General features: G+C 44.0%; 3 protein-coding genes and 1 long non-coding RNA gene across 12 annotated transcripts in view; 2 read left to right on the top strand and 2 right to left on the bottom strand.

The window, feature by feature from the left end:
• The window catches only part of LOC127004221 (uncharacterized), a 14,231-nt gene extending 8,490 nt beyond the window's left edge, over positions 1-5,741 (bottom strand). Inside the window, exon 1 of the long non-coding RNA XR_007757696.1 lies at positions 5,528-5,741. This is a non-coding gene — a long non-coding RNA (uncharacterized LOC127004221). The remainder of the gene's footprint in view (positions 1-5,527) is intronic.
• Positions 5,742-30,813: 25,072 nt separating this feature from the next.
• LOC127004222 (solute carrier family 12 member 8-like) lies at positions 30,814-94,554 on the top strand. 2 transcript variants are annotated; one of them, XM_050871756.1, is made up of 14 exons: positions 30,814-30,936; positions 59,915-61,722; positions 65,168-65,348; positions 70,364-70,509; positions 80,727-80,958; positions 85,392-85,593; positions 87,136-87,236; positions 88,648-88,781; positions 90,069-90,268; positions 90,461-90,566; positions 90,870-90,957; positions 91,315-91,454; positions 91,767-91,945; positions 92,320-94,554. In XM_050871756.1, exons 2-14 carry the CDS (start codon positions 61,576-61,578, stop codon positions 92,483-92,485), a joined length of 2,022 nt encoding a protein of 673 aa, XP_050727713.1. In that variant the 5' UTR covers positions 30,814-30,936; positions 59,915-61,575; the 3' UTR covers positions 92,486-94,554. The 2 variants fall into 2 exon arrangements, with proteins under 2 accessions (XP_050727713.1, XP_050727715.1); XM_050871758.1 differs by lacking the exon at positions 30,814-30,936 and adding an exon at positions 33,771-33,861.
• LOC127004223 (uncharacterized) lies at positions 83,070-88,148 on the bottom strand. 8 transcript variants are annotated; one of them, XM_050871762.1, is made up of 5 exons: positions 87,988-88,148; positions 84,858-85,065; positions 84,379-84,660; positions 83,884-84,008; positions 83,070-83,597 (listed from the first exon to the last, which is right to left on the bottom strand). In XM_050871762.1, exons 2-5 carry the CDS (start codon positions 85,041-85,043, stop codon positions 83,438-83,440), a joined length of 753 nt encoding a protein of 250 aa, XP_050727719.1. In that variant the 5' UTR covers positions 85,044-85,065; positions 87,988-88,148; the 3' UTR covers positions 83,070-83,437. The 8 variants fall into 8 exon arrangements, with proteins under 8 accessions (XP_050727719.1, XP_050727718.1, XP_050727722.1 ...); XM_050871761.1 differs by having other exon boundaries at positions 84,858-85,151; XM_050871765.1 differs by having other exon boundaries at positions 84,858-85,053; positions 87,988-88,136.
• Positions 94,555-97,655: 3,101 nt separating the features above from the next.
• On the top strand, positions 97,656-119,371 carry LOC127004224 (proteasome adapter and scaffold protein ECM29-like). Its single transcript, XM_050871768.1, is given in 31 exon segments — positions 97,656-98,264; positions 100,640-100,770; positions 102,173-102,289; positions 102,487-102,605; positions 103,842-103,991; positions 104,594-105,592; positions 106,197-106,398; positions 106,603-106,762; positions 106,951-107,099; positions 107,785-107,913; positions 108,014-108,143; positions 108,579-108,766; positions 108,886-108,990; positions 109,151-109,190; positions 109,193-109,296; positions 109,914-109,980; positions 110,264-110,418; positions 110,678-110,792; positions 111,961-112,012; positions 112,014-112,072; positions 112,075-112,141; positions 112,442-112,559; positions 112,896-113,066; positions 113,318-113,563; positions 114,834-114,969; positions 114,972-115,299; positions 115,301-116,117; positions 116,333-116,462; positions 116,778-116,978; positions 117,613-117,684; positions 118,119-119,371. Coding segments are annotated over 31 exon segments (5,640 nt in total). The 5' UTR covers positions 97,656-98,224; the 3' UTR covers positions 118,262-119,371.
• Positions 119,372-119,928: the final 557 nt, after the last annotated feature.

Genomic DNA, 119,928 nt, shown 5'->3' on the forward strand with positions numbered 1-119,928 from the left:
AGATAAATAATAAAATAAAATAAATGAGATAAATAAGAAAAGAAAAATAAGAAAAAATAAATAAGATAAATAAGAATAATAAAATAAAATAAGTGAGATAAATAAAATAAATAATAAAATACAAAGAATGAGAAAATAACAAAAAATTTAAAAAAACAAGGATCGCAATGGCAGCCACGTCGATCTGGAGGACAGGAAGTGGCGGCCGTCATTATCACCTTCAGACAGACAGACACTGAAAGCTTTATTACCCTTAACTGCGAAAAAAAATGCGTGTAAACAAAGAAATACCATTGAATGAACAGCTATGAATGTGCGTGTGTGTGTGTGTGTGTGTGTGTGTGTGTGTGTGTGTGTGTGTGTGCAGGGGACTGTCACCGCTGCGGCCTGTTCATCTTCCTGTCGTCTGTATTTCCTCCTGCCTACAACTTCAACTCTCTTTTGGTCACTCTTCTGAACTCTCTTTTTTATAGAGGATCAGTGTTTAGCGGCCTTTTTCTTTCTCTCTCTCTCTCTCATTATCTACTTTATTTTTGCCCATGAGTTGCTAAAGAGTGTGTTGCATGGAAGCTAAATTAATATCACACCTACATGGGATTCCTCAGAGTGGGCGTTCCTTTATGATTCGTAGGAGGAGGAAACATCGAGTGTGCTTCTAAAACCTTTAATATGCTGTCGGAAGCTAAATTAATATCACACCTACTCGAGATTTCTCTGTGTGGGCTTTCCTTTATGATTCCAGGGAGGAGGAAGCAACATCGAGCACACGGCTAAAACCTTCAATATGCTCAACCTACATCCTCTCTCATGCACACGCCCACGTTACATCTCTAATGCTATTGAGTGCCAGCTTACCTGAGTGCGATCGCTAATTATATACTTCTCCGTGGACAGGTGAGCGCTCCTCCCCTCTGAGAAAGTTCATTACACGCCAACGCAAACAACTGTAGCTATTAACATCACGCCACTTGCTTCCATTACGCGAAATTAGTCAGGAGGTGGAGAGAGAAAAACTTGCCTATATTGTTAGCAGGGGTGTGGAGTCGGAGTCGAAGTAGCCGGAGTCGGTTCCTGAAGTAGAAGTCGGAGTCGCAACCTTAAAATTTCCTGGAGTCGAAGTCGGAATCGGTGTCGCAACCCTAAAATTTCCTGGAGTAGGAGTCGAATTTTTCTATATCCGACTCCTGGAAATTTAGTTCAGGTATAGAAATCAACTACGATAAGAATTAAAGAACGTGGGATATTCTTAATCTTAATTTTGACAATATACGGTAGTTCATTTTCGTACCTCCGCTTAAAACTTCCCGGGGTAACCTTCTGTTTTATGAGTACCAAATGGAGAAATAAAGAACGTGGTTTTTTTTAATCTTTATTGTGACGATACAGTTCATTTTCGTACCTCAGCTTAAAACTTCCCGGGGTAACCTTCTGTTTTATGAGTACCAAATGGAGTACAATGCATGCAGATTGGCGGCCGTACCCTAATGGGGGGAGGGAGGGAGTAGATAACATGCTGACATTTTAGAACACATCCATGCAAGCAGACAAAGCTCATGCGATTCATTCTCCTTCTGCCGGTGAGGAGGGACAGGCTGGCGGCGGCGATGATAGCGGCGGCGAGCAGATGGCAAATGGGGAGTGAAAACAAGAAAGAAACTGCTGGCTGGCTGGCTGGCGGACTACAAGGATGGAGTTAATACTGAGGTTGTCTGGGTGGTTGGCTTCGGGGAAATGATAACAGACTAACTAACTATGGCGGAGTGAATATTATGACGGCGGCGGCGGCGGAGACGATGGGCTGACGGGACGGATGGCTGCATGCATGGTAGGTTAGATTATGGGGCTACGGACGTGTAGTAGCTGGTAGGCAGGTCATAAGGAGAGGATGGGAAGACGTTAGATAAGCTGAGCCAATGGAAACGAAAAATCAAAGGCTACAGAGGCGTGGAAAACGACGATAACACGCTGGGTAGACGGAGGCAGATACACAAGAGGAGAGGAAGGAGAAAGAGGAGGAGGAGAAGGAGGATTATTGGGGAATGAAAACAATAGCTACAACTCAGTGGAAACCAGATCTAATAGGAGTATAGGACGAAAAGGTATAGACGGTAGGTATAGGCTATGAGAACGGAGAATTAATAGGAGCGGCGTAGCGGAAACCAACACTGATAGAGCGGCGGTCGACGGTAGGGCAATGAGATCGGAGAAACAATTGCTAAGGCGGTGACTGAACGGATAGGTGAAAGATAGGTAGGCCATAAGGCAATAGGAAGGAGGAATCAATAGGTACAGCGGAGTGGAAACCTACAGCGGTGACCGGCTCGCTGGAAAGGGTGGCTGAATGGCTAGTTGTGGAGGAGGGAGTGAAGAATGCGGTTGCGTAGGAGTGGCGGATGCTGAGGTTGAGTGGGTGGCTGCGTGGGCGTGATGGATGCTCAACGTGGGTGAAACGCTACAGGAGTGATGAATGAGTGGATGGGGGAAAGATGGATGAAGGCGAGTGAATACTATGGTGACGAGGAAGTGAAGATGAATAATGAGGGCAGGTGGGTGAGTGGATGACAAGTGACTACATACGATAACTGGCTATAAAGTGGGACAGGGGAGGCTGCGGGGGTGATGCATATCGAGGGTGGCTGGATGACAGGTGAGGGGGGATAGGGAAGGGGGCAGTGCACACCGCCGCATAACCACACTGATGGACGCCCCTGCCCCTGTCTGCCCGTCCACTCGCTGTCACGTTGGTGGCCGCCGCCGCGTATTTATTCACGTTCCCGCCGACACGGTATTATAAAACACTCATGCATAGTTTGCGGTCGCCCTCATTAAAGCGGTACTGAATCGCATTTGCTTTTTATCACTCCGTTGGAATTTATATTAATATGAGGATGACGGTGGCGGTGGCAGATGTATGTACAGGTGAAACCATATATATATTTTTTTACTTTCGGCCTGTAGCGCCCAAAGGCTTTCACGATAGCACCCGTTGGTCAGCCCCATCCCGCTAGTGGGGACGACAAGTATTGGTTCATGCTGCCCCCCCCCGAGCTCCATTTGATCCTCCTCAGGGAGTTTCACAAGTCAGGGCGGATAGGTGGTCATCAGGTCAGCATGTGGATGGTCTTAGGTCACTCGTCGGCGATTGAAAATTGGTAGCCTGTAGCGGCGGGCAGGTCTTGAACCCAGGTCCTCCAGGACACCGCCACTCAGCCACCGCCTATCCCACACTGCTATACCGTATAAGAACATAAGAACATAAGAACGTAGGAGTCTGCAAGAGGCCGGTAGGGCTGTACGAGGCAGCTCCTTTGAACCTAAGCTTCCGTGTATCTAACCCCACCTAATATTGAAATGTACGTTGTAACGGAATACAAGCGGGAAGGAGCATCACGGGGGAGAGAGAGAGAGAGAGAGAGAGAGAGAGAGAGAGAGAGAGAGAGAGAGAGAGAGAGAGAGCTGGAAAAATGCAGCATCCAGCCGGCGCGTGGAGGCCAAAGGGAGGGTCCACCGCTACCCACACGCTCACCCACCCACCCACCGCCTACCCTCCCACGTGCCCACCTCCCCGCCCACCAACCCACCTGACCAGTCGAGCCCCACCACCACCCCTACCCCAATCCCCACCATTCAGTGTTGCCACCTGCACCGAACTGGCTAGCGCTGACGGCGGTGAGACTGAGTGGTCACCCCGTCACTCCACTCACAAGAAGATGAGGCGGAGTGATCGTGGCGGGTGAATGGATGACAGGGAATGAGTGACCAAGATGAAGGAATGGATGAGGGAATGGATGTAGCAGAATGGGTGACCGGGATGACCAAATGAGGTTGGAAGAGAGAGAGAGAGAGAGAGAGAGAGAGAGAGAGAGAGAGAGAAAGCACCACCACTGAATGAACTGGATGAAGTGTGGGCGGGCGGGGGAATTTCTGGTGAATCTTGTGTTGTCACCACCACCACCAACAACAACAACAAAAAATACAAAAACAACAACAACAGCTACTGAGGGAGGGTAGGAATGACGAAATCTTGAGTCCGTCTTACCTGGCCAACCTCTCCCCCCTTACCCCCCCTCCCTCACACCTGGCGGGTCTGAGAGCGGAGAGGGAGGGGAGAGGGGAAACCAAGGATGTGAAGGAGGAGGAGGGAGTGGGAGTAGGAAATGGAGGGAAGGAAGGAGAGAGAGAGGAGACAATGTGGAGACGGAAAGACAAGGATGTGGAGGAGGAGGAGGAGGGAGGAGGTGGAGGGAGAAACTCAATCAGCTGGGTTGTTACGTAGTCAGCCTGCCACCACGCACTCTGCCGCTCCTGCAACGCACTCTAAAGATGGTGGTGGTGAGGGTGGTGGTGACATGGTGTTCTAGTCCCCACCACCACCACCACCACTACAACCACTTCCACCCCTTCCTCCTCCTCCGCCCACCTGAGTTATCTGCGCACGAGTTTTACCTTCTACTCCCCGCCCCTCCACCCATCTGCCTCACCCCCCACTCACTCACTCACCCCTTCCACCCTCCCTCCCTCACCTCCACCTCACCCCTTCATCACTACTCCCCATCTTCATCGTCTATCGCCTACTCATACCACGCTTACCTTACATCATCACTACAAAAGGTTTCTCTCTCTCTCCCCTTCCCCCCCCTCCTCGATCTGTCTCACCCTAACCCCACAACCACCACCATGAGGCAACACACACACACACACACACACACACACACACATACCTAGGCATACATACTACATACACAACCTTCTTCATCTATCGATCGGTTTCGTGGCTTGCTGGACGCTCAATATCCAGGTCTTGAGGCTTCTCTCTCTCTCTCTCTCTCTCTCTCTCTCTCTCTCTCTCTCTCTCTCTCTTTACGGTGAGCGCGAGACAGCCACAGCCACCGCAACACACACACACACACACACACAAACGGACGGAGTGGAGGATCAAGAAATAGGAAAGAAAAAAAAAACAGGTTAAGGCCGTCCACAGGTATTCATTCCATAGGCACACGTGGGATCATTTCAAGCCTCGCTCACCGACCTCCTCCTCCTCCTCCTTCCTTCCGTCCTTCTTCCTCTCCTTCACAGCATCCTTACTATTATTATCGTTCTAGTAGATAAACAGATTAGAGCAAATAGATATAGTACGAGGTTTTAATAATAGTTTGAAAAAGAGAATAGTAAGGATGAAGCGAATTAGGTAGAAGGCTGATAACTTAGTGAAGAAAATATCAAAGATGAACGGAATGAAGGCAAAGATAGACACAAGTTAGGTAAAGAAAATAGTTAAGAATGAAGAGAATAGGAAGGCAGTAGAAGATAGACAGATAACTTATTTGTAAAGGAATTATTAGCGATATGAAGGAAAGTAAGAAGTAGATAGACCTAGATGACTTAGTGATAAATTAGTGATAAAAGAAATAAAATTAAAAAAGCCAGAAAACTTAGTAAACAAATTATTTAAAAGGACGAAAAAAGGTAGGGAATTTAAATGTTAGGCAGAACTTAAGAAATAACTCCCCCCTTCTATACTCACCTCTCCTGTTGAAGGGCCGCACCCGCACCGCCACCCGTATCTTATCCATGGTGAAGAGCGTCCAAGGGAAAATATTTAAGCGACGAAACTCTCAAAATTCACTCCATGCTGCAAAGGTTTGGTAAGCTTGACACACGGAACGATAGCGACACCCTCTCCCCGCACAAGTTTGAGTCACACTGAGGCAGGAGGAGCCGAGAACGACATCCGGGGCCCCAACGCTGCCAGATTGTTGTACTTCAATGGTCATATTTACCGATTTGGGACGCTTAACTATCGCCAAAATGCATCATAAATTAACTATTGTAACGATAACTATAGGTGAGTCTAGTTAATGGCGTGCAGGAGACAGTTTATAGGTCGGATATCGGTAAATATAAGACACTGAGTGGGACAATCTGGCAACTTTTTGACCGGGCGCCCGAGCAGTCTAGTGTGCTAGATTCTCGTACTCAGCAAATTATATTCAACGATTTCTGGCCAAAAAGTATCGGGTCCACACATAAAACGACAGTCAGTCCTGTATATAGCTTAAATCATTGATTGCTGATGATTTGAGGGGCACAGAAGGTATAAATCGACGTTCATAAAGCTGATCTGGGTATTGTATTTTAAAGTGCCTTATCGTATATCTAAAAACGCTCAACACAGGTCGCTCGCGGCTATAGTTGATGCCAAAGGTCCCCACATTCGTCTTTATTTAGCTTGATTTTCCTTATTCTAGCCATGTATCTGACCCTAACTAGCATGATCATTGATCCAGATTACTTTTAGAATATGGGTTTAAGTGTTTCATGCGGCTAAATCTCTTCCAGTACGAGATATAACTAAATAACAAAATTACTGGGATATTTTTTTAGCAGTGACTACGGTAAACCCGAACATTCTTTTCCTTCCTGTCATCAACATTATTATTGCCATTCTTATAACTCTCATTGCTATTATTACCGATTACATTCAGTAAAATAAATCACTGAAGTAAAATACCCAATAAAAATGTACATATACATATAAATGGAAGGGGAGGGAGGGAAGGGAAGGGAAGAGAAGGAAGGGAAGAGGAGACAGGGTAAGAGAAGGGGAGAGAGGAAAGGAAAGGGGAGAAAGGGAAGGAAAGGGGAGAGAGAAAAAGAAAGGGAAGAGAGAGAATGGAAGAGCAGAGAAGGAAGTGAAAGAGAGGAAAGGGAAGGAGAGAGAAGGAAAGAAAGGGGAGAGAAGAAAGGAAAGGGAGAGAGAGAGAGAGAGAGAGAGAGAGAGAGAGAGAGAGAGAGAGAGAGAGAGAGAGAGAGAGAGAGAGAGAGAAGGGAAGAGGAAGTAAAGGAAAAGAGAGAAAGGAAAGGAAAAGGGAGAGAGGAAAGGGAGAAAGAGGCGAATAACATAAAGGAAAACAAACAAACGAACTCTGCTTTCTTCTTTACTTACGAATAAAATAAAATTAAATATTCCTTGACCCAAAAAAAGAAAAAAAGACAATATTGCCAAGGATGAGAGAGAGAGAGAGAGAGAGAGAGAGAGTTTCAGAATGACCTTAGGATGTTTTCAAGAGCAAAAAATATACATATAGAGGGGTTGCACTGACGTCACACCGCTTCGCTTTTGTTTTAGGAATAACAACTGACAGGTATTTTGGGAGGCAAGAGCGATCAGCTGAGCCCCTGCCCCCTGATGATGGCTGACCCGTGCTTCCCGTCTTCGTAACACAATCTGAGTGAATATGCAAAAAAAATTGGACAGTGAGACTAGGCTTCGTTATGCAACTATTCATTAGGCTGCCAAATGATGATGGACATACAGTATCGATATATACATTTATTATCAAACTTCAAGATATATTTGATGATAAGAACAATGAATATATGACTAATTTAACCCCGGGCAGTGTTTAGTAAGAACATAAGAACGTAAGGGGTTCGCAAAAAGCCCACTGACCTATACTTGGCAGCCCCTGTCTACCTACCGCGAGTGGCAGTGTTGCACCTATCAGTAACAGTAATAGATGGGCCACTAACACCCACACCCACACAGTAATAGATGGACACTAACACACACAGTAACAGATGGACACTAACACACCCACCCACACAGTAATAGATGGGCCACTAACACAAACACCAACACAGGAACATGGCGGGGAAAAGCTGGGGAGCTCTCTTGCGGCAAATATGTGCCTCCCAAAATGGCGGGCCTTTGCGGGGCAGCTGAGAAGTGATCAGCTGATCGCCGCTGATGACGTCACGTGCAACCCCTCTATACGCATACCATGACAAAGGAAGTTTTGTGGGTTCACTTCTTACGTGCAAAACTGACGTCTGTATGCATGTGTGTGTGTGTGTGTGTGTGTGTGTGTGTGTGTGTGTGTCCTGTCTACCTGGCATACCTTCCGACCTTCCTCTTCCTCCTCCTCCTCCTCCTCCTCTCTCTCTCTCTCTCTCTCTCTCTCTCTCTCTCTCTCTCTCTCTCTCTCTCTCTCTCTCTCTCCTCCCTCCCTTTCCAATCTCCCCATCCCTTTCCTTCCGTCTCTCCCCTCCCCTTCCTTTCCTCTTTACCTTCCCTCTCCCCATGCATGTAAGCACTACCTAACATCATCACCACTCCTCTTCTCTCCCCATTATAACACACACACACACACACACACACACACATATACACACACACACACGCTACACTCTCACCCTAAGAATATTAAGTACTCCTACACACGCAGAGACTTAAAAATAGCGCTCATTCAACACTATTTACTGTAGGAGAAAGTGGTTTACCCAAGATTATTAAAATTTTACGTCTCTTTGATCTATTTACTTAAAAAAAAAGAAAATAAAACAGTTGATTCGTAGGTAGAGATGGATACCAAGCCTGCGTTACTCACCCGCCACTCTATCAGTAAACCATTTCTTAGATAGTATTGTAGATAGATATAAAACAGTAGGTACATAAATAGATAAATAGTAAGCAGTAGATAGATAGAATAGTATGGGATCGAATTCTTAAGGGTTGTTGTTGTTGTTGTTGTTGTTGTTGTTGTTGTTGTTGTTGTTGTTGTTGTTGTTTTCATAAGTGCACGCTACCACCACGGGAATTCTGCCTACTCATCCACCGGCTCGGAAACACACACACACACATACACACACGCACACACACACTACCTCCCGTCCCCCTTGCATGTTATATAGTCTCCTCTCTATCCATTTCCTTTGCCCAGACTGGTCATCACATTCCTCTTTCCCTGTCATTCACCTTATACAGCTCACAGCCTACCCTCTTTTTTTTTAACTCTCTTCTACCTCCCCCTTCCCTCCCCTTCCTCCCTGTCCTCGCTCTCTATTTCCCCTACTTCTCCCCTTCCTCTCTGTTTCCTCTCCCCTTTCCACTCTCCCTTCCTTTCCTGATTCAATTATGCTTTCAAGCGATCGACTTCCACCTAAACAAGAGATTTTGACCTCTCTCTCTCTCTCTCTCTCTCTCTCTCTCTCTCTCTCTCTCTCTCTCTCTCACTACGGACACACTACGTAAGATTGTTTATAAGGGTTACCGCGCGCTATACCGACAGATCAACTTTTCCCTCCCTCCTTTGTGTCCAGGAGCCTCCCAGTTAAATTGCAGTAAATCTAATCGTCGCCCATTTAGAGGAGTGAGTCTGCTGATCCTGTATTCACGAAGCGTTGCCTTGTCTATATGTTTGTCTGTCTGTGAGTACGTCTGTCTTCTCTGGATGGCTGGGTGGTGCGGTGTGTGTCTCTGCATTCACTCAAACAGGCACAGATAGCCGAGAGCACACATACACACACACACACACACACACACACACACACACACACACACACACACACACACACACACACACACACACACACAGACAGACACACATGCCTTTCCCGCTCAGTCTTTTAAAGTTGTTGCCCAGAATTTTGTTTACTTATGAGTACGAGGAATAAAGTGCAAACATGCTTTTTCCATTCCCTCTCGAAGAAAGAAGAGAGAAAAAAAGAAGAGGAAGAAATGGAAGAAGAAAAAGAGGAGGAGGAGGAGGAGGAGGAGGAGGAGGAGGAGGAGGAGAAGTCGCTTGCTCCAGAGGGAACCTGATATCACCCACCATAATGTCAGGTGCACGAGGTCTGAGCTTTCTCCTTAAATAATCCAAACCACCACGAGAACCTTGTCTTCCGAACCCGCCCGCGACCTTTTCCTTCCTTTCGTCAGAGTTTCACGCGGCGCCACGTCACGAGAGCCCCTCACACACTCTCTCACAACACACCCGGGGAAGATTATAACGATAACTATGAATGAATCTCGTTATTGAGGTGCAGGAGACAGTTTTGGGGGTCGGAAATCGGCATAAATATAGAGGGCTGTCGAAGTCTTTGGGACGGACAATAGGGAGAAAAATAGGTGGTTGAAGAGGGTTGGATTCTGAAAAGGAAGGAGAGGTAGGAGTGTTTGGGGTGTTGACGTGTTGAGTAGGACAATGTAAAGAAATAAAGGACACTAAAAAAAGTTCCGTCACTAGACTTAATTAACCTGCATCATACCTGTAAGAAAAAATAAACTCAGGTGTGTGTGTGTGTGTAAGTTACGTGGACGGGCTCACCTGCTGACTCCTTCCCTTTGATCACGGGTACAGTCAGTCAGTCCTCCTCCTCAGGGCAAACTGAAAGGAATATAAAAAGAATGAAAGAAGGAAAGTAAAAGAACGAAGAAAATGGGAAGATGAAGAAGTAAGAAAAAAATAAAACAAGAATGAAAGAAGGAAAGTGAAAGAACGAAGAAAATGAGACGAAGAGGAAATAAGAAAAAAATAAAACAAGAATGAAAGAAGATAAGGAACGAAAAAAATGAGAAGAGGAAGGAAATAAGAAAAAGAAACTCTATATTATGCGGACGGATAAAAAGAAACAGCAATATAACTAAACCAGAATAAAATAAATAATACATTCTCTGCAATATTTTAAGTGTGTGTATGTGTGTGTGTGTGTGTGTGTGTGTGTGTGTGTGTGTGTGTGTGTGTGTGTGTGTGTGTGTGTGTGTGAGAGAGAGAGAGAGAGAGAGAGAGAGAGAGAGAGAGAGAGAGAGAGAGAGAGAGAGAGAGAGAGAGAGAGAGAGAGAGAGAGAGAGAGAGAGAGAGAGAGAGAGAGAGAGAGAGAGTGTGTGTGTGTGTGTGTGTGTGTAATTTATTCATTACCACATCTCTCTAAGTCATCCTCCTCTTCTCCTCCTCCTCCTTCTCCTCCTCCTCCTCCTCGTTCTCCTCCTCCTTCTCCTCTTCCTCACCCTCATCAGCATCACCATCATCACCACACTATACTATTGCGTACATCGCCATCATCACCACCGCTACCACCACCACCATCACCACCACCACCACCACCGCCACCACTACCACCAGCAGCAGCCTCAAAATCAATAACAGAACCAGCGGCGTCAGCGAAGGCGGAAGACAAAATCCATGAGCTGGGAACATTAGAGAAGTACTTAGCGTCATTAGAAAGTTCCCAGTGAAGAAAAATGTCGCGGCCCAAACTTTGAGAGAGAGAGAGAGAGAGAGAGAGAGAGAGAGAGAGAGAGAGAGAGAGAGAGAGAGAGAGAGAGAGAGAGAGAGAGAGAGAGAGAGAGAGAGAGAGCAAATAAACTCTTTACTTATGATATTACAAGCAATGGGTCTCAATGTCTATATCTCTCTATTCATTGATCAATCTATTTTGCCACAGCTATTGGGGATATGAGCCTCCGCGGTGCAGTGATTAGCGTCCCTAACCACGAATCTGTTGGTCTGGGTCCCTCCAAGTAGTTCGGTAGTATGCCTGTGTATAAAAGGAAGGGCGTATAGCAATTCCTCCGATGGTAAATGCAGAAGCAACAACAGCACACATTCGCTATACTCTACGTTGTGTTATTAAAGGCGTCCACTTGACCTCCACTTGAATATCATGCCGAGGCTGCTCCCCATAACTTGCAACTAACTGGCGACTAGCATGATCAGCTTATGAAGGGATCTGGTAATTAATGCGATCATGTTCCTATTTCTGGAGTGGACTTAATGTTGAGTGTCCCGGAGCGCTGGGTCGCCGTCCTCGCCGTGTGCTCACCGCTGCTGATAGTGGCTGGCCCGGCGAGGGGGTTATCGTTCCCGTCTCCTCTTTCACCCGAGACCGAACGGAAAAAAGGTAAATGGAAGGATGTTTCTTTTCCATCGTCTGGATAAACTATACTATTTATTTTTCATTATTCATTGCATTGAATATGAAGCGTCGAGAAGAGAAATTTATGCGAACAATGCTGATTTCCTTATTGTCTTATGTTAACTTCAGAAAAAAAGATATGCTGATAATACAATGCTACTACACAGCTACTGGTACCACTACTGCTACTACCACTACTACTAACACCACCACTGCTACTACTACTACAAAAAAAAAAAAAACACTAATAATAAAAAATAATAATAATAATAATACGTTATGTTGAAAAAGTGAAATCCGATGCTGACGTAGGTAATGATCCCCTCGTGTAGGGTGCGTACGCGCGCATACACAAGGCTCCAGGCTCTGTCTCCTCCCTTCAATAACTGACGTGTGGCGTCCCGCAAGGCACTAAAATTGGCCCTCTCTGCTTCCTGGTGCTCATGCTCATTAACGACGCCCTCATGGACACCCCGTACCGTAATAAGCACGTTGACAGCAGCACCGTGGGCATGGGTGAGATATGAGAAGGAAAAACAAGGAAAAGAAAGGAAATATGAGGCGAGATTAAAGGATAGGGAGCTAGATTAAGAAACAGTGATAAGAGAATAAAAAAAACAAGGAAAAGAAAGGAAATATGAGATGAAATTAGAGGATTGGGAGCTAGATTAAGAAACCGCGATGAGAGAATAAAAAAAACAAGGAAAAGAAAGGAAATATGAGATGAGATTAGAGGATTGGGAGCTAGATTAAGAAACAGTGATAAGAGAATAAAAAAAACAAGGAAAAGAAAGGAAATTTGAGATGAGATTAGAGGATTGGGAGCTAGATTAAGAAACCGCGATGAGAGAATAAAAAAAAAACAAGGAAAAGAAAGGAATTATGAGATGAGATTAGAGGATTGGGAGCTAGATTAAGATACAGTGATAAGATAATAAAAACAAGGAAAAGAAAGGAAATTTGAGATGAGATTAGAGGATAGGGAGCTAAATTAACAAACAGGTAAGAGATAAAACGATAAATGGAAGGGAAAGAGTATGAAAAGTTAATAAAAACAGTGATAGGAGAATATAAAAAAAGGAAAAAAATAAACATAGCGTAAGAAGTGAGATGCTTAGATAGAGAAATAGATTAAGAAGCAAATAAAACGGAAGATGATAAACGGAAAGGACCAAGCATGAAAGGAGAATTAAAACAGTGACAGAACAAGGAAAATAAAATAAACATGAGATAAGAAGAGAGAAGAGCGAATAGAAAACTAAATTGAGAAAGAGATATGAAGGAGGACGATAAATAAAAGACACACAGCATGAAAGAAAAAAAAAAAAAAGAGATGAGAAGAAATACCGCGGCAAACTAAATGAATATGAGACAAAGAACGTGACAGGTGCAAGAGGAAATGACCAGGTAAACAAGACGAATTAACTCACACACACACACACACACACACACACACACACACACACACACACACACACACACACACACACACACACACACACAACGGGTAAACTCTTTGGTGCGTCCACGGGAATTCCCTGCAGATAAGCACTTAGCGAAATTCGTGTTGGTTGTGGGAGAATTCTATCTTGGTGAACGAGAAATGTTGTTTGGTGAAATTTCTGGATTAATTTTGGTGGCATGGATTCGTGTGTATGTGTGTGTGTGTGTGTGTGTGTGTGTGTGTGTGTGTGTGTGTGTGTGTGTGTGTGTGTGTGTGTGTGCTCAAAATTTAATATGATGGAGGACAATAATATAATGAGAGTTAATAATCACGCCACAATTTCCTTGCCATGCTGTATCTATAAAAAAAATCCCTTCGCGGACTTATAAGGCTTCTCTATTTTCTCGCTAACCAAGTAGACAACAAATACACTTTTTACCCAAGAAAGAGTGCTATTAACGAACATATTCCACGTTATTTTCTTGTAAGGGTGTTGTAATCTCCTATAAACTCTCTTCGTTGCCTTACGATGCTTCTTTGTTTTCCCGCTAACCAAGTAAATAACGAGTAATCTTTTCTTGCCGATGAACGAATTGGTCGTTAACATCTTACACATAATTTCCTTGCAATGATGTAACTTCCCATAATATTTTCTTTCCGATGAACAAATTCGCCATTAACATCTTACACAATTTCCTTGCAATGATGTAACTTCCTATAATTTTCCTTCGAGGGCCAATGATGGTTCTCTATATCTCTACGAACCAAGAAAATAATAAACAATCAATATCTTGCGAGTAATGTTCTCGCAATGATGTAACCAAAGTCTATATATACCAAGTCAAGTCATACGCAGCTTTGTGGGAGGAGACACGGCAGAGAACTTCCTATAATTTTCCTTCGCGGACTTATGATGGTTCTCTATATCTCTGCAAACCAAGAAAATAACAAATATATGAAATGACTAACTATTAATATCTTGCACGTAATTTTCTTCTATCGGTGTAACTTCCCATAATTTTCCTTCGCGGACTCACGGCGCTTCTCTCTCCGAAAACAAAAAAATAATGAATACCCCATTTCTTGAAGAGGTATGTCGTCTTTTGAATCTCGCATACATAATTTCTGTGCCATTCTGTATACTTAAATATTACATTCCACAGATGGCTGATTTTTCTCCATTCCTTTGCCAGACAAGAAAATAACAACTAAATTCCTTTCCCAAGAAGAAAGTGGCCATTATCATACCATATACTATTTCCTTGCAGCTTTATACAACTAATGGATCTCTTTTTCCTTCCTCAGCCTCTAATAATAATGATAATGATAATAACTGCAAACACTTTTCCTCATGAACAAAATCCTTTCGACACGACCAGCGCGCTAGAATATTCAAACACTCGTCTACGTTATTCTCTTTCTGGAATTCCAAGTTTCTGTCAGGAACTCTATCAGACTTCAAAGGCCGGGTGAAAGGGTATGCATGCGAGGCGGAGATGAAACGTATAGGGCGGAGCGGGGCAGGTGAGGTGCTTATTATTTTTTTTTTTAGGAGAGGGGTGAAGAAGCGAAGGAGTTAGCGCCTTAGAGGAGGGTAAAGGCGGAAGAGAAGGACAGGAGAAGTAGACAGATTGGTGGTGACATGCATGGGGCGTGGTGGCAGGGTGAGGCAGGGTGACGAGGGACAGCGGAGAGTAACCCGTAGTCGTTCTGTATCGTCTCCAGAAGTGGATAGAGAGAGAGGCTGTGACAAAGTGTGGTATAGAGGGGGTGGAGTGAAGCTGGTGGAGGGGATGGTGGGGGCGAGGGAAAAGGAGCAAAGAGGGGGCAAGATATAAAGAGTCGGGTCTTGAGTGTGGGGGAGTAGAGAGGGAAGCTGAACAGAGTAGTGGGGGAGGAGCGAGGGTGTCTGGGCAGGGGTAAACAGGGGAAAAAAAGGGGTAAGATTTGGGGAGTGGGGGCTTGGGTGTGATTAAGGGGAGTAGAGAGGGAAGCTGAACAGAGTAGTGGGGGAGGAGCGAGGGTGTCTGGGCAGGGGTAAACAGGGGAAAAAAGGGGGTAAGATATGGGGAGTGGGGGCTTGGGTGTGGTTAAGGGGAGTACAGAGGGAAGCTGTGGCGGAGTAGTGGGGGAGGAGCGAGGGTGGCACTGGCTGGGCAGGACGAAGCGGGGCGAGGCAGGGCGTGGCAGGGCAGGGCAAATCCTCTCCCAGGTTACTCGGAACATTTATTGACTTCCAGTAATCGATGAGCAGATCAAGGCCGGCTCACTACAGGCAAAAACCTTCCCCCTCAGCGAGAAAGACCGACAATAAACGGATATTAATGATTTTCCCACTACCATTTCTCTCTCTCTCTCTCTCTCTCTCTTTTGGATGGTAAACTGAAGAATTTTGAGCGTGTGTTGATTTTACGCAAGAAAGTATATTAGCGAGGGAATGGGGGACTGAAAGAAGTAAAGGAGTGTTGGAATGTGCGCTGGAGGAAGTGAAGGAGAGTGGAAGAGGGAAGGATTGGAGGATAATGGCAGAGAAAGGAGAGGGAGAGAGGAGAGACCATTTTCGTGTGACACTTTATCTCAATCCTCTAAGTGCACACAAACACACATGCACACACAAAAACAAACAAACACAAACAAACACAAATACAATCATAGCAACCCCCCCCCCCCTCCTTCAAAACAACACCGACAACTACCAAACCGAAGTCCCACAAAAACACACACAACCCTCACCAATGCAACGAAACCCTCCCTGCAAAACCCGTGCTCTGTGACGCTGGCCGCACCGTCTTCTATGATCACACTCTTTCCGCCGATCAATATGGTGGCCAGACCGAAGAGGAGGAGGAGGAGAAGGAGGAGGGCGTGTGAGGGTGACGAAGAGAGAGAGAGAAAGCAACAAGGAAGTCCCCACCCACATCCACACCCACGCCCAGCTTCCAGTTACTCTTCCTCTCACACTCTCTCCGTCTCTCATTCTCACTCTTCCTCATCCTTCTCTTCCTCACTCCTGCCTCCTCCTGATAGAGCACGAGGGATTAAGCGAGGTTGGGCTGGTGGCTGGGCGGTTGCGGGGAAGTGAGCGGTAGGAAGGGCGCCCCGCTATAGTCCCAGAGACGTCGCCACCGCGATTTCAAGTTTAAAGTAGTTTCCGCAGCTTGAGGGAGAGAGGAAAAGGAAGAATAATAGTTGAGAGAGAAGTTAAAGGTTGTTTTTTTCGCTAACTTTGCTTCCTTTCTCCCTCCTTTTCCATTCCTCCTGGGTTAAGCGATGGTCATTTGAGAGGGTCGAGGAAGAGAGGAAAAGAAAGGAAAGGGGAGAATAATAGATGAGAGAGAAAATTAAAGAAGGGTTGTTTTTTCTCGTACTCTGCTTCCTTTCTCCCTCCTGTTCCGTTTCTTCTCCTCTTCCTCTTTTGCTTCAATGAGTTAAGCGAGGGTCATTGGAAGGGGTTTGAGGGACAGAGGAAAAGGGAGAATGACATGTAGTTCAGAGAGAAACTTTGAGGTTGTTGTGTTTATATTTTATCCTGCTTCCTTTCTCCCTCCTGCTCCATTTCTCTTCCTCTTCCTCTTTTGCTTCCGTGGGTTAAGCGAGGGTCATTTGAAGAGCTTAAGGGAGAGAGGGAAAGGGAGAATACTAGTCGAAAGTTTGGGGTTGTTGTGTTTTATCTTATTCTGCTTCCTTTCTCCCTCCTGTTCCATTTCTCCTCCTCTTCCTCTTTTGCTTCAATGAGTTAAGCGAAGGTCATTTGAGGAGGCTAACTTCGGATGCCCCTGTCAGTCGAGGGTTAAAGTCTCGTGCAGAAGTTGGCTGAGAGATGGCAGATAATGTTTAGGTGAGCATCACTGAGGGGGCAGATTTTCAGGACTTCTCGAGACCCTGAAGAAAACATATGGAACTTTGCGACCAGACACGAATCGATCACATCAAAAGTAACAAAATAGTCATGGATCAAACACAGGAAGATGAAAGGTATTGCTCTGGGAAACGTTGTGGACAGTTTTACTCAAGACAACTACATGAACTCTATAATACATTCTTAGAGCGTGTATTAGACTACCTTCTCAAACACCGAAATCTAATACATCGAACTCTGCAACGGTGAACGAATTGGACAAGAAGAAAGTGACGAAGAGTATACAAATAAAATGAACGCATGAGTAATAGAACGAGGTAGGCGACATGGTGCAGCCCTCTCGAGCCATCAGCCACAACCATCACCGCTGACCGGCTCCCAAAAAACAAGAATAACGTGGTGGCCAAGGTGGACATGCAACAACACTTCCGGGCTGTCACAGGTGCTCTCCCCCTCCTCTCCTCCCTCCCCTACACGGAGCCCCAGGACCAATGAATGTGTTGAAACGAGTGTGCGGTCGTGTGAAAGTTTCCTCATGTTTAAATTTCCTTCCCATATATTGGTGTTTACATCAAAACCTTTTGCCACTGAAAAAGACATATATTACGCTTTGAACTCAATTCACCGGTCTTCGCACGCCTTAGGATGGACTGCAACCTCCCCACTCACATGCTCCCCTGCATTGCTAAAGTATCACCCCTCCTCTCCCCTAGTGTCAAGTGACCCTCCCTCTCGAGGACATCCTCCTCCAGTGAGCGCATTTCCGGGAGCCGCCGGTCCCCGCATGCAGGTGTCGGGGCCTCCCGTCAAGCCCGGCATTCCTCCTGGGCGCCGAGCGTCCGGAAGTGACCGACAGACTGATGATTTTCCTGACCGAGACCAAACTGATCGGAGGGCTGTGACTTACGTTTATACTTGTGACATTACATTTGTTGTTACACTGTGTATTGCAATGTTGTGCATGCTTATGAAATTTATAAGGCATACACAACGTTGTAATACATAGTTTTTGAATGATGTGTATGGAAGAGGTATTGTGTGTGTGAGCAAACCTCTTTTAAGAGCGTATGCTCACGTATCTCCCCACAGAGGGCTGTGTGCGTCTGTCCCCTCAGCTCATAGCTCATGGCCCGGCCCCCTAGAAAAGGGAGAAGTAGATAATGATACGCGGGGTGTTGCTTGTGACACGAACGTTCAAAACCAAGACAGGCTGCGACCTTTGCAGCGACACAGAAACCTCTGACTGGATGTACGGCGTGGATAAAATAAACACGGAACATAAAAAAAAAAAACATTACCACGATGGGCGTCGGTTTAAACTTCACCAGACTTCCGCCCAGACAACCTGAGTGAGCACAACACATCGACCTTTGCGACAACACGGGAATCGAATAAACCAAATGTCACGCACTGTTTGTTAATTGGGTCAGGTACACTTCAGATTACAGAGGAGAGAATGTTAGAATGCATTATAATCCTTATGCAATCCATCCCCTTTACTTCGGTCTTTGGATAATATTCTAAGATATTCCGGTGCCCAATCTCACATGTATGACAAGGCTTTCATAGGAGTTCTGAGCATTTCCAGGGGTAGGTTTATGACCCTGGTGGTAGACTAACCCTTCTTCCGTACCATAAACGTAAGAAAAATTCAAAATAACCTGATTGAGTCCCTTTTTTGGCATTTGGAAATAGTTGATGTGAGAGAAGGGGAAATGCGTCTGAGAATACCGACCTTTCTACCCTTCCTCTGCCCTGTTCCTCCACCTCTCTCAGACACCAAACTCCACGCACGACCCCATTTCGATAACATCCCACACGTGTGAAACAAGAACCCGCCGAGACCCAGCACGCGCGGAGGGTACGGAGCTTCGGAAGGCTTCACATGACACCTCCTCCTTCCCCTCCCCCTCCTCTTCCTCTCCCACTCCTCCTCCCTCATGGCAACACGCGGGATCGATAAATAAGAAAATTAGGTTATTACTGCCTAAATTAACCATTATGGGAGGGAAGACCATGACCTCGTGTGTGTGTGTGTGTGTGTGTGTGTGTGTGTGTGTGTGTGTGTGTGTGTGTGTGTGTGTGTGTGTGTGTGTGTCCCCAATATATTTTTTACCAGTTTCAAAGCCTGTGTGGGATTCAACAGTATATGGAACGATTTTTTTTTTTTTTAGCTCAAACATATCCTTATAGTGTGGAATGAAGTGTGTGTGTGTGTGTGTGTGTGTGTGTGTGTGTGTGTGTGTGTGTGTGTGTAAAGCCGATCCTGGGACCATTAGAGCTCGGCCTCCTCCAAGTTCACACCCACGCCGCCAAGCACGCGCCTTCATCCATCACGGGCCGCTGTCAGGCTGGGCCCCGACGAGGTCCTCAGGCCAGAGGGTCGAGTGTCTGTCCCGACGCCGCGCCAGGAACCATTGAGGCTGAACTGACTTTTTTATTTACCTTCCCTTTTTTTTTTTTTTTTTTTTTTTTTGACATTGAAGCTCAACTGACGATTTTTTCATCTCCCTTTTTGCATTGAGGTTGAACTGATATTTTTTTCCTCTCCCTTTTTGCATTGAAGCAGAACTGACTTTTTTTTTCCATGGGATTACGATCATTTGTGTAATACAATTTTTTTTCTTATGTAATCCTCACACAATTTTTAGAGGACAGGTGTGTTTGTATATATTTGATTAAGACTCTAAGCATGGATGCCAGTCTTTTAGGGGTTTACGTATGTTTACAGGGGGTGCTTAATGAATGGAACCAATTAAGTAGATGTACAGTCAATTCAAATTTACATAATGAAAATTGAATATCTGTCCCCGTAGTCTTAATCTTCCCTGCCCCGTGATACGTCTATTTGAAAAGATTTTTGTACACGCTGAAGGGACTTTTATGATCGATTTTATGGACCAGAAAGTAGTTTTTAAAAGTTCTGCCCAAAGAGGAAAAACACCCGTGAATACCAGACTAATCTCTTCTGTAGCCTTGGAAAAGAGTCGTTGAGTAATGTGGTCCCCTGCTCTCAGAAGTTCGCAATCTTTACCCACTCCTGAGAGGAAAGTTAGGCGCCAAGTTCCGATGCTCTAAACAGGTACTCCAAGCCTCTACACGATTTCCTACTGTTTTTGCAGCCGATAAGCAGCTCAAGGGCAAAAGCAAAAACTCAGAAACAAAACAGCCCGCTAAGACAGAGAGCTTTTAAGTTCTTTTTTTCTTATAGCTATGGTTATTTTTTCGGCTAAGGGGGCAGGTCAAGGGGTAAGATGAAGCAGAGAAAACCAAATGCAAAACGCTGCTCCCACACGAAAAAAAAGAAGACAGGAGAATATTCAAATGGAGTAGCCAATTTTGATAAGCGATTCCGTGTGGCTCCTTATTCTGTTGCTTTCGTCGTGCAGCATCCTCGTCCTAGGAAATGTAACAGAATTCCCGTGCCATCTGTATCATTGTATATTTATGGTGTAATAACACTTCGATGTTTATGACTTAGGATGCATACGAGAGTTGCGAATTTAAATGATCAAGAGAATATCTTTCCTATTTGGCACCATTGCTATATTTCAAGTTAAAGGAGTGCACTCAGATTCCCTCTCCTCTGTGCAAATACGCTATGGTCTGACAGCATTCCATCTCTCCATTCGCAAGGGGACTCAATTGTAACATTCAGGGTATATATGTGTATTTAATTTCCCTTTTCTCTATATAGTTATGGCTTTATAATATCCCCTAGTTCAATCGATGCTTATGAATAAAGGATGATGTATACGACCTCGTTGCCAGCCGGAAGCTCTTGTCAAGGAGAGCAACCCCTCGCGAGGTGACAAAACTGTAACATTTCACGAGGGCGAAGTGTATTCAAGTTTCCTTTCCTCAAATAAGAATAGTCTTATTGCCTTCCCTTCTCCCATTCCTTTCCTTCCCCTACCTGAATGCGTCCATCTCTTAAGAATACTTACACTGTCATCTTTGTAGGAGCAGCGAAATAGCGGGGTTTATTTATTTATTTATTTATTTATTTGTGTGTGTATCTATTTTCAACCTGAGCTGCCTCCTGTGCTGTAAAAATATCGGTGCATATGAATGATGATGCTTATGTGAGTTGGAAATTTGAAACTCGTGCCAATGGGAGCAATCCTACCTATCCTCAGGGTCGCCGGCCCGTGTATACAGACCGACTACACTCCCGTACTGACGACAGCACTGAACCAATCCCGGACGCTCCAATATTGCCTCGGTAAATAAGAGAGTGATGGCACGAGGCTCTTCAAAAACAAATAATCTATAACTTATTTCTCAGTATTTTATATCATGACAATGTGACTTAAGAAGCGTGAGGAATGAGAGATACATGAATATGGTATGGTATGGTATGGATTATGATGTTAATGATGATGATGATAAAGATGATAAGGATGATGATAATGAGATAATGATGATGATAATAATAATCCTGATGATGATAATAATGATAATAGGAATAAGAATAAAAATAAGAATACGAATAAAAATATATCTATCAAGATGTAGTAGTAGTAGTAGTAGCAGTAGCAGTAGTAGTAGTAGTAGTAGTAGTAGTAGTAGTAGTAATAGTAGTGGTAGTAAGGTCTGTCTGTTGTGTTAGCTGTCGAGTGGAACGAAGAAAAGGCGATGGTAATTGTGAATAATGGCAGTGGTGGTGGTGGTGGTGGTAGTGGTGGTGGTGGTGGTGATGGCGGTTGTCTAGACGCCCACACACTCCCTGGTGGGCGTGAGGCTGCGTGGGGCTGCGTGGTGCTCGTCGTCCTTGAGGGGAGCGGAAAACAAACACAAGCGGACGGGGCAATGATCACAAAAAGACGCACTTCGATGTCCTTATGGCGAGAGATTCTTTCACCCCCCCCCCCCTACACACACACACACACACACACACACACACACACACACACACACACACACACACACATCTGTCATCCTCCATATCCGCCACACCCAAAAAAAACACATCAATTCGTATTTTAATCACAACGAAAATATCAGTCCATTACCAAATAGCGCCACACTTGTATATTGAGGCAAAATTGATTAAGTAACCGGGCACACAAAGCAACAGGGAGGTGAGTGAGTGAGTGGTTGCTGTTTGTTTGTGCTGTTGGTGCTGTTTGTGACGAGCCGCTAACAAACATCGCCCACCATACAATGACTTTCAGGCCCACAAATTGCTGTCGTATAGAAACGGGTCATCACTCTGGTTAAAAGCTTTTCCTCTCTCTCTCCCTCTCTCCCGTACGCCCACCTGTCTGTCCTCTCTCTTCTGTTCTCTGTTTTCTCTTCCTGTTTGTCCCATTCCTTTCCTTTCCCTTCCCTTGTGTTTTATTTCCTTTCCTTCCGTTTTCTCTTCATCCTGTTCTCTCTACTTTGTTCCTTTCCCCTTTGTTTTCCTTCCCTTCTCTTGTCTTCTTTTCCTTTTCTTCTCTTCCCTTTCCTCACTCCCTGATCTCCCACCACCCAATAGTGTTATCTAGTTTGGTCCAGTCCTTTGCTTTTCCTTCCCTTTCCCTTCCGTTGCCTGTATTCAAGTAATTTCCTATCCTTCCCTTTTTTCTTCCTCTGTTCTCCCTCCTCCCTTCCCATTTCCTATTGTTCGTTTTCCCATCTTCACATTCTCTCAATTACCTTCCTTCTATTCCTTTTCCTTCCATCGCTTTGTTTTCTCTTTTCTTTCCTTCATTCGTGTTTTCCTTCCTCTCATTCCCTTCCACCCCGTTTCACTCCACTTCCTTGACCTTTATTTCTTTTTCCTCCTCTTGGTGTTGTTTTAGTTTCCTTTTTCCTTTCCATTCCTTAAAATCCTTTCCCCACTTCCCTCGTCGCTTCGGTTTTCTTTCGCTCTTAACAATTAATCATCTTTGCCCGACATTTTTCTTCTCTCTCTCTCCTCCATTTGGTCATTTTTTCCCAGCTCTTCGTCTCCCTTATTCTTTCTCTTTCTCCTATTTCTCTTCCTGACCACACGAGCAATCCTTCTCTTTCTTTCTTTCTTTCTCCTTTTTTTTTCACGTATCATATCTCATACACTCTCTGCTTTATCTTTCTCAATTTTCTATCTGTCTATTTATCTATCTATCTATCTATCTATCTATCTGTGTATCTGAGTGTCTATCTGTCTGTCTCTCTATCTGGCTGAGCTCTTTTCGCAACCTGTTTCAGCATTCACACCCCTCCGTTGTTGTTGTTTTTCTTCTTTTCATTCTATTTCCTTCTCGCCTCAGCATTTCCCAACACCAGGGGAACCACCACCACCACCACCACCACAGACTCCCTCCACCACCACCACCAACACCAACAGTAACAACAACAACAGCACTTCCGTTACAATTATACTATCACTACCGTCACCTCTACCACTCCAACAACAGAAACAACAACACCCCTACTCCTACCAACATCACTAAGACCACCATCACTATGACCATTAATATTTTTTTTATATATGTTTTTGGACCCTTCATGGTTGACTGGTTGTGGTGAATCTTCCCCACTTCATCTTTATATCTCTCTGGAATAGTGCTGTTGTTGTTGTGGTCACGTACGGCTGCGGTGTTTCCCTGCAGTATAGGTACAAGAACGTCGTACCCACTGTTGCCAGATTATCGTACTCAGAGCATAGTATTTACCGGTTTCTGACGCCTAACTATTGCCAAGAAACATCAGGATATAATTCTTTTAACGATAACTATAAATGAGTTTCGTTATTGGAGCCCAGAAGACAGTTTTGGGGTAGGAAGTCGGGAAATATATGCAATTGAGTACGATAGTCTAGCAACGTTGGTCGTACCGCCGTATCGAGACACTCTCCTCCCGAAATTGACCTCTCTTTTGGCCACCCCTCTGAGCTCTTTTTTTATAGGGGCAATGTTTAGTGGGCTTTTTCCTTTATCATGACACCTCTCCTCCCGAAATTGACCTCTCTTTTTGGACACTCCTTTGATCTCTATCCAGGACCAGTGAGTAGCGGGCTTTTTTTATGTATATTTTAATTTTTCTTTACGCCCTTGAGCTGTCTCCTTAGCTGTAAAAAAAAATATATATCTCTTTGCCTTTGAGCTGCTTTCTTGACCGTAAAAAATTAAAAAAAATGCTCTTGTTAAAACTCCTGCCCCTGACTGTCCCATCTCATCGCCACCTTCAGCTTGTGAGGCGAATAAAAAGATTAAAAAAAACGACCTAGATAGCTTGAAAACGTTTACCAGAATCACACCCATATTATGCGACGCCCAAGTCAGAACACGATATACGAGGTTACTCTAGACTGTAACCGGTATATGTGTGTGTGTGTGTGTGTGTGTGTGTGTGTGTGTGTGTGTGTGTATCCTCTTATGGGTGCAAAAAAAAAAAAAAAGTCAAATAAGCAGAGCAATTTTTGTCCCTCGGCGAGAGTAATAATTGCCTAAGGGGCGTGAAATTGGCTATCATGCTTTATAAAGAGATTAAAGGGGGGCGAGGGAGGGGGGGGGCGAGGGAGGGGGGGGGGGGCGAGGATTCCCTTTGTTAAATTGCCTTTCACTTTAGGGGGAGACGCATAGACGAGCTGGAAAGGATAAACACGAGGCTGTCTGTCTGTTTGCTGTCTCTCTCTCTCTCTCTCTCTCTCTCTCTCTCTCTCTCTCTCTCTCTCTCTCTCTCTCTCTCTCTCGTGTACTTCCAGCCATTCAACGTCGCCGAGGAAGACTTTTTGGCTTTATGGAGGAGTGATGGGATTAATTTGGGACCTAAGGAGAGGTTTAAAGGGAGAATTATGAGAGAGAGAGAGAGAGAGAGAGAGAGAGAGAGAGAGAGAGAGAGAGAGAGAGAGAGAGAGAGAGAGAGAGAGAGAGAGAGAGAGAGAGAGAGAGAGAGAGAGAGAGAGAGAGAGAGAGAAGGGGGAGGGGTGGAGGGGCAAGGTGAGAGGAATAGAGAGAAAGAAAGAAGAATAGGAAAAAGAAACAAATAAAAAGAGGAAGAAAGAAAGAGAAAGAAAGATGAACGAGGGAGGGGAGAGAGAAAGAAAGAGAAAAAGAAAAGAGAGAATGAGACAGACAGACAGGAAACAGATGGACACACAGACAGACAGACAGACAGACAGGAAGAAAATAAAACAGATAAAAAAAGAAACAAAAAGAAGAGAGAGAGAGAGAGAGAGAGAGAGAGAGAGAGAGAGAGAGAGAGAGAGAGAGAGAGAGAGAGAGAGAGAGAGAGAGAGAGAGAGAGAGAGAGAGAGAGACTGACAGTATACAATGACCGTCAAAAAGCCCTATAGGTGAACGCGCTTATAATGAACACTTCCGCCACTACAATAGCAGCGAATGACGTTATGGCTTGACGGCTGAAATAGAATGCAAAATAATAACAACACTGACCAAAGAAAAATCTAAAACCAGAGTGAAATTTGGCTTTGGAAACAGATACAACACAGATGACAACACTAGGGAGGGGAGAGGGGAGGGGGATGGGAGAGGGGGAAGGGGGAGAAGAGGGAGGTGGGAGGAATGAGGATAAGAGGGATGTGGTGAAGGGGAGTGAGGGGGGAGGGGAGAAAATATGATGGGAAAGGGGAAGAGGAGGAGGAGGAGGAGGAGGGGGAGATGAAGCAAAGGGGAGGAGGGGAGAAGGAGTGAGGGGTAAGGTGAGAGAGAGAGAGAGAGAGAGAGAGAGAGAGAGAGAGAGAGAGAGAGAGAGAGAGAGAGAGAGAGAGAGAGCAAACACACAAACAAACAGCGTTGAAGGCAGACAAGGGAAGGCTTTAATTAAATGTCCCGTTGTCAATCATCTCCCTCATCATCATCATCATCATCATCATCATCATCATCATCAAAGGCATTTAGAGGGTGTCGAGGTGATTAGTGAGTGAATGTGTGTGTGTGTGTCTGTGTGTGTGTGTGTGTGTGTGTGTGTGTGTGTGTGTGTGTGTGTGTGTGTGTGTGTGTGTGTGTGTCTGTGTGTATGTGTGTGTGTGTGTGTAACCTTTTATCCGCGTTATTCTGTTCTTTTCTTCAATATTATTTTTTTCAGGATATTATTTTTTTTTGTTCCTCTTCCTTTTCTTCTCTTGCTTCTTTTGTAGGCTTTATTTTCTTCTTCTTCCTCCTTTTTCTCCCTTTTATTTATTTATTTCTTCTTTTTCTTCCTTTCCTTTTTTGTTTTTTTCTGGTTCCATTTTCTTTTTCTTTCTTTTTCTTTCTCTTTTTCTTCTTCAGCATCATTTTCTCCTTTTCTTCTTCGGCTTATTTCCCTCTTTTCCTTCCTTCTCTTTAGCAACACCTGCCGCCACAATATTACCACCGTTCCCAATACACACACACACACACACACACACACACACACACACGCACCTCGCCGAACACCTCCTTCTTTAAGTCACTCTCCGCTGGCTGACGTAAACGTGTGTCGTGCCCGAGGGGACTCACACACACGCCGGCCGTACTTTTAAAATAATCTTCGGAGGCGATCGGAGAATAGAGAGCCAAGAGGCGGACGCGTTCAGGATCAGACGCTCGTATATCGCAGGAGTTTTAAAGTTAAGAAGTGAATACAAATTGAGGAGGAGGAGGAGGAGGAAAACATTTGTATCTGGTTTACGAGTTCGGAATTTATAATGGTAATGTTATTTGGCTTGACTTACTTTTGATGCATGTGTGTGGGGAGGGCGGAGTCGTGTATGTGGAGGGAAGGTGTGTGTGTGTGTGTGTGTGTGTGTGTGTGAACTTGAAGCACTTCACTACATTCGAATCACCACCACCTCTTCCATCACCTTTTACCTCTTACCACCAACACCATCTCAACCACCACCATCACCTTCACCACCACCACCACCTTCACCATCCACACCATAACCACAGCCTCACCAACAATAACATCACCGTAATACTAATAATAACTGTATATATTTAGAATTCCATGGTTAGTGATTCCTATTTCACAGGTATATCTTTTTTTTTTTTCTAATACCCTTCACACACCAATAGCGTGACTGTTAAATGCAGTGACAGTCTATGATACTACATGAAACCGCCCAAGAAGTTATTGAATTACGCCAAACATTTACTTGGTACTAAATCACGGAGCGCTACCAGATGGCGTGGCGGTTCAGTTCGGCCTGCCCCTAGTATATAAAGGCTTAGACAGTTTAGACATCTTATACTTCTCTCAGCCAGTTACTGTCCCTCTTCACGTCCCTGTAGTACCCTTGACCTCTACTTATTTTTTTGGTTGACAGCTTTAACCTATGTTTATAACTATGGGGTCGCTGTTTGGGGTTATGGGTTAGGGAAAAAGAAAAAGAAAAAACAAGAGAATTATGAAGAAAAAGTTAGATCATACTGACAACACACACAAACAACAACAAACAACCAGTCAACCAACCAACCAAACAACCAAATAAAAAAGCATATACCTACGTGAAAGTGTTATTATTAAAGACTGGAGAAAATGCATGAAAAGAGGAAACCGCAAGAGCAAGGAGGAGAAAGTGTTTTATGAAAGCCTCCATAAGACACTCAGACGCAGACTAAATGTGTGTGTGTGTGTGTGTGTGTGTGTGTGTGTGTGTGTGTGTGTGTGTTGTACGACTCCTGAAAAATTGATAACTTGCCAGCATGCGCATATTCCCTTCCCCTCCACCCCAGCCACCACCACCATCACTACCACCACCACCACCACCAATACTGCTACTACCACCTCCACCACCACCAAGGTCATTGTACATTCGGGTCACAGATCGACCTGATGATCCCAGTGGTGGTGGTGGTGGTATTATGTAAAGGCGATGGTGATGGTGGTGGTGGTTTTGGTGGTAAAAAATGGCTATAGTGTTACATAATGTTATCGTGGTGGTGTTGGTAACCCTGACGGAAGGGACGGTGGGGCAAACAGTGAACGTGATCGTGATGGTGATGGTGGTGGTGATGCTGGTGACAGTGATGACAGTAACTTAATTAATGGGGAGGGAAAGTGGGCGAAGGGGTACCAGAGTGTTGCTGATTGGACTGGTGGTGGTGGTGGTGGTAGTGATGAGGAAGGCTGACGTGATGGTGATTGCGGTGGTGATTGTGGTGGCGTATTGGTGGTGGCTCCAGTTTATTGCGGTACTGCTAACGTAACTCCTACCCCTGTATAATAAAAACCTTCTGCATCAGCTTGACCAGACGAATACAGACCCAATAGACGGATGTTGGTATTGCGTCAAAATTCCTCTCATCATTTTTATAGCAACTTTTAATTCGAATCACTCAACAGTTTAATAGCTGCTACATCGCTGACTGACCAGGCATTTGATCCGGGAAGGTTTCGGTAGTGTACCTTAATGGACGGAGGTGATGGTGTTAGCGTTGGTGACTCTAGTATGGTAGTGGTAATTTTGGTGGTAGTGATAGTGGTAGTGATGGAGGTGGTGGTGGTAGTGCTGGTGGTGGTGACGGCGGCGGCGGCGGCGGCGAAACTTTGGAACTAACATCACGTTTCTAAGTTAATCCCAACTCGTGTCGACTTGTAGACTGCCGTTGCGAGAAGGAGAATAAAAGTCCAGCATGCTCTCTCTCTCTCTCTCTCTCTCTCTCTCTCTCTCTCTCTCTCTCTCTCTCTCTCTCGCTTCCACCTCCTCTTTCTTTTCCATTACTCCTTCATATCATTTCCTCCTCTTCCTCGTCTCTCCACCCTCAATCCTTCCCCCCACTAAGCGCTGAGGGGCCTGGGGGTGGGTAGGCCCCGGGTAGGCGGTCCGGAGCTTTATTAAGGTTGTGGTAAATACAATATTTTCGGAAAGTTTTCCTTTGCTCTCTGCGGGATTTAAGGCTCGGTGTAAATTGTGTGCCCTCTCGCGCGCCGGGCTGGTTAGTTGTTCAGAAACGGATAATGGAGAAATAACCTCTAAGACGACAACAACAACAACAACAACAACAACACTACCACCAACAACAACAAAAACAACAACAACAACAACCACCTGTTCGATAAACTTTTCTCCACTTCTCTAAAAAAAAAAGAAAGAGAACTGAGAGAGAGAGAGAGAGAGAGAGAGAGAGAGAGAGAGAGAGAGAGAGAGAGAGAGAGAGAGAGAGAGAGAGAGAGAGAGAGAGAGAGAGAGAGAGAGAGAGAGAGAGAGAGAGAGAGAGAGAGTCGGTCGTATCGGAAAAGTGTCTAGTTAAAAACAAGATGAGGAAAGATTTGGAGTCATTAGGTGGAGTCGGAGGGTAAAAGGAAGGAGTAGGATGGAAGAGGAGGAGGAGGGGGGAAGTAGGTGGAGGGGGGCAGAGAGGGTGGGGTAGGAAGGGAAGGGAGGGAGGGGAAGCTGTGTTGCGTCTTGCTGGGTACCCTAATTCTTTTCTCATACTTATTCTCCTTCATTTTCCACTCACGCAACTCATTATCTCACTTAACGTTTCTTACTCACTCACTCACGCCCTCTAATTTCGCTACGCACTCATTTCCTTATTCAGTCATTCATTACGTATAATTTTCTCTCTCCCCTCCTCACTTCCTCATTCACTCACTCACTTAACTCCTTATTGTACTCTCACATCCTAATATTTTGCTACCTTGATTTCTTTTTTTTAGTAACTCCTTCATTTTTGTAATGTTTTCTCTCTTCTCACTCACTCACTCACTCACTCAACACTCCTTTTTTTAACTATCTTACTCATTTTAATACTTACTCATTTCCTTATTATCCTTATCCTTTTTCTACATGATTTTCTATTTCTTCGTTACTCACTTACTCACTCCCTTACTCACCCTTTACCCTCACTTTTTTTTTCATTCACTCCTTCATTTGTTTCTTTTTATTTATATTGCATTAGAACTATCAACTGAAAATCCTCACTTACTCACAAATTCATTCACTCCCTCACTCATTCACTTACTCACTCACTCATTCACTCACACAGCCACTTTGTCACCCTCTCACCCGCTCATTCATTCACTCACTCACCCACTCACACATTCACCTACCCACTCACTCATTCACTCACACTCACTTAGATATTCATACACCCTCTCCCTCTTTCGCTCCCTCCCTTCTTCCCTCACTCACTCACTCACTCCCTCACTCACTCACTCACTCACTCTACTGGCAGTTGTTATCGAGAGCTTGAAAGTGGCCTTAAAATTCTCTGAGGAACTTAAGACGTTTGTTTTCTCCCGCTTGAATAATCTTGTTGACAGTGAAGACGAGAATGAAGGTAATGGTGGTGGTGGTAGTGGTGGTGGTGATGGTGGTGGTGATGGTGTGGGTATTACCTGGAAAGTTAATATTGTCTCCTCCCTTTCTACTGGCAGCCTTTAACACTATCCCTTCTGCTGAGAGAGAGAGAGAGAGAGAGAGAGAGAGAGAGAGAGAGAGAGAGAGAGAGAGAGAGAGAGAGAGAGAGAGAGAGAGAGAGAGAGAGAGAGAAAAGAAACTTGATAATTGAATTCAACTCTATAAATTGAATCAGTTCCTTAGATAGAGCCCTGACACACACACACACACACACACACGGCCACCCACACCCGGGCACAACATCAGTCGGATAGAAATCTCCCTGCGAGGAAGGAAAACGATAAATAACAAACAAACAGACAGACAGACGCATAGACAAACAAACAAACATACAAAAAACAGCTGTGTGTGTGCCTATGGAGGGAGAGAGCGGTCATGAACAGCGGACACACAGCAGAGCAACGAGAGCGGCAGCAGCAGGGACAGAAGCAGGAGAAGTAGGAGCAGGTGGCGGGGAGAGTATTGGGAACATGCGCGGTAAAGGTTGGGTGAGGGAGGGGTGGGCGGCGGCCGGGGAGGAGTGGGCGGAGGGCGGGTAGGACTAGGAGGGAGGAACACTGCCTTGCACCCCACCCACCTCAGTGATCCCCAGAGTGTGTGAGGGAGAGCATCTTCCGCCTCCAGTCCTGTTTCCTCCCTCCACCCCTCCGTCAGATCGCACTCGAGGGCAAGGTAAGTCGCCAGGTGTTTCCGGACGTAGCGTGTGGCGTGCAGGTGGCAGGTGCTCGCCCGGGGCTGCGTGAGTTTCGAGTTGCGGGTGCGTGCAAGGCTTCAAAATCGGGTTACCATATGGTGGGACGAAGGAGAGTATGTAAGCCTGAAGGAGTGTTCGAGGAAGTGAAGGTATTGCTGTAGAAGACTTCCGGAGACCTCGTTGCAATAGAATCGGTATCACACGACTGTTTATTTGGCCATCGAAGTGTTTATCTAAGTTATCGATTGTGTATGAGTGTAGGCAGTGTATGGAAGTTTGTTAAGCCTGGAGAAGTATTCGAGTTAGTGAAGGTATTGCTATAGAACACTTCCGTAGGCGTTGTCGTAATATAGTCGGTATCTCAAGACGGTTTATATGGGCACCTTGAAGTGTTTGTCTTAGTTATCGATTGTGTATGAATGTAGTCAGTGTATGGATGTTTGCCAAGCCTGAAGGAGTGTTCGAGTTAGTGAAGATATTACTATAGAACACTTCCGGAGGCGTTGTTGTAATATAATCGGTATCTCAGGGCACTTTATATGAACATCGAAGTGTTTATCTTAGTTATCGATTACTTATAAATGTAGTCAGTGTATGTTTGTGGTATACGCTTTTGTTGGTGTTACTAACTTACTGTACGTGTTGCCTTCACCGCTGGGGGGGCTCCACCTTTGCAACCATTCACGAGAGAGAGAGAGAGAGAGAGAGAGAGAGAGAGAGAGAGAGAGAGAGAGAGAGAGAGAGGAGTGAAGAGTGAGAGAGAAGACAAATGTTCATGTAATTTGGGGTGTAAAATATTTCGTTGGAGAAACACGATGCAGCAATAAATTCAACTTAGCTGGACAGCCTCTTGAAAAGAGAGAGAGAGAGAGAGAGAGAGAGAGAGAGAGAGAGAGAGAGAGAGAGAGAGAGAGAGAGAGAGAGAGAGAAGGGAGGGGGAGCGGGAAGGCTACCTACGAAGACCAGCAACAGGCGACACCGGCGCGCACACACACACACACACACACACGAACGTTATCAGCCATAAGCTGATCAAAAAATAATAACTCGAGCAACACATAACAAATAGGCTTGGTAGCCACATGAAGGCCTATGAATAAAAAGTCGCCGCAAATTAATACCAAATAATCACCCCTGAATATCGACCCAGCCAATATTGTTATCAGTGGCAACACAAACCCCCCCTCCCTCCCCACGATGAGGGAGATAAGGAGGACCAAGAGCAGGAGGGGGAGGAGGAGGAGGAGGTGGACGAGGACGAGGAGACGCAGAGTATTGAATTTAGCGCCATTATCAGCGACCATTAATCATCAATGCTTGCTAATTACCACGCGGCCAGTCCTCGGAGACAGTGTTATGCAGTAATAAAATGCGGGGAGCATGTATTGATGGACAGACAGTTTGCTGATTAAAATACATACTTATTAGGCTACAACAGGCAAGTGAAGCCCCTCGTTCATATATTTGACAAGACTTTCATGGGAGTTTTGGGTATTTCCAGGGGTAATTTAATGACCCCGGTGATTGTTAGACCCTTTTGTACTAAGAACCTAAAAAAGCACTCATTAGAACTCGATTGATCTCATTTTTGGCCTTTGGAGATAGTTAATGTGAGATGCGACATGCGCTTTACGAACAGTACTTCAAAATATGACACAAAATAGGACATGAATTGTGTGTTCTGACAGTTTGTTGAATAAGAATAATAGGCTATGTCAGATAAGCAAACCGTCTCCTTCGTAGTCAGGTAAAGTAATAAGTCACTGATTTCTTAAACGTCGTGTTAATCTACATCAACGATAATGTGGCTGATTTAATTTTCTTCATTACCCGTTTTTCAAGGCGTGGATAATTAGTTTTGTTGATTTTTTATAACATTCTTACGACTAGGCGTAGGCGGTGGCCGAACTGGTAGCGTACTGGGCCCACATTCACCGCGTGATGGACGACGCGGGTTCGAATCCCTACGCTACCACTCGGATTTTTCAGTCACCGCCGAGTGGCTTAAAACTACCCACATGCTGTCCTGAAGACCACCCATCAACCCGGACTCTAGAGGAAGCCGTCCAAGCGAATCAAGAACGAGTTCCGGGGGGCAGCATGAGCCAATGCAAGATGGCGCCACTATAAACACTCGCCTGCGCCAGAACGGGCTGGGCCGACCATCAGGCCCCACCTGAAAGAAGCCTTGGGCCGACCATCAGGCCCCACCAGGAAGATGCCTACCGGCGCAACAGGCAACGACGTAAAAATAAAAAATAAAAATAAAAAATGCCGACTTAACTCTAAAAAAATCCGCTGCTTCTAACTTCGTCATAGAAATGGAATTACAAAGCCAAACTAGTCACGTAACTGTTAATAAATACTAATACAACGTTGCCTAAATAAAAAATAATAGTTGGCTACCATACGTCGGACAGGCAAACCCGCATTATAGATTCCAGAGAGTGTTTCAGAGGTCACTCAATAAATCTAACATCCTTTTAACTTTACTTTGCTACTTACCAGTCTCCCGTGACGTCCGATGTGTATATAACGCCTCACAAATTGAAGGAAAAGCGATTACTATAACGCTGATGACGCGCCGTGTGAGGAAGCCATGACTGACGATGCTGGGACTGGCACGTTGGTTCTCTTATCAGTAATCATTTCCATAACTCGCAAAAAAACACAAGTAAGTTACGATTTTAACAGTAATTATCAATGAATATCGTTATCTCTGTGTGGGGTGAGGGTGGGGGGCAGTTTGGGGTCAGAAATCGTTAAATATAATACGCTAAGTACGATATTAATATGGTAACGTTGGTGTGGTGCTGAAGGCGACTTGGATAGCGTTCCCGCCCGACCCTTCTTTCCATCTCCCGCTCACCTTCACTCCTCACGTTCCTCCTCCCGTGGTCATTGTAAGTACCACATCAATATTCCTTCGTTTTAGAATCTCCAGGAACGAAACCATTTTATTTATAACAGTATAGTACGTACCACATCAATATTCCTTCGTTTTAGAATATCCAGGAACGAAACCATTTTATTTAAGACAATATAGTACGTACCACATTAATAATCCTTCGTTTTAGCATCTGCAGGAACGAAACTATCTTATTTATGACAGGTTTCGGTACGTACCATATATATATATATATATATATATATATATATATATATATATATATATATATATATATATATATATATATATATATTCCCTCGTTTTAGCGTCTCAGAGAACGAAACCATTTTATTTATGGCAGTATAGTTTGTACCACCTTAATATTCCCTCCATCCTTCGCATAGGTTAGGTTATTATATTGTGAGTGGGAAAGACTCATAGCCCGCCCAACCCCATAAAGGAAAATAAGGACGTTAAACGGAAATTTTTTGACTGCTGAATAAAAATAATAGGTGGTACGTCTGACAAGCAAACCTCCTTCCTCCTTCGTAATTATGTTCAGTGTTATAATTTATGATATAAGACGGAAGGAAACGTGTATGCTCTGACATTTTGCTAATTAAATATGATTAGACAGTCAGACAAGCAAGCTTCCTGTGTGAATTTAGCGGTGATTTAATTATGATTCCTATATCGTGCATGAATCCTTTGGGATGGACAGAGTTTACGATTAATAATTAATGAAACACTCACATTATAAAACTTTCCCGATTAGTTTACTCGTTCCAAAACAAAACAAAACAAAACTTTCCCAACTTTTGGTACTACTTATGCTTATCTAATTATTCATTTCTCGTGTTTAATTGTTGGGAGTGGCAGTTAATGAATTTCAAGTGCCAAGCTATTAATCTGTGAGGCACTGCGCTGGGCTTATTACGGCGGGGCTAGTAGTTGAATAAATAGCTATTAATCTACTTGGGACTATATTCTGCTTATTTCGGTATGGCTAGGCTAAGGGGTCAGGAGGAGAGGCTGAGGGGTTAAAATGTTGTTAAATAAATAGGTGATAGGCTGTGAGGAATAATGTTGAGTTTATTATGGTATGGATAGGCTAAAGGGTCAATAGGAGAGGATGAGGGGTTAGAATGTAGTTGAATAAATACTGTTATAATCTGTGAGGCCATTATGTTGAGTTTATTACAGTGTGGTTAAGCTATTGGGTCAGGAGGATAGGTTAGGGGATATAATGTAGTTGTTTGAATAGCTGTTATAATCTGTGAGGTATTATGTTGATCTTATTACGGTATGGCTAGGCTAGTGGGTCAGGAGGATAGGTTAGGGGATATAATGTACTTGTATGAATAGCTGTTATAATCTGTGAGGCATTATGATGAGTTTATTACAGTGTGGTTAAGCTAGTGGGTCAGGAGGATAGGTTAGGGGATATAATGTAGCTGTATGAATAGCTGTTATAATCTGTGAGGCATTATGTTGATCTTATTACGGTTTTGCTAGGCTAGTGGGTCAGGAAGATAGGTTAGGGGATAGATTGTAGTTGAATAAATAGCTGTTATAATCTGTGAGGCATTATGTTGAGCTTATTACGATGTGACTAGGCAAGTGGGTCAGGATAGGCAGAGGGGTTAAAATGTAGTTGAAAAAATAGCTGTTAATTTGTGAGGCATTATGTTGATCTTATTACGGTGTGGCTAGGCTAGTAGATCACGAGGATAGATTTGGAAGGGGTGCTTATAACATAGTTGAATAAATAGCTATTAACCTATGAGGCACTAAGAACGTTTTGTTTATTCTGGTATGTCAAGTCAGGAGTCATGTTATTGCTGCGCGTGGCCTCGGTGCTAATCTCCGTATCTAAACTGTATTTGAATTAGTCTGGTACGATTGTAAAAAATAAACGAATGAAGTTGGTTTTGAGAAGAAAAAAACAGCTTCATCCTGTCATTGGAGAGGCGGTGGAGTGAATATAATCCTTTTTTACCTTGTTATGAAGCGGCATTGCTGGCTATTATTAAACCCGAATTTTTCCCTCCACATTAATTTTACGGTCCGAGAAATGTTTGGATGTGTGTTGAGGAATAATATTGTCAATGAAACTGAAGCATCGTATCGCCCTCGCCTACGAAAGATAAATAAGGACTGTTCTTTACCGTCCATATGAATTTGTCCCTTTCTTTATCTTACAACGGCCCATTATCAGTGTTGCCAGATAGTTTTACTCAGCCTCTTATATTTTCCTATTTCCGACTCAAACACTGTCTCCTCCACTCTGTAGTTATCGTTGAAATGGTTAAATGCTGATGTATAATAATAATAGTCTTAGGTTGATGTTTTTAGACACTTCCGACTCTCACATCAATAATTTTTAAAGGCCAAAAAAGAGGGTAAATTCGTTCACTCGAGTGTTTTTTCACGTTCATTGTATAGAAGGCTTGCCAGACTACCACCAGGGTCAGAAAACTATACCCCTGGAAATGCCCAAAACGCCTGTGAAAGCCTTGTCAAATACGTGAACTTGGGTACCGAAATGTTTAAGAATAAGGGCTTTAGTAATTTTCCTCCCCTACCATTTATTCTTGCTTTAATTTTAGGATTCATTTTCATTCTCGTCACCATATATTTTTATTATTCACCTTTTTCTCTTTTTCAGTGTAGGATATGACGGAAATCCATAATATAAGGACGATAAATGTGTGTGTGCTCGTTTTCAAGAATATTTGTGATAACAACGCCGAAAGGAATCTATGGTGGCCTCCGCTTACAGGATAAAAAAAAAGTGTTCTGCAATTAGCAGCATCTGGTTATGATGAGCACCGGCAATATTAGGGTTTAATTATACGTCATATCAAATAACAAAGGGTATGTTTATTCTGCAATATTAGGGTTATACATAGAGAAGGTGTCAACTTGGCCAGGGAACATTATGGGTCTTTAAAAATATACAGAAACGTGTTAAGAAAAAAATACGACGAATTATTGGAAACATTCCTAATTAGGCTTCAAACAGACTGCTGCAACTCGGCCCAAGAATGTAAGGGAGGGAGTTGATAAAGATGAAAAAAAAAATGGTCATGAGTATTATAATGGGTCTGGGCAAACAGCAGAATAAAAACTCATTACAATATTTTTTCTCAACAAGTGCAATGTTTAATTTAGTCTAGCCAAACCAAGCCCCGGCATCTAGTTCCTCCCTTCCCTCCTTCCTCGCAGCCGCTAATGCCGGGGGCTTATAGTTCAAAATATATTAAAATTTTGCGCATGGATTTTCCTACATATATTGGGGAGAGATACTGCTCTATTTACTTCAAATATATCTGGCGCAAAAGGGCTCCTTTATTAGCTGTTCCGGAAAATCCTTCGCTGGAAACAAGCCTAAGTAACGAGGCGGCAGCGGGGAAGCACAAGCCGGTACGGTAGCCTGTTAATAATAATTGTAAGCATGCTCGCCCCTCACTTGTACTTTATTATTTTACCTTTTTTTCCTACACTGACGAAACAACGGGGAAAACAGGCAAAAAAAATCCAACCCTCATTATTTTTTTTTCCTTTTTTATTTCATTTTTCTAGAAGGGGGAACATCACCATAAATAGGCTTAACTTACAGCCATTAACATTTATATACATGATTCAGGAAGTGCTGCGTAGAGTTTGCTGCACGAGGAAGAAGAGAGAAGCGGGAAAAAGAGTGGAAAGAAGGGAAGAAAAATAATCAGAAAAAAAAAATCCGAATGCAGCAATTGCCACGCCTCTGTTTTTTGCAATCACTACCATTAAGAAACTTAACTAACAGCCAATACTTTATACATGGCTCGAGAAGTGTGCAATAGAGACGGAATTGCAGCATGAGGAAGAGGAGGGACGCAGGAAAAAGAGGTTGGGTAAGGGGGAATAAGTATCGTATTGAGGGAGGAATGATGAGCAGGGAAGGGGCGGAGATGAGATGGCTGGAAAATGTTGGGAGATGAGTGAAGGGGAGTGAGGTATAGGTGGAGAAGGGTTGGGGAGATGAATGTAGGGGGAGGATTATGTCAGCAGAGATGGAGAGATGAGGTGGATGAAGGTAGTGGGGTGATAAGGTAGCTTTTTGTGGACATTGAACAGGAAAAAAGAAAAGAAAGAAAAAGCAACTAAAAGGCGACACGCAGTCTGAATTAATCTAAACGCCCTCGTAGAACATAACTCTGTGTGTGTTCCCTGCATTATTGTCTCCATAACCTTCTAAAATAATTATCATCGGGGAAGCGGGAGGGGAGGAGGCAGAGAGGAGGGTGGCAGAATGAAAATGAAGAGGATTATGAATAAGTGAATGAAAATGAAGATCAGAATGAGAGAAAAATGACGATGAATGAACGATAACGAATGAAGAGGATGAAGAACAGAACGTAAGTGAATGAATGAATAAATGAAAACGAAGGAAGAGAGAAAAAAGAGAGAAGAACGTTAATTAATGAAAAGAAGAACCAGAATAAACATACGAGAACGATAAATTACTTAACACATACAGTAGGCGGCGAGGCAGACTTATATACTTAGTGCGGGCGGTGCTGGGCGGGGCGGGGTGGAGCGGTACGGAAGAGAGAGAGAGAGAGAGAGCAAGGCATAGAGAGGAGAAATTTGCTGCTACGTTCACGAGAGGAAAGAAGAGAGAAGAGAGAGAGGAAAGTCTGGCGGGTGGAGGCTGGAGACTGGCTGGCTGGCTGGCTGGGTGGAGTTGCCAGCGGTGATGTCAGGGTCTGGAGAGGGCTGGAGTGGGGTGGGACTGAGTGAGAGGCTTGAGTGTAACCTGAAGGAGAGAGAGCTAGGACTGGAGAGCGTATGATAAAGTGGAATGTGGGGAAACTGGGAAAGAGTGAGGTTGGTGGAAATTGCGTACAGTGGGGATTGGGTAAGGGAGATGAATGTTAGTTTTGAGGGAAGGGGAGGATATGAGGTGGGTGGAAAATGTTGTGGAGATGAATGTATGGGGACTGGTGAAGTAGGTGGAGAAAGGTTTGGGAGATGAATGTAGGAGAGGATTAGTTCAGTAGGGAAGGGGAGATGAGGTGGGTGAAGGTGGTGGGGAAATGAGGTAACTTTGGGGAGGATTGAGTGAATAAGAAAGGGGAGGAAATGAGATGGGTAGAGAAGTGTTGGGGGAGGATTGGGTGAGCAGGGACGGGGAGGAGGTGAGGTGGGTGAAGGGTGTTATTCAGGGCATGGAAGGGGAGGTGTTGGTTAGTGTGTTGGTGAATGTTATTTTTCGGTAAGGGTGTCGGCAAGTGTTGTTTTACCATCCGCGCCTCCACCAGCAAGCCTCAGAGGGAATGTTGGGCGGGCGGGAGTGCAGTGCAGGAGGGGGCTTCAGGCTGTTTATACACTCGTAAAGTTTATCACCTGAAGGGCCTCCGTGCGTACCTGGTCTCTAATTCGCGCGGAAACTTCCCAATCAGTAGACACGCGTGGTCGTTCCGCGGAAACCCTGAAAGCTGTGCATGGCGCGTTAACCAGATTGGGCGGACGCTTGTATCCCTGAAAACGCCGCTATACTTGCTGCTGTGTTGGGCGGAGTGTGAATGAAGTGTGTCCTGAATTAATTTGTGACTGGTAAAAGAAAAAAAATGGCTATAACTATGCAAACTCTCAACGTAGCACTTGTTGGTATAAACATATGAATTATAGGGAATGTTACTAGGTGCTATGTTGCGTCGGGTGTGAATGAACGGTGTCATGAATTAATTTGTAAATGGTAAAGAAAATAGAGGTACCTAAGCAACTTCTTAACGTAGCACTACCTTGGTAAAAACGTGATTGACTGTCATGTTCTATAGGGAATGTTACTTGTTGCTGTGTCGGGTTGAGTGTATACAAACGGTGTCCTAATTTGTTACTGGTGAAGAAAATAAAGACAGCTGAGGTTATGTAGCCTCTTAACTTAGCACTTTCTTGGTAACAGCACGATTAAAAGTGTTGTGCTTTAGGGAATGTTACTTGTTGCTGTGTTGTGGAGGGTTTGAAGGAACAATGTTTTAAAGTAATTTGAAGCTAGAAGAATAAAATTGTTGCAAAAACTGTTCACATTTTTAACGTAATTTTTTGCTTGATGATAAAGTGTTGGTGTATTTAGATTGTTATTTGTTTTTATGTTCGGTCAAGTCTAAATGAACAGCGTTTTTAAAGTAATTCATAAGTATGAAAAAATAAATAAACTTCAAAATTTATTATTAGTACAGTTTGCTTGCTAATAGAAATATGAATAATCGTGTTACATATAGAGAAAAAGCTAGATTATATCACTACGTTAGAGGTATGACATGTTATGACAGATAAATAGAGAAAAAATGCAAAACTATACAATGCCATCACAAAACAGAGCTTGATGGAAAAGTATTGAATAATGGTGCAACAACAACAACAGTAATATCAACATCGTAAATATTTTGCTTCTATTGCAAATTCGATCACACAGACACAAACAGACCGTATTTATTCAGTCTGTTTGTGCCAGTGTGATTGCAGACACAAACAGACTGTGTAAATATGATTTGTTTGTGTGACCGTATCCCGTCTTTGTGGACGAGGCTCGGACTCTGCTAACACAATTCAATCTTCTATGCTGGACTGTTTCCGAGTTACCAAGTATCAATATTCATTTTAAATATATTTTGGCTTAAAGCCGAACCTGACACAGTCGATACCTGTGCTTAGTTGATGCACTAGAATGGTCACATATCACTGGAAACCTGATTTCATTCACCTTTGATACATATTAGTAAACACACGGCGAGGGATGTATTAGGACTATCAGATTTGCAGCAGAATTGGTATGTTTTGCAAGAAATATAGCAAACTGAGCAATGCTTTCTTCTCTGCTATATTTTCAAACGAAACATTATGAATTATTTGAATGAAATATAGTGGTCCTCCCCTCATACCCCTTTTAAAAACAAATGAGATGTATTCTACTTCCGTCTCCTTCACGCCGAGGGACCGACCGGGTGGCACAATGCTGCCCGCTACTGACACGGAGGATGGAAAGTCCCTCATTAGAATCACCTTCACACCAGGTGAAATGATACGAAAGGTTGAAAGGTCAGATGGTGCCGAAGGAAGGTTACGAGCGGGGGGGAGGACGGGGGTGTTGTTTGGCAGCCTGGCGGTGAACGCGGCACAAGTTTACACGCATTGTTTACTGTTGACTCAGGAACAAGTGCGGCTCATTTACTTTGTGTGTTTGTGAGGGACACTCGGCTGGTGCGCCACACGGAGGTTGGTCCTCTCCCCGCCAGCCACGTCCAGCCGTTCCCGGAGTGTCGCACTAGATAAGTTTTAGCGAAATGCGCAATTAATGTTTTTACTAGCGCCATCTCGTCTGTTCTACTGTTTTTCTTTACTAATTTTATTCACTTAGATTTTTTTGTCAGTACTCTTACACTCCTCTACTTCAGCCAGCTACATGGAGGCGACACCGGACAATTTGATCACATGTTACGGTTTGGTTTGTTTTATAAATAATGTGGCACACAAAAAAAGTGTGTGTGTGTGTGTGTGTGTGTGTGTGTGTGTGTGTGTGTGTGTCGTATGTTGGGTAGTAGTTCAACACTTTGTTAGCCCAGGTGGTGTTGATGGGTGTTGATGGTGTTGCGGGCAAATTAGCCGCGGCCCCCAGCAGTGTGGTGCCGCAGTGGCAAGGGGGGTGGGGGCAGGCGGTGGAGGGTTAGCGTGTCGACCTCTGCGCGGGTCAGGCGGCGAGGCACTCTGGACACAGACCCCGCCGGGCGGCCGCCGAGCCCCACACCGAGCCGGTGGTGGTGTGACGAATTGGGTTTGAAGATATGATGTGAGAGTAAGCAAATTTTGAGAGCAAGACAATATAATTATATATATCGTGTTATTTGTTTTGTTTATAATGTTTACTTATTTATTTATTCATTTATTTATATACTATTGTGTGTACATAAAGAGTAAAAATAACAGTGTAATTAACAGGTGTTAATGTTTCCACATGGTCACTGGATTATTAATGTAATACTTATGCATGCATATCATTAATGGGGTGAGGTACAACGAACACCGCACATATCCACACAGTGCAGCGGCAAAATGTGTTGGTGCACGAGGCATTAAAATTTAATGATGATTTAAAGCTTCACCAAACAGCGTCAGCAACACTCAGGCAGCAGCAGCCTTATCTCGGCGTGTTAGACCGCGGCCACACGCGTTCACCGACATGTCGGAAACGTGCTTTAACCACTGCTCCGGCGCCGTATGACCACTGTAGTTGTGGGGCCATGAATATTTAGTCCAATCAATCTATCAACCTCCACTGCTCCGCATACGTGGGACATATGTCTGTAACATGGGACTGAGCAGTGTGGCTGCTGGCGCACCACCTTCGAGTTGCTTGTCTGATACTGGTCACTTCACCCGCCATGCCTCCCTTCACGAGTCGGGGCCAACAGGTCGCAAGGGGATGGTTTCAGAACCTTCGGGGATACGAGAAAAGTTGATGCCTTGGGCGGGACCTGAGTCACGTCCCTGAGTTGTTATCACACCGACCGGACCCACTTAGCCACAAAGGATAATGCCTCCCGAGATTGTGTAACTTTGATTGTATTAAGAATTCGTAGTCAACAATGGCTATGGCTGACGTAAGTGTTTGTCCTCAATATATTTTGCTCAACTACTATCTTAAGAATGACGGTATCACCCCGACCTGTCCCTTTATTCCCACGTTGTCTGTAGACGCGAGCAGCACGGCTTTAGAGGAGAGTCTGGCTGTTCGTCAGGATCCTCTGCCAAAGTTAATAAGGGAAGACTGAGCATCCGGAAGTCGTCCCGTTCGAGCCAAGGACGCGGTAAATGAAGGAACAGATACGCAACTTCACGCTCCGGCGAGTGAAAAAGCTTGGAGGGAGCCAGGCGTCCCCGGGAAGGCAGAATTGACGTTTGGAAGTGCAGTCGGCAGAAAAGTTTTGAAATTGTCTCCACTCGGGTCTGCAGCTTCCCTCGTTTCCTTGCAAGGGAGACGTGCTGGCGCGGCATCCGTCTCAAGTAATCGCGTCTTTCCACCACATCCACTCGTCTCTGTGTCCGAATGTCAAGGTACCATGCAGAACCGGGCCGGACTGCAGCTGTCATGGGAAGGCTGATAAGGGCTGCAGTGTGGTAGACCGCTGACTACACGGCTGGCCAGACTGACACGTGTACAAAGTGACTGTCAGGAAAATGAAGCGGGGAAGCAGAGGAAGACGAGGACAAGAGAAAGGAAGACATCATTCGCGAGGAAGTTTTTTTTTATCTTTGTTTACTTGTGTATTTTTGGATATTTGTTGCCCTACTTCTCTGTCCTTCCTCTCCTATAATCTTCTATGTTGTCTCGTCCTCATTCTACTTCTCGCATTGCCTTCACTTTCATATTTTCTTTATCGGCGTCCCAGGTGTTTGAGGGCTGATGGACAGGCAGCTTATAGTGTCCGCACTCCCCCCTCTCTATTTAATTTGTCTCTTATATAAATAATAAAAAAAGGCGTTCAGGTTAACAGTGCGCCAAAAGCAAAATGCCCCTTGTTCTCAGTACCGTTTCAGAGGGCACCGAGTCCTGAAGTGTGTCTTCCTATCTAACTTTCTGGTTGGCGGCGTTCGTCACTGTCGTTCTTCCATTCTGCGTCATGTCCTGTTCGAGGTCACGAGCCAGAAGTGAATAGCGGCGTCCCTCGTTGCTGGAGTAGTTCCTGATAGTACGAATTCCTGAAGTGTGTCGTTTCCTTTCTTTTCCAAGTTTCTGGTTGCCGGCGTTCGTTCTTGTCGTCTTCCAGTCTGCGCCATGTCATGCTCGAAGTCACGAACCTAAAGTGAATAGCGTCCATCGTTCCTGGAGTCGTTCCCAAGAGCCCCGAATCTTTAAGTGTGTCGTTTCTTTTTTTCTTTAACTTCCTGGTTGCCGGCGTTCGTTCTTGTTGTCTTCCAGTCTGCGTCACGTCCTGTTCAAAGTCACAAGTCAGAGGTGAATAGCGTCGTGGAGTCGTTCCCAAGAGCACCGTTTCCTCTATCAAGGGCGTCGCTTCCTCTCCTCTGTGGCTCCCTGGTTGCCTGTCTGTCGTTTTCCAGTTTGCGTCACGTCCTGTTCGAAGTCACGAGCCAGAAGTGAATAGCGTCGTGGAGTCGTTCCCAAGAGCACCGTTTCCTCCATCAAGGGCGTCTCCTCTGTGGCTTCCTGGTTGCCGCCGTGCGTTATTCTGTCCTTTTCCCTGTTTGCGTCAGTTCCTGGTCGATATCGTTACGTGAGGTCGGCGCTTCCCACTTTCTTAATTAACAACACCTGCTTCCCCGTCATCGCCGTCGCATTCTCGCTATTGCGTCTCCGCCTCCGCCAGTCATTTCTCAGTACCCGCTATCGCTAGACATCCATCACTTACGCCAGACTTTTAAACGTGGAATTAGTATTTATCAACAGCTGTGTGTGTGCCGAGAAGGACAAATCACCCGCATTATTGTTGGCAAGGACTAATGCGACGTTTAAAAAATCACGCGGTATTGTTCAATGACTGTTCTCTCTCTCACTCTCTCACTCTCTTTCTCCCTCCCTCGTGAAGAGCCGCAGCCGTTGCCACTAACCTTCCCTCTTTAGCCAATACTCGCGATGGAGAGTCTGAGGGACATATTCTTAAATATTTCAACTCCCAAGCACACACACATTTGACAAGGCTTTCGTATAGGATTCCTGGGTATTTCCACGGGTAGCTACTTTTATGACCCTCCGTGGTGGTAGTTTGACTCTTCTTCTGCACCATGAACCCCCCAAAACACCACTTAGAACTCAATTAATCTCCTTTTTCTCGCTTTGGAAATAGTTGATGTGAGACTTTCATAAGATTTTTAGGTATTTCCATGGGAACTTTTATGATCCTGGTGGTAGTTTGACTCTTCATCTGTACCATGAATCTAAAGAAACACTCATTAGAACCCGATTAATCTCCTTTTTAGCCTTTGGAAATAGTTGATGTGAGGCTCTCATAGTATTTATGGGTAGTTCCATGGGTACTTTTATGACCCTGGTGGTAGTTTGACTCTTCTTCTGTACCATGAACCTAAAAAACACTCAATAGAACCCGATTAATCTCCTTTTTCGCCCTATGGAAACAGCTGATGTGAGCGTCGGTCACGTCTAAGACTACTCACCTGACTCTACTAATCCACCTCCCATGATGATGTTGACCCTCTCTCTCCCTCTCTCCTCTATCCCATCTAACGTTCCTGTACACACACTAATCCTCTCTATATAGCGTCCCTCTCCCTTATCTTTAATTAATCACGTACTCAAACACACCCACACACACACACACTCACTCTCACCTTCACACACACACCCGCTGACACCTCTCCCCTCCGCTACGTACTGCATCCTGTTTCCCACTGCACGTCGGTCGGTCTTTGGCAGCGATGGGGGCAGGTGGCGGCGAGACTGACAAGTAAATGGAGTTAGAGGGTCAGTTAACACCAATTTCCCGCCCAGTATCCAGGAGCGCGCGGGGACGGTGTGGTGCGGTGTGGTGTGGTGTGGGATGGTGTGGGGTGGGGTGGGGTGGTGTGGGGTGGTGTGGGGCTATGTCCCTCCCTTCCTTCTCTCCCCATGCAGTGTGTGAGTGAGATGCCCCCGCTGAGAGAGAGAGAGAGAGAGAGAGAGAGAGAGAGAGAGAGAGAGAGAGAGAGAGAGAGAGAGAGAGAGAGAGAGAGAGAGAGAGAGAGAGAGAGAGAGAGAGAGAGAGAGAGAGAGAGAGAGAGAGAGAGAATGGTCAGGGAGATAAAGACATAGTAGACAATAGACAGATTAATAGATAAACTCTCTATCTATCTATCCATCTATCTATCTCATACATATACAGACAGATACAAACGGAAATAAAAGTAGATAAAAAGGCAAAAAAAAAATCGAGGCATACAGGGAGGCGATGGCTGTGTGGTCTACTACTACTACTATTAGCACTACTACTACTACTACTGCAATTAATAAAAAAAGGAAGAGATTCTGCTATACTCACTTTACGTACTTAGGTTGGCGTGGCAGTAGCGAGGGCCGCGGAAAGGACAGTTAAGAGGGTCCCAGTAAAGGTGAGAATCCGAGGTGGGACTCAAAACTTATCTCGCCAGAAGGAAATAACGTATCGGCTTCGACTTCCTTGCCTTCACGTGGGAGAGGAAACAGGACGACGAGGAGGAGGAGGAGGAGAAAAATAAAAAGAAAAAAGAGGAGAAGGAAAAAAAGGAGCAGCAGGCGAGAATGAGGAGCAGAAGGACGAGGAGAAGGAGGAGGAGGAGCAGAAGAAGGAATAAAATATGTGTACAGGAGAAGACAAATGGAGCAGGAGGGAGAGAAAAGATAAGAAAAAATGCGAGAAAAATGAAAATTACTGTGGAAAAAAAAGGAAAATATAATAAATGAAATCGATGAAGAGAACGAAAATTAACTAAACAAAGAATGGTAAAGGTCCGGGCGATTACTTTCATCAACGATTCTCTTTGCCACTCTGAAAGACGAGGGCTGACAACCTTCACCCATCATATATTGTGCCCTCACCCTCACTCTCACTCTCCCCTCAATCATTCAGGGACATATTCTTAACCCGTTGACTGCGAATTTCCTACCAGAAGACCTCACCAAGCTACAGGAATGGATCAAAAAGTGGCTGCTACAATTCAATGAAAAAATGTAAAGTCCTGCACCTTGGGAGGGGATATCCAGCACACCAATACCACATGGGAAACACTCCGCTCTCCACCACAGAGGCAGAGAAAGACCTGGGACTATCTTATCAGGCTACCAGTGAAAGCCAAAGTCGTTCCAATCGCAGCAGACGGGTGAAACATTACGACCCCCAAGCACATGCGCAGATTTGACAAGGCTTTCGTAGGAGTTGTGAGCATTTCCATGGAGAGTTTTATGACCCCGGTGGTAGTCTGATGAAGCTTCTGTACCATGAACGTGAGAATAACGCTCATGAAAACCCGACGCCCTAGCACATGCACATATTTGACAAGGTTCTCGTTGGAGTTGTGAGCGTTTCCAGTGATAGTTTTATGACCCTGGTGGTAGTCAGACGAAGCTTCTGTGCCATGAACGTGAGAGTAACACTCATGAAAACGCGGCGCCCAGAACATGCACAACTTTGACAATGCTTTCGTAGGAGTTGTGGGCATTTCCATGGATAGCTTGATGACCCTGGTGGTGGTAGTTTGACAATGCTTCTGTGCCATGAACGTGAGAATAACGCTCATGAAAACCAGACGCCAAAACACTCAGATTTGACATGGCTTTCGTTGGAGTTGTGGGCATTTCCATGGATAGCTTGATAACCTTTTGTGGTGGTAGTTTGACAAAGGTTCTGTACCATGAACGTGAGATTAACCAATAACTCATGAAAACCCGACTAATAATATCCTTTTTTGGTCTCTGGAAATAGTTGACGTGCATGAGAGATAGAATCGTCTCAAAATACTTACCTCAATCTTTGTCTTTTTCTCTTACTCTTCTTTTATATTCTCTCCCCTTTCACTAATTATCAAATCTTTGTTCACCATGGAGCAACCTCGCCTCCCCCTTCCCCTTTTTCTTCCCCTCAGTCATTCAATCTTTGTCTTCTTTTTCTGCCCTCAGTCACACCACCTTCAATCCTTATCAAATCTTCCTTCACTAGCAACCTCGCCTCCACCTCCACTTTTTCTTCCCTTCAGTCATATAATCTTTGTCTTCTTATATTCTCCTCTTCAGTCATTCAATCTTTGTATTCTTTTCCTTCCCTCATTCACACCACCTTCACTTCCCATCAAATCTTCCTTAACCAGCAACCTCGCTTCCCCCTCTTCTTCTTCCCTTCAATCACATATAATCTTTGTCTTTTTATTTTCCTCCTCTCCACCAAACCCCTTATAAGTATTATCACATCTTAATTCTCATACCAGCAACCACAGCTTTCCCATCTTCTCCCCTCTCCCAACCACACTTCCGTAACCTATCATTAACCACACCCTCATCCATAACCACTATATCCTTCTCTTCCTCCCCCTCATCAAACTCACCCTCTTCACTATGCCATCAGCAGCAACCTTTCAATCTCCCTCTTCTCTTCTCTTCTCCCTTCACTCAGCTTCGTCCTCCCTTCCATTTCCCCTCACCGAAACCGATCATTCGCTCCTTATTCTTCATCCATCGATATGAATAAAAGCGAAGAAGTGATTCCCAAAGAGCCTTCAGTTGAGGGTCTAATTGGGTCGTTAGCACCATCTCGTTCTTGCCTTCCTTCCCCTCCGTAGACACGCTATTGTCGATCTTTTCCCTCAAGTCATTCATTCCCTGGCTTACTTTGTTCATTTTTATTTTTACGACTACTGTTGCTGCTCTTGCGACCACTACTACTACTACTACTACTACTACTACTACTGCGACGACGCTGGCTATTAAAAAGGGCTTAGGAGAAACGAAAATATAAGCTGTAGACACCGGTAACTACTTTTTTGAGTGTCAAACCAGGGAAACTGAGGCCCAAGGGTAAGTTATAATGGGACTCCAGAATAAGACAAATTGGACTGTGCAGGAATGAGGTAAATTTGGTTTCAGGTAACAGGCGAAACAGACTCCGTAATAGGAAAAGTTAGGCCTAAGAAACGAGGGAAATAAATAGGTCGCGATATTATGAAATTTCCTTTCATTTATATTACGTATTTCTGAAGTGGCGCATCGGTAGAGCGTTGTTGTGTTCCCGTTGTGTAAGAGTCCTTGATCGGTTTATACTCCTGTCGGTATCCGTGAATTCCTGTTTTAGAAATCAAACACGAGATGGAGATAAAATGTTTTCACCGTTCGAGTTGACGCATCGAAGCGATTTTTATATTTTTTCTGTCCAGTGTTATGCGAGAGTCCTTGACCCGTGTGTGTGTGTGTGTGCATGTGTGTGTACAGTGACACGCGAACGGAAACCAGAAGCGAGATGAAAATAGAACACACTCCGGTGACTGACGTGCGAGATGAAAATAGAGTTTTAAAGAGACGTGACATCGTTCTGTGTGGGGTGTCCGTGCGTGTATGTGTGTGTGTGTGTGTGTGTGTGTGTGTGTGTGTGTGTGTGTGTGTGTGTGTGTGTGTGTGTGTGTGTGTGCGAAAAGTATATATTTTAGGCTCAGTGTTGTTGGGTTTTGTTTGAGGTTGAAAACTGACAGTATACATTTTTATACTTGTTTTTTTATTGTGTTGTTGTTTCTGGTGTAACTCAATACATGAAACTATTTTGATCAACTCATTTATCAGGAGATCCACAGAGAAATGTTGATAGAATTACCGAGGGATACATATATACATAAATACATATATACGAGAGAGAGAGAGAGAGAGAGAGAGATATGCCTTGTGATCCAACCCTTACCGATTGAAGGTGCTCGCTGTCCCATACCCGCTGTCCCACATTCACCGCCGCGGGGATGACGTGATTCTGCCAGGACACCCCGCTCAGCCTGGGTCCAATAAACGCCTCGCTGGCAACCCTCCTTCCCCACCGCCCCCGCGCTGGCGACATCTATTGGCGGAATGTGCGAGAGATTTTTCTTCCTGCGCCCATCACTTCAAAATCCGACTTCAAATCCTTTCCTCTTTTTCATTCCTGTTTCCTCTCTTTTATTTTTTATTTCGTTCTTTTTTTTACTTTTTTTTCTTGTTTTTTTTTTCTTTCCTTTTTTCTTCTTTTTCTTCTTTTTTCATTTATATTCTTATTCTTATTGTTATTGTTATTATCATTATTATTATCCTCCTTCGTCTTCTTTTTTATTCTCTCTCTCTCTCTCTCTCTCTCTCTCTCTCTCTCTCTCTCTCTCTCTCTCTCTCTCTCTCTCTCTCTCTCTCTCTCTCTCTCTCTCTCTCTCTCTCTCTCTCTCATATTTACACAGCCTCACATGCATATTAATATTTACCCTTCTCATTTTCCTTTTTTCCTACCTTTTAATAATTCTACCACGCCCATTTCCGCGACCTCCTCCTCCTCCTCCTCCTCCTCCTCCTCCTCCTCCTCTTCTTCCTCCTCCTCCTCCTCCTCCTCCTCCTCTATGTCCTCATTACCTCTTTATATCTTCCTGTTCTCTCTACTTGTGTTGCTCTCCCTCTCTCCCTCAGGGCAATGAAGAGAGAGAGAGAGAGAGAGAGAGAGAGAGAGAGAGAGAGAGAGAGAGAGAGAGAGAGAGACCCCCCACGGCGGACACACAAACCCTCCACGTTCCCTGACAAAACACAGTAAGAGAGAGAGAGAGAGAGAATTTTAATTGGAAGATTTGGGAATTCCACTATCCAAGACTTAAAAAATTGTCGTATATATCTCTTGTTTAGAGGACGCAAGGACAAAGAGAGACGAGTCCTTTGCCACTCTGAGGGATGCTAATGAACCGTTTTTGTAGGATGGACAGGACGCGGAGGTACTGAAGGATTTGGCAGGATGGTAGGACTTATTGAAGGATCTGTTGTAAGGACGTTGTAACTAAAAACTGACCAATTCCCCCCCCCCCCCCTTAGATAAATGTTGTTATCTCGTGTTTGAAGGAAGCACAGGACGCGGAAGAAATACAGGATGCGGCAGGATTGTAGGACGTCAAACGAAATCTATGTTTTAAGGAAGCTAGGATTAAAACAAACCTGTCCTACGCCACCCCAATAGATTATAATGACCTGTTTCTGAAGGAGATATGGGGACCAGGCACTGGATTGTAGGACTACTGCTGAAGGACCTGTGAACACTTCCTCTCAGCAACTTGGTATATACAGGCAACGAGGGGAAATTATTATTGTAGAAGGTACGATTCAGAGAGATACATACAAACATACAGATTTGTTTTCTTCCTCCATCCGGAACTTGGTATATAAACGAGAAAAAATAAGTATAAAAAAATCAAAGCTAAATGAATAAAATAAACACATCCGTAAACATGCTTAGATGATTTAATTCTTGGGTCATTTATCGAGCATTGCGTCACTCATTTGTTCGTTCATTTATTTAGTCAGCCGGTCAGCCATGCGATAAGCCATTTGTGTTTTTAATCCAGTCAGTCGTGAACTAATTAAAATATGAAGTCATAACTGCCTACGTTCGTAACTAAATTTACACACACACATATACATGCATACATATATACGGACATACATACATACATACATACATACACACATGCATATTCATACATTCTTCCACCCAGTATTTATGAAACTGGAAATATATTGACAGTAAATCATAACTCTCTCTCTCTCTCTCTCTCTCTCTCTCTCTCTCTCTCTCTCTCTCTCTCTCTCTCTCTCTCTCTCTCTCTCTCTCTCTCTCTCTCTCTCTCTCTCTCACACACACACACACACACACACACACACACACACACACACACACAAGGATAACATTTAACTCCTATGCTGGCGTGTCTTTGCGATATCGTGATTTGAAGAGACCCCTGGCGGCCGTTTGTGTCTGCCTATCTGTTAGTTTATTCCCTGTCCCTCCTCTCCTCTGTCGATGCTGAGAAAAATTTGATTAGGGAGAGGAATGAAAGGCAGACGAAGCTTAGGTAACTGGAGACAATACGGAGAGAGGTTGACGTAGAGATGGAGATATAAAATGTTGATTGAAAAGTGAAGGTTAGGAGGATATGTACAGAATGAGAAGGAGGTATATAAAATGTTGATTGAAAAGTGAAGGTTAGGAGGATATGTACAGAATGAGAAGGAGGTGAAGCTTAGAGAAATAGGAATAGGGAGAGGAATGAAAGGCACACGAAGCTTAGGTAACTGGAGACAATACGGAGAGAGAGGTTGACGTAGAGATGGAAATATAAAATGATGACTGAAAAGAGAAGGTTATAAGGATATGTAGGATATGTACAGAGTGAGAGGACACAGTAAATAACTAAAAGGTGTGTTAATAAGTAAATGAAGGACCTGGGCGTTGTCTTTGCAAATCCCAGATAAGTCTCACGGGTCGAAGGAAACAATAAAATTAGATATTCATATTCCACTGACCTTTCCTTTGGCCTCATATTCTGTTTCCTTTTATCGGAGCAACACCTAGCATGCTTTTTTGTTGCTTGCTTTGTTTTATTGCCCTTTAGCTGTCTCCCTCTCTGTATAATAAATAAATAATAACGCAAGATTTATGACCACACGTAACGGATGGATCGGTGAGTAAATCAGAGAGTGATCGGAAACACTTTCAATATAAACGTCCGTGCATTAAATAAAACAGTATATCTACACGAAGCTGTATGTTAATTTATTTACGCAATAGTCTGGTAAAGAGCTTACCTTTAAAGGGGAGGAGGCCTTCACTCCGCCTGCAGCTCTTTAACGTTATAAATTAATGCTATAAGGAAAAAAATTAATAGCATGTAGTCATATATTTCGTTATCATGTTCAGTTAGGGAGAGGGAGAGGAGAGTCTGAAGGCACCTCTACACTCTAAAATGGTTCTGTTTTGACCCTCTTCTGTCCTCTGTCTGGGAGCGGCGTGTTGCAGATTTTTTCCCCTCCATTTTACCCTTGATCTGCCGCCTTTGCTCCATAATAAAGGACAAAACAAAATGGAAAGAGAGTCCCACACACGCCGCAGAAAAGAGTTATCCGATTTGCTTACAGACATGTCTTCATACTCACCTGAGGAAAAGAATATAAATCATCGACTAAGAAGTTTAAGTAGTACCATTTAAGCAATCGATCGTTTCTGAAAATCCTTCCATCGTATAATATAGATCACAGAATACATGAATGAAAGTATAGGTTGTTATCATGTTTCACGAATTATATTGCTTGACAGGGATAATAACTTTGCGTAGTACTTAGGTTATGTAATTCCCCTGACCGTGATGCTAGTCCCAGGGATGTTTAAACCTGAAAATCCTTACATCGTATAATATAGATCACAGAATACATGAATGAAAGTATAGGTTGTTATCATGTTTCACGAATTATATTGCTTGACAGGGATAGTAAATTTGCGTAGTACTTAGGTTATGTAATTTCCCTGACCGTGATGCTGGTCCCAGGGATGTTTAAACCTGAAAATCCTTACATCGTATAATATAGATCACAGAATAAATGAATGAAAGTATAGGTTGTTATCATGTTTCACGAATTATATTGCTTGACAGGGATAGTAACTTTGCGTAGTACTTAGGTTATTATATATATGTCAAGAGACAGCTCAGGGGCACAAAAGAAAGTAAACAAAAATATAACAAAGCCCGCTACTCGTACACGGAAAACACGAAGAATATTGATAAAAGATTAATACAACAAAAACAACAAAAACACCATCACTAACAACAACAATAACAACGACAACGACTCCCACTATAAGAGAGCAGAACGACCAGCGTGTGTCCTCAGCGCCGGTAAAAATACGACCAAAATAGGAACGAACTCAACTCTTACCTGCTGAAACTGTCGCTGGTCGCGTGGTCGTCGCCTCCTGTCTGTCCCCGAGTCGTTCCCGCAGACCTCACCTCTTTCCCTCTTCCTCTTCCTGTCCCTTACCTCCAGTTCCCTCTCTTCGCCGTAACTCCCTTTCTCCCTCCTCCTCCTCTTCTTCATTTCCCTTGCGTCCCCTTCCCCTTCTTTCTCTTCCCCTCCCCTCATCTTCAGTTCCTTCCTTCCTCCCCCGTGTAGCCCATCTCCCTCCCCCTCCTCTTACCTCTCCTCTATCCTATTCCCTTCCCTCACATGTTCTCTCTTCTAAAATTACCCTCTTCTTCCTTCCCCTTCCTTCTATCTATCTATCTATCTCCGTACTCCCTTCTCATACCTCGTTTCCAGTCCTTCCTCACAACCCTCCTCCGTCCTCCTCCTCTGTCTTCCCTTCACCTTACCTCCTTCTTCACCATTCCTCACCTCTCCTCACCTCTCCTCAGCAGCTGGTGGTTTCCCCTCAAACAACCCCGGCTTCTATTTGTTCCCCTCAGAGCTCTAATCACGCCGCCTCTCCCCTCACCTTCCCCTCCCCCTGCTAAGTGTCCTACCCTCCCGTGATCATCTCTCCGCCTCACGATGGATGGATGGGCTGTCTCAGGGCTGGTATCCGGTCCCCTCTCTCTTTCGCTCTGTGTGTGTGTGTGTGTGTGTGTGTGTGTGTGTGTGTGTGTGTGTGTGTGTGTGCCGCCTACGTGTTTTCGTTCACATGTCTCCCCTTGTCTTCCAGCAGTTTTTATGTCTTTAACAACTCCCTGATGTGTTTCCTCTTACAGATCCTTCCCGTCTCTGTTCAGCCCACCGCGCATGCTCCCTGATGTCTCCTGTAGTTCATTCCACCGACCCTGAGAAAATAATGCATACTAGATGACATCAGCTTCGTTCCTATAACTCCTACTCAAATCGTATATACCTGACGTCCTATATATAGTCCACCCAGAAAATTTGTCATAGAAAATTATATAGCCTTAGGAAATGGATTAGTATTATAATTTCAACGTTCTTCCCGATCCTGCTGCTAAATAAACTAACTAACTAACTGACTAACTAACTGACTGACTGACTGACTGACTGGCTGATTGACTAACTAACTGACTAACTAAGTAACTATCTAGCTAACTAATTGACTGGCTGACTGACCACTTGATTAACTAACTAACTAACTAACTGAAAATAACTTAATATCGTGATAACATGAAGACAATAGCTTGTTAATTATATACTTTTTTGGGGTTAGTATCAGTCACTTACAGCTCGTTGGGGTTAAATAAGTACTTTCGATTGCTCTTGTATAAACTGCGGTCGGAAATCGTTAAGTAAGGGAGCGCTGGACGAAAATAGCCCCTAGGAAAGGTTATGAGGAAGTCCAACGTTGCCCTATTTTGAAGGCTGTTTGTCAGAGGCGCTGGATCTGAAGGCTAACCTCTCTCTATTTTGTCCTTTCCAGCCACCCACCCACGCAAGCTCCCCACCATCTCCTCTGTATCCTATTCCCTCAGCATGTCTCTACCAGGTCTTCTTTCTATATATAAGCTCTCTATTCTGCCCTTTCCAGCCACCCACGCATCCTCCCTGACAACTCCCCTATATAGCATTCTCTCAGTATCTCCCTACCAGGTACTCTTTCTATTTATAACCTCTGTTTTCTGCCCTTCCCACCCACCCATGCATCCTCCTCGACATCTTCCCTGTTATTTTTCTCCAGCGTCTCTCTAACAGGTACTCCAATTTATAACCTCGACATCTCTCCTTGTACTCACCTCACAGCAGCTTCCCTGACAGCCCTTTTCTCCATTCACATCTCCTTTCGCCCAGGCATCCTCCACAACAATCATCTCCCATAGTATTCTCCGCACAGCATCTCTCTAACAGGTACTCCTATTTATAACCTCGACATCTGTCCTTGTACTCACCTCACAGCAGCTTCCCTCTGACAGCCCTTTTCTCCATTCACATCTCCCTTCACCCAGGCATCCTCCACAACAATCATCTCCCATAGTATTCTCCGCACAGCATCTCTACCAGGTACTCCTATTTTTAACCTCCTCGACATGTCCTTGTACTCACCTCACAGCATCTTCCCTCTGATAGCCCTTCTTTCCATTCACATCTCCCTTCACCCAGGCATCCTCCACAACAATCATCTCCCATAGTATTCTCCGCACAGCATCTCTACCAGGTACTCCTATTTTTAACCTCCTCGACATGTCCCCTTGTACTCACCTCACAGCATCTTCCCTCTGATAGCCCTTCTTTCCATTCACATCTCCCTTCACCCAGGCATCCTCCACAACAATCATCTCCCATAGTATTCTCCGCACAGCATCTCTACCAGGTACTCCCATTTTTAACCTCCTCGACATGTCCCCTTGTACTCATCTCACAGCATCTTCCCTCTGATAGCCCTTCTTTCCATTCACATCTCCCCTCACCCAGACATCCTTCCCGATATCTCCTCTAGTATTCTTCCCACAGCATCTATTTAGCAGGTAACTTTCTATTTATAACCTCGACATCTCTCCCTGTACTCACCGCGTCGACAGCCCCTCTCTCTATTCACACCCTTCCCTTGTATTCACCTCCTTGTATTCACCTCACTGATATTCCCTGATAAAAGCTTAAGTTTCCGTTTTGGCCATATTACCTCAGCAACAAGGCAGTTAACACGGACTTACCTCCATGACAATATGATTTTTCCCTCAACTGTTCCCACTCTCCATTAATTGTCTGTCGTCTGCCCTAAGATGAATCGCACGCCCAGGTTAATTAAGTGGCGATGCTCTGGCATATTTATAATTTCGATTACTCCTTTTTACAATGTGCTCCTCCCAGTTCCCTTCTGTCCCTTCCCTTTCAGTCCCTTCCCATCAGCTCCTTTCCCTTCAGTTCCTGCCCTTCAGTTTCTTCCCTTCAGCTCCTGCCCTTCAGTCCCTTCCCTTTAGTTCCTGTCCTTCATTTCCTGCCCTTCAGTTCCTTCCCTGATGCCCTTTTCATCAGTCCCTTCCCATCAGTTCCTTTCTCACATTAGTCCCTTCCCATCAGTCCCTTTCCTTCAGTCCCTTCCCATCAGTCCCTTTCCTTCAGTCCCTTCCCTGCAGTTCCTACCCTTCAGTCCCTTTCCATCAGTCCCTTCCCTGTAGTTCCTTCCCTTCAGTCCCTTCCCTTCAGTCCCTTTCCTTCAATCCCTTCACATCAGTTCCTTTCCCTTCAGTTCCTTCCTTTCAGTTTCTTCCCTTTCAGTCCCTTCCCTTCAGTCCCTTCCCTTCAGTCCCTTTCCTTCAATCCCTTCCCATCAGTCCCTGCCCTTCAGTTCCTTCCCATCAGTCTCTTCCATTCAGTTCCTTTCTCACATTAATCCCTTCCTTTCATTCCCCTCCTCCTCCCATCACTCCCTTCCCTTGGGCCCTTCCTCCCTTCCACCCTCCATCTCTTGTTTTTTTTTTCCTCCTTCCCTGCAACAAGCACAACTATTCTTCCTTTGCATGTTGTCCCCCCCTCCCTCCCCCTTCCCCCCATCCCCCCCCTCTCTGTTGGACGAAGTGAGGGATGCATATTGAATTTTTCAGCCGTCACCTCCTTGCATAATTAAATTCTTCCGCACGTCGTATTTCCTCCCGGGGCGTCGCGAGATGTGCCACGGGGTCATGTCACGGGAACAAGTCGTGAGGAAGGGTGTGTTTAAGGGGGGGGGGGGCGGAAAAAGAACGAAAAAAGGAGGTCACAGCTGCTAAGGAAGGCCTGTGTGGGGGTGAGGGGGGAAGGGGGTGTGGGAAGGCCGTCGTGTTCGACCCAGGTGGTGGTGCCATTTCTTTTCTTCCTTCGGAGCGAAATGGTTTCAAATTACTTCCTTGTTTTCGTGGCTTTGTGTCAGGAGCAGGACGGGAGACAGCGCGGAGGCTCCAGCACGTCCACCCACGACACTAGAAATACCAAGAAGCTTCCCTCTTGACCTCCATCCCGATGTGTGGGAGGGAGGAGCGGCTGGTGGGTGGCGCCTCTTATGCCTCGTGTGTTGAGGGGGGTCGGGACTGGCCTTGGCGTGAGGTCTTGTTGTTTGCGGCTGAGCGTGTCGAGTCTCGGTGCTTCGGGAAATTTGTGAGGAGCAGCATATGGGAGCCCCGCCATCACGACTACAGGAGGCGCTTCTTAGCCCTGGGACGTTATTAATTATTTCATCTCCTCGCCTCGCTTCGTCTCAGCCTCGGTGACGACGGGCGAAGCAGGTGTGGTCCCAGAATTCATTAGTCAAAGCCCGAATTGAATTTTGCAGATGTCATGCGAACATTAGAGTCGTGAAATGTTTCCACCTCGCAGCATCAAGTAAGGGGCGCAACGGAAGAGTTAGCACGCCGCTCAGTGCTCTGAATTGCGTCATGCAAGAGCAAACAAACTAACATTCGTCAGTCACATAATACAGACATCCCGGGCGCTGCTGCACCGGCCGACCGTGACGCGCCATTGCCCTGCAACGCCCTTCCAGCTAGTTAGGTCCAAAGTGGTGCCCTGGACGTGCTGGGTCACCCCGGAGGCTCTCGTACTCGTACCATCCTCTACCCCATCCCCAGCCCCTTCTCTAGGTGAGGGCGGCGAGCTTTCCTCACGGTGGAGAGTCACGGTCCAGGCACGAGGGTACCCTTCTGCATACTCCATCGAGGTGGATTTTTCCTTTGCGTCAGCATGTCCTCAGCGCCAGGCGCGTCCGGCACACGAACACGCTCCTGCACCCGGAATCGAGCGGCCCTGAGCGGCCCCGGCAGGACGAGCGGCCATTCAATACTGAACAGCCTGTTGCACGCCGCGGGCTGGGCCTTCATGTACTTGTTTGTCTGTGTGTTGGGCGCGTCAGTGAATTTTAAAACGTTCACGTCAAATGGATTGTGTAAACAACGCAGCACAGAAGAAAACCCACCGCCCACACTCAGGTCGGTGCAGGCCTGCAGGGAGGAGGCTGAGCGCCTTTCATTACACTTAATGGCTTCCTGTCACCGGTGCTCGCGACTGGGCACCTGCTCGCCTAAAAACGCCTATTATTATCTCCTTTGGAGGCAGCGGAAGTGCAAAGGTCGAGGTACATTTTATTCTTCCTCAGCGTCATTTCCTTCCTGAAATCGTAAACGAGGAGCATCACCGGACGCTGACTCGCCGGGCATCACAAGTGACACGCGACACACCGGAAAAACTAGCTTCATTGGATATTTTTTTGTTTCGTTGCGGGAGTCGTGAGGTTCTTCTTGAATGATTGAGGCAACTGCTCGCCTCTTATACTGTGTTCAACATTCAAGTTTTCTCCGTTCCCTCCCCGCCTTAACCCCGCACCACATCGCCTCCCCTACCAGGAGGGAGGCACGAAACAAAGCTCGCTTGGCGGCGTCTGGGCTGGCGCAGCCCTCGTCTTCCAAATGCGGCGGGAAGAATGTCTGTTCGAAAATCGTCAATTGCTAAGAGTAACTTCGTATTGGCAGGTAGTAACCTACATTGCCGGCGCCACTCTGGGAGAGGAACTTCGTCACGAAGGTCATTTGCAACCCAACAATGTCATTAAGTTGCCCATTACCAGGAGGAACAAGGTCTCCTCCTAAAACGTAAACTCTGAAATTGAAATGTTTCATTTTTATTTCCGGGCCAAGGGTCTGGAGGAGGCAAATGAAAAAAAAGAAACAGGAGACAAACGAGACAGCCAGTTCACGCGGCAGCAGGCCGTGGGGACACTCGTCGGGGGCGACCACTTAAGTTTTCTTCGGTTGTTGCGCCAGACAAACCTGGGTTCCGCATCTTTGCTCGCTGACACACGGAGTCTCCCCGAGACACTGAAGCTTACCAACACTGCTTGAACGCTCGATCAGCCTAATTGTAGTGAGCCGAAGTGGATGCTGCACTGATGAAACTGTCTTGCCTAATCGTGTGTCGCCGCTACAAACGTAAAGTTAATGATGATGAATTCCGCTCACTCGGAGCCGCAGCGGTGCTCTGCTCATCCCATGGGCGGGCGAGCGGGTTGCTGCAGCTTGTGGCCGATAAATGTTTCCCCAGAGAAACGCTCTTCACAGCGTCTCCATAAAAGGGAATACATTGTCATGATATTATTACTTAATTGTTCTCTTCCTGACTGAATGGAATATCATGGTTTTTGAGAAGTGTTCATTATTGTTGAGAAGAATTAACCCTTCAACATCAGGGGTGCCTCATGCTTTTGTGAAACTTCTTGCAATATATTGTGTGGAGTCCTGTACATCCACAGTGGGCCCATCCCACTGTGAAGGATAGACGCAGGTTGTTAGGTTTCCATTCTTGGACTATGCTTGCTGGCTGCCTCGAAACCTCCTGCGCCACGCCATGCATAACTGTCTTAACTTTTTTGTCAGTTCTCTACCCGCTGACTCTCTTAAGCGAGCATTCACTCTACATCACTGAATTCACGAAAACATTGTCTGTCAGGTGATTATGAAAAAACGTACTTATGAATAATACCTTTTTGTGGAGATGTTAAACTAAATAATGAAAATAAATAATGCAGGCAGGAAAATAGACGGCTATTTGGGTCGTGGCAGGGATCGGTCACCTCGTAAAGTCGTCCACTCAAATACATTTTTCGTTTCAGACTGGCTGGGAGAGTCGGGGCCCACGCTCTAGCAGCCAACAGAACAAACGACCTCTCGGAATGTCAACGATGGAGCAAAACTGGAAGCTCCGAACCGAGTGAGAGGCTTCGTCCCCTGTCAGTGTGGAGAGTGCAGCAGCAACAACAACAACAACAACAACAACAACATCAGAAGCAGCAGCAACAGCAACAACAACTACACAAAACAATTGATGGCGAAGGCTCAGGTCACGAAACGACCTACTTGAAGTGATTTACCGCCGCACTCGACGCTTCCTCTGGTGGCCTTGACTCGTGACGCTTGGCCGGGCGGAGCGCTGAGCCTCGCCGCTTGGACCATGGGCGGCGGAGACCCTGCCGAAGGGGCCACGCAGGCTCTCCGTGCTTGCTGTTGCTCATTAACATACAAATACCAGGTTTAAAAAGTTTCCGAACGACTGAAAATGTTTGCGTGATTGCCGCTGACTTCTCCTGTAAAATATAAACTCAAACAGACCAACACCCGGACTGACGGTGGGGACGCTGCTGACCGGCCCACACCAACTCTCCTTCCTCGCTGCCGCTCACTAATACATAAACACCACAAAGTTTTCGAGTGGTTGAAAATGCGTGCGTGATTGCCGCAGACTTTTCAAATAAAATAAAGACTGACAAACAAACACCCAGGCTGACGGCGCGAGACTGCACACCACCTCTGAAAACATGCCAGCTTTTTTCATCTCGTTGTGGCAGCGTCCAGTGAACTATTGACGAGAGCTGCGGCCGTGGGTCTGACGCGGACTGGTGGCGGCACACACACAAACACGCGGAGGGGCTGGGCGTCGCGTGAAGGGGCAGCAGCACTTACTCAAGTCGATTCTGGGGGACATTTTAATAAGGAAAAGTAGCACGTAGCCAACAACAACGTCTCTAGTTTTTTTTCCCCTTTGTCTTTAGCCCGTGCAGCCTCCCTTCCCTCTCCTTCCCCTCCGTCTTCTCCTTCCCACCATTCCACCCGCCCCAGTGTTCACCTTCCCCTCCCCGCGCGTCGCCTGCGTACAAAGCGGCTCAGCATGTCCCTACGGAGGAAAATTACAAGTCAAGTTTTGTTCCGCGGTCGCTGAAGAAAACAAGGAAGTAAATAAAAGTTGGAAACGTTTGTCAAAGTCGCAGTAATCCACGTGTGTTAAAAGAAGATAATAAACAGATGCGCCAGTGAAAGAAAAAACGTTATTAAGTGCACCGAAAACAACAACTACTCAAGAACAAAATAGAAGAATAGAAAAGAATAGAAAGAATTGAAAGAATATAATAGAAAAGTGTGAAATATTCTTTTTAAGTCGCACGTTGTTGAAAGAAGATAAAAGCAACATATTCAGAACGAAAATTACGTTGACAAATGTAAAGAAAAGAAAACATATCATCAAAACTAGAGACTTATTTTTTGCGAGCATCTGCACAATAATAAACACACACACAAACACACGTTACAGAGCAGCAAACAAGCGAGGAAATAAAAGCTAAATCAAACTCACCTCGCAGCTGTTCCTCGTGGATGCTCCCCTTCAGCTTATACCGCAGTCTTCAAAAGTTCGCTCTCACCTGAATTCACCGCCGATCCGACCCCACCCTTCCCTTGCCCTCCGTACCCCGCCCCGGCTCGACCCAACCCACCGCGCACCATGGCCAGCAAGCGAGTTGACTGGGGTCGCTTCGGCCTGGCCTCGGACGCAGAGAGAGAAGCCTCGGAGACAACCCGCCTGAAGGACCCGGCGCTGGAAGAGGGCTACTACGGGGGACAGGACGCTGAGCTCTTCGCGGAGGAGAAAGTGAGTAATGGATTGTTTTGAGGGAGGATGGGAGGGAAGGAAGGGAAAGAGAGAGGGAGGTCTGACGGAGAAGAGAAGGTAAGAGAGGGATGTCTGACGTAGGAAGGGAGGGGAAAAAGGGAAGGAGGTCTGATGAAGGAAAGAAGGAAAGGAGGGAGATCTGATGGAGAAAAGAAGGAAAGGAAAGGAGGTCTGACGTAGGAAAGAAAGGGGGAGGGAGGGAGGTCTAATGGAGAAAGGCAGGGGAGGAAGGGAGATGTGACGGAAGGGTGGAGGAAGAGGGGTGTAACAGAAGAGGGTAGGGGAGGGGAGGAGAGGAAGGGCGGTGTAACAGAGGGTAGGTAAGGAGAGGAAGGAGGGAGGGTATTCTGACGGAGGAGAGGAGGGGGAGGGAGAGAGAGTGTTCTGACGAAAGAGAGTGAAAGGCTGAGTGAATAATTTCGGGGTTTAGGCGAAGAAAAGAAATAAGAGGAACGATGTAGATAGCCTCGGAGGAAAAGAGGGAAGAGTGGATGGCTTGGGCGAGGAGCGAACGTAAGAGGAATTGGATAGCGTGACTGAGGAGAGGAGGAAGAAAGGCGGGGGCTCGGGGATAAGGAGAATGGACCTATTTGCAGAGCAGGGAGAAAGAGGGGGGCGGGGAAGAGGACTCGGTGGGGCGGAGGGAGGAGGGAGGGAAGATATTTGGTCCCGGGTGAGGTGAAGGCGGCGAGGCAAACTGGAGAAAGGTTTGCCGTGGAGTTTGTGTAAATAATGACACCCAAGTTTTTTTCTCTCTCTCCTTCTCTGTCTCTCTTACCCGCGGTTTTATCTCAGTGCGCGGTGTTTGTTTCCTCTCCGTCCGTCTCCGCCGTCTGACACCCAAGACAAATCACTTCTGCTGAGCTCCGCAGACGAGACACGGAGACGACGAGGCTCCACGCGCGACCCCCATCCAGACCAGTACTTGTTTTCCACAGCGACAGACGGCGTTATTTCTTTTTTATTTATTTTACGTTTCCGCGTCCTGGTCCCCGGGGCGCCGTCACGCTATCCACACAGCCACTCAGCCCTCTTTGTCCCTTTCTCCGTCTTCCTCCCCTCACCGTCCTTTCTCTTATCCCTTCTTCTCACTCTTCTTCACTCTTCTCTTTCCCTCCTCCTCTTCCTCCTTCCCACCGTCCTTTCTCGTAACCTGACTTTCTTCACTCTTCCTCTTTCTCTCCTCCTCTTCCTCCTTCTCACTCTTCACTATTCCTCTTTCCCTCCACTGTCCTTACTCTTCTTTTTACTTTTCTTCACTTTTTCATTCTTCTTTCCCTCCTTTTCCTCCTCCTCATCGTCCTTTCTCTCAGCCTAACCCAACCTCTCACAACATCGCGGCCTCATCACGAATAGATAACTCAATACCAAGTAGAGGGAAGTGCTGTGAAGGTCTCTAGCTAGCTCTATACCTCCCTTTCCCGTCTCTTCTTCGCTCCCTTCCTTTAAGCTCCCCTTCCCTTCCGTGACCCCTCTGTGTTATTCAATATATCCTACATTATTCAGTGGTCGCTATCTTATTGTGACCCACGTAACGCCAGTAACACACAGACACGACCGCCATCTGTCACCGCATAAAGGAGGAGATATGGGGAGGCTTAGACTTGAACTTCATACTGTCCCTCCTTCCTTCCCTCCCTCCCTCTCTCCCTCTCTCCCTTCCCTCCCTCTCACTCACTCACTCACTCACTCTCCCTTCCTCCCTCCTTCATACCTTTCATCATTTTCCTTCCCTCCCTCCCTCACTCACTCACTCACTCACAAATTTCAGCTCTCCCTTCCTCCTTCCTTCACACCTTCTATCCATCCTCCTTCCCTCACTCACACACTCACTCACAGCTTCCCTCCCTCCCTTTGTCCGTCAGTAACTTTAGGAAAAACGTTCGCCTTGAAGCTCGAAAAGTTGCAGCACGAAAAGAAAAACGGAACCTCTTTTCTTTTTCGGAGCCAAAATATAAAAAGATAAAGAGCGGAGACAAACACTAGATACGCGCGGCCCGTCCACACACGCACACACACACACACACACACGCACACGCACACTCACTCACTCACTCACTCACTCTCTCCCTCACTTTTCTTATCAATCCCTTCACTAACCCATCCCCTATCCACCAGTCTCTTCACCCACCCTTCTCCTATCCCCCGGTCCCTTCACCCACCCTTCCCCTCTCCACCAGTCCCTTAAGCAACCCTTCCCCTATCCACCAGTCCCTTCATCCATCCTCCCCTATCCACCAGTCCCTTCACCAACCCTTCCCCTATCCACCAGTCCCTTCACCTACCCTTCGCCTATCCTCCAGTCCCTTCACCATACAAACACACACATACCATTGTTGACGCAGCGGCCCCATCGGTACGCAGGGGTCCGCCGCCGCCCGTGTTGCCCCGCCGCGGCCGTTTCGCTGTAATGTCGCCGTAGCGGGTGATTGAGCGCGGGCTTTACACGGCAATAAAGGTGGAAGGGGCGCTTTTGTCCCACACCCATACCGGCACGGCCCTCCTCTACCACACCCTGCCACTCCTCGTCGCCAGGGAACCGAGGTGTCTGAGAGGCGACGAAAAAAGGTACGGTTGAGCTTAGTAGGTCGGCAGGGCGTCATGTGTGGTTATCAGTGTTATCAAATTGTCTTACTCAGCGTGTCGTGTGTGGCGATTTCGAACCCAATACTCCCACACCCACACAGATGGCGATATTCATTTATAGCATATAGTCATTGAAGAAATCCTCGTTAATTATATATTTTTTTCTATATTGATGTTTTTTGCAAAAGTTATGGATCAGAAATTACAATGTTTTGAGTACGATAATTTGGTAACACCGATGGTTAACCTTCTTACACATGCACACACCTGTACGACCTTACACACACACACACACACACACACACACATAACAAGTCATTCCCCAGCATTAGCAAACACCGCGTTGAACAAGTAATCCCGCGTCATCGATTGACAGGCCATCGCGTTTAATGAAAGCTCTATCACATTATCATTACCATTACCATTATCAGCCGCCATTAGTTCACGGCGGGGCAAAAGTTATTCCCGTCGTTTTTCACTTATTTCGGTCTGATGTCAGCGTGCTCAGTCCTGCTCCGGCGAATGATCTAATTTATCCTCTGCACCTGGGTCTGTCTGCTCTGAATTTTACAGTTGCTTTGGTTGTCCATCTGCTATCAGTTATCAGTTCTTATATGCATTACTACATGACCTGCCCAAGTACATTTCTTATTCTTGATCGTTATAAGACTATCTCCAACGTTTATCTGTTCTCCAAACCTTTCGCTTCCTCTCTATTTATGTTTTACCAAGGATTCATTTTTCACCTTTCCTCTTTTCGCAATCTCACCTCTCTAGATCTTGCACCGAAGCCTTTCCCTCCTCACCCTACCTCCCGTTCTTCTCTCCCCACCTTCAGGGCGACGTGCCATGGTGGAAGAGCACCTTCTTCGTCAGCGAGCGGGTGTTGTTCGGAACATGGGACGGCGTGTTCACCTCCTGCTTCGTCAACCTGCTGGGCGTGATCGTCTTCCTGCGCGCCGGCTGGGTGGTGGGTCAGGCCGGCGTTCCCTTGGCAGCGCTCGTCATCTTGGTCTCAGGTAAGAAGGATGGACAGGTGCAGACAGGCGCGGAAGTGGCTAGAGGGCGGGAAGTAGAAGGAAGTTGGGATGGTGAGAAGTGAGTGAGAGTGAGTGGGATGGAAGAGGAAAAGGTTAGAGATTAAAGGATGGGGAAAAGTAGAAAAATAGAGATTGGTAGTGAAGTACAAGATTCTAGATGACGGGAAATAGGAAAAAGATAGAATGATGAGAAGAAGGAGTGGGAGGGAAGATGGGAAGGTTAGAGAGAAGAGGAAAGTAAAAAGTAAAAAAAAATAGAGAATGGTAGAGAAATACAAGACTCTAGAGGGCGGGACGTAGGAGAGAGTTAGGAAGGAGAAAAGAGTTGGTAGGAGGGAAGAGGGAAAGATTAGAAGGAAGAGGATAAAAAAAAATAGAAAAATAGAGAAAGATAGAAAAGCACAAGATTCTACAGACATTTGTGGAAGTGTCTAGAGGACGGAAAGAAGAAGAGGGATCGAGGGAGGATGGGAAGGTTAGAGAGAAGAGAATAGGGAAAAAGAAAAAGAATAGAGAATGGGGCTAGAAGAGGGAAAGTAGGAGAAAGAGTGGATGGTGAGAAGAATGGGTGGAAAGGAAGAGGGGAAAGGACAAGGAAAAGATAAAAAATAGATAAACGACAATAATATGGGAAGTAGAAAAGGTAAAAGAAGTCAATGTATAAAAAGGAAGGAAGAAAGAAAAAATGGGATTGAGCCGTGTAAAAAAATAAGCGAAGAAAGAACAGATTAAAGAAAATTATGAAGTAAGAGAAATAGAGGAAGCAGAACAAGAAATCAGTAAATAAAACGAAAGAAAAATAAACCGACTAAAATGTAAGTGAGATTGAACCATGTTAGAAAATAAGCGAATGGTCAGATTAAAGAAAATTATGATGGAGTAAGTGACTCAGGAGATTAACGATGACCAGTTACAAGCAAGCGAGCGAGCAAGGTCACGTCAGGTCAGGCACTCTAGCAAATTATTCCGCCCTCGTTTCCTCCAGCTTACGGCCTGTCAAATGCGGTCAAATTTGTCAACTTTATATTTTTGCCTGAATGTGAGTTGCGTGCGAGGCCTTGACTGAACCCTTGTCCAGGCGGCCCAATAAAGGTCCTGGCTGAGGGGTGGAAGAAAAGGGAGAGGGAAGGGAGGGAATGGAAAAGAAAGAAAGGGGGAAGGAAGGGAGTAGAAGGAGAGGAAGAGGGAAGGGAGTGGAAGGAAATGGAGAAGGAAAAGGGGAAGGAAAGGGAAAGGGAAGGAAGAGGGGAAGGAAAGGGAAAGGGAAGGAGTGGAAGGAAAAGAAGATGGGAAGGGAGTGAAAGAAAAGGAGAGGGAAGGGAATGGAAGTAAAGGGAGAGGGAAGGAAAGGGAGTGGGGATTGGAGAGGAAGGGAAGGGAGAGGGAAGGGAGTGGAATGAATGAGAGAGGGAAGAAATGGGAAGGAAAAAGAGAGAGAAGGGAGGTGAAGAGAGGGAATGGAAGGCAAGTGAGAGAAAAGGGAGAAGAAAGGACCAATACAAGGGTGGATACAGGAAAGAAGAGAGAACGTAGAGGGAGAGGTAAAGATGGAGACGGAAGAAATAAGAAAAGGAAGAACGGGAAAGAGAGGAAGATGAGGAAAGGGCTTGAGGATGTGTAGAAGGACAGAGTGAGGAAATGAGGCTGTGGTTGCGTGAGTGAGTGAGTGAGTGAGTGAGTGAATGAGTGGATTAAACTGAAGGGAATCGTAAGTGGGTCAGAGAGCAATGTTTTCAAATGAGATTAAGAGAAACAGGGAGAGAGAGAGAGAGAGAGAGAGAGAGAGAGAGAGAGAGAGAGAGAGAGAAACGAAAAATAATATTGCCACACTGAATCTGAAAAGGAAGGAGTGAAAGTAAAATCCAAATAGAATGAATGAGAAAGAGAGAGAGAGAGAGAGAGAGAGAGAGAGAGAGAGAGAGAGAGAGAGAGAGAGAGAGAGAGAGTGAAGGAGAGAGTGAATGTTTAAGAGCGCGAACCGATGAACTGTGAGGGGTAAGATGGGACGGGTTGACGAGCAAGAAAGAGCTGAACTGAATGGACGAGGCATCGCATCGCCCCAACCCCTCATTCCTTAACATCCCGATCCCCTTCGTTCCTTTCTCTTGCACACTTCACCGCCATTAGAAAAGCCGTGTTGAAAAATACAGACTCGGCGTTTTCTCTCACATTCTCTGTCTTTCTCAGGGGCGTTAATCTCTTCGCTTCATGAGCAGACTCGAAAATGAGCCTCTTTGCGATGAAAAGCGTTCTTCTTCTAACTGCGCGAATCCAAATGATCTAAAGGAAGAGGAGATAAGAAGCTTGGCGTGATAGGCATGTATGTTTCTGTTTAATAATGATGAAAAAAAGAAAACCGGAGTGTGTTTGTTTTTTTCTCAAACCGAACCATCCGTCAGTGAAACGACCTTCCTTCAAAATTAACTGTGAAAACCATCAACTCCTTTAAAAATTTCATCGACCGCTCCTTTGTTGCCGCAGGAGTGAGCCGAACGTACGTACCGAGATGCTTTGATCAGCTCTGCAGGCACTGAAGTGGCTGTCAAGCAGATGAAATCACTAGAGCGGGAAACCTCGCAGTTAACCACCAGGCATTCTGTTTCGCGACTTTCCAGGTTTCCGTGTGTTTGGGAGTAATCCTACCACTTTGCGGGAGAAATGATTTGTCGTTTGAACGCGCGAGGTTGAAGAGATGTGCCTTTATGGAATAACATTAATAAATAGGAGATAGATAGATACATAGATAGATAGATAGAGATAGATAGATAGATAGAGAGAGAGAGAGAGAGAGAGAGAGAGAGAGAGATCGTATGGCCTAGTTTTCCTCGTCCATCACCCACCCCCTCCCACCCCCCTGCCCAGGTGTGTGTCCGCCCACCTGTCCACTCCCTCGTCAGGCCGGCATTCAGACCCGGAAGTATTGTGATGTGCTTGGTTTTAATTGTGCTCATTTTGACGGGATAATGATGATGAACCGAGTGTGTGTGTGTGTGTGTGTGTGTGTGTGTGTGTGTGTGTGTGTGTGTGTGTGTGTGTGTGTGTGTGTTTGTCGCCAGTAAAAGCAATCCCTTCCCTATTTATTTTTCACACACACACACACACACACACACACACACACACACACACACACACACAGAGGGAGGGAAGGAAGGTCAGCTGTGACATCAACCAACTCAGCGTCTTTGTCAATAATTGTCTTTGGGTGCAGACCGTCCACACACACAAAAAAAAAGAAGATTGAAAGAAAAAAAGAAAGGAAATAAGGACAGAAAGAAAGATTAAAATGAGCGAAAAATAGAAAATAAAACGAAAATATATGAATGAAATAAATAAAATAGAATCGCATTAAAAGACCTGAACTTAATGGAGGCTTCAAAAAGAGTGGAGGAAATAATTCGGGACACACACTCACACACACACACACACACACACACACACACACACACACACACACACACACACACACACACACACACGTTGTTTACTGTCCTCATATTCTTTTCTTTTCCTCTTCATCCTTCTCCTTTTCCTTCTCCTCCCTGCCATCTCCATCATTGCTCCTCCTCCTCCCTCCTCCTCCTCTTCCTCCTCTTCTTCTTTCTTCTCTCTTTCTCCTCCACCTTACTGAATAAATAGATGAAGGTATATTTCCAGTGTAATAGTAGTAGTAGTAGTAGTAGTAGTAGTAGTAGTAGTAATGGAAGCAGTATATGTTGTTGGTCTTATTAAAGCCTTTTTGTCCTTGTGATTAAGCCTTTTTCCTCTTCGTTGCTGTTATTGTTATTACTCTTATGAGGCAGGCGAGGAGGGGCAGAAGATTAGCGAAAGAAAATGGGATGCAAGAGAGAGAGAGAGAGAGAGAGAGAGAGAGAGAGAGAGAGAGAGAGAGAGAGAGAGAGAGAGAGAGAGAGAGAGAGAGAGAGAGAGAGAGAGAGAGAGAGAGAGAGAGAGAGAGAGAGAGAGAGATGAGTTTTAAGAGGGGAGAAAAGAGAGGGGAGAAAGCAAGGGTTAATGACATGAGCAAGATTAGATGAAAGATAATGAAGAGGAGGGAGAAAAGAAGAAGGGAGAGAAGGAAGAAGAGGAGAAAATGGAGGAAAATAAGAAAAGCATAAAAAAATCAGAAAAGAGTGAAAAGAGAAAGAAAAGAGCAAGAGAAGTGGGAATTAAAGACGAGAGGGAAAGATGGTCGTGATGGTGGTGGTGGTGGTGGTGGTGGTGATGATGGTCAGTTATGGTTGTTATGGATGTGTGGTGGTTGTGGTTGTGGTGATGGTGGTGGTATTATTTTTCTTAGTGGTGGTGCTACTGGTGTTGATCCCAAATGGTGGTGGTAGTGTTATCTCCTTCAGTGGTGGTGGTTGTGATGGTGGTATTGGATCTTGAATTGTTGTTGTTGTTGTTGGTGGTGGTGGTGGTAGTGGTGGAATGGGTCTCTAGGTGTTGGTGTTGGTGTTGTTGTTGGTGGTGATGGTGGTGATGTTGCTGGTGGTGGTGTTATCTCCATCGAACCTCTCTCTTCGTCCCTGATTAATGAAAACATCCGTGGTACAAATGTTTTCGCAGTAGGTAGTTAGTCTCGCAGCGGCCCCAAGAATAATATCCCGACGCTTGCCTCCCCCGTTCCTAAACCCATTACCGCGAGTTCGCAAAAACCGACGAGAAAAAAACCGAGATCCTACTCCAGTATTCCATGCATAGGCGAGTAATTCCCTCTGTGGTGATGCTGGTGGTGGTTTTATCTCCTTAGTGGTGGTGTTATCTCTCTCTCTGGTGGTGGTGGTGGTGGTGGTATCCTATCTCCTCAGCGTTCTCCCTCAATGTGTTTTTTTTTTCCATATCTCTCATTGGTGTTATTTTTGTGATCTTCTTAAGTCCTAGTGTTATTTATGCTATCTTCAGTCGTGATGACGTTCTTTCCCTTAGTGGTGGTGGTGTTGACGTCAATGGTGGTATTTTTATGTCCTATCAAGAGGTGGTGTTCTCTCCCTCAGTGGTGGTGGTGCTGACGTCCGTGGTGTCGGCGGTGGGGATCTGTGAGCGTACGAGGATGGAGAGTGGCGGCATCTACTTCCTCATCTCCCACGTGCTCGGCTCCCAGGTGGGCGGGTCCGTGGGCCTCGTCTACTGCTTCGGACAGGTGAGTGAGGGACGCGGGTGTGAAGGTCGTAAGAAAAGCAGGCATGTGTGTAAGTTCTAAGAAGGAAGACAGACAGGTAGGCAGGAAGGTCAGGTAATAAGGAAGGAAGGAGAGAAGGAAAGAAAGAAAAGAGAAGTAAGTAAGGGAGAAGGAAGGAAGGTATGGGAAAGGAAATAAGGAAGGAAGAAAGGAAGGGAGGGAGGAAGGAAGGGAAGAAGAGAGAAGGGAGTAAGGGAGAAGGAAAGAAGGAAGGGAGAAGAAAGGAAAAAAAGGAGAAGGAAATAAGGAAGAAAGGAAGGGAGACATTGAGGTTATAACAATGGAAAAAAATTGAAAGAGAAATAAAGAAAGGAAGATTGAAAGATAGGAAGAAAGGAACGAAGAAAGCTTAAAAGGAATATAAAAAAGTAAAGAGATAAGAAAATGATAAAATAGTGGAGGAAAAAAGGAAATAGGTGGGCAGGAAGGAAGGAGAGAAAAAGACTGAAGGAAGGAAGGGAAGAAAGGCAAGAAGGTAGGAAGGTAAAGAATCGGATAGGCAGGAAAGAAAGAAGGAAGGGAGGAAGAAAGAAGGAAAGAAAGGTAGAAAAGAAGGAAGGAAGGTAGGAAGGAGGTGTGACTGTGATTCCTCCTCTTCCACTTCTTCATTTTTTTCCTTATTATTATTTTCTTCTTTTCATCCCCATTTTTTTCTCCGCCATTTCCTTGTTTTTACCGCCCGCTAAAGAATTTTGCGGAAGGTATATTTTCAGCTGTGTAAAATTGGTTTGTTTGTTGTGTTTTTTGTCTGTAACGCGATAACTTTTGAACCATTACAGCTAGGATGTTGAAACTTCATAGGTGGACTATTAATGGCCCCCCCACCGTTAAATGTCAAAGGTCAAGGTCACCGGGGTCAAAGATGCATATTTTCACATTTTGAGCACTCCGACCAAAGGGTGTTGGCAGCGGCCGGTTTGCACTAGTTAGAGTGTCCAATGTCTAGTATTTTTTGTCTCTGTTATTGGTTTTCTTTTTTCCTTGCTCTCGTGGCTCCGTGATTTCTGTTTTCTTTAATTTTCGTTTCGTCTTTTTATTTTTATTTCTTTGATAATGATTTCTGGATTTTTTTTCTCCTCATTTCCTAGTTTTCTTTTTTCTCTGTTATTGGTTTTCTTTTTTCCTTGCTCTTGTGGCTCCGTGATTTATATTTTCTTTAATCCTCGTTTCTTCTTTTTTTCTTTCTCTGATAATGATCTCTGGATTTTTTTTTTCTCTCTGCCATTTCCTTGTTTTTTTTTTCTCTGTTATTGGTTTGTGTAATTTTTTTTCTTGCTCTCGTGGCTCCGTGATTTCTGTTATCTTTAATTCTCGCATTTTTTATTTTCTTTCTCTCCCCTCCGCTTCCGCCCTTCCTCTCATTAATTATACAGCACGTGCGAGAGACAAAAGAGAGGGAGGATGGGAGGGAGAGAGAGAAATAATGATAATAACAGGAAAACAATGAACCCGAGAGAAAAGAAAAGATTAGAAGAGAGAACTGATGACATGTGACGCAGCAATAATGATGATAATGATAATGAAGATTGGAAGAGAGGAAAGAAGGGAGGAAGGAAGGAAAAAAGAAAGGAGAGAAAGGAAGGAAGGAAGGAATAAGGGAAGAAAAAAGGAATGAATAAAACATTGAAATAGAGAAATTAAAAAAGAAAGAAAACCAAGTAAGGAAGAAAGGAATGTAGGGAGAAAGGAACGAATGAAGGACTAAAGGAAGGAGGAAAATACGAAAGAAAGGAACGTAGGAAGAAAGGAACAAATAAATGACAAAAAGAAGAGAAAGAAAATATAAAAGACAAAAATGAAAGAAAGAAAAGAAGGTAGAAAGTAAGGAACGAATGAGGAACGAAAGAAAGAAATTAAATACGAAAGAAAGAAGCGAATAAAGGACGAAGGAAAGAAAAAATTAATACGAAAGGAAAGGATACAGAAAACAAAGTAAGAAACCAGCATATAAAGGAAGGAAGGAAATAATAAAGAAAGCGATGTAGGAAAAGAGGAAAAAGATAATCGAACTGAGAGAAAAAAAAGAAGCTGAACAAAAACTCAAAATAATGGTCGGCTATAGACAGCAACTTGTCTTCAGAACAGATTAACATTTTTTCCCTCCATGTTCCGCGCCCATAACCTTCCATTCTCCTGACTCGTGGCCCGCAGCAGCTTTATGGAGCAAATAAGATCTAGGGGTCGTGAGGGAGCGCCGAGTAACCGTGCTTAACGCTGTGGATCGCCTAGTCGCTAACCCTTGCTGGTGAAAAAGTCTTAGGAACCGCGCTGCCACATTTAACTATAACGCAGCTTCCTTTGGACAGAGAGACAGACAGACAGACAGACATAAAAAGAAAGATACAGACAGACATATAGAGAGAGAAAAAACAGAAAACAGGAAAGAGAAGAGACAGACGAAGACAAACAGACAGACGAAAAGTGAAGAGAGAGAGACAGACAAACAGACAGACAGACGGAGAGAGAAACAATCATCACACAATCCACTTTCACCATCATCATTCCTCCTATCCACTTATTTTTTCCTCCACCTCCCCTTCCCTTCCCTTCCCTCCCTGTTGCTGTCTCCTCTCATTCTCCTCTCCGTCCGTCTCGCAGCTTAAATATCCTCGCCTCATTTGTGTATCGTCCTGCATCTCCTCCTTGTCTGTTTCTCCTTCGGTTTCATTTCGTCGCTAATTAATTGCCTTCCACCTCTTAAACGGGTCTCATCTTTCCTTTGTGTCTCTCTCCTTCTCTCTCTTTATCTCTCTTTCTTTATTCCTTCTTTCCCTTGTGTGTGTGCGTGTGTGTGTGTGTGTGACATTTATCTTGCCCCCGGCCTTCTCTTTCTCCTTCTTTTTCAGTCCTCCTTTGAAATCTATCTGTTTCCTTTTTCTCTCTCGGATGCTGTCTGTACCCCGCTCTTCTGTCTTCTTTCTTTTACTTCCTCCTCCTCTTCTTCCTCCTCCATCTTCACCTCTTCCCCCTCCTTCCTTTTCCCCTTCACTGCCTATCTGTTTTTTGTTTGTTTCTTGTTGCATCTTTGTGTTTGTCTATTGGTATGTGGCGCTCTGTCTGTCTGTCTGTCTGTCTGTCTGTCTGTCTCTCAGTTTGTTTGTCTGTATTTGCTTCTGTATTTCTGTCTGTCTACATTTAACTGTCTTTTTGTCTGTTTGCCTCTGTCTTATGTTTTTATGTTTTTCTATGTATGTATGTATCTATCTATTTATCTATCTATCTATGTATGTCTATCTATGTATCTTTCTATATGTCTGTCAATATCCATCTATTTGTCTGTCTGTTTATTTAATTATCGCTCTATCTCACTATATATATATCTCTATTATCTGTATATCTGTCTTTGTCTCTGTATGTCTGTATGTATGTATGTATGTCTATCTATCTATCTGTATATATATCTGTTAATCTATCTTGGTCCGCTCCTTTCCTCCTCTCCGCTCCTTCCGTCCCCACTTCCTCGCCTCTCCCTCCGACACATTAAACACAAGGCGAGAAACACTAATTCGTGAGGACTTGCAATTTATGACGCTGAAAATGATGGTGCTCATGTTATTTTATCCGTCAAGAGAGAGGAGGAGGAGGAGGGGGAGGAAGAGGAGGAAGAAAAGGAGACGGAGAAAGAGGAAGAAGGGAGATGAGCAAGAGCAGTAGTAGTAGTAGTAGTAGTAGTAGTAGTAGTAGTAGTAGTAGTAGATATAAAAGATGATGAAGAAGAAGAAAAATAGTGAAGGAAAACGGAGGATGATGATGAGAAAAAGGAGGAGGAGGAGGAGGAGGAGGAGGAGGAGAAGGTGAAAAAAAAAGCAGGGAAAGAGAAGTTAGAGCGAAGGGAGGAAAAAGAGGAAGAGGAGGAGGAGGAGGAGGATCACGACGGAAAGACATGGTGATAAAAAGAAAAACTCTCTCTCTCTCTCTCTCTCTCTCTCTCTCTCTCTCTCTCTCTCTCTCTCTCTCTCATCCCCTTCGCCTCTTCATTGTTTCCTTTCACTACTAAAGTTGTCTGCAGTCTACATCTTCCTCCTCCTCCTCCTTCTTCTCCTCCTCCTCCTCCTCTTCCTCCTCCTCCTCCTCCATCTTTTTTTTTCTTCCTCTGGGCGCCAACTTTCTCTTTCCCTTTCCTCGTTTTCCTCCTCCTCGTCTCTCCAGTCTCCTTCTTATCTTATTCTCTCATCTTCTCTCCTTCGGTTTCTCCTTCTCCCTCCTCCTCTTCCTACTTCCTTCCATACCCTTCATTTATCCTTCATCTCTTTTTTCTCTCCTACATTTCATCCACTTCTGCATCTCTCGTACCTCCTCTTCCTCCTCCTTCTCCTCCATCTCATTCCCTTTTTCTTCCTCTCTCTCACTTCTCTCTTTTTTTTCTCTCCTCTTCCTTCCTTACTTTTACAGCCTCTCTCGTGAAAACTTCTTCGTTTACTCTCCATCTCCTTTTCCTTTCCTTCATTTTATCCACTTTTTACATCACACCTCCTCATCTCTCTCTCTCTCTCTCTCTCTCTCTCTCTCTCTCTCTCTCTCTTCACACACACACACACACACACACACACACACACACACACTCAACCCAAGCCTCTCAGCCTCTCCCCTCCTCTTCCTCCTCCTCCTCCTCCTCCTCCTCCCCTGCCTCTCTCCCTTATTCCTCTTTCGACCCTCTTGGCCTTCCCCTCTCCTCCGTCTTTCGTATCTAACGCTCAGGTCACCTTTACCTGTGCGAGGTTGCCAGGTGGTTACGGAGATTTCATTAGGTAGGATAAGAAGGAAGAGGAATCGAAGCTACAGGGAAAGAAAGAAATACTGGATTAGATTGTTCTTTGATACATCCCGAGAACTGAACGAAAGCGGCGACACGTGACGAGATAAAAAAAAGAAAAACATGAATGAGACTGGTGGAATACCGTATGTGTGTGTTTGTTTGTTTGTTTGTTTGTTTGTTTGTTTTTGTGTGTGTGTTTGAACAGTGGGGAAGAGTCAAAAGGCAGAGCAAATGAAACAAATTGACCTACTACCGATGAGTGTGTGTGTGTGTATGTGTGTGTGTGTGTGTGTGTGTGTGTGTGTGTGTGTGTGTGTGTGTGTGTGTGTTGAGAGAGAGAGAGAGAGGGGGGGGGGCAGGTAGGAGTCTTCAGGGACACAGGAGGGCGGGAAAAACTAATTGAGTGTGAGCTTTACCTGCCGCAGAGAGAGAGAGAGAGAGAGAGAGAGAGAGAGAGAGAGAGAGAGAGAGAGAGAGAGAGAGAGAGAGAGAGAGAGAGAGAGAGAGAGAGAGAGAGAGAAGAGGTGGAGAAAGATAACATACAGACAGGCAAACGGATGGATAGACAGACAGACAGATTGAAGAATGAAATAACAGGCAGAGACACGAACTGACATTCATACATATAGACAGACAGACAGACGGATAAACAGACAGGTAGACAGACAAATGAAAAGACAGATAAGCATGCGGATATAGAGACAGACAGACAGACACACACACTCACACACAAAAAAAAAAGGCCAGAACAGCGGAACATTTTCTTATCTATTCGAATATCTTTTTTTCTGTCTTTCTTTCTCTGATCCTGATTACTCCTTCGTCATTAGTTCGTCTCGTCTTCTTCTCTCTGTCTAATATATGAGCCAAAATTCTTTAAATCGAATGTGAAACTTGCGCAAATGAATGATGGAGGAGATTTTGAAGAGGGGGAGTGGGGAAGAGGATGGATGGGAGGGACAGGAAAGGGTGGAAAGAAGGGAGGGAGGAGAACGTCCGGGAGACACGAGAGAAAGAAGAAGGGAGGGAGAGTGGAAGGGGATAGGTGGAAGGAGGGAGGGACTGTGTGTGTGGAAGGGGATGGGAGGGGGAAGGGAGGGAGTGTGCTTGAGAGGAAGGGGATGGGTGGAGGAATGGAGGGAGGGCGGGTGGGTGGTAGAAGGGAATGGGTGGGTGAAGGGGCGAAGGGAGGGAAGGAGTGTGGATGGATGGGAAGGGATGGGTGGAGGGAGGGAGTGTGGATGGGTGGGAAGGGATGGGTGGAGGGAGGGGCGGAGGGTGGTGGGGAATTTTTCTCCCGATAACGTGGAAAATGAATCTCTCAATCTTTCCTCCCCTCACTCTTCGTTTCTTCCCGCTCCTCTCTTCCTCCCCTCTTCCTATTACGCTGTCTTCCTCCTCCCTCGTTCTTCTTCTCTTGTGTTTTTCACATTTTCCATTTTTCCCCTCTCTATCATTTTCCCTTCCTCTTTTCTCTTTCTGCCATAATTTTATCCTGTGCTATTTTCTTCTCTCTTTTATATAAACGTACAATTTTGCACATCGGTACAGAGCAGTGCAGTGATTCTTAGCTTAAGTTTTCCTTTGTGATGGGAAACTGTTCTAAAGCGGACTGTCTTTAAATATTATATGCATATGTATACGTACAGTTGTCGCGACGGGAAATGTGGGCAGGACCACCTGTGGGCGGCAACCTTCATCTGCTAAGTGGACGGTTGTGTCACGTGCACAGCAGCAGCGAGGGCGTCCCACCACACCACCGCCGCGGGAAAGGAGGGCTGAGGGGTGCTGGGGCAGAACCTGAGAACCTCCAAACTTCAGCACTGGCTGGTAGGGAGCAGGTTGAGAGTGGGGTGAATGTCGCTCAATCAGGATTACTCTAAACAGTCGTTCCTGTCTGGTGTCACCGGCGTGGGCGTAACAGTCGTCCTCAAAGTGCCGCATTGTCGAAAATACGCACACTCGAGCCTCCTCTTCCCCTCTGCTAGTGTTTTGCGGCACTGGTCAACACACACACACACACACACACACACACACACACACACACACACACACACACACACGAACACACACATCCTGGCTCCATGGCTTCCTGTCCTGTCATTCCTCTCCTCCTCCTCCTCCTCCCCCTCCCACCCCTTTGGATCATGCTTTGACATGCTTATCCACTCACGTATGTTTTGTTCTCTCTCTCTCTCTCTCTCTCTCTCTCTCTCTCTCTCTCTCTCTCTCTCTCTCTCTCTCTCTCTCTCTCTCTCTCTCTCTCTCCCGGAATCCCCTTTAGGCTATCTTTTCAACCTCAATGGAAATGGAAGACGAAAGAAGCGGGAATATTGGATAAAGCGACTATGATTTGCAAGCCGTATTTTCATTTTATTCGTTCTATGCAAATTTTGAACCTGCAGATTGAAGAGAGAGAGAGAGAGAGAGAGAGAGAGAGAGGGGGGGGGTAAAGGTGTCTGCCGTGTAAAATAGGACCACCATGTCTGGATCTTTGGATTATGTGGTCTGAATATCTATGTAAATCTATGTAAATCAAAATCATAATAATGTAAAGTACTCAACTGTTATTTTCTCTCTCTCTCTCTCTCTCTCTCTCTCTCTCTCTCTCTCTCTCTCTCTCTCTCTCTCTCTCTCTCTCTCTCTCTCTCTCTCTCTCTCTCTCTCTCTCTCTCTCTCTCTCTCTCTCTCTCTCTCTCTCTCTCAAACATAAAAAATAAAAAAAATCATTCCAGGTCCAATGTCCTGCTTCATTTCCCGGCGTCAAAAGTGCTTCAAATTATTCGCCATTGTTGTCAGTAAAAATGAGAGAGAGAGAGAGAGAGAGAGAACCATAACATATTTAAGTGAATAAGCATGTCAAAGCGTGATCCAATGGGGAGGGAGGGGGAGGAGGAGGAGGCGGAGAGGAATGACAGGACAGGACAGGAAGCCATGGAGCCATAATGTGTGTGTGTGTGTGTGTGTGTGTTGGTTCCTCACTGCCTCGTTCCTGGCGTTAATGGGTTCGATTTTCACGGTTGTATGCATTTCTCTCTCTCTCTCTCTCTCTCTCTCTCTCTCTCTCTCTCTCTCTCTCTCTCTCTCTCTCTCTCTCTCTCTCTCTCTCTCTCTCTCTCTCCTATTTCTACTACTATTACATGTTCCTCTTCCTCCTCCTCCTCCTCCTCCTCCTTCTCCTCCTCCTCCTCCTCCCTCTCCTTCTTTCCTCTTTTTTTCCACCATCGAAGTCTTTGTCACCATCTTTTCCTTCCTCTTCCTCCTCCTGTTCCTTCCATTCCTCACAGCTGCCTCGCTGAACTCCACCATTTCAAGCTTATAATCATCTCGACATGATTTATGACCCTCGTTACATAACTCGCGGACTCATTCTTGCGTTTCTTCTGCATAATTTCCCGACCTCGTGGACATTTTTCACTGCCGGAGTTTTATTCTTCCGACGAGGAGGAAGAATGTGTTAGGGGCATAAGCTGTGACAGGAGAATGAGGGGAGTGGCTTTGGAAGGAGGTGGATATTTTGCTTGAGAAGGGAAGAACAGGAGAGAGGAATGAAGACTAGACCGACAATGCTTGCGGGGAACAGAGTAAGGAGTTCATTGCACCTCTACCGTGAAAGCTGAGGGTTTAGGAAGAAGGGCAGAGGACAACAGTGGGGTAAGGGAGTGAGTGATGATAGAACATGAACGAGGAGGGAAAACTAGAAGGACAATACTCAAACTTTCCCTAAAAACTCCACTCTGGACGATTCAGGGCATGTTCCTCCTACTAATCCCTCCTCTGACTCTACTTCTACGCGAGAGAAAGCAGAGGGTTGAGGAAGGAGGACTGAGGGCAACAGGGATGTGGTAATGGAGCGAGTAATATGACAGAAGGGACAAAAGGGATGTGACAGAAGGGACAGACAAGAGTGATGTGATAAGGAAGCAGAGGTTAGAAGGGACAGGAGGGGTAGAGGGGGCAGCACTCCGGCTCACCCTAAAGAAAACAAGTGTGTAGGAAAAAGTGCTGCTGGTAACAAGGTTGTGGCAGGGGAAGGAGGTAGGGAGTGGACAGCGGGGGGTCAAAGGTTACAGAGGACAGAGCAAGGCAAACACTCCACCTCGACAACACACTCGACACACTCCTCGCAACACTTGAGGAAAACTTTCCCCCACTCGAATTTTGCGGAGAAGGAAGCTAAGAAAAGGAGGGAGGGAAAGGTGTAAGGAAAGGTGAGTAAAGGAAGGGAAAGAATCACACTCTCCCAATTGAATTCTGCGAAAGGGAGAGAAATATATAAGAGAGTGAAGGAAGGAAAGACTCTCTCTCCACTTGAATTCTGCGAAGGAGGAAGCTAAGAAAGAGAGGGAGAGGTGTAAGGAGAGGAGAGGGAAGGAAGCAGAGAAACCCTCCCCACTTGAATTCTGCGAAGGAGGAAGCTAAGAAAGAGAGGTGAAGGTGTAAATTGAGGAGAGTGAAGGAAACGTAGAAACTCTCTCCCCACTTGAATTTTGCGAAGGTGGAAGCTAAGAGAGGGAGGGAGAGGTGTAAGGAGAGGAGAGGAAGGAAGCAAAGAGAAGAAGGGAGTGAAATATATGTAAAATGAAAAGAGTGAAGGAAGAAAGGAAGGAAGCTCTCTCCCCATTTGAGTTTTGTGAATGAGGAAGCTAAGAAACGGAGAGAGGGAGAGGTGTAAGGAGAGGAGAGGGAAGGAACGCAGGGAAAGAAAGGAAAGAAGGATATGAGGCAAGAGTGAACCTTTGCCCAGAGTGAGGAAAACCGAATTTGTCACGTCTTTTTAGAGTTGGTAAAATCTTTCTTCTTTTTTTTTTTACTCTTTTTCATTATTTTCGTCTCGCTTATAATGTCTCTCTTTCCTGTGCCTGTTTGTTTGTTCTCATGGTTATTTATCTCTCTGGTTGGTTGTCTGTCTGTGTGTCTATCCCTCAATCTGTATCTGTCTATCTGTCCACCTATCTATCCAACAATCTGTCACTCTCTATTAAGTTACCTGTGTTTCAATCTTTGTATGTTTGTCCGTGTCTGTCTACCAAACAAGCAGCTTATCACTTTATAAATCTAGCTAATGTGTATATCTATCTCTCTATCTATCTATCCATCAACATCCGTCCATCCAACAATACATTTTTATCAATTATTATTAATACATCTACCTACCTATATTCCCTTCAATCCATCTATCCATTTATCTACCCTCTATGTTCTATCCTTGCCTGTGATCTTACTCTCCCTGTATAATTATCCTCCCTATGTTCTCACCCTTCCTATGTTCTTACCCTCCCTGTGTTCTCATCCTCCCTGTGTTCTCATCCTCCCTTTGCTCTTCTCTTCCATGTGTTCTCACCACTTTGTTTTCAGCCTCTCTGCGTTCTATCCTTGGCTGTGATCTTACTCTCGCTATGTTCTCACCCTCCCTGTGCAGACGGTCGGCATCTCCCTCTGCGTGACTGGCTTCGGGGAGTCGATGGCCAAGCTGCTGGACCTTCGCTGGATGTGGGCCGAGGAGGCGATGGGTGCCGCGGCCCTCCTGCTGCTGGCGCTGATCAACGTGGCGGGCGTCAAGTGGGTGGTGAAGGTGCAGTTCCTCCTCCTCCTGCTGGTGCTTCTGGCCGTCATTGACTTCCTGGTGGGGAGTTTCCTTGCCCACCCCGATGGTTAGTCCTTTTTTTTATTATTTGTTTACTTTTTTACTTTTTTTTTCTTTCCCCTCCTTTTCCTCTTTTTTTCCTTTTTTGTCTTTTTTTATTTTGTTTCCCCTCTTCTTTTTTCTCTCCCACACCGATGGTTACTTCTATTTTCTTTACTTTCTTTAATTTTCTTTTTTATCCTCTTCTTTTGCCTTTCCCACTCCTGTGATTAGTTCTCTTTTTATTCTGTTCATGTTTTTTTTTTACTTTTTCCCTCTCTTCTCGTGTGTGAGAGTGTGTGTGTGTGTGTGTGTGTGTGTGTGTGTGTGTGTGTGTGTGAGCATTCAGGAGGGAGGCTGTGCACTTTTAGCCCACAAATACATGCCAAGCGCTTCAGGCCGGCGCGTTACGATCCCCCGAGCTGGCCGGGCCACGCTCCGCCGGGAATGAGGGCCCGATAAAGCGTGCACCTCCAACTTACTCCCGCATTCACCCGTACGTTGACCCTCACTCCCCTCAAGCCTTCTTTCCTGCTAGCCCTTCCCTTTCCCTTCTGCTCGTGTCCTTCCTGAGTTACCTCTATCTTTTACCTTTCCTCTTACCTTACAATTCACTAAACTTTCTTATTACTATCCATTCTTTTTCCTTCCTGTTTTACCTTCATCTTTTACGTCCCCTTTCCTTCCTTGTGTCGTTCCTGAGTTACCTCCATCTTTTATCTTTCCTCTTACCTTATATTCCACTAAACTTCCTTACTGCTATCCATTCCTTTTCCTTCCTGCTTTTCCTTCATCTTTTACGTCCCCTTTCCTTCCTTGTCTTTCTTGGACCTGTATTACCTTCATCTGTTACCTTTCCTCTTTCCTTACATTTCGATCAAGACTTGTTTTCTACTTTCCCTTCTCTTTCCTCATTCCAGCATCCATAGTTACGTTCCTCGCTCGCTTACCTTCTTTTCCTTTCTCTTTTACGTTCATCCTCCTTTTCCTTCCTCGTGTTCTTCCCGGGTTACCTCCATCTACCTTATAATGCGATCAAGACTTGTTTTCTACTTTCCTTTCTCTCTCCTCATTCCTGCATCCATAGTTACATCTCGCCTTGCATTCCTATCTTACTTCCTCTCTTTCCTTTCTCTTTTATCTTCATCTTTCCTTTCCTTCCTCGTGTCCTTCTCGGGTCACCTCCATCTTCCTTATATAGCGATCGAGATTTATTTTCTACTTTCCCTTCTCTCTCCTCATTCCTGCATCCATAGTTACATCTCGCCTTGCATTTCTCGCTTTCTTATCTTCTTTCCCTCTCCTTCCTCGTGTCCTTCCTGGGTTACCTTCAATTTCCCTTATATAGCGATCGAGATTTTTTTTCTACTTTCCCTTCTCTCTCCTCATTCCTGCATCCATAGTTACATCTCGCCTTGCATTTCTCGCTTTCTTATCTTCTTTCCCTCTCCTTCCTCGTGTCCTTCCTGGGTTACCTTCAATTTTTACCTATTATTCCTACTTTATATTCCACTCAAGACTTCTTTCCTGTTTTCCTTCCTCTCCTCATTCCTTCATCCTTCCCTTTCCTCGTTCATTCATCTGTACTTGCATCTCGTTCCCTTTATCTTTCCTTCGGTACCTTCATCTTTTACCTCTCCTTCTATACCTTATACTCCACTCAAGACTTCTTTCCTTCCATCTCTTCCCTTTCCTTCCTGTTCCTTGTGTCCTTCCTTAACCTTCATCCCTACTTTCCTTCCTGCTGTCCTTCCTGCGTTACCTTCCCTTCTCCTCCCTTCTCGTCTTCCCTCCTCCCTTCCCTCATGCCTCCACCCTTGACCTTCCATCTCACTTTTCTTCTTACCGACCCTCTTACCTCCTCTCTTACCTCCACTCCCGCCATCGTTTGCTACCTGCCCCTCACCCCCCCCCCACCCCCCTCCCTCACCGTGCACGGCCCTGGGCGGCTGCCGTGCACCCCGAGGTTTGGCCGTGCCTCCGTACGGGGGTCGCCATGGTGACCGCCCCGCCTGGCTTGTAAAAATATGCCAACGAAATCGAAGGAAAAATATATTTCCGTCGCGTGAAGCAATTCAGATTTTTTTTTTATTTTTTTTTTTACTTTTTTTTTTTTGCCGCAGAGTCAAACACGATGAATGGCTCCGTCCTTGTGCTTTATTTGCAGCATAAAAGCGTGACATAGAGTACATACTTATTTTTTTCTGCCTCCCCGGTTTGGCCAGTGGCTTTCGAATGATGAAATGAATTTTGAAGTACTACAAAGTAAAAATTTTATTGAATCACACAAGAAGCTAGCGAGCCCCCCCCCCACACACACACACACACACGGACACAGAGGGCGTTGTTGGTAGGGGGGGGAGTAGTAGCACCGCCTGAGGATGTCATAGGCAATCAAGATAGTGGTGTTGGCCTGAGGTGCGCGCGGAGGCTTGGTGTGGGCGTCGTCGTAGCAGCGGGGATGAGGTGATCACTGACTGCAGGGCGTGACAAGGGGGCGGCGAGGGTCACGGGGTCGTAAGGTCACGGAACTTGGATTTGGGTTTTAGGGCGCCGCAGTCACTGATGGTGATCCTCGACTCCGGCTCGTAGCAGCTGCCGCCCATCCTGGAGAGCCGCTGCGCCACCTTCATCCCCTCCGTCAGGACCCCAAGAACGCGGCCTGACCTGTGCATGGAGGGCGGGGGGTCATCGCTAGGTGGTGGTGAGGGAGAGTACATAGGCAGGTAGAAAGGTAGCTATGTCCTTTGATTGATATAAGTTAGTATTCGTACACCTTTTGTCAGCCCAGAATACTTAATACTCTTCCAAACTTAACCTTTTTTCTCATCCTTGCTAACTTTAGGACATGTAGATAGAAAGGTAGAGACAAAAACTAATATTTGCTCATATCTAGTCAGGCCAACAGGCTTAATACTCTTGTAAACTTCATATTTTTCTCATCCTTGCTCACTTCAGGAGACTATTGCTGAGACAGAGCTTGATTTGCGGCCCGAGTGTCCACTTCTGCGTCTCAAAGTCGTAGTCTGTAGCCACCGCCACCACTGTCCCGCGTCTGTCCGGCTCCTTCGTGTCCACCTGGGGAGGGAGAGGCGAAGGGGGGAGAATGACGCGACAAATGAAGGATTGGGAAGGGAAGGGAAGTAAAGGGAAGGAAGATGTGTCTAGGAAGGTGATCGGAGAAAAAGGGAAGAACAAATGAGGGACAAAGGACAGCCATATAGAGACAGACAAACAGACTGGCAGATAAACAAACTGGGATAGACTGAGTGAGAGCTGAACAACAAGAAACGACTAACTAACTAGCTAATTAAATAACTAACGAACCAGCTATCTAACTTAATAAATAAACAAATAAATAACCAACTAACCAACTAACTAATACATTCATTTAATCACTCACACACTCACTCGTTATCTAACACACAAACAAACAAAAAAAACTCACCAGTGCCCGCGTCCCTCTAGAGCATCCTCGATAGAGCTTGCGGAATTTTGAGCCCCCTCCGGCATCCTTATCCTCATCCTCTCCGGGGCCGTGAGGCAAACGCGGGTCCCAGTCGGTGGTGATGTGACTTGGGGGCGGCGGGTTCTGGTACAGCATGTCCCCCAGAAGGCACCACTCGTCCTTGCAGCAGGCATACACACGAGAGCCCTTGTAGCCATAACCGTTCCTTCCCGTTACAAGAAATTCGAACTCCTTCCCCGCCGACCCCGCCCCCTCCAGCACCTATTGAAGGGAGAACTGCATGAGGGGGTGACGGGGCTGAGGCGTGGCTGTAAGCACACGAAGACCTTGGGAGACTGTGTGTGTGTGTGTGTGTGTGTGTGTGTGTGTGTGTGTGTGTGTGTGTGTGTGTGTGTGTGTGTGTGTGTGTGAGGCTAGAGTTCCACACACCCACGGCGCCGTGGGGGGCGTCGGCTTACCTTGATGACGACACGGCCCAGCGGCACGTTCTGGCAGGAAAACTCCAGAAAGAACTGCTTCCCTCGGTTGGAGGTCGGGGACACGGGCACGGGGCTGCTCAAGGCGGGCTGGGGCTTGGGACTCCAGGCGGGGATAATAATCTCCGAGAAGCCCTGACTCACGGCCGAAACGAGATGCGTTACCATAGTGAGTCACCTGCCGGAACACCTGTAATTGTGGGAAGCAAGCACAGGTGCAGGGCCGGACTGACCTTTACCCTCCAGAGAGGCCCTTCACTTCTCTAATTAACTTTTCTAATTAAGAAAGGCGGAAATTTGATTATCATACATAATTTTGTAGAGACAAAAAGAAGAAAAAAACTTACAGGCCTAGAAAGAGTTCCTGGGAAAAAGTGGACCCCAAATGTGTGTGTGTGTGGGGGGGGGGTCATTCATCATGGTCTGATTCCGTTTTTTATTTTATTTTTGTGTGTGTGTGGTTATTCAACTGTCCCCGCCTGGTAAGGGTATCACCGTCTTGGCTGTGTGTTGCAGAGGCCGGCGTGACGGGCTGGTCGGGGCTCACCTGGGCCAACAACACCTCGCCAGGCTACACGGAGGACAACTCATGGTTCACCGTCCTGGGCGTGTTCTTCCCCACCGTGACAGGCATCATGGCGGGCATCAACATGAGCGGCGACCTCCGACACCCCGCCAGAGACATCCCCGTCGGCACGCTCTCCGCCCTCGGCCTCAGGTACATTCAGAGGGAGAAAATCATAAATGGCACTAAAGTTTGTGAGCTATTTTCGGCGTCTTGGGAGTGACTGGCATCTAAGTAAGGCAGTGGAAGAAAGAAGGAAGAGACTTAGGTCCATATTATAAAACGTATCGGGATCCCACTACGACTATTTTCCAAGGCCACAGGGAAGATTAATTAACCGGGTTTTCATGGGTGATTTTCCCTTTCATGATGAAGAAGTCGTGTAAAACTATCACTGGAGGATAACAAAACAGTCCATGAAAATCCCAGCAGCTTCCAAGAGTGGCTTTTCGAACAGGCGAACTAAGGAGCCGATGCGTTTTAACGGGCTATAGAGAGAGAAGTATTGAAAGGAGAAGAGGAAGTAAATCTAACACTTCTTTCGTATTTTCCTCTTTTATTTCCGATTTGTTTTGAAGCGGTAGAGGAGGCAGACCAAGAGTTAAACAAAGAAACAGAAAAGACACTCAGTTTGTTCCAAAATGTGTAACTCTTCCGTTTTTTATATAAGAACAGCGTGTTGCAGGTTTTTCCTCCCGTTATTTTGATGTACCGTTGGCCCGATTCCTTTACCGCAAAAAAGAGAATAAAAAAAAATATAAAATACGAAAGAAAAGTGCCATATTATTTACTTCCTCTTCCTGTTTGTCCGTCTATCTCTCCATCTCTTCCTTCTTTCTTCCGCTGCCATGCTTAGGTGCCATTCACTCCCAGGACGCTGAAAATAGCTCACAAACTTAACCATCATTTATTTATTTTCTCTCCCATTCTTTCCCTCCTTTCTTCCACCGCCATACGCAGGAGGTGCAACTCGCTCCCAGGACGCCGAAGTGAATCTCGAAAACATAACTGTCATTAATAGCAGAAGTTTTCTCGTTAAGGTGTCGGCAGTGATCTCTCGGGCGCGCCGCGATGGAGTGAGTGCATGTATAACGCCGGGACCCCTTGAAGAGAGGCTGTGCTGACCAACCCTGAGTGGCTAATTGTTATTGCCACAGATAACTCTTTTTCCAGGCCCATGTGAACGTTATGTGCCTAGCTTCGCCTTTGTGTATGGCCGCAAAATGGTACATACAGATAATAAGGCGCTTCTTTTGTTCATCCTTTGCTGTGATGTTTTCATATTGGGGATTAATTGCCGCAGGTGAAGGTCAGGCACCGTCTATTTTTATGTAGTAAGTCTTGAAGGATGTGCTGCTCCTGCCTTAACTTTCATCCCATGCAGATAGGCACTGAAGAAATGCTTCCGTGAATGTGACTTTTATGCACATGTCACTAAAATATAAACCATATTATTAAACATCCATTTATGTCCGTTCTTAGTGTTCATGTCTTTAACTCTGAGAAATATAAACCTTATCATTATGCATCCGTTCTTGTCCATTCTTATCTCACGTGTCCATAACTCTCAAAAAAGCACAGAGCGTATTATTGCGTATTCGTTCTCGTGCATTTCCTTTATGACTCGTGTCCTTTACTCTCAATATATTCTCTCGCCTCGGTTAAAACTAAGGGCGTCTCTGTGTGTGTCGGCAGCACGGTGCTGTACCTGGTGTTCGTGGTGGTGCTGGGGGCCACGGTGGAGCGCAAGGTGCTGCTCACGGACTACATGATCACCGAGAAGGTCTCCGCTCTGGGTACGTTTTCGAGGCGAGGCGATACTTTGATCTAACCGATTTGACTTGTTCTTCATTTGGTAAATTCTACATGCATGGATTGGTGTGTGTCTCGGTGTACCACTGGAAGGGTATGTGTCTGGGTGTACCACTGGATGGGTGTGTGTCTGGGTGTACCCCTGGATGTGTGTGTGTCTGGGTGTACCCCTGGATGTGTGTGTGTGTCTGGGTGTACCACTGGATGGGTGTGTGTCTGGGTGTACCACTGGATGGGTGTGTGTCTGGGTGTACCACTGGATGGGTGTGTGTCTGGGTGTACCACTGGATGGGTGTGTGTCTGGGTGTACCACTGGATGGGTGTGTGTCTCGGTGTACCACTGGATGGGTGTGTGTCTGGGTGTACCACTGGATGGATGTGTGTCTGGGTGCACCCCTGGATGTGTATGTGTCTGGGTGTACCCCTGGATGTGTGTGTGTCTGGGTGTACCCCTGGATGTGTGTGTCTGGGTGTACCACTGGAAGGGTGAGTGTCTGGGTGTACCACTGGATGAGTGTGTGTATGGTGTACCACAGGGTAGATATAAGGACCTTACTGTCTCGCAGAAGCCCATAAGGTTACAGACAGAAGTGGATGGAGTTTTCCCCCGCGGAGTCCACCCGGAGTGAACTGAGCCAAGGTTATGACTGATCTCCCAGGGTTCATAGACAGGAACTCAGCTTATCACAACACAGTGTCACTTGCAAGGCTGCCAACATAAGGAGAAACACTTACACAGTCACTTAAGAGCAGCTGTTATGCACACTCCACCCCCACAACACTCGACTGACAGAGCTTAGCGCAACCTTGTTAATGAGGACCGTTAGCACGTATCTCTAATGCGGTAATGGAGTGTAAGTGGGTCGAGGAGCAAAGCACAGACTAGCGATAAGACTGAGGGGGTGACGGAGGAGGTGACAGAGGGGGGAGAAACGAGAGACAGGAAGCAAGTTGGATAGTGGAGCCTCACCCCGCCTCCGCATCCCACTCTACCTCACCGTCGCCACACGCACTAAGGGGAGGGGGAGGGGCGGGGTTGGCGAAGGTGAGAAGTAGACTGGGGTGCATCAACCGTTAATCTGTTATAATTTGGGTTCATTATCATAGAGGTATTTTGATCTTAAAGAAATATTGCTTCATTTTTACTTTTTTAGTGGAGGAATAGATAAGGTGATACTTTGAAACGTCCTTGACTTTCACCTCCGCTGTGTGTGTGTGTGTGTGTGTGTGTGTGTGTGTGTGTGTGTGTCTGAAATTAAAAGGGAAACAGCACCAAAGGAAAATGGATCGAAAATGGCATACAGTACTGTCAAGCCAATGAAAGCCGAAAGGGGGGGTGGGGGGTGAAATTTTGTAAAGTTCTCTTGATAATTATTACTACCCGACGTCTGGCAGGTGTGTTGCTCCTGATCGGCCTGTACACCACGACGCTCTCCTCCACCCTGGCCTCGCTGTACGGCTCTCCGCGCGTCCTGCAGTCCATCGCCGCCGAGAACGTGGTGCCCTTCCTCGCCCCGCTCGCCAAGGGGGTGCGTATGCCGGCCGGAGTCACCTGCCTGCCACTTGGGTTCGCTGTCACATGTGTTTTCATATATAATCAACTTTTGCTTCTTAGCTTGTTTGTTAGTGTTTTTGAGGGCAATAGTGCTTTAATATGTTTCTTCCCTCTGCCAAGGAGCTTATATTATTAGTTTTCTTTGTTTGCTTGTCTGTTAACATGATAAAAAATGTATCATGGGCCAACAAGTAGCCCATTAAATTTTGGGGAACACCCGAAAAAAATCTGACGATGGCAAATTTAATGCCTACGACTTGAACACTTTCAAGAGAAGAGTATCAGGACACCTCTCCTCCCGAAATTGACCTCTCTTTCGGCCACCTCTTATGATTCTTTTTTAGGAGCAGCGAGTAGCGGGCTTTTTTTTATTATTGTTTCCTTTTTTTCTGCCCTTGAGCTGCCTCCTTTGTTGTAAAAAAAAAAAATGAATGATAAGGACTGAATCAATCAATGACTTGGGGCGGCCATGTGGAAAAACCCAACCGAGCTTTGAAAACTGGCCATTAATGTTTTCCTAACCTTTCGGAGAGGATTAAGAGGTTGCCCAGACTCCGAAGGCTTCCAGTGGGTACCCGTTGGGACTGGCCCTGAATATGAACTTTACTGGTTAACAGAGTATCCGTGGTGCAGTGGTTAGCGTGCCTCATTACTAATTTGCGGGCCTGGGTTCGAATCCCAGCATGGGCAGTCGTCGCGCATCCCACCCAGCTGTCTACCCCTCCTTCAGTATGGTCAATAAATGGGTACCTGGGAAAGGTAAACAGTGGTAACTCTCTCTCTCTCTCTCTCTCTCTCTCTCTCTCTCTCTCTCTCTCTCTCTCTCTCTCTCTCTCTCTCTCACACACACACACACACGGTCACTGAACTTATCATGCCAACCTTTACCTGTCGGCTCCTTTAAAGTCTCACCAGTGATTAATTTATAACACCCGTCAGAGGAGATGAAGCAGACTGACTCGGGGGATGTAATAAGAAAACCAGTGTGCTGCAGGGAAGGAGATAAGCAAGGAGGTTGATAGATGGATAGATAAATACACAGGGAACAGCGAAATAGGATCAGTTGGTACGTGAACATGAGAGTTAATGAGTTAATTAATGTATTATTTGAGAAGCTTCAGTATACCACCAATTTACGCGCTTTACCTTAACCTCACACATACACACACACCTTCACCCATCCCCCCCTCCACCTACTCACTCACCTGTCTCTCATCTACCACACACACACACACACTTACGCACCACCTCTCCCGTGCAGAAAGGTCCCAACAAGGTGCCGGTGGTGTCCTTGGTGGTGACGGTGGTGGTGACGCTGGTGTTCTTGATGGTGGGGCGCATCAACACCCTCGCCCCCATAGTCACCATGCCCTTCCTCGCCACCTACGCCACCATCGACTACGCCTACTTCGCCCTCGCCATGACGGCCGATATGCAGCGGAAGAGGGAGGCACGGTTCAGGTAGGGGCGTGGTAATGATAGTAGTAATAGTAGTAGTAGTAGTAGTAGTGCCAGTGGTGGTGGTGGTGATGTTTGAGGGGTAGTGGTAGTAATGGTATTGGTAGTAGTAGTAGTAGTAGTAGTAGTAGTAGTAGTGTTGATGTTTGTTTGTTTGTTTGTTTGTTTTTTGTCACAGCATTTTTACCATTTCAGAGGTCAAGCCTTCGGAACGCCGACCTTCGACACCCGAAGCAGCGGTGGCAACACTGACCTCGACCACCTGTTCCCTGAGAGGATCACTCACAAAAAGGTCATCACGGTGAGTGTGTGTGTGTGTGTGTGTGTGTGTTGCCTCAGCGTCGCTTATATGTAAATTCTTAATCAACTGGTCCTTTGCACCAGAAAATACAATTATGAAAGTTGTTTTTGTGATATTTTTTCCTAGATTTTTGTTATAAAGAGTAATTAGTTTTAGGCAGCTTGCAGTCTCCTTGCCTCCTTGTCTCCCTGTTTTCCTCGTGTGAAAGTAAAAATGGTTCGGAAATTGAAACCCAAATGTCAGCACCCTAAGACCAGCTGTCCCTCAGAAGCCCCGTGCTTAACCTTTTATCGCTTCTCCCAGACGGCGGCCAGCTCGGGCACCTCCAGCGTGGTCTCTTCCCCCGACGACCACTCCAGCATCAAGTCCGACACAGACCGCTCCGGCAAGGGTGAGCTGGAGGCCTGGGTGGAGCATGCAAGGCGGGGCAGGGGATTATTTAAAAGGGAAGAGCTATATAGTACTATGTGCTTCAGTGGTGAAGTAGCACACCTAGCTACGAATCCACAGACCCGGGTTCGAATCCCGGATATCACACTGCCCCGGGGTATTGGGGTACTACCCACCACAGATTCAAGGGCCAGTGGGACGGAGATGAGCTCCAAGGCCACCTTTTAATATCTAGATTTGAGTGTAAATCTAAAATATATATATATATATATATATATATATATATATATATATATATATATATATATATATATATATATATATAAACAGAATTCTAGCCATCATTTTGTCTGAGCAGAGGAAGGCGGCGCGAGCAGCAGCGTGACCAGCGAGGGTCGGGCGCCGACCCCCGGCGGTGTGGGGGGCGTGATGGGCATCTCCAGCAAGCCCTCGCAGTGGTACTACCACCTGTGTAATCGCTGGCTCTCCCTGCTCGGCGTGAGTGTCCTTCCTTTTGTAGTGGAACGCCTTAAATACTCGAGTCAAAGTAGAATGTTTTCAAGCAATTTTCAAGGTCAAGTTTACGGTGACGACATGTTTACAAGTAATACTTTTCTAGGATGTTAAATTTCTTACTCAATCGAACATATAATTGCCCTGAGGGTGTTGACTTTTAGACAGGTAAATACGGCATATGTTCAATTTTGTATCGAAAACAGTGTGATCACATTACTCTGAAATCAAATAATTCTTCCCAAAATCATATAACGTGTTTTGATGCGATAAATCGTTGAGTTTGTGTTGGTGCAGGTGGCGGTGAAGCTGGCGATGATGCTGTGCGTGCACTGGGCCTACGGGCTGGCCACGCTGGTCATCATGCTCTTCTTCTACGTGTACATTGGCCAGGCGGCGCCGGGTGGCCCTCCTGGCATTGCTACTGAGTTCGTCTTCCTCCTCTGGATCAAGAACAAATTCCTTGCCTGCATCGGGTACAGTGTTCTATCATCTGCAGTAAGAGAAAAAACAAACTTCAGAAATAGGTTTGAAAAACTGGCCGCTAGGATGTTGCTTCACGATAGTGGTTTGAGATTATACATCAGATCAGTAAAGTTTACACAAGAGGACAGTGGAAAAAAAGTAAATTAGGTGAAAAAACAAGGGTAGAAATATAGCTTCCATCCTTGTGAGGCAGACCACAGAGAATATTGGGGGTAGGAGGAAGCGTGATTTTATTAATAAGTTCAGAAATGCACGCTGCATGGTAAATGGCTGATGTCTGCTACAGCAATGCAGCCTTCTTTGTTGAGGTCGTACTCATAATACCTTCCCCAGCAACTGAAACTCGACTCGCTTCTATTTCCAGGCAGCGACCGTCGGAATATGACCAGGTGGTGGTGACGCCGCTGCACCCCGGCGTTGAGGTCACCGCCAACCAGCTCACGGAAGAGAACGAAGATTTTGCGGCAAGATCCCGCTACCACCAGTCAGCGCCAGGCGGGGCGCTCCCTGACCTGCCCAAGCCTCAGTGAGGCCCTGGTCCGCCTCACACTACCTCATCTTACCTGCAGGGACGCAGACTCACCCCGTCAAATAAATCACACTCAACGCTTGCGACAAAGGATATATATATATATATATATATATATATATATATATATATATATATATATATATATATATATATATATATATATATATATATATATATAATTGATACCAATCGTTACACCAGGGGAGAAAATTTGACGCCAAAGATCATCAGCCCATCCTCACCCTCATCAGCTCCAGTAATAACTGGAGAGGGTAAAACAAAATTCCAGGGACCTACTAATTGCCAGCATGCTTCACACAAAAAAGTCTTCGAAAGTTACGCCTCCAACGCTCAGTCTGCAGCTCCACACGCAGCTGCGTTGCTTCACGACAGGTTATGTATGAGGGTTTTTTTATGTATCACTGATGAAAATCAGCACAGTCCATCGAATATGAAGGGTGATCGCCGCGCTGCTGTTGTATCGGTTTGATTTTTATTCCGTGTCCCACGATTTAGCAACCACAAATAACTTGGTCACTTCTATCTTTGTCTCTAGTTCACACACACACACACACACACACACACACACACACAGTGGTTAGCGCGCTCCCCTCACAACCGAGAGGTTCCTGGTTCGATTCCCAGACGGAGTGGAGGCAGAAGGGCAGTCTCCTTTAATCCGTTCCCCCTGTCCACCCAGCAAGGAATGGGTACCAGGTGTCAGGCAGCCTCCCAGGTGTGTGCGTGTGAGGTTTCAGCCGTATCTAGAGATCCATCACTTCTGAGCTCCAAGTTCGGTCGAGGATGGCAATCGTGAGTCTACCACGTGGTCATATATTGCCCATTTCGTCTCTTGTGCATTACTTTCATCTACTATACTCTCAGATCTGAGGAAGAAATGTCACTTCAGGGAGCGTAATTGCCTTGAAACAGAAGGACAGCATGGTTATCAGAAAGATGTTCTTGTGTCGTGCCACATTGGATCTCTCGAACTCTAGAATCTGCAGACCATTAAAGGGCGCGGCTTTCTCTTTGAAATTGCTAAAAATCTAGTGAATATATGCAGGCTTTGAAACTGAGTGCCGTCTTAATCCTCGGACACTGCTTATATGAGTGTTAAACACTTTATCTGTTGGTACGTTTCTTCTCAGTGTTTGTGTTACATGTATTAAAATTCCTAAATTGTTCACATTTCAAGAATAATCAAATAAATAAACAGACTTCATATAACCTGTGATGGTCCACATAAACTGCAAAGGAAAAGGTGTCCACGGGCTGCTCTGGGTTTCCTGCTGAGGTCCTTTCTTGTATACCATGCCTGTTGAAGCCGTGGAGGGGCTTCGGAGACGAGCTGGAGCCCAATGGGTGGGATGTTTTTGTCTCTTGCCTTGGTCTCCGCCTTCGACTCATCTAATTTTGCATGGCCCTGCACCTCTCACCCTTCCATTCTTTGTTTCCCACTCCGTCCCTCATTATCACGTATAACACAACATTCCTTCTTTACATAAAAATTAACCCAGCGCACTTCAAAATTTATCGTTTAGCACTAGAGGGTCATTGCTTCCCAGTGCTTGTATATTGAAACAAAACCATCCCGCATAGGTTCAGCAGGTGTGTTATACCTCACAAGACCAGCACACTTCTACTTTACAGATCAACCCAACGGTGTCTACATGAAAATGTAAAAAGTCATTAACTAATGAACCGAAAAGAAGGGCGGCAAAGATGATATTTTTTTTATTAGAATACTTGTGTGACTTATGCAAATGTCTTGAGGGAGCGGCATCAAACGTGGAGCACCCTCACGTCGAGCGACAAAACGCCATCCCAGAGATTCGAGGACAACACAGCCGGCGACCTTAGATGACCTCGGCAGCCACAGCCCCCAGGGACCGGGTGCTACCTCTCTGAAGAACGAAAATAACAACGAGGAATGAACACCATATTTTACCGACATGAGGATACAACTTATTTGTCTTCACGGACAAAACTAATTTGTCTTCACAGGAAGGACGTCTGGCAATGCTTCAAGATCAAATACAGTATATATATATATATATATATATATATATATATATATATATATATATATATATATATATATATATATATATATATATATATATATATATATATATATATATATATATATATATATATATATATATATATATATATATATATATATATATATCTATATATACTGTAAGTCCATGAACATTTTTCAGTGAGACAGCAGACATGACTTGTGATGTTCATGCTGCACACACTGCTCTGCCGCGACACACTAGTTCAGCCCAGGAATCAGTGTTCAAGCTCAACGCCCCAACACCGGGCGACCCGCGACAAAACACTCCACCCAGTTCACCGTTCACATAAACAATCGAACCTCCAACAAAAAACAAGTGTTAATAATTTTGAATGATGTTCCTTACAGTGCTGTATGTAATGAATGTGTCGCATCGTTGTCCCTGTCCACGTATTCTTGATGGAGTAGACAAAAACGATGCTGTCCACCTCGCGTTCATTACGAAGGTAGAGGGGCGAGACAACCCGGCCCTCCTCAGTGCCGGTGTGTTGGGCGGCAGGCCTTGCCTGCTGTCTTGCCGCCTGCCGCCTCTTGCTCTGTAGCGCCTCACGTGTAGCTGGTCAGTGTATGATATGTTCAGTGTTGTGCGCGGCGCCCGGCCCCTTTCTCACATCCTATCTGTTCCACTCCTCTTATTCCTCTGGACTTTCAGGATTTTTAAGGGTGGACACTAGTTGAGAGGATTCACGGACCGCCACCAGGCTCACGCCACGTAGAGGCTAGGGAGTAACTTACGCGACTATTTAGTCTTTTGGGGAGTAACTGACCCTTCATAAACCGAAAGCTATTCCAGTCAATGCTGCCGTACGCTTAGTTAATAGTTCACAGTGGGTTGAGTAAGGCGAAGCTCCCCGTAGCGTTTGAAGGGTCATAGGGGACGACCATCCCCTTTTTTAATAAGTTGAGTTAGCTTAGATTTATGCAACCAAATTCAACCTAACCGGGTAAACCACCTAAGGAGAGGGTTAGTAGATTCTATATAGGTAAGATTCAGGGAGAGCTGGTTAATCCTCTTCCTGCCAGCCAGCCGCACCACTGAACCTGAAGCCTCCACGTGTCGTGCGGGCCTATAGCTCTTTGTGAAGCCGCTAAGCTAATGTCTCCCGTTATGGAGAGGCTCCATCTTATGTGTCGTGCCTGAGACTCTCGTCCGAGTACTCTCCAGCCCCCGAGACTCGTAACTTTCTTCCTGCCGCCACTCGGGCCTGTGTCAGTAGTTTAGTGAATGTGAAAAAGATAAATAAAAGATTAAAAATATAGTTTACAAATAAATATATGTGTTAAATGAAAACTATTTACTAAATACAGATGTATTCAATGTTCTTAAAAAGTCTTGTATTATAATCAATAAATATTTTTGTATATTACTCGCATCACTTTTTTCAAACCACCTAGGCCCTCCAAATTGTATTGCTCAGATTTTCACCTTTCCCTACCAGCTCGTGCCAGAAATCTCGGCTGTTAGTATTATACTTGAGAAGTTAAGTTTTATTAAGGCTATCACCGATCACCACACAGGTCAATTTTGAAGTTCTTCTTCCAATATAACCAACAGCAGGGGCGTAGCCAGATATAGTTCGCGGAGGACCTAGAATGACTAACCATGAGAAATGTAAAACACACTGCACTTCACCACGCACTTTGAAGTATAACTGATTTTACCCATCTCCCTGATGATGATTTATCACCACAAGATTTCGGGGGGGGAAGGGGCACCCCACCTCAATCACTGCCAGCCTGCTGCGCTGCTGAGACACTTGACCAAGAACTCAGGATCACGGAGCGCAAATCATCTGCGTGCCACACCTGGTAAAAGGATACGTGTGGCTTCACCCAAGGCCCTTCTTATGGCCTTAATGGACTTCACCAAGGACGGTGTTGTGCGAAATAAGCAAGATGCGTCATATTTAGGGTTCCCCAGAGTCCAGAGTTCTTTCCAGTAATTATTGATCATAGTTTTTTGTCGCCTCACTCAAGCTTCGTGTAAAGTCAAGAGGAATCTCGAGATGTAACAATACTGCGTTCCATCTCTAGATTGAAAGGCAGTCTCATATCTGATCAATGTGCTCAGCACCCTTGAGAATCCTGTAGACTTGTGGGATACCTTTTTATAGGTAAAAACTCTTCTAGCTGCAAAGGAAGGCAATGGAGAGTGTCCGAGATCAAAGAGGAGTTTGGCCTCGGGGGAGGGGGGTACGCTGGATCAGTCATCTCGCTGAGGACGTCGAGGGACATTTCAGTGTAAACAACGTTCCTCAAGAGGAATCTTGAGTGCAAATGACCTCCGACCTGCTTACCGAGCCTCAAAGAAGCTCCGCTCCGATCCTTCCTGTCAGGTAAGTGCTATCAGAACAGCAGATGGTTGCCTCGCGCCATACATGAATGGGCTGAGTACTTTGAGCAGTTGTAGACTTGTAGTACATGGCGGACCCTCCGAGCAGGCAGCTATCAGCAAACAACGGATGCTCATCCACTCATTGACGAAACCCTGGCGAGCTCAGAGAGGTTAATTGCTGCAAGGTTGATGGGTGAAAAGACAGCTGGAGCCGCTCAAATATGATGGTTATAAGACCATGATTCGTAGGTTACATTCGGTCTGGACTGCCTTTACCTTATGGTAATTTTGTAGCTTTGGAATAGGGGGTTGCATGGCCGTCCCCATCAACAAAGGGAATGGATTCTCAGCCACCACTCTCAAGGGTCAATGTTACGGAGATGAGCACCGCGCGGCCACGAAGGGGTTGGTGAAGGGATTGATAGGGATTAGCACCCCCAAGGGACCCTTTGGATTTTTTTTTTTTTTTTTTTACAGTATTTTCATTCATAAGTATAGCAAACAGCCTCAATACTAATGATAAGAGATGGATGGGTGCTATATTTATAATCGGAATTACGGTTACGCATTTATTTAATCAAATTACAATAGCTGGATCCAGAATTATTGATACTGTAGCCCTATATTTAATTACTGAGAGAAAAAAATTCATTGAACACTGCAAGAGGAAAACGACACATCAGTAGCTTACATAAGATACTAGTTAAAAAAATAATAGTCTCTGAAGAGGAAGAAGAGGAAGAAGAAGAGGAAGAGGAGTCAGCTGTGAGAGGTGACGAGGCGAGAACACAGAACAGAAGACAATCAAGCGATTCAAGCAAGAAAATAAGAAAATAAATCATGAAAAGTATAGAGCGGTAGTGGATTATAGTGAGGCAAGATAAATATTGAAAAGCAGGAGAGGGGATCAAGAGGAAGAGGACCTCCGAAGCAATACAAAGAGGAAGAGGTGACTAGGCACAGGAGCCAGCACATCTGCAGCCCACACATCACCCCTGACGGCCTACACAGTGAGGAAAGATAAATACTGAAAAGCGTAAGAGGGAATCAAGAGGAAGAGGAACAAAGAGGAAGAGGTGACGAGGCAAACACAGGAGCCAGCACATCCCTTCCCTGCAGCCCCTCACCTATGACGGCTTAATGGACGCGGCAGGAGTAAAATATATAGTGTCACACCATTGAGAAGCAGAAGAGAGAATCAAGAGGAGGAGGACCTACGAAGAGGTATAAAGAGGAAGAGGTGACGAGGCAAACACAGGAACTAGCACAGTGGACGACATCCCTTCCCTGCACCCCATACATCACCCCTGACGATGAGTACCTCCACGCAGCCCAACGTCCAGGATGAGCTGCGTGAGTGCTAGCCCTTATTATTGGTTGTGAAGAGGTATTAGGGTAACTACGAGCCAAAGATGTGGGCTAACTAAAGATTGGGGTAAAGTTTTGGGTTAGGTCATCCTCCAGTTCCAGTGACGAAACTTTTTTTTTACCGATAGTTTTGGGTGTTTCAAATTACCGTATTAGTGGTTGTGAAGAGGTATTAGGGTAACTACGAGCCAAAGATGTGGGCTAACTAAAGATTGGGGTAAAGTTTTGGGTTAGGTCATCCTCCAGTTCCAGTGACGAAACTTTTTTTTTACCAATAGTTTTGGGTGTTTCAAATTACCGTATTAGTGGTTGTGAAGAGGTTTTAAGGTGACTACGCTCTAAAGATGTGGGCTAACTAAAGATTGGGGTAAAGTTTTGGGTTAGGTCATCCTCCAGTTCCAGTGACGAAACTTTTTTTTACTGATAGGTTTGGGTGTTTCAAATTACCTTATTAGTGGTTGTGAAGAGGTTTTAAGGTGACTACGCTCTAAAGATGTGGGCTAACTAAAGATTGGGGTAAAGTTTCAGCTTGGGTTATCCTCCGGTTCCATTGACGAAACTTTTTTTACTGGTAGGTTTTGGGATTTCTAATTATTAATGAGACATTTTTTTTCCCGTTAATCACTAGCTGAAATGCCAGAATTTGCTCTTAACTCCACTCGCACACTGCCACTGCGTGTAACGAAACACACGAGAAATTAATCCAGACAAGGAAAAGTTTGCCTTCGCCGGGGATCGAACCCGCGACCAGCGTAACGGGGGAGCCACTCCTTTACCAGTCGTCCAAAGAGGTACCCCCCTGACTAAGTGGGCTATGGGAGGCTCGCCCATCAGGCAAGTCAGCACTACACGTCTCCCCATTCCCATTTAGATTAATTTAGGTGTGTTGAGTTCCCATTTTCTATGAACTTCGGAGAGCATGGGCCATCACTCTACCTGTTACCCTCTTGGGGTGACAAAACAGAACCACTGGAGAGGATGCCCACCACTTTGCCACCAGTGAAATGCCAGAATTTGCTCTTTTCTATACTCCAACACGATCTCCGCGTGTAACGAAACACGAGAAATTAATCCAGACAAGGAAAGGTTTTGCCGGCGCCGGGGATCGAACCCGCGACCAGCGTAACGGGAGAGCCACTCCTTTACCAGTCGGCCAAAGAGGTACCCCCCTGGCTAAGTGGGTTATGGGAGGCTCGCCCATCAGGCAAGTCAACACTACAGCTGTTCCTCTTAATGGTTACAAAGAGGCTGGGGGGCTACCTACCTGCTGAAGATTGGGGTAAAGTTTCAGCTTAGTCATTCTCCAGTTCCAGTGATGAAACATTTTTTATTGATAGTTTTTGATGTTTAAATTACTAATCAGACATTCGTTTTTTCTCGCTAATCACAAGCTGTTCCTCTCAGTGGTTATAAAGAGGCTGGGGTGCTACCTACCTGCTAGTTCAATGTTTTGTGATTTAGTGTGTCTGTGGTACTCACAGTAGTCTGTCACCTAACCCCGGTAAATGTGGTGGTCACCCACATTTCCAAATCACATATTTTTGAAGCCAGGTACAATATCAATATGAATTATGGATAAAATAGAGAATATTCGTTGAGCCAATTACGTAGTCACAAAAATCAGTTAATAAACTTGATTTTCTAGAACAAGATCACAATGAAAAAAAAATGGAACTAATTTCATACATAATTTACACTTAATTTCAAAACTAATTGAACAATTTTTAAAAGTGAAGAACCAATAACTTCCTCTTCTAGTTGCCAATAAATGTGCACAGCTTCATAAAGATCAGATGAAATATAGAAACACTTCTTGAGTAAAAATTGGATGGTTACCTAGTACCTTAAGAAAATGTGGAGTGGCAAGATGTGGGTTCAATATTGACTGCTTTATACTCTGCAATCTCAAATTGAGTGTAGTTCGGGATATTTACCTTACGTACTTTTCTTCATTAATCTCAAAATATCAAATGTCCAAGAGGTTCTGTTGCATGATGATTCAATTTCTATTTTTAAAATTGTGGAAAATTTCCTCCTTCTGAAACATAGAGGCATGTTTTATTGAAAACATAGAGGCATGTTTTAAACTTAATGAGTTTCTGAGGTAGAGCTACAGATATTATGCAGGAGAGAAAAGAATGGGTTGAGTACATCTATCTAGATCTATGAAAAGCCTTTGACAGTGTCACACAAGTGATGTCTTTGGAAACTGAATTCTGTACCTATGGTTGAATGCAAGGAAAGTTGCTTAAATGGACTAGGCAGAAAGACAGATGAGGGTGGTCATATAGATCAGGGCATCCTTATGGAGGAGTAACAATTGGAGGTCTGCAAATACTTAATAATCCTTTGGTCCACAGTGTTGGTGGAGCGAGTCTTCCTGCGCATTGGGTCAGCTGCCACTGACCAGGTGCTGGAGGAAGAGCTAAATAAGTTCTTGGCCCCAGTCATCCTCAAACTGGCCTCCCCCCACGAATCTGTCCGGAAGAAGGTGATTTTTTTTCTTTTTTAACTCTAAGCCACTTTAAATTGATGATACTTGAGGGGTAAAACATCAGTAACGTTATAAGTTTATGTGAGGTGCTGATTTACAGAGAATCCTGAGTGCCACTGATCAAGGTCAAAGTTTTATTACATTTAAAACCCATTCATGACCGACCACTACCCCACAGAGGTACACATAAATAGGTGCCATTTTATCGAAGTTCCTGGCAACAAGAAGCTGCAATTAATCAGGTATTAAAGCAAAGCCAGGTGAATTGGGATCAACTCCACTAACCATACATGAGCTCTGGGTGGCTGGAAGGGGCACTGCAGGTATATGGAATATGTACTTTCCTGAACTGCTATGCACAGGATTTTGTCTAAAACTTTGGGGGAAATAATATCAGATCAGGTTTCATGTATTAAAATTTATTAACATGTACCAAATAAAAAAAAATTAGGTCATGTCACATCTATTTTAGGGATAACTATTCAACTAAATGTGATGCAGTGTCAATTACTCAATCAGAGTCAATCCACTTCCAGCCGTGCACTCTGCTGTGCTCTTGTGCCTGTCTGCCCACCTAATTGGGAAAAGGAATTTATTTCCAAAAATCATTGCATCCCTGCCTTAATGAAAAAATCAAATCGTAGTAAATAAGTTTTGCATGCAATTCTGTCACTTCATTAATATGATGAGCCTTACTTTTGATTTAAATATACAAGTAATTTCATTCACATAAGTTATCATCATTAATCATCAGTGCAGTGCTGGAGGGTGAGGCTTGTGCTAACAGTCATCAGGTTTTCAACATTAAAGAAATTTAAAGAGCAGCAGCCAGGTGAGCCAGAAAGAGAATGGTCACTGTGCTCTTGAGTGTGAGTACCCTCATATCTGCTGCTTACAAGTAAATAGACCATTTTGCAACACTATGATATTGTGTGTTGTTTTTAGTTTGTTTTTGCATAATGCCTCTTTTTTTTTTTTCTGCCTATGGCTCTGGTCGGCTTTCTTGGTGGGGCTTGGTGGTCAGCTCCATCCTGTTATGGTGCAAGCAAATGTTTAGAGTGGTGCCATCTTCCTTAGCTCATGCTGTCGCCCAGAGCTCATCTCTGATCTTCTTTTAGGGAATCTAAAGTCCGGGTTGACAGGTAGTCATCTGGACAGCATATGGGTAATCTTAGGGATATATAGCAGCGGGCAGGATGTGAACCGGGGTCCTCCTGTGAGGCAGAAAGTTGGTAAGGGAAATAGTGTAGTAACACACCAGTGTGGCTAGGCTACTGTTTTCACATAAGGGAACTTGTTTCTTTAATTTTATTTACAAATAGAACACTTACTTTTTTTTTTGTGTGTGTGTGACTCTTTTCTTCAGTCTTGTTTGTTTTCACAAGATATATTTCTTCAGGTGATGGAGTTGCTGATTCACGTGAACCGCCGTGTCAAGGACCATGAACACATCCAGCTGCCTGTAGAGGCCCTGCTGACACAGTACCAGGATCCAGGTGCTACATCATTTGTGACTGTGAGTACCAGCTGCTGGTTCAGTAATTGTTGTTTTTGTTTTTGTTTCAGTGTGTGCATGTGTGTGTGTGTGTGTGTATTTACCTATTTGTAATTACCAGAATCCAGGTGTGTGTGTGTGTGTGTTTACATTTTGAATATTATCAATACGAAAGTGCCCACGATGAGTAACTAGCTTGTAAAATATCACCCTTCCAGAATTTTTCCATCATCTACATTAAGATGGGCTACCCAAGACTAGACCTTAACAAGCAGGTGGAGTTGCTACCATCCATGCTTAGCTGCCTTGAGAACAAGCCTGCACAGCACCAAGATGGGTAAATATTCAATGAATATATTTTATCCTTATTAAAATCTTGTAGTAGAACAACTAGAGATCTATATTTAAAAAAGCTGTACACCTTCAGAACAGGGAAGTAGCTATACATGATATGAGTCTGTGGTGTGATCAAAATAGATAGGAGACAAAGGAGGGAATAGTGTATGCATAGAAATTATTATTCTTAAGTGGTTTGATAAACTGAGGAAATGTTAAGAGATGAGATGACAAAGACTTAAGTACAGGGAGAAGGTGGAAAATAGCTTTTTTAATATTTCGGTGAATAAAGGGTAAATGAGAAGTGTGTAAGGATAGGGTATGGACAGAAAAATGGGATGTCGTATTTCCTGAGGTAATTCTGTTAAGGAATCATCCCAACAGATAGACAGATTGGCAATATCATTACTACATGTATTTGTGTTTTACTGAGAATATTTTCAGCTACATTAGTTTATATTAGATACTCCATCAAGGAGTCTAGAGAAGGAGGGGTGATGGGGCCTGCAAGGCAGAGGGAGCAAACTAGTGTTTGTTTTGGTTTTGTTAGGTTGTATTAGGTTAAGTTTAGGGTATCTTTAAACACATGATAGCTAGCACCTTATGGTATAAATCAACAAAGAATGACCTCACTTTTTTTGTATAGAAAGTCTCATTACTAAGGAAACATATAGGAATTTACTGAGGCAAGTCCTATAGTGTTTGTTTTGGTTTTGTTAGGTTACGTTTTTTTTTTTTTTTTTTTTTTTTTTTTTTACAACAAAGGAGACAGCTCAAGGGCACAATAAAAAGCAAACAATTATAAAAAAAAAAAAAGCCCGCTACTCGCTGCTCACAAAAAGAATCCAAAAAGGTCAAACACATGATAGCCAGCACCTTATGGTATAAATCAACAAAGAATGACCTCACTTTGTTGTATAGAAAGTCTCATTAGTAAAGAAGCATATATGAATTCTCTGAGGCAATACCTCTAGTGACTGTATCAGGTTTTGCTAGGTTACGTTAGGTTAAGTTCAGGGTATCTTCAGACACATGATAGCCAGCACCTTATGGTATAAATCAACAAAGAGAGACCTCACTTTGTTGTATAGAAAGTCTCATTAGTAAGGAAGCATATATGAATTATCTGAGTCAAGACCTATAGTGTTTGTTTTGGTTTTGTTAGGTTAAGTTTAGGGTATCTTCAAACATATAATAGCCAGCACCTTATAGTATAAAGAATTTTATGACTTTATAGCTTGCTGCTGCTTATGGTTCCTGTGTTTGGCCACATGAAGTTCCCAGACACAGCTGAAAAGACTGCCTCCCTGTTTGGTCTGCGGGACAAGCCATCAGTAGCCAAACTCTTACTTGACTTCATGTTGGACCTGTTGCTTCTGCCATATGGGTGAGTTATCTGCTTTAAATCTCATGGTTACAATAGATTTTGCAAAGAAAGGGAACTATACTGACTTACATATATATATTGTTCCAGTTAGCCCCATGAAAATAATTATCATGACACAAAAAGTGATATAATATTTGATAAATTATTTCTCAATGTATTTGGTGTTAAATAAATAAAGAGTTAAACAACTTGATTATAAGAAAAGAATTGCTTGTATGTAAAATGATCAACCTGGGAACATTTCAACCAAAAAAAAAAAATTTATATATATATAAATATATATATATATATATATATATATATATATATATATATATATATATATATATATATATATATTAGGAATTAGGATGAATCTCCTGGTGACTATATATGAAGCTAATATGGTTTAGATAATTATTTGCTTGTGTTTATGATGTAATGTCATAGACTGTGCGGCACCACAGGCATTGCAAAGCAAATGTAAACATCTATGAAACATCTTTCATATTATCTGATTGTAGAAGCATTGAGAAGAAGCAAAATTGAGAATGAATTCAAATGTGTTTTTTATTTTTAATATTAAGTTTCAGATATTTCTTATAAATGCCTTGTGCTTGCAGTGCCACCCCACTGTCTCAACAGAGGGCCCCTGATGCACCTCAGGACAATGGAGATGGACCACCTGTTCCTGGTGTGCCTGCAGGGATGAGCATTTATACCTTCAAAAGGGTAACTGGAGACTCTGCTCCAAAACCTGAAGACTTAGAGAAGCTGAAGGTCTCTATTGTAAAGTTTTTGAGCTCAGATGTATTGCCTCCCTCTTCTGTTGCACTTCCCCTGATTGTTGGGGCGGCAGACACCAGATTTTCTGTAGCCAATGCAGCAGAATTACATTTGAGGAGAATTGATGGGAGCATTGAGTGGAACAGCAATGCTGTTATTGCCCCACTGTATGTCTTATTCCTGGGAACATTGCTACCCAAGGACAAAATTGCACATGACAAATTTAAAAATCCTGCAAACACAAGGATCAGACTGAAGTTAATGCCATACCTTCTGAAATCAAAAGAAGCTTGTAATTTTGCCCCACTTGCAATGAAGGTATTTTTTGAGTGTGTCTGGGGTCAGAATTCAAATGCAAAGTTGAAACAACATGGTGTTACATTCCTACATCACATGGCATTCAATGCTGACAAAGTAAAATTATCACCTGTTGGAAGTGTCCTGTTTGGAGGAGTAGTGAAGGTCATCGAGGAGGAAAAGTGTGATGCAAGACTAAGATCTCTAGCATATGGAGCACTGGCAAAACTGTCTGTCAAGTTGCCAAATCTTCTGCTGTCTCATCCTTCTCAGCTACACTACCTCCAGACCCTCATGAACGCTCTCACTCAAGAGGAAGGCGATGTTTTATTAGCCGTCCAAGAAGCCTTGTCTATGATGGCTCCTGTGTGCAAGCAGCTAAGTACTTCAAGCCAGGATGAACTCTGCATACTACTGTCAGAGCATGTTTTACATCATAATGCACAGTTGCGTCGCACTGCTGTTCACTATGCAGCATCAGTGTTCCCTTTTGACCACGTTCCATCAAGATTCATTCTGATGGTGGCCACAGGTGACAGGTGAGTCTACTTTTCATTATATAGTTTCCTCATTTGACAGAGTTGAGATGAACAGATTGCAGAATTTCCCATACAGTCTTGTTGGCAGTCAGTAACCATCTTCCTTGGTTCTGTTGAAACTAAAAACTTCTAACCAGCCTGCACAGATGAACTCTATGATTTTATCACCCTAACGTGGCAGCTTCGATGCATATTTTTCCTATCAGGACTCTCTGCATCAATGGTCATTGAGAGAATGGCCGATATTTTTGGGGAAAGCAGTCAGTTCAAACCCAAGCCTTCTGATTTGCTGTTGAGGGCATATCTTTTCAACTTACATTTTAGATTTTGCTTTAAATTTTCTATATTTTTTTATTTATTACCTTTTATCATTTTATTCATTTATATATTTTTTTATTTAGAATACTCATCTTCAGACTCAGTTTGAGAAACATTGCCCTACCATACCATGATAAATGATCACCTTATGTCAACTCACAAGATGAGGTGAGCTTTCAAATAACTACATGATTACAAGTAGGCTACAGTGTAGTGTATTGATAAAGTACTAATGAACATAATCTAGTCCTAGGATAACTGAATATTTGTTGTCTTGTTCTGTTAGTCATGATGACATACGGAGAGAGTCACGACGACAGCTGTACAAGCCAGTTAAAGAAGCCAAAGATGGAACTCCAACGTATCAAGTTCCACCATTTACTGCAGTATTGAAATATGTCTTGGAACGGGTTGACGCCCTCCCAAAAAGAAAGTGGCTTGATGTTGCTAATCAGCCGGTGCCCTTTTCAATACCAGTAATGGAACAGGTTGGTTATCATCTTTTTAGTTCAGAGAGAAACTTTTCTATCCCTATACAGAGACGGTACTGCTGTTAGGTTTCAAACAGTAGTGTATATGCAAAATTATGCCATGTCAATATGTGGAGTGCCATTCAGAAAAAAAAACATAGAAAATACAGAATGAGACTGGAGTCTTTTGTAAGGTAATATTTTGTGTTTATTACTCCACAGATATTGAAATATTTGGAACACTGTCTTGAGGTAGAAGCTGGTAAGCTGAGTGGCAGAGAAGAAGGCTTATTTTGGTGTGATTCACCAGCTGTAGGGAAACTGGTGCACCGAATCATCAGTGACCATGAACAAAAAATTATATCTGGAGTTCAAGAGAAAGGTTGGTTTGTACATTAGACACATTGTCATAGATCAGATATACTTCACTTGCATTTCTGCACTTCCCTCCTGAACCATGAATACACTCTTGCAGCTATCCTTATCCTCACTTAACATCATCCATAGGTTCTTGAAAACTGCAACTGAAGGCAAAACGACATATAACAAAACCATAATGTTTATTTGCAGGTCCAAACCCCTTCATGAGATACATAGGATTTGCTGAACTTGCTGCCAATGCCTGGTCTGCTGTGGCTCTGGAATCCATCCTAAGAGTGGTGGCTGTTGCTCCTGAACACTTCACTTCACACTATTCATTAAAAATGGACTGGATAAGAGTGAGATATGAATTTAGTGCTGGATTTCCCAAATTAGGAAATCTGTGCCTGAATGGAGTATGTTAGAGCAGGGTTCTTTAAAGTACGAGATCATCATTAATTTTTTCCTAACTTTAGTAACTAAATTGTCCGTCATAGATAGATAAATAAATACCAAATACAATGAGGTGTGCACTGGAGTAGTAATGGCTAGCTTGAAGTATGATCATAAAGGTTTTGCATAAATTCAAACTGGATCATAAAAAGAAATTTGAAGAGTATCTTTAGATCTTCACTGGGTTCATGGGGTCCGGGTGGCTCAGTGAGTTTGATGATTGGCGGGTGACCAAAAGGTTGTGAGTTGAATCCCACCTCACAGCGGCTGCTTGGTGAGAGGGGTAGTGCTCTCTTGTAACTCCAGCCAAGCTATATATTCTTAGCTACTTAGCTGAGGGGATTATTTAATTATTAATAATTAATATTTTTTCATTATTTTCACATGGTTCACCAAGGATCTCACGCGTACTGATGAAAACAGAATATGATAAAGTATAAAAAATTGTCATAGGGCAGTTCTGCCAGATGAGTTTAGAAACATATTTTAGTGCATATACAACTGTAAAATCCTTTATTGTTACATTACTGATATATTGATAGCTGCAGTGTCCAGTGATAACTTAGTAATAACTTACACCAATTATTTCAGAAATTTATACTCCGAGGCAGCTACTATGGGGAGGTAGCAGCCCACCTATTTGGAGTTGTTGCCGGCCAGATTCAGAATCAGCAGGAGTTTGAAAAAACTGTTTATCAAATTACTAATATTAAAAATTTGGTAAGTTAAATAGTCATAATATGACCTTAAAAATATAGCATAATTCTTGCTTTGTTTCCTCAAAAAACTTTTGAGAACTTTGTGTGCCCCCTCTGTGCAGCGTGTGGACAGCCAGGAGAGCAGTGTGCTGGCGCTGGGCCACAGCTACTCGTACAGCATCAGCAACATGAAGAAATCAGGAGTATATCTGGAAGACTGGCCAGCATATGAGTCCATTATTCAGGAACTGGGTAAGGGTAATGAATAGTGTCTAGAAAGGGCTGCTTCCTATATGAGTAGATGAAATGTCTCAAAAGATAGGTCCCTTGTTACAGACCATTTACTATATACAGATTTTCCTTGACTTAAGATGCTTTGGCTTTATGATGGTGCAACAGTTGTAGAATTTGGTTGATACCATATTTCAATTTATCTATATATATATATATATATATATATATATATATATATATATATATATATATATATATATATATATATATATATATATATATATATTTACAGATAGATAGTGGGTGTGAGTTTACTTAAGATATATTCAACTTAAAATGGGTTTCTTGAAACATAACTCAATTGTAAGTTGAGGAGCAGCTGTAGCATTGTTCAGTTTCATCAAATAGAAATCAGTGTACTCTGCTTGACTTATTTCTATTTTTGTTTTGTAGTAAAAAAGCTGCTGTTTGAGAACAGTCCTCTTCAGAATGCCCTAGTGGTGGCTCTTGGGGAGATGGCCCGTCAAGCTCCTCTGCCTCTACCTGTCGGAGCAGAGGATGTGGATGATAAAAAAGTCACATTGCTGGGTTTGGTGAAAGCTCTTGTGCAGATATTCAACAACAAGAAACTCCCATCTAAAGTAAGTTGTGCTGCTCAGACTTCAAGTACGAAATTCATAATTGTCATTACTGTTATATGCCTCATTCACTGCCATAACATTTTGTTTCAGATACTGAAAATGAGATTTATATATTTCAGGTTCGTGAGCAAGCAATATCTACGTGTGGGCACCTCTGCGTTGGTCAGCCAGACATTCCTCACAAGAAAATAATTTTGGAGGCTTTCTTGGCATTAGCAAAGGAGGTAGCTTTGAAAAAGATGTATTACCATTATTGGCAGGATAAATAGGAGCAAGTGCTTTAGTTGATGAACACAGTTTTTATGGGAAAATTATCATACATAAATTTTTATCATTATATATATTTTTTACTTTCTTAAATAGGTATTTTATCTATCTTTCCAGACCAATGAAATTGAGGTTCATTTTGCTGTAGGTGAATCTTTGGCTGTTCTATTGGAAGTGAGTCTCCATCTGCAAGGAACCTGTGGACAGAGGAAGACCCAACCCTAGTGGAAACAAGTGGAGTTACAGATGATAGTATGGAGGAGGTATGATAACTTGCAAACTGTATATATGAGATTAGTTCAATTAATAGGTACTTTTGAGTGAGTTATGTAAGATATTAATGTATTTGAATTGTCTTTATATGTATCAATAGCATATCAATTTATAGTATAAGTATTTTGAGATTGAAAACAGGAACATTTTTTATCTGTGGAAGTCTTCTGGGCTTGATAAACCCTACCACTGCAGCAGCCCAAAAATTAAATAAGTGTTTCCATTTCTGCAGGAAATTTATCGGTTGGGCTTACATTTTTATTTACTCTTACAGTTTTCAAGGCAGACAAACTATAAAGAAATAGAGACTCAATTTTATCATTATCAGTTACCATTTAAAGGTTGTCTGTCTTCTGCAGAAGGAAGAAAGTCCCTCAAAATAATGTACCCAGGAAAGCAGTACAGATATATTTTCCTTCATTAATTCAAATTTCTAGTGCACACTGCTTGAATATCTCTCATCTTATTTTACAGACAATCAACATGCTTTCCATGAAGCATCTCATTCTTCTGACCATTATTGTTGTCTTCATCAATACTCACCCCATTTCTCATACAGGAATTGAATTTATAAATAGGAAAATAAATAATTGAATCTTTGATATAGGGTACCCAAGACGAGAGAGAAAAAGACACAGATGAGGCAATGGAGAAGGACTACATTGCTCCTGAAGGTATAGTGTTCAGCTTTATAAATATTATTGTAGCTACAGGTGAGATATACTCATGCAAATTTGATCTTGTGTAACATTCAACTCAATTGAAGAGAGAATAACTTTGACCCCTTATAAAAGCAGCCTTGGTAGTAGTAGTAGTAGTAACACCCCATAATAATACTTTCCATTCAAAAGTTGATCCCCTGAACTTCATTACATAAAGATGTTAAAAACTGGTTTTATAAATACAAGAATCTTTAGTAGTTAAGAAAATACATAAAAATTGTACTTTATCACCCAGGTGCTTCTGAGCAGCCTGAAATAGCCATGGATACCAGTGAAGATAGAATGGGTGGGACTGCAAGCAGTGAGGATGTTGAGACAGATGTGTTAACCTGGTTGTTAGGAAAACTCCTGGACAGTTACGTCAACCAGACTCATCCCAATGTCAGGCAGGTGTGTTCTCCCCTGCTACTACTTGCCAAATAGTTGTCACCATCCTTCTAATCTTGTACTTTGATGAGAAAAGTAAGTCAAATTAAGTATTAAAATATTAGATATTAAACAAATAAATAAAGGAATTTTAGATCATAAGCATTAAAGTATTAAAAACTTTGTTTTCATTATCTATCTTTGAATCATATCCATAAAACTGACATGCAGGTAATCACCTCCAGCTACCATTATTTTCTGCTAATGTGAACATTTTATACAGGCCTCATGCATTTGGCTGCTTGCTCTACTGAAGAGGTGCAGAAATAAGCCAATAATTCAGCAGAAATTAATCAGGATCCAAGGGGCATTTATGAATCTCTTGGGTGACAATAATGGTAAGCCTCTGAATGATTTTTAGGAGTGTGAACTGTGAAAGTGTATATTTGCACCTAGGTACTAACACCTAGATTCTGTGCTTCCTCCTTGCCTCCCCTTCAGAAGTACAAAACTTTTCACTTCTCATTGGTTATCTTCCTATTGCAATTCCTGTTCCTAAGTGCACCCTCAATGGAAGAATGACAGCAGGTGTCTATTTGTTATTATCCATACACTTCATCTATATACACAATCATCCTCTCATCTCCTTCCCTCCTACAGTTTTATGGTCTGAAGTATTTTCTCATTTTACATTATTAATTACTCACCTAAACACTTTGAAATCTCACTAATCCCATTCTCAATGCAGCCAGACCATCTCATTGATTAAGGTTGAATTCTTATTTCACTAAACAGTTTTTACTCACCATCATCCATTCCCAACATCAGTCAGACACATTTCCTCCTTCTGAATCTGGATCTGGATTAATGATGCGCAGGGCATCAGGTATACAGGTGCATAACATGCATATTTGTTGGCTGTTGGGGGGACGGGGGTATATTTACACTGTATATTTTCTGTATAGTATTTTATTATTTTCTATTATGTTTGTATCATATTTATTTCTGCTGAACAAACATCTTTCTTTTATTATCATATACTATTATTATGTATCTTTCCTGTCGTAAAATTGAAGTTGTATCTTCCTTCCAAGCCAACTTACACAGTAATTGCATATAGTCAGCCACAGCTGCTCTACCATATTTCATCATCATCCATGTATTTATCTGCATCTGCTGTTCTTTCACACTTCAAACTTACAAAAATGTACAAGATTTTTTCTTTTTATATTCTCTGTCATAGCTTTCTTTTCTCTTCACTGCCACATACCTTGTTTCTTTAACCAAAAACATTTTCTAAAATATTAGCAATAAACGTGATACCAACTTATGTTTATAAATAAATGAGGTCCCTTCTTAAATATGTTATATACTCACATATCATCCCATCCTTGGCTTTTCTTAATGTGCTTATCTGCTGTCTGTAACTGTCATTTTCTTCTTAAAAGAGACAGCTCAATGGCAAAATTAAAATAAAAAACCCATCTACAGCACTGCTCCTACAAAGATGGGAGTAAAAGTATTCTAAAAAGATGGTCACATTCAAAATATTAACTTTTCTTTCAGATTTAGTTCAAGATGCAGCTTCTAAGGGTCTAGGTGTGGTGTATGAGTGCTGCTGAAGCTACCAGGCAGTCTATGGTGGAGGGTCTGGTGCAGACCCTGACGGAGGGAAAACGCATATACAAAATGTCACCCAAGACACAAAGATCTTCAAGGAAGGAGAACTGGGCCCATCAATTTCAGGGTAAGTACCTGAAAAGAGTGGAAGGTGTCTTTTCAGCTGTAGTTTAATTGAACTTAGTGATATTTGTTTAATCTATATATACTATACTTAGAATTCTCTATATGCATCTCAGCCAATCTCATATAATAGGCATGAAATTTTTGGAAATTTACAAGCTAGGGTTGAAGTTGTTGCATTTTCTCCAACTCTGACTCCAGCTCCAGGCATTAGGGTTGGGAATATCATATTTATTTACTTATCAAGCTTTTATTTATTTTACTTTACAAAAAATATAGTTAACAATAGTAACATTTCCCCCAGAGGCCAGTTGTCCACTTACCGAGAGTTATGTTCTTTGGCCACGGACCTCAACCAGCCACATCTGATCTACAAGTTCATGAACTTGGCCAACCACAATTCTGTTTGGAACTCTAAGAAGGTTTGCATATTGTGAAATTATCTGTGTATAGCACTCGTTTTACAATCAACTGCCTCTCAAGTTATATATGTGCATGCAATTTTATAGCTACTCCATGTTTATTCATTTCCACAAACATGAAGTCTGACATATATGATAAAAGTTTTCCTCTTGCATGCATCATCAGTTCCATCAATGTAGAATTTCAATATTGATTCAAATAAAATTGAGGATAATCATGTTATCTTATCATAGATTAGCGACACTTTGTTATGAAAAAAGTAAGGCTCATGTTACAGTGGATGAAATGTCTTAGCTGATCATATTGTGTCATTCTAATATTTCTACTCATTTCAGGGAGCTGCCTTTGGTTTTAGCACCCTCGCTTCACAAGCAGGATCTCAGCTTGAACCTTACCTGCCTCAAATTATTCCAAAGCTCTTTAGGTATCAACATGATCCAACACCAAAGATCCAGCAGCCTATGTCTTCTATATGGAATGCTCTAGTCACTGATACTGCAAAAACTGTAAGTTTTTTTTTTTTTTTTTTTTTTTTTTTTTTACATTGCGGCCTATTGCGCCGGTAGATCCTAGAATCTAGAGTCCGGGTTGATAGGTGGTCTTCTGGACAGCATGTGGGTAGTTTTAAGCCACTCGGCAGTTTAGTATATATTAAGAGTTAACAATTTTAATTTAACTTAATATTGTGTGTGTGTGTGTTTTAATTATCACTACCCCTGATCTTTAGATACATACTGCTTTTACTGTTTCTTTGCAGATTGAGAAGTATTTCCACCCAATTCTAAATGATCTCATAACGAACTTGACAAATAGCTTGTGGAGGGTTCGGGAGTCATGCTGCAATGCCCTCACAGATCTTTTACGGAGACAGTCTGCATCTCATGCTGTTGACAGAATAAGTGAAATTTGGGCTATACTCTTTAGAGTCCGTGATGACATCAAAGAATCTGTCAGACTGGCTGCAGATAAAACATTGCAAGCTATAAGCAAGAGTTGCATTAAGGTAAGGACATAGGTGTTTATCATTACAGTCCATTTCATGTGGCTAACAGAGTAGGAGCCAGAAACCCATCACCATCATCTCTAGCCATTATTAGTCCATGGTAGGACAAGGCTTTCCCAACATTCTCCACCTCTCTCTCTGATTTTAGTGTACTCCATCCTGCTGTGTAATGCTTTAACTTCTCTCCACCTGATCTTGACTCTTACAATTTCTATGTGTCCACTCTGTTGCTTTGCTTTTCCATCTTTTATCAGTTCTCTTCATGATATAACCATACTAAGTCCATTTCTTATTCTTAATTATTATTAAACTAACTTCATCGTTTTGTCTGTTCCCTAATCCATGACATTTGCTTTCTGTCTTTCCATGGTATACCCAGCATTTTCCCCTCCATTCATCTTCATTTGTTTCCTACCTCTCTCTTACGATCTCTTGTTAGACACCAATAAAGTCAGTAAATAAGGAAGCACTCATAATCAGAGGATATTACCTAGTGAATGAGATCCCCAGAATAATCAGTAATTGTGCACATGCATGCAGACCAAAAGAAATGCTTGCCTTACTTCACTCAACACACGGCACACACAAACAACACATTATTACCATACCCAGAATTGTATCACTTGCAATGATGACAATACTCAGGCTCACTCCTCGAATGTAGGTGGGGAGGGTTCTGAGGGGAGCGGGGGGCAGTGGGGGTGATAGGAGAGTTAGTGGGCTGAATGAGGAGACTGGGCAGGCAAGGAAGCAGGGTGTGAGTAAGGTACAGTACAGTATGAAATTATGGTATGGTATGATTTAAGGATCTAGGATTGTGTGGATGACGGGAAGATAGGTATAGTAAAGTATGCATGGGTGTGCATATGCCCCAGTAAATGATAAGGGAAAGAAAGGCAAAAGTGAGATGACAAGATTTTGGGAGGACTTTGGACAGTGTCTGAGAACTTTTAGGAGTGAAAGATAAATTCTTGTGTTAAGGGACATGAATGCAAAAGTTGGGGTGTGGATGGAGTGAATGAGAATGGACAATACTTTGTGGATGTGCTGAAAGGGGTTTGTTCTTGGCAAATACCTTCCAGCACAAGCTAATTCACAGGTATACCTGGGCAAGGGGAGACATGAGTGCAAAGATTATATAGATGTAGACATGATATTGAGACAGGATGTATAGATGCAAAAGTTGTGAGAGGAATGTTTATGAATGATTTAATATTACAAGAAATATTCAAGTGATAGTTCATGCTAATTTATTTGTAAAACCTTACAGGTGTGTGATGGCACTGGTGAAGAAAGTGAAAAGATGCTGAAAGAAGTGTTGCCTGTCCTGCTGACATCAGGCATCACAAGTACACTGAGTGAAGTCAGGAGTGTCAGTCTGCAAACTGTGTCCAAGCTGTGTCGATCAGGGGATCCATGGTAAAGCCTCACCTGGGGACCCTTATCCCAGCCCTCCTGGAAGCCCTCTCTGGCCTGGAATCTCAGTCTCTTAGTTATACATCTGTGAGATTAAATGAAGATGACAGGGAGAAGCTAGACATTGCAAGAGTGGCAGCTGCACGGAAGCACTCAATGATGGACACTTTGAATTATGTTTTGCAATTTGTTGATGTTGATGCCATGGAAAAGTTGATTGGAGGTCTGATTGATGTTCTTAGAAGTTCTGTTGGTCTTACCAGCCGAGCAGGTGCTGCTCATGTTGTGGAGACATTGACTCACACTTGTCCTGCTTCCTTGAAAAGTACACTGAAAACTACTTGCAGCCCTTGTCAATGGACTGAGTGATAGAAATCCAGTAGTAAGAAAGCTCTATGCCAATGCTATAGGCAACCTTGTTAAAACAGCCAAACCTTCAAGTATAGAGAAGCTTCTCACAAAGCTGCAATCATGGTACCTAGAAAAGGAAGAGGACAGTGTGCGTTTCAGTGCTGCCCTAACCATTCGAAGTATGCACTCACAACATAGTGATATTATGAAGCAACATGCCAGCCAAGCTATGCCTCTAGCATTTTTAGGAATGCATGCAGAAAAGACTGCAGATAATGACCCAAGTGGTGGTGCAATATGGGAAGAAATATGGTTAGACAATACTCCAGGTACAGAATCTGCCATAAAACTTTACCTGACAGAGATTATCGGCATCTGTGAACAAGCCCTACAAAGCTCCAATTGGTCTATGAAGGCTCAGACTGGAAGAGCCCTCTCTACTGTTTCCCAGAAACTAGGGTCAAGTATGACTGATTCACTTGTTGCAGCTTTGATTACACTTCTCATCAACAGTCTTCAGGGAAGGACCTGGGAAGGGAAGGAATCACTGGTAATAGCACTTTCAAATGTATCGGTGGCTACTGAGTCTTTGTTAGCTACCTTAAAGCATCCAGAAAGGGATGAGCTTTTAATAGATGATGTGGTAAAAGTCCTCACCAGAGAGGCCAGCAAGGAGAAGATGGCATACAAAATTCCAGCAATCAAGGCTCTTACTACAGTCTTAGATACATTTCAAATTGATCGATTTGAGCAAGTCTTTGATATATGTCTTCCATATTTGACACATGTAAGTATTATTCATTTATCTTTTGTTTGCACTGTTTATAAAAAGTGGACAAAACAATACTTTTTGATAAAATCAATTTCATTCATCATATCTCTCAAATCTCCAGCTGGTGGAATATGTCTTAAGAAATCTTTTTAAATTAAACAGGTTTTATAAAGTCAGCAGTTTGAATCATCATTGTTGACACTGATTATGTTTTGAAAATATCAAAACAGGACAAGCAAGACAAAGATGATGCAAATGAGGAAGAACACAGCAAAGCTGAAGTTTCATTAAGATGGGACCTAATAGATGAAATGGTTCACTCTTTGGGGCGTGCTTGGCCGAAGTCCAAAGAAACACAAGGTATGAGAGTGTTGGTAATGGCTATGATATATGCAGATGAAGCTACTTGCACATAAGATAATTAGCATTCAGGTCATCACTTCCCAATACCATGAAAAAATAATACAGAATTAGTGTGACATTACAACATAGGCCAGAGATATGTCTTTTTTGTTTTTAATGTCTCCATCTGTGGACTTTGCACCTCACACTATCATACCTCATCCTTCTATAGCCACTCTTTTTCAACCATTTAAAATTCAATGCTATGAAAAATATGCAAAAAGTCTAAGTGCCTTCATTTAGTGTCCTGTTTTAATTCTTTCTTACTTTCAGAGAAATACAGTGAACGAGTTGTAGAAATGCTGAACAGCAGTGTGTCACGTGTTCCACGCAAGACTCAGCTGAGCATCGTTGGTGCCCTAAAGCATTTCTGGGCCCGTCACTTTCTACTTCAAGAACTCCCATCTTCCCTGGGAGCCCCACTCTTTGATCCACTATTGCACCACACCTGTCGGATCTTCAATTACTGTCTTGGTAATATTGAAATTTGAACAAAGACAAAAGAGCATTTAATACTAAATAAGTGATTCAAAAATGTTTAGTGGACCCTCATAATTAGCGATCTCATATTTGCTGACCATTAATTAGCAAGTTTATTCTAAAAAACTGAAAAATGTTTGAGATTGGCATAAAAGTAAAAATAATACCACAAAGGCTCTCCCTAGATGATAGATAGATAAATAAATAGAACAAATAGATACATGGGTGACATAAACAGAGAGGGAGTGGGAGGGGGGGTGGGGGGCTGTGCACTTATCTCCCTTCCTCACTCACTCATTATCTGTTCTCTACCTTTTCCCTTCCCTTATCTTTTCAACCTGTTTTTGTATATTTGTGCATGTGTGTGTGTGTGTGTGTGTGTGTGTGTGTGTGTGTGTGTGTGTGTGTGTGTGTGTGTGTGTGTGTGCCTCTCTCTCTCTCTCTCTCACACACACACACACACACACACACACACACACACGGTTTTGCATTCCTATTTCTTGTGGTTGCCACATGATGAGAAAAAAGTTTGCTGAAAAAAATAAAAAATGTGGATTAGCTGCTTGCTGCAGATTTGTAACTGCATGAACAAGTGAAGTATGTTACTTTTTTACTGTTTTTTCTTTAGGAGTCGCCAAGTACTACAGTCTGCGCAGAGAATCTCTAGTGGTCCTAAATGAGTTTCTGGAAAAAGTTAGAGGTAAGTGTAACCTAAGGTTTTGTGCGATGAAAACCTGTCCCTATGATGGTGTGCAGACAATTACAGTGACTTTTCATTTTCTTCCTGAGACAGTAGCACTCATGATTCTCTGATACATTTCCCTATTCATGTTTGTCTACTGATGTGCTTGTCATCTTCCCTTGAAATACCCATCCCTTTACAGATTTGTGGCCTTTAAGAAACCTGAAGATAGTGGTGTTATTCATGAAACTTGATAAAAAAAAAAAAAAAGTAAAAAAAAAAAAAAAAAACTTGGAACACTGTTTACCGTCTTTGCAATATCTGTGAATGATTTCCAAATTAGTATTTTACTATTTTTGACTCAAGACTTGTAGTAAATGACATGCAGTCTAAGTGATCTCATTTTGTTATGTAAAATGGTACTTACTAAATAATGCTCTTTCTTATGGCAGACAATGAAGTATTGGTGGTACGATTACGAGTGGAGCTTCTTTCTGGGGTGGAAGAGGCTCGGAGAGATGCCCAACCAGATGTCCAAGCTTTGGCAGCCTCTGCTAATCGGATACTTCATTTAGAGTCAAGTGATCTCAAATAATCCCATATGAAAAATCAAGATTGAATTAGGCTCAAAGTGGGGTAAGTTTTATTGAGATTAATTCCAGATATGAAGAAAATATATTGCTCAGTACAGACTAGCATGTAGTTACATAAAATTACATATATTCAAAGTAGAGACCATTGGTAAGTTGAAAGATTATTTAGTTTTTTAACATTTTATTTGTTTTATTTGATATATACTTACTATCATATGAATTGTAAATAAATAAATTAAATGTATTTTGGATTGTTTATAAGTTACATGATGCCCCAGGATCTGATAAAAATATGGGTTTATATATAGCTTGACCTCCTGCATTGTGTATGTACACTGCAGGAAACAAAGTGAGTGCTGATAGCTATGATAATTAATAAAATAAAGTTATTTATTTCTGAACAGGGCTATCAATTAACTGATGGTTTGTTTAATAGATTATTGATTTTTTTCGTTTCATAGAAAACTTCCATCAATATGGTAATTCATTATCCCATTTATGAGTGAAAACTTAAAGAACAAAGGAGACTGGTTGATAATATATGTTTTAATCTTTATTATTATTATTATTATTATTATTATTATTATGCATCTGGTCAAATAGTTATTTTTAAAGCATTGACTATGAACAAGTTGATATGGTTTCCAATATATGACAAATGTAAGTTTGAAGGTAAGCACTCAATAAACAATAACTTCGTAGTTTTAGCAATTGGCATGGTACTTTGTTTACATTACTTTTTTTTGTGGTTCTAAGTTTTGTATGACATTCACTCCATACATGATATGGTTCCCTGTACACTTGATTATTGTCTATATAGTATGTATGCATTAGGGTTATTTTGATTCAAATCAGAGTACAAAAAATAATATGATTTAATTCAAAAGGGAAGTTGATAAGCAATTGAAATGCAGGAAAAAGGGAAAAGATGCAGAATGTGATAGTGGAGTGCTGTATGGATGCATTAATTAAGTTTGCTTGCATTGTACTCCTTTACTGGCCCTGTATGAAGCCAGGCACTGATGAACTATTGACTGATATTCTCCAAGCAAAAGTTAAGCACAGGGTAAAAGGTTTTCATATACGTAATAATAATTGTTTTGAAATATGAACTCAGCTTTTTTATATACACAGTAATCTAATGTGATCTAATAATCCAGACTTGCTAAATTAAATAACAAGTTGGGTGCTTTGAGCAGTAGTCTGAAATGCTGTGATGTAGCAGCATGAGTGACCTCCCCCACATGTGCTGGGTTTTTTCATTCCCACTATTCAGTCACATTGCTAATTTATAAGTTATTGTTGTATGTAATAATGTCAAATGTAATGACTCCAGCAAATAGAGAAAATAGTGACAAAACATACAACTTTTTTTATGTTAGATTATTCCAACTCTAGTGTATATGCATGTATGTGCATTGTGGAGATGGAATCAAGCACACATGCACTTCTGTGTGGTAAGAGGCAACTAATAGGTAACATGCTTCCTACATTTCAGCAGGAGGACTGGATTGGGGTCTGGACTGCCCTACCTCAATTATTATACTCCAAAGATAGTAAAAATTGTCACAGAGTGAAGGAGACTTTATGCTGAACCCTGTTGTATTGGTACACCTTTGACCTGTCACAGGTCCAATATAGGATAACAGGTAGGTTGAGGTAGGTAGTA

Source organism: Eriocheir sinensis, chromosome 27 (assembly GCF_024679095.1).
Source record: "Eriocheir sinensis breed Jianghai 21 chromosome 27, ASM2467909v1, whole genome shotgun sequence".
In the NCBI taxonomy this organism is placed as follows: domain Eukaryota; kingdom Metazoa; phylum Arthropoda; class Malacostraca; order Decapoda; family Varunidae; genus Eriocheir; species Eriocheir sinensis.

What these genes read in the sequence shown, in the direction of transcription:
- LOC127004222 (XM_050871756.1), top strand. Translation starts at nt 61,576, where the DNA reads ATGGCCAGCAAGCGAGTTGACTGGGGTCGCTTCGGCCTGGCCTCGGAC. An exon ending in CTCTCCGCCCTCGGCCTCAG is followed by an intron (nt 85,594 to 87,135) that starts GTACATTCAGAG and finishes GTGTGTCGGCAG; the next exon opens with CACGGTGCTGTACCTGGTGT. An exon ending in CTCACAAAAAGGTCATCACG is followed by an intron (nt 90,567 to 90,869) that starts GTGAGTGTGTGT and finishes CGCTTCTCCCAG; the next exon opens with ACGGCGGCCAGCTCGGGCAC.
- LOC127004223 (XM_050871762.1), bottom strand. Translation starts at nt 85,043, where the DNA reads ATGGTAACGCATCTCGTTTCGGCCGTGAGTCAGGGCTTCTCGGAGATT. An exon ending in TGGGCCGTGTCGTCATCAAG is followed by an intron (nt 84,661 to 84,857) that starts GTAAGCCGACGC and finishes TCCCTTCAATAG; the next exon opens with GTGCTGGAGGGGGCGGGGTC. An exon ending in CTCAGCAATAGTCTCCTGAA is followed by an intron (nt 83,598 to 83,883) that starts GTGAGCAAGGAT and finishes CTCCATGCACAG; the next exon opens with GTCAGGCCGCGTTCTTGGGG.